The following is a 116,390-nucleotide window of genomic DNA, read 5'->3' as shown; positions in this document are numbered from 1 at the left end:
GCAAATGCCATGATTTTATTTATTCTCTTTCATTGCTGAGTAATGTTCCATTGTGTATATATGCCACATTTTTATTATCCTTTGTCGTTTTCTCATCTTTTTCCTTTTCCTTTCTTTCTTCTTCCCTCCCCTTTTATTTAAAAATCTTTTTAGTTGTAGATGGACACAATACCTTTATTATATTTATTTTTATGTGGTGCAGAGGATCAAACCCAGTGCTTCACATGTGCTCTACCACTGAGCCACAACCCCAGCCCCTTTACCTCCCTTTTTATGATGTAAGGGAGGAATATGAGTCTCTCTTTGTGTGAAAATCATTATATTTCTGCTTCAAAATTTCTTCTCTTAATTTTCACTATAGTAACAAGTCAAACAAATCACGATGTAAAATTCTAGTTCTTAAAAGTTTTTTTTTTAATCGTCTCAAAGGCCGAGCATTGCATTTGTAAACAGTTCAGTAAGTTACATGATGTTGCAATAAAAGTACTGTTAAGAAAAAATAAAAAAGAACATAGGAAATAAAATACGGTCAGTGTAATCAGCCTGTGCCGGCTGGGTCCCCAACAGGTTGTCCAGAACCTCACACATGGGCGTAGGAGGTGCCCGGTGGTGTCCCCGACCGTGAGGCTTCCTGGCAGGAACCTCCCCGGGCCATGTCGCGCTCCCGCCAGAGGCAAACAGAACCCGGCCGGGCCTGGGGCCCCACGTTGTCCTCCGCAGGCTTGCGGAGGTCAGAGTTCCCTCGCGCTGACCACTGGAGGGCCCACAGTGCTCGTGAGATGGCGCATCACCCGCGACGTCACAGGGAAGTGGCCCTGGCGTCCGCGGGTTTCTCTAACCCCTGCATCTGAGCTGCGCCCAGGCGCCTGGGGCCGACCGCGGCGCCCGCCCGCCGGTCGCGGCCTCGCCTCCCTCCGGAGGGAGAAGCCTGGCACGAGGGAGCCCACCCGCGAGCCCCCGCCGGCCCAGCGCGGGTCAGCGCCCTCGGTGACACCTGCCCTAGACGTCGCAGAGGCCGCTCAGGACGCGTAAGTGCGGCAAGCGGCGCGGGCGGGGCCTCATCCCCATTTTAAAGATGAGGAAACTGAGTATAAGATTGAATTAGCTTAACTAAGGTCACAAAGCTACCCAAGTGACAGAACTGGGATTGAAGCCCAGGCTGTCTGCTGACAAAGCTAAAGTTACTTATGCTATACTTAGTATGAATTCTTGTCCAAACTAATACACTTCTGAGTCAAGACAGCTCTAAAAATAACTGCATAACTTCTAAAATTTTTATTTTGGACTAAATATTGATTTCTTTATGTTGGTATGAAAAATCCACCATCAAAAATACAACCCTTTCTTTAAAAAAAATGAAAATAACATGTTTGTTTTATTAAAGCAAAATTATATTTATATTGATTATCTGAATATTTAAACATAGCAAAAGTAGTAGGGTGATTAGCCAGGTGTGGTGGTGCACACCTGTAATCCCAGCAGCTTGGGAGGCTGAGGCAGGAGGATTTAGAATTCAAAGCCATCCTCAGCAAAAGTAGTATGCTAAGCAACTCAGTGAGACCTTGTCTCTAAATAAAATACAAAATAGGGTTGGGAATGGGGCTCAGTGGTTGAGTGCTCCTGAGTTCAATCCCTGGTACCAAAGGGGAAAAAATCAGGTGGAATAGACATCTGCACTTTCCATGTTCATTATGTTCATTGTAGCACTCTTCATGTTCATTGTGGCCAAACAATGTGTACATCAGATAACTGTATGAATGTTTATGTTCTAAAATATCATTTCTTTATGGTGAAAACATTGAAACTCCTTTCTTCCAGCTTTTCGACATGTATAGCACATTATTGTTATCTATACTCACCCTACTGCGCAATACCATACCAGAATATCTTTTTAAAATCTTATTTTGAAACAGTGTCTCCCTAAATTGCACAAAATGGCCTTGAACTTCAACCCTCCTAAGTAGCTGGGATTACAGGTGTGTGCCACTGTGCTGGCCATCTTTTTATTGTAAGTGTATTATAGTTATACATAATGGCAGGGTTAATTTTGATATTACTATACATGCATGAAATATAATTTGGTTCCAATTTATTCTCCAATATTTCCCCTTTCCCTCTCTTCTTCCTTCCCTTCCCATCTCCCTTTCCCTGTTCCTTTTCCTCTACTTGCTTTGATTTGTATAGTGTTTTTTTTCTAAATTAAAACTTCTTGCTTCTAACTGTAATTTAGTACCTATTGATTAACCTTTTCCCATTCCTCCCTCCCTGCTACTGTCCCTAGATGCTGGTAACCACCATTCTACTCTTAACTTCTATGAGATCAACTATTTTAGGTTCCACATATGAGTGAGATTATGTGGTACTTGTCTTTCTGCCCCTGGCTTCTTTCTTTTTGTGGAGGTAGGGGGTAGGGGGTACTGGGGATTAAACTCAGGGGTACTTGACCACTGAGCCACATCTCCAGCTCTATTTATTATTTTATTTTATTTTATTTTACATTTTTGGTACCAGGGATTGAACCCAGGGGTGCTTAACCACTGGCCCCATCTCTAGCCTCTTTATTTTTTTTATTTTGAGACAGGGTCTTACTAAGTTGCTTAGGGCCTCACTAAATTGCTGAGGCGGCTTTGGACTTGCAATCCTCCTACCTTAGCCTCCTTAGCCACTGGATTTATAGGTGTGTGCCACCACTCCTGGCCTTGAGCATATTCTTAAAATATCCAGTGCCTTCTGATGTAAATCCTTATGCTTGTCCAACAGATTGTGTCTTTTGGTTTTTGTGTGGTCAATTATAGCACTATGGCCACCACAGGTAGTAAATATCAAACAACATTTGTATGAGTTACATGCACATCATGACATTTGATATCTACATTTCCAGCAAACAGGTACTTTCATTTATTTGTGTTCATTACTACTCATGCTACTGGGCGGCACCAATACCTGCCCAGATTGGAAGAGTCTAGGATACACCATGTTGCTCCAGAAATATCTGGAGTCAAATAAGTTAGAAAAATAGGCTTATTCAAAGCCAGCTTTGCAGAAAGAGAGAAAACACTATTGTTTCAAAATTTCCATATTCAAAATCTCTGAAGGTGAGCAAAGTTTTTAAAAGAGAAGAGGTGGCAAAAAGAAAAAGGCAGAAAATACACATATGCTGATTTCATTAGACTGTGCTAATAGGCCTGCAAAGGGAGCAATCTCCATTTTAAGCTTCCTTGATGCCTTTGAGGCCATGGTTAGGGCAGCCCTTCAGCTTCCATTCTAGGCAGGAGGAAGTTGCTCTCAATTTCAGAGGGAGGCCTCTAACTAAAATGGCTCATTGCAATTTTTTTAGAAAACATTAACAATAAAACAATGGGCCTGGGATGTGGCTCAGTGGTAGAGCGCTTGCCTAGCATGTGTGAGACACTGGGTTCGATTCTCAGCACCACATATAAATAAACAATAAAATAAAGGTATTGTGTGCATCTACAAATAAAAAACATAAATAAATAAAACAGTTTTGCATTTATGCCATGTATAAATTACACAACCACTGTTGCAAGAATGCTAAGACTGTTCTATCTACTCTGGCAAAGCTCCTCAGCCTGTTTCCCACACATATTTCATGTACACCTGACCTACTGACACTGCTAATTGCTGGCTTGATAGCTTCTGAAATTAATATATGGAATTCACAGGCCAGGGAAACACTGACTCATATATGTCAAGTAGCAGGCAGTTGGATGATGTCAAAAACTTCTCCCACCACTACCTAGGATTTGCCAGCTGTCCCTATGTGTATTGGGGCTCATTTCCTGTCATCAGGGAGCTCCTTGCCTGAATTTCTTGATGGAGAGGTTAATTATGTTCTATCCAGACAGGGTTAGAAAAAGGGATGGATAATCCACTGGTTGACTTTCAGATTTAATTATGTGAGAATTAAAGGAAGAACTCCAGAAATGGAATGTTCAAAGTGGCATTCTACCAAACCTAAACCAAATTATTTTAATGCAACTGTTTGTTTTTTGTTTTGTTTTCTTTTGTTTGTAGCACTGGGGAGGGAACCCAGAGCCTTGCATATGCTAGGCAAATGTAACTGAGTTATATCTCCCGCCCTAATGCAACTATTAATACTGATATTTAGTTCAAAAATGAAAAAAATGTGGGGCTGGGGTTGTGGCTCAGTGGTAGAGTGCTCATCTAGCATGTGCTAGGCCCTGGGTTCAATCCTCAGCATCACATAAAAATAAATAAAAATAAAGGTATTGTGTCCAACTACAACTAAAAAATAATTTTATTTTTTTAAATTTTTTTTAAAAATTTTAATATTTATTTTTTAGTTTTCAGCGGACACAACATCTTTGTTTGTATGTGGTGCTGAGGATCGAGGATCGAACCTGGGCCGCACGCATGCCAGGCAAGCGCGCTAGCGCTTGAGCCACATCCCCAGCCCCTAAAAAATAATTTTAAAAAATGAAAAAAAAAGTGAGACAAATGCTAAATTGGATGAGATGCAGGAGAATGGGTATAAACTGAGAGTGTCCAGGCAAAGTTGGTTTTACTACTTCTGACTGGATTATCATTTGTGATTTTGTGTTTGTTTGTTTTCCAGTACTGAGTATTGATCCTAGAGATGCTTTACTGCCAACTACATCCATAGTCCTTTTTTTAAATTTTGAGATAGGGTTTTGTAAGTTGCTGAGGCTGGCCTGGAAATTGATATCCTCCTGTCTCAGCCTCCTGAGTCACTGGGATTACAGGTGTGTTTCACTATGCCTGGCTAACATTTATTATTTAATCCCGGGAATGTGCTTTTTAAAAAAGTTTTACTACTTATTCAAAGGAGGATCTCAAGTTTAAGGCCAGCCTTATCAATGTAGCCAGGCCTTGTCTCAAATTTTTAAAAAAATAAAATTTAAAAGGGCTGGAGACTAGCTCAGTGGTATAACTCCTTGGCTTAAATCCCCAATATCACAAAAAAATTAAAAATTAAAATAAATGGGTCTGGGGCACGGCTCAGTGGCAGAAATCTTGCCTAACACATGAGAGACACTGGGTTCAACCCTTAGCAGAACATAACAAATAAAATAAAGACATTCTGTACATCTACAATTTTTTTTTAATTAAACAACTTTTTTTGAGGCATGCTTAACATAATAAACTACACATATTTCAAATATACAATCTGGTGAGTTTTGACATGCGTATATGTGGGAAATGAGTGTGCCTTGTGTTTACATTGAGCGATGGAAGTCATCTCTATCTACTTTAGCATTTGCAGCCCCCTGGTGTCATCCCTGGAAACGCACTAGGCTTTGGAGCAGGTTCCTGCTTGCATAAAGCACACCAGGTGAGTAGGCAGGCTGGAGAAAGACTTCAAAGCATCTCCCGCCAGTGGAGTCAGGGGCATCTGCCGCGTCCGGAAAATGGACCGAGTCGGCGGGAGACGTCAGGGTTAACAAATTCACAGGACACCAAGGTTCTTCATCCAGGGAGAGTCTCTCTCTTTATTATCTCAGCTCATACTTATATATTTCTTTCAGACAGAATGGAAAGTTACTGGTAGGCAGAAGCAAGGACGGAGGGGGGCAGGTGGTCCTTGTCGACTCATACTAAGCCTTCAACCAGGAACCTTATCAGACCCAAGCAGGTCAGGACGTTCCCACATGACTGTTATAGGCTGAATATGAAAACAGACACCACAAATCTTTCAAGGCCTTGGGAGCTGGCCTCTTTGGCGTGCACACAAGAAACCAGGGCCGGCACCAAGCCCCGGGGGCCAGGGGGAATCCGAGCCAGCAGTTCCCCCTCTTTTGTTTGTTGCACGCCAAAGGGAATCAAGTAGCCCCTGTCTTAGGTCGTTCACTATCCTTACACTGCTTACCCGTCTTTGGGGAGGCCCCATTCCCCTGTCTTAGGTTGCAGTGCAAGCGTGAAAGTTGCCCGTCTCTGGGTACTACAAGATCAGCTTGTTGTAGTCAAGGCGTTCAGTGGTATCTATTCAGCCAGTCATTATTGGGTTTTTAATTGGTTCTGGTTCGACAAGGCATAGAGTCAGAGGAGAGGAATAAAGAAGAAAAAGAAGGGGGCAAAAGGAGGAAGGCATGAAGCAGGGATCATTGTAGAAAAATCATCTTCGAATCGGTCGGAGACAAACTTCAGCAAAATCATCCTTGGTTTGTAGGTGTTGATAATGGACCTGTATTGGCTTAGAAGTCAGAATGTTAATTTGATCTTTAATAAATTGTGTCACTCTCTTAACTAGGCAGGGGCCTACAGCAACTATAAGAAGGAGACCGAAAAGCGGTCCCATTACAGTGGATATCAAAGGAGTTAGCCATGGGGTATTTTTAAACCATTGTTCAAACCATCCTTGTTGTGCTTCAAACTCCTTTTGTCTTTTAGCCAATCTTTCCGTGACCTTTTCCATAGTTTCACGGACTACCCCAGTATGATCTGCATAAAAGCAACACTGTTCCTTTAAAGCCACACATAACCCTCCTTCCCTTAGGAACAATAAATCTAATCCCCTCCTATTTTGTAACACAACTTCAGAGAGGGAGGTGAGGGACTTTTCCAAAGCGGTAATTGACTTGGCCATGGCTGTTAAATCCTCATTCATAGCCATTTGTAAATTTAGTAATTGACCTCCCTGGACATAGGCGGCTGTCCCGGTTCCTATTCCAGTTGCTATTCTGCCTATGCCCAATAGGAGGGCAATAGTCATAGTTATTGGTTCTCTGGGGAGCCGAGTATGTCCCTCAAGGTGTCCCAGGACATAGTCTGATCCATGATAAGATATCCTCGGCCATAATTGTATCAGCACACAGAAATCAGTAGTTGTATTTAGGACTGCCATGGAAACACAGGGAGTTAACCCAGTAATGTAAGCAAATTAGGACCCTTTGGGACCCCACATATAATCAGATTGGGATTGATTTATTAGTCGGGTGATGTTGCAGAGATGGCACCTTTCCCAAGCAAACCTCTTGTCCCATGACCTCCGTGATAGTTAACTTATAGCTGGGCAGAGAATAACATTTGGGATCTGCAGTGGTATTAGAGGATAATTTAGACAGTATTGCTACCCCTTCATAATAGGGCGGCCTGGAGGTCAAGCATAGCCAGCAATCTTGGGTCCTGTTAGGATTAGTGGCATTGAGAGCGAAAAAGGCTCCTCGGACCAAATTAAGAAGACGATCTCCAGTTCCAGGGTGTATGGGCTCAGGGGTATAATCAAAGGTTTGATAGCCCATAGTTATTGTTTGACCGCTGGGGGAAGGTTTTACTGTTGGGGCTGTGGGCTGCTTGGGTCCAGATGGGGCCTTTTGGTCTCCGAGCACCTGATTAGGTCCTATTAGACTTCCAGTAGGCTGTTCTATGGTCAATTTGAGCCAAAAAAGCAGGCCAGGATTGTACTGTCCGGGGGTGTAAATACGCAGCCCCCAGAGATATCCTTGAGTCCAATCTGGTTGTTGTTTTCCATTGGAAGTAAACTGAATAGTAATATTTGATTCTCCCTCTATTGTTTGCCAGAAGTGGGCATAGTCATTCCTGGGTGAATTCTTAAGACAATACCCATTACTAAAGGTTTCACATCCCCACGAGGCACAATAATAGGCCTTAGGTCCCTGGCAGCATCTATATATTTCCCCCTCCTTTATTTTTTGTAGATAAATTTTTAAATGTTGATGGGCTCGTTCCACAATTGTTTGTCCCTGGGGGTTATAAGGAATACCTGTTTTGTGTTCAATCTCCCATTGGGTGCAGAACCGTTGAACTGTTTGGCTTATATATGCGGGTCCATTGTCTGTTTTGAGACAACGTGGACTGCCCATGCAAGAGAAAGCTTTTAAGAGATGTCCAATAACATCTTTGGCCTTTTCCCCAGTGTGTAATGTAACAAAGATATAGCCAAAGTATGTATCAATAGAAACATGTACAAAAGACAGCTTACCAAAACTAGGGAAGTGGGTAGCATCAGTTTGCCAGATATCAGTGGGGTGTAAGCCTCTAGGGTTAACACCCAAATTGGGAAAATGAAGAAATGGAGCACATACTGGGCATAGGGAAACAATTTGTAAAGCTTGATCACGCGAGCATCCTGTGCGGAAGCGTAAAGATTGTGCATTTAGATGGAATTTAGCATGGAGTTGTGAGGCCTCATCATACTTGGTTATGGTGTATACTAGGCCCATATTATAAGTGGCGGCATCTGCTTTAGCATTACCCTCCGCCAGAGGCCCAGGGAGCTCTGAGTGTCCTCGGATATGTCCAATGAATAAAGGATCTCGTCTAGCCCAAACAAGAAGTTGAACTGTTTGTAATTGTTCCATGATAGTAGATTGCCTGCCAATATAAGGGGCTGTTTCAATAACTGAGGCTAAATTAGCAACATAGAGACTATCAGTATACACATTAAGTGGGATGGAATTGTATAGTTTAAGGGCCATAATTAGAGCCTCAACTTCTGATCTTTGGGCAGACAGTTTAGGAACAGGGTGTTGAATTACTTGAGATCCATCAAAAACAACAGCAAACCCCCCTTTTGCTCCGTCTGTATAAACAGTCTGAGCTCCCGGGATAAGTTCCCCTTTAATAATTTTAGGAAAAATAATAGGACATTTTTTAAGGTCTTCTAGAAGTTTATGTCGGGGAGAGTGATTATCAATTTGACCTTTGAAATTACAAAGGAAGAGACACCAAAGATCATGTTCTTGTTGTAATTTTAAAATCATATCCTGGGTATAAGGTTGAATGAGAATGTCAAAAGTTTTTTCAAACAGTGCATCACCCAAATATTTGGCTTTCCAGATCAGATTTATCACTAGTTCACAAAAGGGAGTTATCACCCAAGAGTTAGAAGTGGGTAAATGGACCCAATAGATGGGACCTGTTTGCCAAAAGACTCCAGTCGGGGTGAGTTTTGACGACAGAACAATGAATAACAAGGACTGGGAGTAGTCCACCTGCGTTACCTGTATCTCTTGTAAGGCTGTCTCTGTCAATCTAAGTGCCTTCAAGGCTTCTGGAGTAGGTTTTCGCAGGGAGGTGGGTGAGGGGCCTCCTCTCAAAAGGTCATACAGGGGTTTAAGTTAGTAGTTCAATATACTTAATGTTTAATCAACAATGTGAATTTATTTACCAAACTTAATCTTTATCTTAAACAGTAAGAATTATTAGGCAATAAGGATCTTTCTTTAAAGAAATAAACTTACATTTTAATAGGTGTTTATCATGTCAAAATATGGACAAAATTTTTGCTCACATTAGTATAGTTAAATTAGGAAAATAACCTGAAATACCCTTAAATTAATTATAGTCAGTTTAGTATGTATAAATCTCTTTTTTAATTGTTCTAACTTTTTACATCATCTGTTTAGATATCAATATAAAAATCTTTTTCTCCCTTTTTTTTTTTTTTTTTTTTTTTTTTTTGGAAAATGAATATAAAGACCTTGTTTTACCCAAAGATGATTTCTTTCTTCTTTTTAGGATCCATGTGTGCTTTTTCTTTGTTGAAGCACCTTTTTCTTAAAAAAAATATATACTTTGGAACAATTTCTGAAAACCTTAGAATCTATAAACAAATTATTATACTTTAATAAGAAATATCAATGAAAATATAGTTAAAACCCTTAGATATTTTGTAGAAATAATTATAATAATTTATCATCTTATAAGTTTAAACAGTAACCTTGAGAATTAGAAACTACTTGATTGTATTTTCACTTAAAAGTAAATTTATAGTAAACACACTTATCTCAAATATCTGTAACTGAAAAGGCAGAGTACCTTGATAAATGTAAATATAAAACATAAATTATGGGTTTCCTGTTGGAGGAAAACAATTAGGCAAATATATATTAACTAATCAATTAGGCATGTGCTAATTAATTTATGGATTAACAAATATAGGTTATTTAAATATCTAAAAAATATATATTTAAGAATAAGAACTTAACTTATAATTGTATTAACTTTATGTAACCACGTGGTCTTAAAATATTTGGATCCATTTTAATTTATTTTTAACTAGGAGTGCACTCTTCTATGTGACGTCACTTGATGTACTGAAATAAGATCCTTGAGTATACATTTTTATTTTTATAGTTAGCAATTAGAATAAGGATTTTTTGGTCATCACAGGAACTTTGCCGGCTTGTTCCTGTGGCAAGCAAATGCATCCTCATAACTTCCAAAATTAAAAGTAAAATATAAAGAAGCATATTTGATATCTCTCATCAATAGAACATTATTTAGTAACACAACTATAAAGAAAAAGTCAGGTTATTTAACTTAGAACTAGCTTAAATTTAGGACTGTAACATAGAAACTTGTAGAATTAAATTTTGTCTGAAAAAGATATCTTTCGTTAGCATTTACAGGTAGGCATCTTTTAAAAATACAGGCTCTGAGCAGCTCCGGTAGAAATCTGAAACACAGCAGTACAGGTTAGTGGCTGGAAGGCGGGACCAGAAGTCCTGTCTGAGTGACTGTGGAAGAACCAATCGGTAGCCCCCAAGAGTGTGGAAGGTGGGACCAGGAAGCCGCTCTTCGGGCCAGGCACCCCATGGTTACCATGGTGATGCAAACAACATGGAGTCCGCTGCTCATTTTGGAGGCAAAAGTTCCCCAAGTTTTCCTAGCCGATTACATTTTGTTTGATTTTGTCTGCATTTTTCCCCGCCTGGCTAAGATCTTACTGCGGTAGCAGCTTGTTCTGTCTCTGTACCGCCCCATACACTCTGGCTTCCAGGCCCGGGGCGGGCCCCTGTTCCCGTTTCCCGACGATATGGGGTTTCCATCAATGTCCCATCTGGACTGGCATTTACTACCCCAGTGTCTGCCTTTACGGCAGCGGGGACAAAGTCCAGGTTTATCTCCGCCAGGATTGTTATGAAATTCCGGGCAATCTCTTTGTAGGTGACCCCTTTTGCCACATTTAAAGCATTCCCTCAGGTTAACCCCTTGATTGTTAGATTTTTGAAAACCAGTCTTAAGGGCCGCGGCCAGAACTTGACCAGTGATATGGGGCCCATCTATATCCTTGCATGCTCTAATCATATCATCAACACTTTTGGCTCGTGAGGACTTTATGGCATTTTGGCAGTAGGTATTAGCATTTTCATAAGCCAATTGCTTAATCAAAGGCATGGCCTGTTCCAGGTTTGGGAATATTTTTCCCGCTGCCTGCATTAGGCGGGCTGTAAAGTCTGAATATGGCTCAGAAGGTCCTTGAGAGATTTTTGAAATTTTAGCCTCTGTTTTGGAGACGGGTAAGGCCTTCCAGGCATGCACAGCAGCTGCGGCAATCTGAGCGTAAACGCCTGGGTTAAAATTTATCTGTTGGTCAATGGTGGCATATTGCCCAGTCCCCGTCAACATTTCTGCATTCCTCTGTGGATGACCTGCATTCTGATTAATTTGGGCCAACTCACGGCATCTCTCATGATATTCACTTTTCCATAACAAAAAATCTCCTCCTGATAAGACAGCCCTACAGAGTTGTTGCCAATCATTAGGAGCCAACTGATTAGCTGAGAAAGACTCAAAGAGGGTTAATGTAAAGGGAGCATGAGGCCCATAATTTGTAATTGCCTCCTTAAGTTGTTTGATATCTTTAAAGGCTAAAGGAAATGCACTCTGGCTGGCTGTCCATCGGCATCCAGGTTTTCAATTACTGGAAAAGTTTGGGCCGTCTTAGGCTGCCACTGAACCTCTCCCCCCCCCCCACCTTCTGGGGTTGTCCTCGTCCCAATCAGGGTTATAAGGAGGGAGCACAACAGGGATCGGGGCCGTAGGTGCCTTAAATCTTGACTTCTTCATTTGACCCTCCAGTTCCTCTATCTCCCTTTCCAGTTCCTCCTCCTGCCAGCTGTTACCATGGAGCCCAGTTAGTAACTCCCTTATCTTAGAAATGTACTCAGCACTGTGAAGCCCAGCTCAAGGCTAGAGGCCTTGTTTACATATTTTTGTGAAAAACTAGTAAGGGAGTGTCTAACTCCTGCCTGGAGTGCTGATCTTTTCAGACAGTAGCCAAATAAAACAGGGCAATATGAAAATAGGAAATTTATCCACATTGAACTTTTTTGTAGAGATTCTTTTGTTGAAAATCCTAAAATAAGCCATGGTGAATATTTTGGAGAAGGTCAGTTAAGACTTTTCTGTGGGCCTATTAGGGAGGGGGAAGATGAGAAGGCAGGGTTGAGAGCAGCTAGGGTGGATCTAAGAATGAAGAAGGAGATGTGAAAGAATAATGGGAAAGGGGTAAGGACTCTGCCATTTGCTCTTCCTGGACCTGGTCAAGGACTTGTTCACATTCTGCAAGCTGTTCCTTAATCTTTATTTTATCTATTAACAAAGCATCTTTAACCAATCTCCATAAAGAGAAAGTGGCGATTGGGATACTTTCCGGACCTTGATCCCTCAACAATCTTTGTAAATCACATCTGACCTGATCCCAATCATTGTTATTAAGAAATCCCCCTGTCAGAAACCAAGGACATGCCTGGGCAATAACTTCAACGAATTCTGTTGCAGTTTTTGTTTTTATTCCTGTTCCTTGTGTGTTCAGCAGCTCTCTGAGTTCGTTGGCCAGACGAACTTTGGCTGCTGAGTTACCCATGGTAGCTACCTGTTCTTAGTTTAGATTTCAACTTTTCCCCTTCTCTTATGGAAGGCTTCTTTTTCCCCTTCTCTTTACGAAGGCTTCCCCTTCTCTTTACGAAGGCTTCCCCTTCTCTTTACGAAGGCTTTGGAAGGACCCCTTCAGGCTTCCAATCCTCCCTCTTCGTGGAGGGAGCCCTGTCCGCTTACCTCCGCTTTCCGATCTCGGTAGGAACCTCCAAATGCCGCGTCCGGAAAATGGACCGAGTCGGCGGGAGACGTCAGGGTTAACAAATTCACAGGACACCAAGGTTCTTCATCCAGGGAGAGTCTCTCTCTTTATTATCTCAGCTCATACTTATATATTTCTTTCAGACAGAATGGAAAGTTACTGGTAGGCAGAAGCAAGGACGGAGGGGGGCAGGTGGTCCTTGTCGACTCATACTAAGCCTTCAACCAGGAACCTTATCAGACCCAAGCAGGTCAGGACGTTCCCACATGACTGTTATAGGCTGAATATGAAAACAGACACCACAAATCTTTCAAGGCCTTGGGAGCTGGCCTCTTTGGCGTGCACACAAGAAACCAGGGCCGGCACCAAGCCCCGGGGGCCAGGGGGAATCCGAGCCAGCAGGCATCAACTTCACACATAAAGGACAGCACTTTATTGCTCTTTTCTGGAGAAGGCCATAATTAACCGGTAAGAACTGAATACTACTCTTGGCGCCAAAGCCAAGAATAAAGCAGCATCAACACTGTAAAAACAAGCTGCAGTTAAAGCCGAGACCTCCAGGGGGAGAAAGCGCCTGGAGGGATGCCTAGAAAGCTGCAAAGCCTTCGGAGTCACTAGCTCCAAGTACAATAGTCACTTCGCAGAGAAGGTCGCCTTGATCACTGGCAGCGACCTCGACCTCCCACAGCTTCAGCAGGCCCAGCAAAAGTACCAAGCGCAACAGACTCAAAGGCCTATGTTTCTCCCAGATCCACGAGTTCGTGTTCCCACAACCCTCACCCCAGTGCCGGAACAGGCGCCAGCCCCGCCCCATCCCCGTGTTCCGCCAACTCCCTTTCAGGGCTCCGCCCAGTGGAGAAACCATGGAGAGACTAAACCGACGCTCCCCAGCCCTTTAACAACAGCAGGAGGGGGCGGAGAGGGGAGGGGAGGCTAACCACGTCTGGTTAAGTTTCGTTTTTATTAAAGTATTCACGTGATTGCCCGACTCTTGACTCAGCGATTTTTCCAAACAACCTCCTTTAATTTATTGGTTTGTCATCACCGCCTTCACCTTTTTTTGTACTGTCCTATGTGCCACTATGAAGCATTTGAAACGAATCCCTTCATTCCACACAAAGAACGAAATTACTTTTAACTTTTAAAAACAAGAATCAAAACAATGGGGAGTAGAGGGAAGGGAGGGAGGATAGGAAAAGAAAAGACTGGAAAAAATCTGACATAATTTTCCAAGTACATATATGAAACAACAGTGAATCCCACCCCCATGTGCATACATAGGAATTGGTCTCTAACTTGAATAAGATATATTCCATGCTTTTATAATTATATTAAAATGGATTCTGCTATCGTGTATAACTAAAAATAATCACTCTCCCTGTTTCTTTTTCCTTTCCTTTGATGAATAAAACCATATATATTTATTGATATATGTTGATGCATAAAGTTTATACTTGTGATGTACATGATGTTTTGATATATGTATACATTATGGAATGGCCAATTCAAGCTAAACAACATAAACATTACCTCCCATACTCTTTGTGTGATAAGAACACAAAATCTGTTTTCTTAGCAATTTTCAAGTATGCAGTATGGTGTTATTAACTGTAGGTAGACACCACGGTGTATAATAAATCTTATATGCTCATTCATATGCAAATGAAAAATTAGATAAAGTCTTGATAAATAGTCCTGAAATTCTTTCTCCCTTCCCCACAGATACACCCAGTAGTGGCAATTTGGAAAAGTATTTTACAAATTAACTTTTTACAAATCAAATCTTGAATTTTGTTTTTATTTTTATTTTGAGAATTTTTAATATTTATTTTTTAGTTCTCCGCGGACACAACATCTTTGTTGGTATGTGGTGCTGAGGATGGAACCCGGGTCTCACGCATGCCAGGTGAGCGTGCCACCGCTTGAGCCACATCCCCAGCCCCTTGAATTTTGTTTTTAAAAGTTTATTTTAGGGCTGGGGATGTGGCTCAGTGACAGAGTGCTTGCCTGGAAAGCATGAGGCCCTGGGTTCAATCCCAGGCACCAAAAAAAAAAAAAAAAGTTTATTTTAACCTTTATAATAAAAACGAATAAACACACCCCTTGTAGAAAATATGTAAACTTGGTTCCTACATGGTGGCATGTGCCTGTAAGCACAGTGATTTGGAAGATCAGAACTTCCAGGTTAGCCTTACCAATTCAGCACGGCCCTGTCTCAAAACAAAGGGCTGGGGATGGGATGTGGCTGAGAGGTAAAGTGCCCCTGGGTTCAATCCCCAGTACAAAAGAGAGAGAGGGAGAGAGGATAAAAGAAAGTAAATATGTATACTCAGAAAATTCAAAAGACAGGAGATTATTTACTATATTTACACTCAGAATATTGTGGTAAGGAATGAGATGGACATCATTAACCTAAGTACATGTATGAAGACATGAATGGTGTGACTCTACTTTGTGTACAACCAGATATGAAAAATTGTGTTTTGTATGTGCACTGTGAATTGAAATGCATTCTGCTGTCATGTATAACAAATTAGAATAAATAAATACATTTTTAAGAACCTTTAAAAAAGAAATAATGCAGTAATAATTTGGTATCTTATAGTTCTTTTGTTTTGGATTTATAAAAACAATTGTAATTATGCAATTTCATTTCAAACTTTTTCCCTTATGCTTACATTTTCCAGTTTTATTAAGAACATACCTTTTTTTCCGCAGCGCTGGGGATCAAAACCAGGGCTTCATGAATGCTAGGTAACTACTCCACGGCTGAGACATCTTGAGCCCCAAGAAATATCATTTAATGAGTGTTTAATAGTCCATTGTCTGAATTGAACATGGATCAGTTAATCCCAATTCCTTCAATTTGGGACAATTGGGTTTATTATTTATTTTCAACTAAGTAAACTATTCAAAATAACCCTGTAGTAAATTCTCTGAAGTGAGGCATCCTTTGAAATGCAAATAGCCACTCCCAGACCAAAACTATTTTTATAAGTTTGAGTTCTCATTTATTGGAGTTGAAGTTTGCTTAAGGTAAAAACACCCCCAACCTTTTCTTTTGAAGATTCAAAATTGTTTGAAATTTTCAAACAAATATGGGGGGGGGGAGCAAAACAAAATTTTTGTTTTAAGCATTTTTTTCCCAAAGCATTTATTTCAATACCATATATATTCATAAGTACCTAGAATCAGTGAAAGGAGTGATTAAACTCTGTTTCCACTGAGTAGAGAAGAAAAATTTGAAAAGAATGGTTGTCCACTAGAATGACAACAGGGAGAGAAAGGGAGTGAGCATCAGACAAGTTGCAAAATAAAGTTCGTGTACTCGCTCCCAAGTGTTTATAGCCTAACTAGACAAAATGAAGTCAAATATGTACAGTATTTAGACAGGCAGATTTCTTTCTTTCTTTCTTTTTTGTTTTTGGTACCATGAACCAATAAAAATAATAATAATAAAAATATTATTTAAACCCATAAATTTCATTCCAACTACTTTTATTGTTGTTTGGTGGTTTTTGTTTGTTTGTTGTTTTGTTGGGGGGATACTGGATATTGAACCGGGGGGCACTGAGTTATTGAACACTGAGGTATCTCTCCAGCCCTCCCCCTTTTGGGAGGGCTGCTGGGGATTGAACTCAGGGGCACTCAACCACTGAGCCACATCCCTAGCCCTGTTTTGTATTTTATTTAGAGACAGGGTCTCACTCAGTTGCTTAGCACCTTGCTTTTACTGAGGCTGGCTTTGAACTCCCGATCCTCCTGCATCAGCCTCCAGAGCCACTGAGGTTACATAGTGCCCAGCTATCCCCAGCCCTTTTGTCTTTTGAGACAGGGTCTCACTAAGTTGTTTAGAGCCTTGCTAAATTGCTGAGACTGTCTCTGTACTTGTGATCCTCCTGCCTCAGGGGATTACAGGTGTGCACAACTATGGCCCTCCTGGACAGGCAGATTCTAAATCACACTTCGTCATATTCTTTTACAGTCCTACCCCAGAGTCTGGCCTAATAGAGTCACAGAGAAGATAAATTCATTCACTCAACATTTATTGAGTATCAGCCATGTGACAGGCAATGTTCTTGGTCTTTACCTTGGTCCTTGTTCTTTTATCAGTGAACATAAAAGATGGAAATCCCTACTTTGTGGCATTAACATTTTAATGAGGGAAAGTAGATACTAAACACAAAAACATAATAAGCAATATTTCATGTTAGAAAAAGATAAGTGCATGCTGGGGCTGTAGTTTAGAGGTAGAGCATTTGCCTAGCATATTCAATCCTCAGCACCACATAAAAAGAAATAAATAAAATAAAAGTATTGTGTCCATCTACAACTTTTAAAAATATTTTCAATTTTTTTAAAAGAGGGAAATAAATGCTATTTTAAAAATGAGCATGCTGGGTGGGGCTGGGGATGTGGCGCAGTCATAGAGCGCTTGTCTGGCATGTGTGAGGCACTGGGTTCGATCCTCAGCACCACATAAAAATAAAATAAAGATATTGTGTCCACCTATAACTAAAAAATTAAAAAAAAATTAAAAAGCATAGTAGGTACAGTAGTGCAGACTTGTCATCCCAGCAACATGTGAGACTAAGCAGAAGGTTTGTAAGTTTGAGGCCAGCCTCAGCAACTTAATGAGGTCCTGCCTTAAAATTTAAAAATCAAAAGTGTGAGGATGCAGTTAGTGGTAAAGAACCTTCAGAATGAGAGAGAGAGAGAGAGAGAGAGAGAGAGAGAGAGAGAGAGAGAGAGAGAGAGAAGGAAGGAAGGAAGGAAGGAAGGAAGGAAGGAAGGAAGGAAGGAAGGAAGGAAGGAAATGGGCAGCCAGGAAAAGAGCTTGAAAATGTGTGGTGGTGGTGGTGGTGGTGGTGGTGGTGGTGTGTGTGTGTGTGTATGTGTGTATGGCAGGGAGGGGTCAGTATTAAATAGGCTCTTCTTTAAGAAAGTGACAATTAAGCAAAAACTTGGAGGAAGTGAGTTAGCCATCTGGATATTCAAGGGAAGAATGTCCCAGGCAGACAAAACAGCCAGTGTCAAAGCCCTGAACTTGGGGGCGTACCTGAAGAATAACAGGAATGTTCATGAGAACAGAATCTAACCAAGCTGATTGCTTCAATGAATAAATGGCTAGATAGATGATTCGAAAGGAAGATGTTAGCAAGTATGAAAAAAGCTGCAAAAAAAAAAAAAAAATGAAGGCTGGAGTACTTGAGCAGCTGCTGAGTTGGAAAGAAGTTAACATTGGAAGATGGTTCTAGGCTGGCTTCTGGAAACTTGAGTTATGTAAGGGAGCGGAGGGGCAGAACAGCTATAAAATGGAGTCAGGGCCTCAAACTGCTGGGTGATCATGGCCCAGTTGTGCAAATATTTTTCTTTCTGTTATTTATTTATTTATTTAGTGTTGGAATTCTTTTTTTTTTTTTTTTTTTTTTTTTTTTGGTACTGGGGATTGAATTTAGGAGCACTCAACCACTGAGCCCTGTTTTGTATTTTATTTAGAGACAGGGTCTCACTGAGTTGCTTAGCACCTCACTTTTTGCTGAGGCTGGCTTTGAACTCCTGATCCACCTGCCTCAGTCTCCCAAGCCACTAGGATTACAGGTATGCACATCAGACCCAGCTTGAAATTCATTTTTTTTTAAAGAGAGAGTGAGAGAGGAGAGAGAGAGAGAGAGAGAATTTTTAATATTTATTTTTTTAGTTCTCGGCGGACACAACATCTTTGTTGGTATGTGGTGCTGAGGATCGAACCTGGGCCGCACGCATGCCAGGCGAGCGCGCTACCGCTTGAGCCACATCCCCAGCCCTTGAAATTAATTTTTAATGAGCCATACTTCTCTTGACAAGTTGTATTTACTCAGAAACAAAGAAACAATTTTGGTCCTGGAGAGTAGGAACTCTGGTATATGATACTGTATCTACTATGTAATTTATGTTTCCCACTGGCATTCCTAAGTAAAATGCCAACAATACAAAATTCACATGAAGTAACACATACAGGAAAATATTTAAGTCATTCTATAGGTCTTAAAATATATTTCTTATTGAAACCATGTTATATTTATTTACACACTAAAAAAAAAAAACCTTTGTATTCTGTTACCATTTAAAGTTGAGTATTTTCCCCAATCTTTTCATAAAACTTGGGAAATCTAAAAAATGATTTTCTTTAAAGTTATTTCTACAGGAAACTATTTTTTCCAGATTAAATGAAATAATAGACATTTTAGAATAAACCCTCCAACACTTGATGAGTTGACCCTTCCTTTTTTTTTTGTACTGGGGTGTTTAACCACTGAACCACATCCCCAGCCCTTTTTAAATTTTGTTTTACTATTTATTTTTTAGTTTTCGGTGGACACAACATCTCTGTTTGTATGTGGTGCTGAGGATTGAACCCGGGCCGCACGCATGCCAGGCGAGCGCGCTACCGCTTGAGCCACATCCCCAGCCCTCCCCAGCCCTTTTTTATATTTTTATTTAGAGACAGGGTCTCATTGAGTTGCTTAGAGCCTCTATAGTTGCTGAGGCTGGCTTTCAATTTAAGATCCTTCTGTTTTGGCCTCCCTAGCTGCTAGGATTACAGGTATGTGCCACTAAGCCCAGGTGAGTTGACCCTTCCTGATGAGGCTTCCTGTCATGTGGTGCATTCACAGATCTTCATTCCTATATTACTATCATTATTATTTTAAGCTGGCCATTTCAAGATGAGGAAACTGCAATGGTCCTCCTGATACCTAATGTGTTTGCCATTTTGATAGTTCTGTCATTCATTGGTTCTATTATTTTCCTCATTAAAATCCTAATAATAAACAATGAATGTCAGTGGAGTCCATTGAACACCAGATGTGCAAATTTCTGAAGGATGAAAAACCAAAGTGTTGAAGACTGTTGAAAACTGTTATGTACTCTTATCCTGATAACCAAAAATAAAAATACCCCCCCCCCCCCGCATTTCCTATTGACATCTTCTAAATGCTAATTTCAGGAAGGGAAATGACCAAAGGCCCACATCTTTTTTCCTTAAAGCCTGCTTCTTTTACATACAGCACTTGTATATATTTTTTGTTGCTGCTTTATTTTTTTATTCTTCATTTTTTTTGTTCTAATCAGTTATACATGACAGTAGAATGCATTTTGACATAACAAACATAGATAGAGTATAACTTCTCATATGTATCACTTTTAGCCTCTCTGCCTCTTCTTTTTTCAATTTGTTCTACATCATACATGCATGGAGTATAACTTGTCATTGGTCTGATTGTACATGATGTATAATTCCACAGGTCCTATAATCCTATATGCCCATAGGGTAATAATGTCTGATTCATTCTAACTATCCTTCCTACTGTTGCTGCTTATCAAAGCATTACAAACTTGGTGGCTTAAAACAACACAAATTTATCATCTTACATTTTGGAGGCCCCAAATCCTAAAATCAAAGGGTCCCCGGGGCTGTTTTCCTTCTGGAGGTTCTAGGGGAGAGTCATTTCCTGGCCTTTTGTAGTTAGTTTCATCTCCAGGCTTCTGGCTCCTTCCTCCATTTTCAAAGGGAGCAATGACTGCTGGAGTCTTTCTCATGTTGAATTATGCTGATCTCTCCTTCCATTGACACTATCTTCAACTGACTGTCACCTCCTTCTTTCACTAGCACCTTTGTGAATACCTGAGAAAGAATGCTCATTTCCATCTAAGATCTTCATCCTCCCTTTTTCCTGGGGAAATGGGCACATTTGATGGGAGCATTGTTCTGCCTACCAAAGCAGGAAACTCTTGAATAGAGGTAGAGAATGTGTTTCCACTCTTTATTTGGTTTGGTTTTGTTTTTGCAGTGCTGGGGATGGAACACAGGGCCCCACACATGCTAGGCAAGCCTCTACCACACCCCCAGTCTCTCTCTTGTGGTTTTCTAATTAACAAAAGGTCGAGCCTTTCTAAAATAGTTGCCAAATATTTTCTTTTCTTTTTTGTGTTATTAGGGACTGAACCCAGGGTCTCCTGCATGCTAGTCAAGTGCTCTACCTCTGAGCTATACCCCCAGCCAGTGTCAAAAGAAATTTGATGGCAGCTTTTAATATCAATGTTGAATGTTTTTTGTGTTTTCTTCCTTTTTTTTTTTTTTTTTTTGTACATGGGGAATTAACCCAGTGGCATGTAACCACTAAGCCATATCCCCAGTCCTTTTCATTTATTATTTAGAGACAGGGAGAGACAGGGTCTCACTAAATTACCTAGGGCCTTGCTAAATTGCTGAGGTTGGCTTTGAACTTGTGATCCTCCTTCTTCTCCCAGATCACAGGCCTGTGCCAGCATGTCCAGACCCTTTTGGATTCATCCACTATAAACTTCCTCCTCTAACAAATACTGAGGCACAAGAAATTTCAAAAAGCTGTAGGATCACAGTTGATAGAGCACTTATCTAGCTTCTCTTCTGATGCTGAAACTCATGTTTTCTGGATAAATGCATGTTTGGCTTCCCTTCAAACATTTTCAGAGATTCTGGTCAAGTCATTAGGAGTATTTTTTAAGGTGTCTTTAAAAATCCTCCCTTCCTACTGACTGAACTCAGTCCTTTTAATTTCAAACTATTCTTCCTACTTTTCTCTCTGGAGCTTTCTAAAACACCTTCCCTTTTCCCTGTGTTTGCCCAGTAGGTATTTGAAGATGGCTCCCCTACTAAGACTTATGTTGGCAAGCCTGGTCATGGGCCCACAGGAAGATTGTCCACAGTTCCCCCATTCTGACCTCTTTTCTAAAGGTTCTCTATTTGTTAATGTTCCTCTGTAACTGTGGAACCTAGAATAAGAATATATAATTCTATGGTAGATATCATTTCACTGGGATATCATTTCACCTCCCTTGACTAGAACTTTCCACCTAAGTGGCCCCAGCTTGCACTTTGTACCCCATTTTTTTAAAGAGTCACACTGTTGACTCACATTGAGTTTGTCAGTAATAAAATCCTGAAGATCTTTTTCACATGAATGTTTGCCAAGTGTACTCTCTTCCATCTTGTCAGATAAGATTTGAAGAAATCTAAAGTCAAACTTTATGTTTATATCTGTTCAGTTTGATCTCACTGAGTTTAACCCACTATTTAATTTTGTTTCAGATAATTACAAATCTCGATTCATTTCAATCTGAATCATCAGACTAGCTTGCCCTGCTAAATTTGGATTATTTGCAAAGTTTTTGCTCACTTAATTTTCAGGAAAATGTTCCTCTCATTTAAAATGTAATTTCCTCCCCCCCCCCATAACTATTCTGACATTTAGAATACTGGAAATCAACATTATCCTTCAGTTTGAACCTCAGTTTAACCTAAAAAAAATCTTGCTGTTTTCCTTTCTTTAGAGCAGAGAGCTATAATTATTTTTCCCATGTCTTACAACAACAGCTACAGATTAATTTTCTGTCAAGTGTACTTTTAAGCAAGTAAAAACATAGACCACATAATTTTCTAGATATAAGTTCTTGTAGAACAATTTCTCAAAGTGTCACCCACAGACCACATGTATCTTTCTCACTTAAGTGTTCTTAAAATGAAGACTCCTGTGCCCCACACAGACTTTTAGATTTTCTGGTAGTACAGCTCAGAAACCATTTTAAATAAACCACATGTGGTTCTTATGTACACAGGAGTTTAAGGACTCTGCCTTAGCACAGGAGTAGGAACCTGACATCGGTATGTTTGTGTGTGTGTGTGTGTGTGTGTGTGTGTGTGTGTGTGTTGCTGGGGATTGAACTCAGGGCCTTGTTCATGTGAGGCAAGCACTCTGCCAACTGAGCTATATCCCCAGCCCCATGTTTATTTATTTTTATGACAGGGTCTTGCTAAGTTGCCATGGTTGGCCTTGAACTTGTAATGCTCCTGCCTCAGCCTCCTGAATCAAAGGGATTATAGGCCTGTGCCACCATGTCTGGATCATGTTTAAAATTAATTTCCCAGATGATTGTAATGTGCAGCCATTCTTTCTTTCTTTTTTTAATTTTCTAATTTTTTGTAGTTGTAGATGGACACAATACTTTCTTTTTATTTATTTATTTTTATGTGGTACTGAGGATCGAACCTACTGCCTTACACGTGCTAGGCAAGCACTCTGCCACTGAGCTACAGCCCTAGCCGCAATGTGCAGCCATTATTGACAAACACTGATTTATATGCTCTACAATATAGATTTGAGCATTAAATAATATTTAACAACTTAAATTTCATAAAACCCCTTCAGCTCATAAAATGTCACCTGTTTACTTTGGGCTGGAATTACTTGTCCTAGAGTAAAAAGTGCCATTATGAGGGGAGACTTGAGGTGTCTAGTCCTAAATATTCCCATAGCAACTGTCATGTTATTCTTCAGATAGGAAAGGTTGAGAAACTACTGTGTGCTCACTACAGAGTGAAAAGTTATACAAAAGCATTTTGTAATGAAGTACAAAACTGAGGAACACATGTTAAATGCTACTTCAGAAGTTCAGCTGATAAGGAGGTTGGTGAGTTCTGCCTTGGGCAGGGAAAGATTTTCCAGCAACTAGGTTTTGAGCTGCATCTTGGAAACTGAAGGATTTGAACTGATATTGCAAACAAACAGGAAGCTTCCTGGGTGAAGTGCATTCATATTTTCAAATGCAAATAACAGAATTCCCTAGGTAGTAGGGGGTTAAGCTTAACAGATGTTTGATATCCCACTTGTTTTGATTTGCTAAGACTGCTATAAGAAAAGGCCATAGTTTAAACAACAAACATATATTTCTCATTGTTCTGGAGACTGGAATGGAAGTCCAAATCAAGATGCAGACACATCTGGTGAGGGTTTTCTTCCTTGTTTACAGGCAGCTAGCTTTTAATTTTTTTTCTTTTTCTTGTACGGTGGACTGAACCCAGGGGTGTTTAACCACGGAGCCACATCCTCAGCCTTTATTTTTATTTTTTTTGTAGTGCTGAAGATTGAATCTGGGGCTTTGTGCATGCGAGCAAGCTCTATCAACTGAGCTATATCCCCAGACCCCAGCCCTTTTTATTTTATATTTAGAGACAGAGTCTTGCAGAGTTGCTTAGGGCCTCAATAAATTGCTGAGGCTGGCTTTGAACTCGTGATCCTTCTACTTCAGCTTCCCCAGCCACTGGAATCTTAGGAGTGTGCCACACTGCACCTGGATCCTGGCGCTTTTTATTTTGTATTTTGAGACAGGGTCTTGCTAAGTTGCTTAGGGCTTTGCTGAGCTTCTGAATCTGGTCTTGAACTTGCAATCCTCCTGCCTGCCTCAGCCTCCCCAGTTATTGAGATTATAAGTGTGGGCCACTGTGCCTGGCCGGGTGACTAACTCCTTGCTGTATTCTCACATCATGGAGAGAAAGAGGGCTATGACCTCTTCCTCATCTTAGAAGTACAGTAATCCTATCACAGGGGCTTTCCTCTCAGGACCTTATCTACACTGAATTACCTTCCAAAGGACTCCCCTCCAAATATCATCATAGTGGGAATGAGGGCTTCAACATATGAATTTTGGGAGGACATATTTCGTCCACAGCACCACTTAACAAGAAATTGAGAGGTAGATGTCCTAGGTTTGTGTAGCAACTTAAAAAAACCTCATCAGTGTTTTTATCTTTGTGCTCTGATATTCTCAGTACAATAGCTGTCTTCCCTCATGATTCTGAGATGGCTGCTATGACACCAAGCATCACATCCTAACTCTATTATTTCAAGTAAGAGATTGATGGAGGCCTTTACACAACACTTCCTTAGAGTCCTTGTGTCCCATTAGCTAGAAGTAAGTCACCTGGTCATCCTAACATCCATCACTAACAAAGTGAGTGTGACTGGCTCAAAACAATTGTGATTAATTTCTCTCAGCTGAACACACTGTCATCTGTGACATAATGTTCTGTTACTAAGCTGTGTCTGTGACAGATGTAATGTGAATTAATACTTATGTAGCAGTAAGGAGACCAGCCAGGTTAGAGCAGTGACTATGTAATGTGAAAATAAAATTAGCTTGGAAGAGAGGAACCAAATTGGGAAACCCTTAAAACCCAATCAGAAGAATCTTATATACAGTAGGAAAGAGGGAGCTATTGAAGGGTTTTGATCAGGAGGCAGATATGGTAAGAGCAATATCTGAAGAAGATCAATGTGACAGTGGTATGTAGGATGGATTGGAATCAAGGAGACTAGATAGATGGTCTCAGACAAGAGTAAGTGTTGATTTTTCTTTTATTCTCATGAGTGGCTAGTTTGGGGTATGAAGGAGATGGATTAAAGATAATCTAAGACTTCTAGTCTGTTTGATTGGGAGAATGATGGGTACAAAGAAAATTAGGAGGGACCTTTGGGTTGCAGGAAAAGAGAAATAATGAATTTGGCTTAAGACATATTCAATTTGATGCTGACACAGTGGTTCGCACTTGCAATCCCACTGATTTGGGGAGCTGAGGCAGGAGGATTTTAATTTTGAAGCCAGCCTCAGCAACTTAGTGAGACCCTGTCTCAAAATAAAAATTAAAGGGCTGGGAATATAGCTCAGTTGGTAGAGTTGCTCAGCACCTTGCTGTTGCTGAGGCTGGCTTTGAACTCTTAATCCTTCCGTCTCAGCCTCCTGAGCTGCAGGGATTACAGGTGTCTGCCACTGTGCCCAGCTTAAATTTTGATAATGATAAAATTTTAGAAAGTGGAAGGAGATGAAAATGCTAATTACCCTGATTTGATGAGTACATTGTATATATGTATCAAATTATCACATTGTACCCCATAAATATGTGCAATTATGTGTCAATTAAGAAGACAAAAATTAATAAGAAAGCAGCTCTTCTGACTTTTTGTTGAGACAAGTGAGTGAAAATTGACTAGATTATGTTATGTTCATATATTAATGTGTCACATGAATCTCACTATTATGTGTAATTATAATGTATCAATAAAAATATTAAATAAAAAAGTGAGTGAGTCTTAGGTACAAGCACTGTGCTGGATGTGACAGTATGTTGAAGGTTGAAGTATCAGCAGGGCCTGCAAGATTTAGCTCTTTGGTTTTATTGTCTGTTCCTGTAGTCGAATCTTCATCTCAGAAACCATGGTATCTGGCAAGAAAAGACTGGAAAATATGGTATGGTAAGGGATAGAATCAACTGAGCTATATTTATTTTTCTTTTGTCTCTGTGTGCAATGTGTTCTTTATTAATACATTAAATAACCATATTCAGTAGCATGTCTAATAATTCAAAACTCCATCATAGCAATGAATGTGAATAATATTTCAAGATATAAATATATATGGCTGGGTGCAGTGGCACATGCCTATAATCCCAGCAACTGGGGAAGCTAAGGCAGGAGGATTGCAAGTTCAAGACCCAACCTCAGCAACTTATTGATGTCCTAAGCAATTTAGCAAGACCCTGTCTCAAAAAAAAAAAATAAATAAAAATAAAAAGGACTGGGGATGTAGCTCAGTGGCAAAGCAAAGCATCCCAGGGTTCAATCCCCAGTACCATAAATTAATAATAAATAAATAAAATAAAAATTTTAAAATCTGCAATTTCTGTTGCTAGCAAATCACACATACTGAAAATTTCATTTTGGTTCATCGTCCACTGTAATAGTTGAAGGAAGTGCTAAATTTCAGTTAGAGATTGTGGACATGAAAATGTTCATAGAACCCTAAATTTTATCTCTGGACCCCAGATTAAGAAACACTTAATTAGAGGGTAAAATAAATCCCTGAGCAATATTTAAAATCAACCAACTGAGTTGTATTTATTTATTTTTGTTTGTGTGTGCAATATGATTCTTTATTTGTTATAGGAAAATTAATTGATGGCATGTAATTTATAACACAATGTATCAAAATATATTAGTATATTTTGAGTTCAATCCCTGATACCAAAAAAAAAAAAAAAATCTGCAACAAGTGGCTGCCATCTTATACCAAAGGGCTGCCTGCAACCTTTTCAGTCACACTTGCAGAGAAAGGTTATTGTCATTATTAACAGTATCATTAAGGGGCTGGGGTTGTAGCTTAGAGCACTTATCTATCACATGTGAGGCACTGGGTTCAATCCTCAGCACCACATCAAAATAAATAAATGAAATAAAGTTATTATGTCCGTCTACAAGTAAAAATATTTTAAAAAATAGTGTCATTAAGGGTGAGGTAAGAAATTCTGAATCTGACATCTCTCCTCCAAACCCCTACTGCAAAGGAAGAGAAGAATATGATATTATTTCTTAAGCAATGCATCATTTTGGAGTTTGACAGCTCATAATGTCTTGGGATTATTCTTTTTTATAATCTATTGAGCGGAAAGAGCATATGGAAATCACAGTGGAGAGCTGAGTAGGGGTGGTGTGTGGTGTGTGTGTGTGTGTGTGTGTGTGTGTGTGTGTGTTTGAAAGAAAGAGAAATAGCATGAATGACATAGAGAAAGAAATAGCCAGAATGCAATGCCAATCAAAATCCCAATGGCATTTCTTGTAGAAATAGATAAAGCAATCATGAAATTCATATGGAAAAATAAAAGACCCAGAATAGCAAAAGCAATTCTAAGCAGGAAGTGTGAATCAGGCGGTATAGCGATACCAGATTTCAAACTATATTACAGAGCAATAGTAACAAAAACAGCATGGTACTGGTACCAAAACAGGCGGGTGGACCAATGGTACAGAATAGAGGACACAGTAACCAATCCACAAAGTTACAACTATCTTATATTTGATAAAGGGGCTAAAAACATGCAATGGAGGAAGGATAGCATCTTCAACAAATGGAGCTGGGAAAACTGGAAATCCATATGCAACAAAATGAAACTGAATCCCCTATTCTCGCCATGCACAAAAGTTAACTCAAAGTGGATCAAGGAGCTAGATATCAAATCAGAGACTGCGTCTGATAGAAGAAAAAGTTGGCTCCAATCTACATATTGTGGGGTCGGGCTCCAAATTCCTTAATAGGACACCCATAGCACAAGAGTTAATAACAAGAATCAACAAATGGGACTTACTTAAACTAAAAAGTTTTTTCTCAGCAAGAGAAACAATCAGAGAGGTAAATAGGGAGCCTACATCATGGGAACAAATTTTTACTCCTCACACTTCAGATAGAGCCCTAATATCCAGAGTATACAAAGAACTCAAAAAATTAAACAATAAGATAACAAATAACCCAATCAACAAATGGGCCAAGGACCTGAACAGACACTTCTCAGAGGAGGATATACAATCAATCAACAAGTACATGAAAAAATGCTCACCATCTCTAGCAGTCAGAGAAATGCAAATCAAAACCACCCTAAGATACCATCTCACTCCAGTAAGATTGGCAGCCATTATGAAGTCAAACAACAACAAGTGCTGGCGAGGATGTGGGGAAAAGGGTACTCTTGTACATTGCTGGTAGGACTGCAAATTGGTGCGGCCAATTTGGAAAGCAGTATGGAGATTCCTGGGAAAGCTGGGAATGGAACCACCATTTGACCCTGTTATTGCCCTTCTAGGACTATTCCCTGAAGACCTTAAAAGAGTGTACTACAGGGATACTGCCACATCGATGTTCATAGCAGCACAATTCACAATAGCTAGACTGTGGAGCCAACCCAGATGCCCTTCAATAGATGAATGGATAAAAAAATGTGGCATTTACACACAATGGAGTATTACTCTGCACTAAAAAATGACAAAATCATGGAATTTGCAGGAAAATGGATGGCATTAGAGCAGATTATGCTAAGTGAAGCTAGCCAATCCCTAAAAAACAAATGCTAAATGTCTTCTTTGATATAATGAGAGCAACTAAGAACAGAGCAGGGAGGAAGAGCAGGAAGAAAAGATTAACATTAAACAGAGACATGAGGTGGGAGGGAAAGGGAGAGAAAAGGGAAATTGCATGGAAATGGAAGGAGACTCTCATTGTTATACAAAATTACATATAAGAGGTTGTGAGGGGAATGGGAAAAAAACAAGGAGAGAAATGAATTACAGTAGATGGGGTAGAGAGAGAAGATGGGAGGGGAGGGGAGGGGGATAGTAGAGGATAGGAAAGGCAGCAGAATACAACAATTACTAATATGGCATTATGTAAAAATGTGGATGTGTAACTGATGTGATTCTGCAATCTGTATTTGGGGTAAAAATGGGAGTTCATAACCCACTTGAATCTAAAGTATGAAATATGATATGTCAAGAGCTTTGTAATGTTTTGAACAACCAATAAAAAAAATTAAAAAATAAAAAAGAAATAGCCGGGCACAGGGACGCACACATGTAATCCCAGTGGTCTGGGCGGCTGAGGCAGGAGGATCTGAAATTCAAAGCCAGCCTCAGCAATTTAGTGAGGCCCTAAGCAACATAGTGAGACCCTGTCTCTAAATAAAGTATAAAAAGGGGATGGGATGTGGCTCAGTGGTTAAGCACCCCTGGGTTCAATCCCTGGAGAGAGAGAGAGAGAGAGAGAGAGAGAGAGAGAGAGAGAGAGAGAGAGAGAGAGAGAGGGAGGGAGGGAGGGAGGGAGGGAGGGAAAGAAAGAAAGGAAGAGAAAAAAAGAAAGAAAAGCTCAGAAAGAGACAAACACATAGCTAAGGAGAAAGTGGAAGTGGTCAAAGTGGAAGTCAGAACTTCGCCAACAGGAGCTGACTAGGATAGTGGAAAAAAAAACCACATATCCTGCCACTTTCCCTAATGTGACACAAATGGAAAAAAAAAAGCCTGGGAAATAAGCTGGGAAGATCCTTTCACCTGCTCAGCACTGAGATCATATGGTCTCTAAAAGCCAGAACCTATTCTCATGTTTTCTATGTATTCATTAATTCAAAAAACATTTAGTGATCACTTACTATGAGAATAGATTAGTGAAAAAAAATGACAACACTCTCTTTCCTACAGAAGATCACAATTGGGCTGAGGTTGTGGCTCAGTGGTAGAACACTTGCCTAGCACATGTGAGGCACTGGGTTCAATCCTCAGCACCACATTAAAAAAGTAAACTAATAAAATAAAGTTTAAGAAAGTAAAAAAAAAAAAAAAAAGAAGCTCACAACTGCTACAGGGTCTGCACCAGTGAAGGAAAATTACCTGAGCAACATCCAACACATTGGGGAACACAGTCTAAATCTCTGGACTTGATCTTGGCTGGTTAACGAGGCTTCCTCTGCCAAAAGTCATGTTGCCTGAAGGAGGAACAGGATTCAGCTTGGTGGGGAGAAGGTGGGAGGAGAAGGAATGTGCTCAGCAGAAGTAGGACCTACAGGTTGTTTTAATTTTATTTTTATTTTTTATATCTAACAGTGTTTTTAAAATGTTCTTCATCCAACATGAATTACATTTATATAAAAAGAATTATAAAATATGAAGGGTAAGAATGACTTTCAGGTCAACATGGGTGTCTTAATTTGTGTGTGGAAGGTCCATCAGATGCACAAAAGACGTGAAATGGTTTTCCTAAGGTTGCATGATAATTGGATGGCTGAATGGGTTCCAGAAATCTAGTTCAGCATCAGAACTGCTATATCCTGCTTTGCTCTGCTGATACCAACAATGTTTATCTTGTGGTACATCTCCAATTTCTAAAACTCTGACATAAATCTCAATGGTTACTTAAAATTCCCTATAAAATAGCTGGGCACAGTGGCCCACACCTATAATTCCAGAGACTTTATACACTTTAACTTCTGTTGCCCCCCCCCCCCACACACACACACCTGGGAAGTTGCTAAAAAAGCAGATTCTAATGCACTCCTCTCCTGCTCAAATTCCGCAGTGGGGCCCTTCAGGTGACTGTAATGCAGGCTCAAAGGTGAGAAACATGTCATTCTAGCAGATTAGCTCAGATGTTTACCGGGGGAGGTTAAAGAAAATCCTTCTGGGGAAAACAAATGAAAAATGGCATACCTCCATTTACTCAGAGAGCATTTTTAGTTGTAGATGGACATGATACCTTTATTTTGTTTATATAGCTTTATTTTTTTAATGTGGTACAGGGGAATCGAACCCAGTGCCTGACTTGTGCTAGGCAAGCATTTTACCACTGAGCCACAACCCCAGCCCTCTGTTTTCTGCCAGGCATGGTGGCACTTGCCTATAATCCCAGCTGCTGGGCAGGCTGAGGCAGGAGGATCAAGAACTAAAAGCCAGCCTCAGCAACAGCAAGGCACTAACCAACTCAGTGAGACCCTGTCTCTAAATAAAATACAAAAAAAAAAAAAAAAAAAAAAGGTCTGGGAATGAGGCTCAGTGGCTAAGCACCTCTGGGTTCAATTTCTGGTACAAAAAAAATCCTATAAAATAAAATGGTGGTGAGTTAGGTACTCAGAGGGCTGAGGCAGGAGAATCACTTGAGTCTAGGAGTTCAAGGCCAGCCTGGGCAACATGACAAGATTCTATCTCAAATAAACAAAACCAAAAATAAACCAAAAAAAATTAATAAAATGGTGCAGTTCTGTGATACAATTTTTATACTAACCACATGGTGATGCTGCAGATAGGCCTAGATGTAGGGATTTGTTGGGGGGGGGTAGAATATTTTTAAAACAAATTATAGTAGAGCTATACAAATAAAGATTATGCAGCAATTTAAAAGAATGAGGTAGAAGGGGCTGGGGATGTGGCTCAGTGGTAGAGCTCTTTCTAGTAAGTGCTAAGGCCCATGGATTCAATCACCAGCACTGTGACTGAAAAAAAAATGAGGTAAAGCTATATGACTTATAAAAAACATCTTAAAGATAGGCCACTAAGTGAGAAAAGCAAATAACTAAGCAATATTTTTTTTTAAGAGAGAGTGAGGGGAGAGAGAGAATTTTTAATATTTATTTTTTAGTTCTCGGTGGACACAACATCTTTGTTGGTATGTGGTGCTGAGGATCGAACCCGGGCCGCACGCATGCCAGGCGAGCGTGCTACCGCTTGAGCCACATCCCCAGCCCATAACTAAGCAATATTAACATGCTCGTATTTGTCTAATTTTAAAAAGGATAAAATGCTGGTGTGTGCATACGTTTTTTCCAAAGAGTACATAAAGAGAAGCTGTTAACAGTTGTTGCTTTGGGGAGAGGGAATGGGATGCAAGGAATGGGAAATGGTGTTTTCTTTTGATTTTATACTTATTTCTTTTTAAAATTTATTTAATTTTATTTTTTACATAAATGGAGCATAGCTTTTCATTCCTCTGGTTATACATGAATTTTATACTTGTTTCTATATATTTATTTTTGGTGCTGAGGATTGAGCCCAGAGCCTCATACATGATAAACAAATGATCAACCACTGAACTACGTTTCCAGCACACATACTTTCCAAAATTATTTGATTTTTAAAATGATTTGCCTTAACTAATTTAAAAATCATTATTATAAAAACAATCCATTTATTATACAAATATAAATACTGCAGAAATTAATATAAGTCCCCCACTTTTTTATTAGAGCTTTATGGTTATACATAGTTTTGGGTTTTTATGACAAATTTATATGTGCATGGAATTCAATTTCAGTTCATGATCCCCCCTATTCCCTATCTCCTTTTCCTTCCTTCTTCCCCCAATCCCCTTTTCCTTCCCTTCCCCACTTCTTAATCACATCCGCCAAGGACAGGGAATCCCTGATGAGTTCAGGATCCCAGGGTTCAGAGTGTGGTCACCAGTCCAGCAGTGTCCCGGTCACCTGGGAAGTTGCAAAAAAAGCAGATTCTAATGCTCTCCTCTCCTGCTCAGATTTGCAGTGGGGTCCTTCAGGTGATTGTAATGCAGGCTCAAAGGTGAGAAACATGTCATTTTAGCTGATTAGCTCGGATGTTTTCCCAGGGGAGGTTAAAGAGAATCCTTCTGGGGAAAACAAATGCAAAAGCAAAATGGCATACCTCCATTTTTCCCAGAGAGCTCCAGCTCAAGGGTTGGCAACCCCTCCACCCCATCTCTCTGTAGGATTTGAGTGGTCACCACACTGTCACAGCCTGAAGGCATTATCCAGAAAAGGAGAAAATGCTAGAAAAGAAAGGGAAGAGAGAATGTAAGATAAATTAAAAGGAGGATGAGAACATAAAAAAAGAGAGAATGAAAATTAAAAAAATAAAGATCACATGGTAGCAAGTAGATGACACTATTCTCTCACAGCCACTTGTTTATTTAATGTGTTCATCATTTTTCCAGTTTTAATCTCTGCACCTTTAAGTTCATTTCTTTTTCCCATCCCTACATTTTATTGTCTATCATTTCCAAAATCCAATAGGCTCAACATTTCTTACACTATTCAGTGCCTTGATTTAAGGAAGAGTTTGTCAGTGATCCCCTACTCTTTGGTCCAAAATTCTTTGGTCATGAACGCTCAAAGTTACTTAAAAGAGTCATATAGTGGTTGAGGCAGGCCTGCTGAGGAGTTTTGTGCACTGAAAAGGCATGAGGTATGGCCAAGAAGCACATGGAAGTGCTTTGGATACAGCAGTATCAGCAAGCGAGTGAACAGATGTGAAGCTTGCATAAGAGAGAATCTATCCAAATTACTCAAACATGGACCTTGGTCCCATGTGTAGATCTTCCTCTACCACAGAAAGTCCAGGAAAAATTCCTTCAACCTGGGGCAGGGTAATGACATGCAGAAAGTGAAAGATCTGAGTGTTTCAAGGGTAAAGCATTAAACAATTGTGAATATGAAACTCGGACCCAACAAAGATTTGAGAATTTTTAGCCTATTTATTCTGACAAAATGTCTACCATGTCCAAAAACATCAGTCTATCTCATGAGGGCACATATCCCAGTCAATTTTTTTTTCTGGGGGGGTGGGGGGTGGGGTGGCATAGAGACTGAACCCAGGGGTACTTAACCACTAGCTACAACCCCAGGCCTTTTTATTTTTTATTTAGAGACAGGGTCTTGCTAAGTTGCTTAGGGCCTTGTTGAGTTTGCTGAGGCTGGCTTTGAACTTGTGATCTTCAGTCTCAACCTCCCAATTTACTGGGATTACAGCCATGTGCCACTGTGCCCAGCCTTATTGCAGAGAAACAGAATTTTGTTTTTGTTTGAGTTGAATGCTTACCTAATGAGACTGCTTATATTTTACTGAGTTCCTTTTCAAAAATTGTGCTAGTCAAGTACTCTACCACTAAGCTGCATCCCGAGCCCCCTCTTTTGTAAATTTGATGACATTTGCAAGAGATAAAGGGCAGCAATATATTAAACCAGGTATCTGACTGCTTGAGACACCTAGTTCCTTATATTTTAAATAAATAAATGAGTGTTTACTTATATAGAACCCTGGAATGGTAAAGCTTTACTATTGAACTACATGCCATTTTGAGACAGGGTCTAAGTGGCTGAGCCGGGCCTCACTGGTGATCCTCCTGTGTCAGTCTCTTGAGTCACTGGGATTACAGGGATGCACCACTGTTCCTAGCTGCCTTTGAGGGTTTTGAGATTACCATGGCGTGTTCTGACTCCAGAGCAATCAAATCAGGATCTCAAAGGATGGGACCAAGAGGCATCTCTATTTTAAAGCTCCACAAGTGATTCCAATGTGTAGCCAGGATCGAGAACCACAGTTCTAGTCTTACTATTTCATTTTATAGATAAGGATACAGAAGCTTAAAGAGATGGAGCAATTTTCCTAAGGTTACGCTTCTAGTAAGTGGTGTCTCATACCCAGCTCTCAGCGAATCTAATACTCTTTCCACTAGGCTCTTTTGTCTTTTCCTCTAGAACATAGAGTTTTGCTGAATATTAAAGTTATGCAACTTGCTTTGAGAGAGAAGGGCCAGAGTCCATCAGTAAGGATTGGTGGGGCAACTTCTGAGGGCTCACCTCAGTCATGTGTTCTTTGATTCAGCACAGCTCTAGCTGAATCTTATTGATGGCAAGGCAGTCAAATGACATCTTGCTTAAAGCAATGACTAATACTGAGTGTATATTAGCCTGTTTTGGGCAAGTCACTTGCTCATGAGTTAGTTTCCCCATCACAGTAGTCTCACTTTCAGGAGTTAACCAAGTTAAAGTAAATGATAGTATAGGCAGATCAGTGGTATTTTTTTTTTTTTTTTTTTGGTGCTGGGGATTGAACCCAGAGCCTTACGCTTGCCAGACAAGCACTCTACCAACTGAACTATACCCCCAGCCCCCATCAGTGGTTCTTAACATTTGGGTTAGAGTGAGGACTAGGGTGGGGAGTCACAGGTTCCATTAGTTAAAGCTATAAAGTTCCCCAGAAAAATACACACACATAAATGTCACATGTAAGTTCTAGGAATTCACTGAATTCACTGAAGAGCCTTCCCACATTCCAAATCTATGACCAAGCACATTTACAGACCCCAGGTGAAGATCTCCTGAACTAGAGGATTTTGAAGTTGTATTTTAGTGTTTTGCAAAGTGTGGCCCAAGGACAACAACATGAAGACAGTGTTTGTTTAAAGATAATATCAGATTTTTCCTTGTGTGGTGAAGGATGCCTTCCCAGCTAGTCTGGAGGCTGAGACAAGGGGATTGCAAGTTAGAGGCCAGCCTCAGCAATTTAGCAAGTTATTCTATAATTTAGCAACTTAGACCTTGTCTCAAAATGAAAAGCAAAAAGGACTGGAGGGGTTGGAGTTGTGGCTCAGTGGTAGAGTCCTTGCCTAGCACATGTGAGGCACTGAGTTAGATCCTCATCACCACATAAAAATAAATAAATAAAATGAAGATATAAAAAAATTTGGTATTGAGTTTTAATAAAAAAGGACTGGAGATATAGGTCAGTGGAAAAGTGCTACTGGGTTCAATTCCCAGTACCAAAAAAAAAAGGGGGGGGGCAGAAAAAAGTAAATAACAGATATGTAGGCCTACCATAGATTTTCTATTTCAGAATCCCTGGGAAATGAGGTACTGGTATCAGTTGTTTTTAAAAACACTGAGATGATTCTTTTGAAGACTAACATTTGAGAATCAGCATTTTATTCCAACTTGAGATTTTTAGGGTGTTCGAATGCTTTGATCTGTTGCCTTAGGTTTTGTCTTTTCACTTGGCAAATATACCATTACAGAATACATGTATAGAATGTTAACAGGTTTATCTAGGTAATAATATGAATGATCTTTTTAAAATTTTTTAGCTGTAGTTGGACACAGTATCTTTATTTATTTTTATGTGGTGCTAAGGATTGAACCCAGGGCCTAGCACGTGCTTAGGTGAACACTCTACCGCTAAGCTACAACCCCAACCCTATGTGAGTGATCTTTAATTAACCCTAACCCTTAATCCTTCTATGTCTCTCTCTCTTTTTTCTTCCTGTATTTAAAAAAAGGCAGTTCCCAAGCTGGGTGTGGTGGTGCTTGCCTGCAATCCTAGAAGCTCTGGAGGCTGAGGCAGGAGAATCGCAACTTCAAAGCCAGTCTTAGCAGAAGCAAGATGCTAAGTAACTCAGTGAAGACCCTGTCTCTAAATAAAATACAAAATAGGGCTGAGGATGTGGCTCAGTGATTGAGTGTCCCTGGGTTCAATTCCCGGTACAAAAAAAGAAGAAAGAAAGAAAGAAAAAAAAAAAAAAGACAGTTCCTCTTTCTGAGTTCAATTTCCCCATCCGAAAAACAGGGTGTTGTAACTTGGTGAACTTTAAGACCACGTCCTCCTCTGGTGGTCTGTGACTCCATACTACCCCCTAGCTTCCTGGCCCATCTACTAGTATAAACTACATAGTTAAAAACAGCGTTTAAAGAATAATCATATATTATTTTGTATGCCTAACACTGCTTTTTGTAAGCAAATCTCTTTTTCTTCCTTAAAGAGCCAGAACAGAAATAATCTCTTATCTACAGTCCTCAAAAGTTCATCCTCTCGCCTTAGTTTTGGAAAATACCGTCCGCGCAAATCTCCTAGGAACTCAAGAACGGTTGTGAACCAAAAAGCCAGGGCGTGGTCGCCCCGCCCACCAGCCCCTACATCACCACCCCTCTCGCCGCTTTGAAGCGTGGGGATTGGCTGAACGCAAGAAAGAGTCCCGCCCCTGGTCTTATGACTCGGGCTGAAGCGGCGATTCTTGGCTCTCACAGCGCTGTGGTCGGTGGTCACCCGTGCGCTGTCCCCAGGTCCAGTGAGCCATTTAGCTGGTGTTGCTGCCCTTGTTGTCACCGCCGCCTCCAGCCCTGTAGGATCATGGTGTACTTCCGTCCCTCCTGGCTTTCAGGCTCCGGGCTCCTGCTGCTCTGTCTCGTCCTGGGTGAGTTGTCCGGGCCCTTGAGATTAGTTTCTCAGCTTGGGCCCGGGGCGCAGGTTCAAAGGCCACAACCTGAAAGAGGGGGAGGGAGCTGAGAAGCTCAGCAGCTGACACTGGGCGGCGGCAGTTGCCCCTGGGAGAGGAGCAGTGACCTAGAGAAGGCCTGACCGAGAATGGCGGGGAAATAAGGGCCCATGAGGGTAACAAGGGGCAAGTAGGGGTGGGGGGTGGACGTCAAGGGAGCAGGCAGGAAAGAGTGAAGAGTGGAGAAGGTCGGGGTAGAAAGTGTAACTTAGGGAAGACACTGAGGAGTGAGCGCTGGAGGGCGGTACATGCAAATTCTGGAGCGGCAAAGAAAATTAGGGGATTCTTGGTTTCCAAGGATCAGGGAAGTCTTTTGAAGATGGTGGAAAAACTATGGTGAGAAAGGAGATTGGGAGGGAAGACACTGTACCTGCGTGAAATAGCTGGCAGCCAGGCTGTGGGGCAGCGGGGAAGTTTGGGTGGGGAGAAGAGAGGAAAGTAGAGCTGGAGGGCAGGGAGCTAGGGGTTTTGCAGGTAGGAATTTGAGGTTGTGGAGTAAAGGGTGAGTGAAGACATGAGGAATGATACTGGATTTGGCGTTTGCTTCTCAGAGTTTTAAGGGTAAAGGGACGTAGGTTGGTTGGGGGCAATTTTCAGGAGAGAAAACTTGGACCAAGACTCAAAGGATGGGTGAGGACTTTGGTGGGGAATGAATATCCGACTTGGAGGTGTTGCGAATGTCGATTTTCTATCAGTTTTGCTACTTCCTCCCAACCAGACCCTGATCAAAATATCCCCAGATGCTTCAGTTGGGAAAGCTTCCCAGATGAGAGGTTTTGGTGGTTGTGTATCTAAGTTTTGTATACTACCTTTTTGCTCTCAGAATCTCTTGTTTTCTTCCTCCCCATCAATTATTCTGCTACCTCTTTTTTGGAGGAAAGGGTAGGTAATTTGGGTTGTTATCAGGTCCTAAGAATGTCTGGGTGAATGAATGTTAGCTGATAGTGCTGTGCCCCAATAGACCTTGGGCCCTTAACAGCTTTAATGCCTAAACGTGCACTTTGACCAGAATGGCTCTTCCTGACCTGATTTGTACGGAGCTTGTTACCCACTGACTCTTTCTGTTTGTGACTTGAAAGAAAAGAAGGAACAGACCCAGATGGGAGTGGGAAAGAAATAGACCTATTTGGAGGTCTGAGAAGGCAATGAGAGGTAAACATTTTGTAATTCAAATTTTAGTAGAATAAAATCAACACCCTGAAAGAGTGGGTTCTCCACCAGGGGATATTTGGCAATATCTGGAGATATTTTTGGTTGTCACAACTGGGGGATTGCTTTTGGCATCTGGTGGATAGAGGCCAAATATGCTGCTAAATTTCCTATAGGCACGGGCAGCCCTTCTCAACAAAGAATTGTCTGCTTCAAAGTGTTAATAGTGTCCAGGTTGAGAAACCCTGCTTCAGAATCATAGCATCAGAAGGAATCTTGCTTATCTAATCCAGTCATTCTCAAGGACCTTTCCTGGGGGGTCTCTGAAATCAAAACTTTTCAGAATAATACTAAGAAGGTGTTTGTCCTTTTCACTCTTGCCTTTTCACCAGGGTACAGTGGAGTTTTCCAGAGGCTACCAAAATGTGTGATATCACCATCCTGATGGCTCTAATGTTCTTGTGTATTATTTATTTCTCAATTTTAATTTCTTTTTTTTTTAAAGAGAGAGTGAGAGAGGAGGGAGGGAGGGAGGGAGAGAGAGAGAGAATTTTTAATATTTATTTTTTAGTTCTCGGCGGACACAACATCTTTGTTGGTATGTGGTGCTGAGGATCGAACCTGGGCCGCACGCAGGCCAGGCGAGTGCGCCACCACTTGAGCCACATCCCCAGCCCTCAATTTTAATTTCTATTACAGTGAATACCGATAGTTATAATCCACATAATCCAAATCTTTGTGAGGTCCTCCATGGATAGGAAAGTAAAATGTTCCCGAAACCAGAATATTTGCAAATCCTTGATCTAGTCCAGCTGGTCATAGGGTGCAGGAGACTCCTAGCACTTTTGAAATGGGACCATGACACTTTGCTTGAACACTTTAATTTGAAGCCTTAGCTGTACTGCAAAGCCCTTACTGAGGGCTAACTGACCTTAAGAGTTCCTTGTTTACAATAGAAAGCACCTTATCAGTGACTAGAACACATCTGACCATGACATCTGGTAATCAGAGGTTCCCTGCCAGTTGAATCTGTGCACAAAAACAACATGGTTATTGTTTAGAGAAAGAGAGAAAAAAAGTAATAGTTGTCCTACTTGTTGGCTTTCAAGTCATTAAATATTTTTTTTTAATGAAAGCTTTTTTTGTTTTGTTTTTACGAAAGCGGTGCTGCTCACTGCAGAAAATAAACAGGCAAAAAGAAGCACATAAAAGAACCCATCAGCTCATCTGCTAGTTTGCCATTTATTGATTAGGACTAACTGGATTCATCCTCTTGGAACATTTCCAAGATTGATTCCCTCCACCTCCCAAGTTTAGAACACTATTTGGAGCAGTAAAAGTTATAATGTAGCTAAATCCCATTTTTAAGGGTTCCAGGATGCAATGGTAAATATCTTTCTGTACAGCTGCTTTTTTTCTTACAGCTTTTGGTTCAGTGTGGAGCTCAAAGCCCTTCCATGTACCTTTTTCTGTTAAGAATTTGGCAAGTCTTTACTTATTTGATGGGTTTTGTACATTATTTTTCTATACCAAAATGGATACCAAGAATAAGTTCTTGATAACTCAATAAATAAATATTAGTAAAGTACTTACTATGTATCTAGTGTTATACCAGGGTACTATAGAGGGTACCATTGTAGGAGAGTCTGTCCTGAATTTATAGTCTCATTAGCATTGGTGTACTAGTTGCCAATTTTACTTTGTAACTTTATAACTATCCCAGCTCTATCAGAAGCCTTTTAAAAATAGCTACTTTAGGACTTGAAAATGTATCTCAGTGGTAGAGCACTTGCTTGATATGCATGAGGCCTTGGGTTCCATCCCTAGCACTGTGGGAAAAAAGCAAAAAAAAAAAGTTGTTTTACAATAAGACTGAAAAATAATTCTTAGTCTATGTATTGATCTTTTTCATAGAAATTCAGTTATGTTGATATTTATTCGAATGAATGATAACTGATCAGAGAACATTCTGGAAACAAACTATGTAACTTAGAGTCATTATAAAAAGGGCAGTGCATGAAAATACTTTCCTAGCACCATTGCTTAATTGTTTCCTTTGTTTCCAAATCAGAGATTTCAGAATTTTTCACTGGTTATTGATTTTCATAACTAGCTTGACTTCTGTTTTTCTCAGGGTTGAGTGAGGCTTTCTTTGAGAATTGATGCTCTTCTGGGTGAGAAAAATCTATAAATATCCTTAGTGTGTACTTCACTGGTGGGAGCACCTCCATTCTACAAATTTTTTTTTAATATTTTTTATTAGTTGTTGATGAAATTTTTATTTTATTTATTTGTATGTGGTGCTGAGAATCAAACCCAGTGCCTCACACATGCTAGGCAAGCGCTCTACCTCTAAGTCACAATCCCAGCCCTCCACAAATGTTTTTTGAATGCCTGTTGTGCACCAGCCACTATACTAGGTGAAAGGGAGGGAGCAGTAGACAAGACACATGAGGTCCTGCTCTTGTGGGACTTATATTTTAGTAGAGGAACAGAGTCCAATGTGTAAATAATATGATTCCAGATAGTGATCAACACTGTGAAGAAAATAAAGCAGATAATGAGGAAGGAGAATGAACAGATGAGAGGGGTGGGTGATGGGAAATGATTTGTATTAATATTGTGTTGTCAGAGGGCCATCTGTTGTTGAGTCACATTTGGGCAGAGGCCTAGGTGTTAGAAGGAGGCCAGACAGGTAACCATTTGGGGGAAAAATAATAAATCTTGTCTTTCTAAAACTCTTAGGTTATTAACACTGGCCTATTTTCTGTTCCTTTTCTCCTCCTAGTTCTAGTCAATCTCTTTTATGGGTATTAGTTTTGGAGAGCAGAGACTGTATTACGTATGGCTATTTCCCAAGGCCTAGCTAGCACCAGGTCTGGTACATGGTTAACCCTCAGTAAATTCTTGTTGAGGGTATTCATTGGTGGGCACTGGTAAATATGATGGTGAACTAGACCAACTTTGATCTTCTTTCTTTCTGTGAACTTTAGATGATCTTTGCAATAAGTTCTTTTGAGTCTTTGGATTGAGAACTTCAAAATAAATTTTTAAGCATACAAGTAATTATAGACTAAGTTACTAAAGTATAATCCTATCTAACAATGCTAGTCTCTTTCTTGTGCTCCTTTAGATCTACCTGCATAGTCATGAAGGTTGATATGGAGAACTAGAAAGTTCTTGGTGATTTTTTTTTTTTCAGGGAGAGGGGTACAAGGGCACTCAACCACTGAGGCACATCCCCAGCCCTATTTTTGTACTTTATTTAGAGACAGGGTCTCACTGAGTTGCTTTTTGCCTTGCTTTTGCTGAGGCTGGCTTTGAACTTGCATTTCTCCTGCCTCAGCCTCCTGAGCCACTGGGATTATAGGCATGCTCTACTGTGTACCAGCTGAAAGGTATTTTTTTTTTTTGTTTTGGTTTGTTTTTTGGGGGTATTGAACCCAGGGGCACTTAACCACTGAGCCACATCCCCAGCCCTTTTTTATATTTTATTTTGAGACAGGGTCTTGCTAAGTTGCTAAGGCTGGCTTTGAACTTGTGATTCTCCTCCCTCAGCCTCCTGAGCTGCTGTGATTACAGGCATGCACCACTGTGCCCGGTGAGAGTTAGGTTTTCACAAGGAGCTAATATTTCCCCTTTGGGAAGCATCTATAAAAGAGAATGCAAGTGCTGAAATTTTTCTGCAGCCTTACCACATTTTGTTGAACTTATAACTTTGACTTCAAGGTTTTGTCAAAATTATTCTAGCTGTAATAGAGATAATTGAAAGGACATACTTGTCATTAGTTCATTAGTTAGTGATTACCACATTTACTAGGATTAGAAATAGTTAGCTATTCCCAAGTGTATGGCTTTCTTCCCCTATATCCTTGGTGGACTTTGTCTATAACTAAGGATTATCTTTCACAGTACTGGAGCTAACTTAAGTGTCCCTTGGTGGTGTGGGAAGGCTGCTCTTCCTTGTATAGTGACAAAAGTTCTCTGATCATAATTTCATATTGAAGTGATCAGAGATCCCCTCAGATCAGAGATCCCCTCAGATCCCAAAATTATTTTATAAGTACTTGTTGGTGTCCTGGTGTGCATTGCAAAACAATGCTGGAGGTCTGCCAAACACTGCTCAGCAATAAGCAGTTTCCATTAGTTGAATAGAGTTGAATTTCGTTTCCTTACCCACTGTCTGACCTTAAAAAATTAAGTCATTTTGTAGGTTAAAACCATATTTTTATTAATTTTTAATGTTCCTTTTCATATGTCCAACATTTGTAGCTTAAAAGCATATTATTACTTTTCCATTTTAAGAGACTTTCCAGAAAGCAAGACTATAAGCAGCTGAATATAGCAAGTAAACCTATATTAGAAATTGTAAATGAGGAACAATTAATCGACTTAAACCTATGGGGAAACCAAAAGAAAGAGTCAGTAGGTTTGGTATGCCTCTAAGTCCTTTTTTTTTAAAGACCTTTTTGCTAATATTCATTCTGAACGGATAAAGTTGAGTATAAGAGTCTGTAACTTAAAATGATGAAAATAAACACAAGCCTAAAAACTGGGAAGGGTCCCTTTAGGTATTGTTTACTAGAAGTGAGACTTGTAACCTGGAATGTCTAACTTCTTGTTTGGCAAAGTTCTCTTAGCTCTGAAACGATAACCTGCTAGAGAAATATGAACTACTATTCTCACAGCTAGTAAGTTGGATCACCAGAGGTACTTAATCCAGAGGTGCTTGACCACTAAGCCACATCCTCAGCCCTATTTTGTATTTTATTTAGAGGCAGGGTCTCACTGAGTTGCTTAGCACCTCGCTTTTGCTGAGGGTGGCTTTGAACTCCCAATCCTCATCCTTCTGTCTCAGTTTCCCCAGTCACACTGGAATTATAGGCATGCACCACTATGCCCAGTCTCAGCTGTGGCTTTTTAATGTCATAAAGCCTTTTAAGCAAAAATGATTTGGCTATTCCTATATCAAGCATAGCAATAAGGATAGAAATGGCAGTGTGGGGACTTTTTGCCAAAGTGTTTCACCCATAAACTTACCTTGTGTGAAAAGCATTTTTCCTATCTTGAAATCCATGTCAGAATTTATTGAGGAGAAAACTGACATGAGGTTTGAGGGAGTTTCCAGAAGACTAATAGGTTCATAATTTGGAAGTGCTAAAGGACTAGCTTTCCTATAATCAGATTAAGTTGTATTTCAGGTCTTTATTGCTGGGTATTTTCACCTTGATGTAATAAATCAGTATTTATTGAAAATCTAATATGTATTCAGCACTAGTAGGAATGGTAGGAGATAGAAGAAAAGTAATACACCTCATCTCTTCCCTCATGACACGCATGATAGATGACATTCATTTAAAAGGCACACTCCTGGGGCAGTGGCATAGATAAGATTATCTGATTAAGGGAGCATATTATAATTCAAATGAGCAAGAGAAACACTATCAAAAGGGAGTCTTGAATCTACCAATATATATCATTCATAAACTTTGGTACTTTTTATTAGTTATGAAATATTTGCTATATAGTATAATTTTCCATGGCACACTAGCTTGCTGTAAAATAACAGTTGAAAACTGCTCTTTTGGAGCTTTTGACAGTAAGAAAGTCAGGATTAACCAGCGTAAAATAACTTTGAGTAATTTAGGATAGTGTAAAATATACTGAAAAGTGGGGATAAGCATTATGACTGTTCCTCTAGGGCTTTTATAGTCAAGAAAGCTTTGTGGAAACAGTGGCTGCTGAAATAATGGATGGCATATCAGTCTAGGTTCTTGATTTCAAGCAAGAGAAATAAAATCTGATTGATTCTAGGCAGAAAGGAAATTAATTTATTACAAAGATACTGGGACATTGCATGCTCTTTGACTCTATAGTTTTATTCATAGATATATACCCAACATGTACACACAAACACACACACACACACACACACACACACACACACATGCACGTGTTTACTGGTACATTCAAGAATGTTTACAGCAGCATTTGTAATAGAACTAAACTGGAAGCTATCCAAATGTCCATCAGCAACGCTGATGAGTAGCACATCAAAAGCTGTGTAGAGCAGGGTGTGGTAGCACATATCTGTAATCCCTGAGGCAGGAGGTCTGCCTCAGCAGTTTAGCAAGGTCCTAAGCCATTTAGTGAGACCCTATCTCAAAATAAAAATTTAAAAAAGGTATAGGGATGTGGCTAGTGGTTAAGCACCCCTGTATTTAATTCCTGGTACTGAAAGGAAGGAAGGAAGGAAGGAAGGAAGGAAGGAAGGAAAGAAGGGAGGGAGGGAGGGAAAGAGGGAGGGAGGGAAGGAAAAGCTATGCAGCAGTAACATTGAATAAACTACAATTATGTACAACATGGGTGAATCTCACAAAACATAATATTGAGTAAAAGAAGCCAGACACAGAAGAGAGCATAGTGATTGATTCCATTTATATCAAGTTGAAAAGCAAGTCTTTACTGTTAGAAGTCAGTGTGGTAGTTATTCTCAGGAGGGGAATAATAACTTTGAGAGTACAGTTGGCCCTCCTTATGTGTGGGATCCATATCTAGAGATTCAACCAACTGTAGATCTGAAATATTAGGGGAAAATTGTATCCATAGTGAATAGACTTTTGTTCTTGTTTTCTAAACAATACAGTATAACAGCCATTTATATAATATTTCCATGTTGTTAGATATTATAAGTAATCTAGGGATGATTTAGAGGATATGGAGGATGTCTAGGTTATATGCAAATTATACACTATTTTATTTGAGCCTTGAGCATCCAAGGATTTTGGTATCCTTAGAGTCCTGGAACCAGTCAGTTCCCTCAGATACTGAGGGATGACTGTATTTGTAATATTCTATTCCTTGACACCTGAGGGTTCAATTTGTGAAAATTCTTTGAGCTATATGCTTTTTCCTTACATATGTTATGTTGTATACTTTTCTGTATATATGTTACATATCAGTAAGATGTTATGTAACTCAGAATACTGGAGTTCCTGGCTATACATCCCAAAGCCTGATGGATGACCTTAAGTCATACCACTGAATTGCACTACCACCACCACCAAGCTGAAACTTCACATTGCACCACTGGCCACTGCTACCTTGTTGTTGCTGGGGCACTTGATCCAGCTGCATCTACTCCCTGGCCCCCGGGGTACTTCTTCCATTCCTGGCTCCATTCTTAGGCTTCTTTGTGTGTGTATATACCTTTGGTTAGATAGAGCCTAACATAAGTTCTTCTTGCTGTAAGGGAAGCTGGGAAAGCAAGTATCCAGTGTTTTCAGATTCTATAGTTGGCAGTGATATTGATCAAAAATTATAACCAGGTTGTGGGGGAAGAAGCTGTTTCAGATTTTGGGCAGCCAAAAAGAGGACCATCTTTGAGGTGAACATTTAAGTCAGCAGAATAAAGTAGATTTCAAGTGTTAGAAACAATAGAAGCCTAGGGGTAGAAGTTGAATGGAGTTAGGTATTTGGGTCCAGGGGAAACAGGTTTAACTGGATTAAAGGGTGTGTTCTGGGAAAGTGGTGTGAGAGACCTTGAAGAAATAGGGTGTGACAGGATTAAGGATTGCTTTGAAAGTCAGGCAGAGGAATTTAAATTTAATATGGGAATTTTGGAAGCAGTAAAAAGTTTTGAACCAGAGAATGTTCTGAGAGGAAATTGTATTTAAGGACTAAATTGTATTTAAGGACTAACCTCAACCTGTGTCTTCTGCTTCAGAAAGCTTCAATTTTCCCACCTCAGGAAATCTGGCAGCATTTTCAGGGGCAGCTAGGAGGCATCTATAGTAATTTAGGAGTGGAGTGGTAGATTGGGAGTAGAAATAAAAGGCAAATATTGGATTTAAGAGAGAATTTGAAGCTAGAAGCTGTTTCCTTAAATGCCTGAGTCCTGAGCCCAAGTGCCTGGCCCTGCCTTTCACTTAGAGGAAGCCTGTTTGGAGGAAAAAGTAAGAAGAATGCGTTTTAGTTTTGGAATTGTTGAGTTTGAGATGATGGATATTTGTGCAAAAAAATGATTCCTGTGCAGTTGGAGATGGAGAACAAGAGTGAAAAAAAATCATTCTTTCAGAGAAAGGTGTGAAAGGATTGAAACTGTGTTGGGTCTCTTGGGCACATTTCTCTTTTCTTTGTCATGGGCCACCAGGTTACATAGACTAACTTGAATTTTATTTCAGGTGATAAATGTGAACCTCAACCTGTGTCTTCTGCTTAAGAAAGCTTTAATTTTCCCACCTCAGGATAGCTTGATCCTATTACTATTTTACATAATTTTCTGTTACTCTAATATCTTTTTACAGAAGATGATTAATACACGAGATGTTTTTCTTGCTTGTTTTTTTAAAATATTTATTTAGTTGTAGATGAACACACAGTATTTTTATTTGTTTTTTATGCAGTGCTGAGTATTGAACCCAGTGCCTCACACATGCAAGGCAAGCACTTTACCCCTGAGCTACAGCCCCAGCCATTCTTGGTTATTTTTTTTTTTTTTTTGGTGGACACGATGTCTTTATTTTATATTTATGTGGTGCTGAGGATCGAACCCAGTGCTTCACATATGCTAGGCGAGCGCACTACCTCTGAGCCACAATCCCAGCCCATTGGTTATTTTTAACAGCTTTGAATGCTGTGAATATGAGAAGAATGTGCTAAATTATTTATTTTTTATTTTATTTAGCAAACATAAAACATAATGGACTACCATGTGATGTTTTGATACATGTATAGATTGTATAATGTTTAAATCAGGTTAAACTTTTTTTTTTTTTTTTTTTTTTTTGGTACTAGGGATTGGACCCAAGTGCACTTAACCACTAAGCCACATCCCCATCCCTTTTTTGTATTTTATTTAGTTGCTTAGGTCCTTACTAACTTGTTGAGGCTGGCTTTGATCCTCCTGCCTCCTCTAGCATGCACCACCATGCCCAGCCTCAGGTTAAACATATCTATCTCCTTAAACACTTATTGTTTCTTTATGATGAAAGCTCAAAATAATTTCTTCTAGCTTCTTTTAACATGCAGTATGTTATTGTTGTCTATAGTTCCCCTACTATGCAGCAGCAGACCAGAGCTTCTTACTTCTATCTAACTGTAACTTAGTACCCATTGTTTAACACACCAGAGGCTGTTTAACACAGCCTCTGGTAACCACCATTCTACTCCTAGAACACAACAAAAAAGGAAACCAATATTGCTAATGAGCATAGATGCAGAAATTTTCAATAAAATACCTGCAAAGCAAATCCAACAACATATCAAAAAGGTCATTCATCATGCTCAAGTGGGATTTATCCTAGGGATGCAGGATGGCTGAAAGGTGAGGGACTTCAATGCAGACAGAGAGAGAGAACATATGAAAAACAAACCTACAGATGATTAGAAAAGATTGTAATTACCAGCACTTTGGGCTGCAGGGTATGCCTAAGGTGTGTATGCCAGCTCCATTTCCATATTGCACTTAGAAAAGAATGAAGGGTAAACAAAAACAAACAAACAAACAAACAAAACAAAGGGATAACATAAAAAAAGAGAGTGGATAGAAAACCTATTTGGGTCTCAAGTTTTTTTGAGCCTAAGCCAATACGTTTAGTCACAGTCAGTAACCACAAGCTTTGGCATACTATTTGGGCTTGCTAAGGCAGCCAGGTTTCCTGAGCATGACGGTAGGCTTTTGTGTACAGCTTGAAAGCTATTGCTGAGGCATGCCTTCTTGGTATCCCTCTGAGGATTTTATTCTCTCTGGTCTAGAACATGTCCCTACCTGTAGATGACACTGGATTGCTCAGCTGTCACTAAAGGGTGTGTAGCCATTTTAATAAGAAATAGGTTACCCCTTGGGTAATGTGTGAGACAGTGAAGAAAAAAATCTTCAAATGGTTGCCCACTATTTACGCTACAGGTGTGTTTGCCTGGAATATTTCCCCTTTCTGCATTAGTAATTTGAGGCCTTGGGTTCTTCAGTTTAGCAGGGAATGTTTCTATGAAGATTAGAGAAAGCTGTTGGCTGAAAATTCCCAAACCCTTTCTTTATCAATGGCTCTGTAAGTTTTTTTCTGCCTAAAGAAGATGCATATGGTGGGGGTGCAGTTCAGTGGTAGAGCACTTGCCTGTCATGCGTGAGGCCCTGGGTCCCATCCCCAGCACTGCAGAAAAAGGAAAAAAAAAAAGTAGCAAATAGCAGGTTGAGAATTTAGGAAGTAATTTTGAGTACATGTCAAAAGATTTATCAGACCTTTCCATTTTAAAGTGAAAGTGATGAACTCCACATTTATAAAGATTAACCTTTTTTTTTAAAGAGAGAGTGTGAGAGAGAGAGAGAGAGAGAGAGAGAGAGAGAGAGAATTTTTTTAATATTTATTTTTTAGTTTTCGGCGGACACAACATCTTTGTTTGTATGTGGTGCTGAGGATCGAACCCGGGCCGCAGGCATGCCAGGCGAGCGCGCTACCTCTTGAGCCACATCCCCAGCCCCTAAAGATTAACCTTTTTATGAATCTAACAGGCCTTTGCATTACTCCTTCTTTTGGTCATACAATAGCTTAGAAGAGCTATCCCATATCTAAATCACATCAGAATCAAATCATTTGGGAAGAGATCTGTGTGCCCTAGGGCATGTAGCTTGCAACAGACTATGGAGCATGGAGTCTATCATTATTGCAGAGAAAATTTCACCAGCTGATTTGAGAGAAGCAGGAATTCAACATCCCCTTCAGAGGCTTCCCCTTACTTCATTTACTTCAAAATCCCCCAAAAGGCAAACTGTAATTGCCTAAGACAGAACTAGCAAGGTGCACAGATGAATATGGAAAGGATTATTAGGAGGCAGAAGGTGAATATCACCAGTCTGTACTCAAGCATCCCAAGTTTAGCAACCATTCTCTGGGAAGGGAAATGCTACTTTTTTGTGTGTGTGTTTGTGGTATTGGGGATTGAATCCAGGGCTTTGTGCATGTGAGGCAAGCACTCTACCAACAGAGCTATATCCCCAGCCTGGAAATGCTACTTCTATTAAAAATTTATAAAGCAAAGCAATCACCAGGATACTATATATATTTAAAAATACTTTGTTTCATTTTAGAGCTGGTTGAACTTAAGTAGTACCTAGAACTTGTTTTATTTTATATATATATATATATATATATATATATATATATATGTGTGTGTGTGTGTGTGTGTATACATATATCTATATGTATATATAGTAGTATAATTAATTTTTTTTCAATAAATACAGGAGCTGACCAGTCTCATGCCTTGGAATGTAATTTGACAGATTCATCAAATGCTACTTGCCTTTATGCGAAGTGGCAGATGAATTTCACAGTAACGTATGAAACTACAAACAAAACTTATGTAAGTAAATATTTTAGTTTTATAGAAGAAATTTAATTCTGAATCCTTTTTTATTCCTTAAGTACATTTATACAAATAAGGTTTCATGTTAACTGACCTAACACTTAAACTCTCTGGAGTATTTTTTAACATTATACTCTTGTAGACTCTTGTAGGTATTCTGTTTAGTGTTGAAATTCATATTTCTTCTAATCAATTAGTTCTTTTTTTTTGGTACCAGGGATTGAACTCAGGGGCACTCAACCACTGAGCCACATCTGCAGCCCTTTTTGTATTTTATTTAGAGACAGGGTCTCACTGAGTTGCTTAGCACCTCACTGTTGCTGAGGCTGGCTTTGAACCTGGGATCCTCTTGTCTCAGCCTCCTGAGCGTCTGGGATTACAGGCGTGCACCACTGTGCTCAGTTTAATCAATTAGTTCTTTAGAGAGTTTTTCTTAGAGATGGTTAAGTGCAAATGATCTGAAGCTACATGATATTCAGGTCTAATTACCTCTGTAATATATTTAAAATATGCTAGAATTAAAGCTTGCCCTTTTTAAAATCTTTTTTTTAAATATCTTTATTTATTTTTATTTGGTGTGGAGGATCAAACCCATGCCTCACGCATGCTTTACCACTGAGTTATAGCCCCAGCCCCTAAAGCTTGCCCTTTTAAAAAAATAGCTTGCTATTAAAATCTTCCTTTTGGGGAATTTATTCTTAACCCTTTTGTCTTATTTTCTTTTGTTAAGGTTCTACCTACTTTAAAGCCTAATTGAAAAAAATCAGCTGAGGAGCTGCAGGTAAAGCTCAGTGGTGAACTGCCGCAGTTTTGGCTGGGCACAGAATCACGAGCCACTCAAGCAGGAACAAAACTTTATTTTGAAAAAGCCGCCGATACTCTCTAGGCGCCGGCAAGCCAAACCCGGTCCTCCCACGCGGGCATCTACCGGAACCGCGTGCCTCCCAGAACCGGGGTCCCCCCCCCACCTCCCCCGGAATTCCCTCCTACTATCCTTCCCCAACCAATGGGAACTCTCCATGAGTCCCGTAACATGAGTCCCGTAGCAGGCCAAGGTGAACAGGTAGCAGGCCAAGGTGAACAGCGGGAGTCCAATTTCCATATGAATGTAAATCTTAACATAATCATATCTCAGTGGCTAGCTGGCGTCACTTTACAACCAAAGGTGCCATACATCGTATATTTGCTTGTGGCTCCTAGCAGTGAACATGTGTGTGGCTGAGGGTTCCATCCCCAGCACTGCCAAACAAACAAACAAAATCAGCTAGAGAACAATAGATCAGGACAGTTTTCCTTTTCTCTTTAGACATACAGGGGACTGAAGTGTAGCTGAAAATCTGAGACTAATTTATGGGGAACACCAGGCAAAGGGCAACCTGGCCATGAAGAATGTGTGACATAGACTGAAGTGGCACACCCAGCTAGTCTCCCCATGTTTGGTGTTCACTGTAACCTGTTCCTCACCCCTAAATTTCTCTTTCTACTAGAAAACGGTAAACATTTCAGACCTAAGCAATGTGACATATGAGGGAAGCACTTGTGGAGATGACCAGAATGGTCCCAGAATAGCAGTGCAATTTGGATCTGGTTTTTCCTGGATTGTAAACTTCACCAAACATGCTCCTGGTTATTTGATCGATACCATCTCGTTTTCCTACAATATTCATAATCACACAACATTTCCTGATGCTGAACATAAAGGTAACTTTAAGAATTGGATTTGTGTTATGTTGTCTTGCTTTTAATTAATAATGTAAGCAACTTAAAAACCATCATTATGCATGTCTTTCTTCCTAACTAGAATGGAAACGTCATGTTCTTTATCTCCTCCTGTAAGCTCATGCATAGCACAATGTTAGACATAGTAATGATGTTGACTGCATGGCTTGAGAGCTTTACTCTGTACAGTTTATTACCCTGTATTACTTGTGACTTCTCACTTAATCCTTAACAAGAACCTTGGGAAGTTGATATGATCAAAGTTTTACAGGTAAAGGGATCAAGGTTTGATGACATTGACTTTCCCAAAGGTTATAAATCTAGTAGGTGGGCCAGCAGCTGGTGTTCAAACCAAAGTCTGTTCAGCTGCAGAATTTGTACACTTATTATTTATTTTATTAAGTAGTAGGCCCTGAACAAATGTTGAATAAATGTTGAATATTTGCTGCCATTTTGAGACAATTTCAGGTCAAAATGAACTTGGGAAAGTATTGGAAATTAGGTTTATTCTTGTAATTCCCATAACTTAAATGCATATTAAAACATTTTGAAGACATGTATAGTGGAGATTTTAATTTTATTGGGAATATAATTCTCTCCTTTCTTCCCCTCTATTGAGGTTATCATGGTGTTTGTAGTGGCATAGCTCTTCCCACAGATAGTGTTTCATTCTGACTTCACAAACAGAGGCAGATAGGCATTAGTCGCTCAGACATGTGATTTTTTTAATCTTTACTTTTATTTATTAATGTGGTGCTGAGGATCGAACCCAGGGCCTCACGCATGCTAGGCAAGCACTTTACCACTGAGCTACAACCCCAGCCCAATCTGGGGATTAATAACTCATATGGACTTACAAATCTCAAAAAACTATATTTTAAAGATCTAGAAGTGTGTGAGTTCACAGAAAACGTGGGAGATAGCACAGACTAAGACTTAAAAAAATTAAATCCTGGTTTTCTTTTTACTGATATCTTAGTTTGAGAGAATAACTAAGGCAGATTATTGGCTATGTTATTTATTTATCTTAGTGTTCTGCATTGTTTTTGAGAAGTCAGATAAAATTTGTCCCTCATTTCAAGGAACTTAGAAACCAGTGGAGCTGAATTGTGTTCCCAGGTTATATGAATTTGGAAAGCATTGAGCTCAGTCTGATTTTTTTTAATCTGTTCATGTTTTTGTTTGAGGGGAGAGAGTGTTCATCAATCTTTTCTGACAATGTGAGGCAAGCTTTAGATACTCTCTCAGAAAAGAAAAAGTGCACAGTAAATTCTGCATATGGCATATAGTCCCTGAACCCATCCATGTGGCCAAGAGTGCCAGCTTCAAAAATGTTCTTATGAGTGGTCCTGATTAGGAGCAGAGAGAAAGAAGAGGTCATTAAGCAATAGAGGAGTGAGAAGGCTGGGTGGCCAAGTAGGACCTGAGCTGAAACTGGGCTAACAGTCAAATTTGAGTAAGCAGAGGATTTTGAGCAGGATGTTTCCAGCAGGGGGAAGCATAGTATGTGCAACAGTAATTGGAGAGCTGCCTGATTAAAATAGAGGCTGTGTGTGTAGCAGAAGGAAAACAAAGTTGGCCAGTGCAGTGGGTCTAAATTACAGGGGGCTGTGGAAGCCAGGGAAAGACATTTAGCTTGATGGGCTAGGCACTGGGGAACCATTGTAGGTTTTTAAAGCCAGAGAAAGATATAACAAAAGCAGAGAGAGTAGTTTATAAAGAATATTCTACAGGATTAATTCAGAAATAAGGAGACTGCAGGCAGCGGTGCCAGCTTCAGAGGCTGTTACAGTTATCAAGGGATGATGTAATAAATGCCTGTGCCACGTAGGCAGTGGTTAAAGGAGAGATTTAGTCTGATATATTTGGACAGAAAAATTGACATGCTAATATCTATCTCCCCCTTTCATTTTAAAGAAGGGAGGGATTTTTAATTATGATATCTGAAACTTGTTGGAATTTTAAATGGCTTCCTTAAATGCACTGTTAGTAATTGTTTTTAAAATAATTGAGCGTTTTGAAGTTCTAACTTATTTTTAGGCATCTGATAATTGAAGTGACTTTGAAGCTGTTATTTTCTTTTTAAAAACATTTCTTCATGATTAAAATTTTAAAAATACAGAGAATAATTTAACAGACCCACAGGTACTCATTACCCATAATTAATAAATGCTGTGTTTCAGTGTTTGCTTCATTTTATTTATTTAAAGAGATAAAATTTTACAGATACATTTGAGGTTTCCTTTGTCCTCACTCCCCAACTCCATTTTTCTCCTTGCCAGTTAGGAGGCAGCACTCTCACAACTTTGAGATGTAAACTTCTTGTCTTTGTGCTTATATTTTACTGCATCTGTACCTATTCATAAATAATACATAGTTTTAAAAACTTATAGTTTCATAGTGTAACCCCAATATATCTACAACTTTTTTTTTTACTCATTTGTTTTTGAGGTCTGTTTTATATGCAGCCAGTTCACATATCTATTCATTTTTGTATAGATAACAGTGAGAAACAGTTTTGGGAAAAATCTTCTAGTTCATTGGTTTAACAATTACTTTGACTATTAGCTAGTGCCAAGGCAGCTACATGATGGAGAGGTACAGAAGGCAGCCTATATTAAGGGCCTTGAATGGAAATATCTTCCTTTCTTGCTGCTTCTCCAAAAGAAATGAAGCCATATAGATTTATATGATTGTAGTTTTTTTTTTTTTTTTTTTTTGGATGGGGGGACTGAGATTGAACTCAGGGGTGAACTCAGGGGTGCTTTACCACTGAGTTACATCCCCATTCCTTTTTTTTTTGTTTTATTTTGAGACAGGTTCTCACTAAGTTTCTCAGGGCCTTGCTAAGTTGCTGAGACTACCCTTGAACGTGCGATCCTCTTGCTTCCTGAGTCATTGGGAATACAGGCGGGCCCCACTGTGCCTGATTGTTGTCTTTTGAAATTCTACTCTAGCTATTCTAATAAAACCTGAATAGAATGGTTGCAATGTCACTTTCACCTTCTGAAGATTTCCTGAAATGGAACAGTCTTTAGATTCCATCTAGAAAGAAGCTCTGTAAGCCCATTAAAGTTGATATTACTTTGGGATAGTAGCACAAAAGTAAGGATTTTACTATAAAATCTGTATTAATTCATCTCTCTTTCTTCTATATCGTCAATAAGTCCTTTTAATTCTACCTTAGATAGGTATTTTCAATTAGATCCCCTTGTTTTCTTCCTACTCCCCACCTTACTTTTCACCTCCCATACCATTGGCCTTCTAACTGGTTTCCCTCTTAGGTGGCTTCCCTTAAAAGTTTTCTGCTCAGCCTGTCCCCTACAAATTTGCTCTCTCCCTTAAAATAAATTATATGTGTCCTAGTTACCGCTGAAATTAGCCCTTCATTGCCAATAGAGAAAGTCTGTACTGTCCTTAGTTGGTAGAAGATTCCTCAAAATGAGACCACATGCAACTTGTCTTTTCTTCTTAGCCCCCATTACTTCTTCCTTATTCCCTATGTTTCAGCTACAGTGAACTTGTCATTGCCTTCAACATATTGTTATTCCCCCTTCAACATCCCTTTGTTTACTTCATGCATGAAGTGAGAAGAAAGTTATTACAAATATATTTATATTATCACTCTTTTCTTGCCTTCTTGGAAACAGTCATTGTTAATCTTGTTTTGTAGGAATTATTACCATTGACAATGGTGTGGCATTAAATGTTCCATTGAATGACATCTTTAGATGCAATAGTTTGTTAACTATAAAAAAGAATAATGTCACTCAGCACATTTGGAATGTTCTTGTACAAGCTTTTGTCCAAAATGGCACAGTGAGCACAAAAGGTGAGTACTTAAAGTATGTTTTTCTATACTAGGATCCTAATTTAAGAGTGGTATTAAATATATTCCATGCTTCTATAATTACATCAAAATGAATTCTACTGTCATGTATAACTAAGAAGAATCAATAAAATAAAAAAGTAGTATATCGGGTGGTATTCATTAAGGTCATTATCTCAAAGCATTTATATTTTAAGACTTGTGGCTTACACAAGACCATAAATTTTTTTTTGTAAATAATAACAGTTTTTGTGGAATTTTTTAAAACTTTTTTTAAATTTTTTTATTGATTATTTAAAGCATTACATAGCTCATGATATATCATCTTTCATACATTTGACTCAAATTGTGTTTTGAACTCCCATTTTCACCCCAAATACAGATTGCAGAATCACATCTGTTACATATTCACATTTTTACATAATGCCATATTAGTGACTGTTGTATTCTGCTACCTTTCCTATCCCCTACTATCCCCCCTCCCCTCCCCTCCCCTCCCATCTTCCCTCTCTACCTCCCCTGCTGTTGTTCAATTCTCTCCTTTTTTTCCCTCCCCTTGCCCCTCATAACCTCTTATAATTTTATGTATTATTGAAGGTCTCCTGCCATTTCCATATGCTTTCCCTTCTCTCTCCGTTTCTCTCCCCCCATTCGTCTTTGTTTACTGTAGTCTTTTCCTCATGCTCTTCCTTCCTGTTCTGTTCTTAGTTGTTCTCTTTATATCAAAGCAGACATTTGGCATTTGTTTTTTAGGGCTTGGCTAGCTTCGCTTAGCATAATCTGCTCTAATGCCATCCATTTCCCTGCAAATTCTATGATTTTGTCATTTCTTAGTGCTGCATAATACTCCATTGTGTATAGATGCCGCATTTTTTTTATCCATTCATCTATTGAGGGGCATCTAGATTGGTTCCACAGTCTAGCTATTGTGAATTGTGCGGCTATAATCATTGATGCAGCCATATCCCTATAGAGCGCTTTTTTAAGGTCCTCAGGGAATAGTCCGAGACGTGCGATAGCTGGGTCAAATGGTGGATCCATTCCCAGCTTTCCCAGGAATCTTCATACTGCTTTAAAAAAAATTTTTTTTAGTCATAGGTGGACACAATACCTTTATTTATTTATTTTTATGTGGTGCTGAGGATTGAACCCAGGGCCTTGCATGTGCTAGGCGAGTGCTCTACTGCTGAGCTACAACCTGAGCCCCTCTTGTGGAATTTAAAATGTAAAGTTTATGATATACACGTGGAATGATCTTTCAGCAAGTCTTTTTTTTTTTTTTTTAATGTGGTGTTGTGGGTCAAAACCAGAATCTCTTGCTAGGCATGTGCTCTACCATTGAGCTATATACATCACCAGCTCTGGAATGGTCTTTCAAAAGGCTCTACCTATAATGTTTTCAGCTGATAAAACCTGATTTTTGTTTGATCATATCCTCGAATAGCTTAATCATCCACTCTTTAGCACGTTCCAAGACAAAAGCTTGAAAATTAGATTTTTATTTTCTAACCTTGACTAAAAACACTTTTGTTTATTGTCTTTTGTTTGTTGATTGGTTTTAGAATATCTGTGTGATGAAGACAAACATTCCACAGTGGCACCCATCATTCACACCACTGTGCCATCTCCTACTCCAACACCCACTCCAAAGGAAAATCCCTATGTGGGAAACTATTCGGTTCGTGATGGTAATAGCACTTGTCTACTGGCTACCATGGGGCTGCAGCTGAACATCACTCAAGATAAGGTATGACTGTCTATTTTTATCATTACAGCCTTTTTGTGTTTCCTTCCAAATACTGTGTATCCTACTGTCAGCCCAAGAGTAGTGTTACTAGAATAATTCAGTTTTAAATAGAGATTCAATGTTGACTTTGAGTTTTGATTGGTTACTGTGAGCATGAAGAGTTAATATTTCTTGTAAGGCATTGACTTGGTCAGCAGAAAAACCTATCAGTTTATAGGATTCTTTGGAGTTTAGATTCTGTTTTCCCTTAGTAGGTCAAAGTACACATAGCTGAGTTGTATTTCAGTAGCTTTAAAATAGCTCAGTGGTAGAACATTTGCCTAGAATGCTTGAGGCCCTGGGTTCCATCCCCAGCACCACCAAAAAATAAACTATAACTCCTTCATACTTTTATCTGAAATGTACAGAAGCTTGTTGTTCAGGAGTAGTGCAGCTTTCTGTTTTTTCCAGCTATTTGATGACTCAGATCGTAAAGACACTTTCAAGTACATGATAGCTTTTCTAGTTGCAGTGTTCCACTTGGGCTCCAGAGGGAGTGCCAGTGAACAAATCTTGTTTCCAGGATCCCGTGATTGAAAGAAACTAGACAGATGGCTCTTGTGCTCCGTAAAAATGTGTGTTTTCATTTGGCTCATTACTGAGGAAGCTTCCCTCTGTTGTTGTTGTTGTTGTTTTTTAAGTCATCTGAGTCATAGCTTGAGGGTTTGTGCCAAGTTTGTTTGAAAGTAAGACACCATGAATTTAAGTATCCAAACAAAGGAGGTTTTGTTCTGCATTGAAGTTGGTCTTATTAGAGTGTAAGGCTTTGCTGTCAGATTTTATAGTTAATCAGTACCTCCCCTTTCTTCTTTCCCTGAAGGTTTCTTCAGTCATTAACATTAACCCCAATTCAACTGGTGTCACTGGCAGCTGCCATCCTCAGACTGCTCAGCTTAGGCTAAACAGCAGCAACATTAAGTATCTTGACTTCGTCTTTGCTGTTGTAAGTAACCGATTTTTTCTAAAGTTGGGTTCATTCTCTGAGAAACACATCTGAAAGTTTAAACATTTGTGTATGGGGGTGTTCATGTCTTGTTTTATTTTCCATTTCAACACTATTAATTATACAGTGTAGTCCATTGATCCCTCTTCATTCCTCAAAGTCTGCTTGGTGTTCTGTGGCTGGACTCTTTTATTAATCTTCACCAAGAATGGCCTTTCTATTGTATAGTCTCTAGGGTAGGAGCAAGAATTAACTCACATTAAAAGAAAACTCTCTAATCTCTCCACATATAAATAATTTTCAGGATAATATTTTTTTCTCTTTTTGGTTAGACAACCCTCATGTTTGTGTATTATAATATTTTCAGCCTTTTGGAAGTAATGCCATTTGTAATAGTGTCAATAATAATAATAATAATAATAATAATACATTTGTTGAATATGATAAGGCCTCTGTATCTGTGGGTACAGCTTTCATGGATTCACCAACCTTGGGTCACCAATATTAAGAAAGAAGGGCTGGGGTATAGCTCAGTGGTAGAGTGCTTGCCTAGCATGTGTGAGGCCCTGGATTTCACCCAGTACTACCAAAAATAGAAAAAAAGAGTTATATCTGTACTGAACATGTACAGACTTATGTTCTTGTCACTAATCCCTAAGCAAGATAGTGTAACAATTATTTACATAGCATTTACATTACATTAGGTATTATTAGTAATTTAGAAGTGATTTAAAGTATGTAGGAGGATGTGTGTAGGTTATATGCAAATACTACACCATTTTATAAAAAGGACTTAAACAAACTCAAATTTTGGTATCTGTTGCTGGTCCTGGAACCAATCCTATGAGAATATCAATACTAAGGGATGACTGTACTTTCTATATATAAGAATTGTGTAAGGGCACATATTAACTCATTAAATCAGGATAGCTTAAAATGCCAGCAAAGTTTGTGTTGTTGTTCACATTTGTATGAAAAGCTGAACCCTGAACAGAAGGTTTCAGGTTACGTATATCTGTCCTACTTCTTGCTAGAATTAATTAGTCATTGGGGACCTTTATTTCTACCTTCTCAGTAGCAATTGTTATCCTCATAATATTTCTGTGAGGGGATATATCTGTATACATTTTGTAGCAAAAGGAAATGAGCAATAGGGGATAGCTACAGATAAGGGAAAATGAACCACCAATAGTTCTCAAAATAAGAGCTATTATATAATTGGATAAAAACAAGTTCTGCTTTGTAATCAGATTACTGATATATAACATCTGATATGTAGATGAGAGGTATGTTGTAATTTCATATCTGAACTTGGTATCTTGAGTCTAAAGTATTTTTCTCTATAGAATATGTGCTGAGTAATTGAAGATTATATTAGACAATTATATTTTAGAAAGGATTACAAAATTTTTCTTTTTCTTACATTCTAATAATTCCTCTATGACTAGTGAGTCACTGTTAAAAATGTCAGGTAGGCTAGGGTGTTGCTCAGTGGTAGAGCATTGCCTAGCATACATGAGGCCCTGGGTTCCATTTCCAGCACTGTAAAATTAAAAAGAAGAAAGTGTACAAATGTCTAAAACTTGTTTTTTTCAGGCTGGGGGTATAGCTCAGTGGTAGAGTACTTGCCTAATGTGCGAGGCCCTGGGTTCCATCCTTAGCAACATACATACATATACACACACATACACACACACCAAAAAAAAAAAAAACAACTTATCCTCTTCAGTATGGTAAGAACAGACCTCCCTAGATATATTCTGTTATCTCATAGAAGTTATGGTTAATAAAAATGAGGAAAGTAGTATTTGGGGTCATTCCCTTTTGAGTGATACATCTGACCACTGTGGTAGGCTCTTTAACGGAAAATGGCTTCTTCTGATCTTACATGGAAATGTTTAATATTAATAATTATAATATTTGTTTTGCCCTGTAGGCTATTTTAAAATAGAATCCAGCCAGGCAAGGGAGTGAATACCTATAATCCCAGCTATCCTAGAGGCTGAAGCAGGAGGATCACAAAAGTTTGAGGCCAGCCTGTACAATTCAGCAAGACCCTTTCTCCAAATGAAAAAAATAAAAATGGCTAGGAATGTAGCACAGTGGTAGAGCATTCTGTGTTCAATCTCTAATTTCACACATACACACAGGGATAATTAGAACAAATAAAACAAAAACAGGGCTGGGGACATAGCTCAGTTGGTAGAGTGCTTGCCTCGCATGCACAAGGCCCTGGGTTCAATCCCCAATACCACACACACACACACACACACACACACACACACACACACACACAGAGTCTAGGAGTATAATTTAGTGGTAGAGCATATGCCTAGTATGCACAAGGTCTTGGTTCCATTTCTAGTACTGCAAAAAAAAAAAAAAAACGAATAAAATTAAATTAAAATCTTAAAATGTAGTAACAATTCCAGCTATCTGGGTAACTGAGGTAAGAGATCACAAGTTCAAGGCCCACCTGGGCAGCTTAGCAAGACCCTACCTGAAAATAAAATTTTTAAAAAGGTCTGAGGATATAGCTCACTGATAGAGCTTGCCTAGCATGCATGGGCCATGAGTTCGATTCCTAGCACCAACACCAAAAGAAAAAAAAATGTAATAGCAAGATATCAAACAAACAAAAGAGAATAGCAGGCCTGGGGATATAGCTCAGTTGGTAGAGTGCGTGCTTTACATGTATCAAGGCCAAGGGTTCAATCCCCAGCACGAGAGAGAGAGAGAGAGAGAGAGAGAGAGAGAGAGAGAGAGAGAGAGAGAGAGAGAAAGAGAAAAGCAGTAGAAAGGAAAGAATAGAGCTGGAGTGATTGAAAGGCAGAGAGTCCAGTAAGAGACTGTCATGATCTGGGATAGAAGTGGTGTGGACTCTGAAATGAAGATGAATCACATTGTGTATCCAAGAATCACATGACTACTCTGGTAGTCCACAAGTTGGAAATTAAATGAAGAGAAAAAGAGTTTTGCCACTTTGAGTTCTCTTTGCTTAGTTGCAGTTTATTATACTAGCCCAGGTCTAAACCATGGTATCCTCTTCTCTGTATTACTCCTAGATCACTTTTCTTCTGTAGATATTAACTTTACCTGTAGACAGTTGTGATATGTTGATTAATTGGATGTTCTCTTTCAAACAGAAAAATGAAAACCGATTCTATCTGAAGGAAGTGAATGTCAGCTTGAATTTGGCTAATGGCTCTGGTAAGCAAAGCATTGGTCTAAGGGAGAAGAGTGTCAGTTATACTGAAGGACTAGAAACTATACACGTCTTATTATCAAAGAGTGCCTTATTCAGTGGAACCTTGTAAAAAGTATACCTTGACCACCACTTAAAATATGTAACTTTGAATATTTGAGTTGTGATATTCTATATGTTGCTATATCTCATCTTTTCAAACATGGTAGTTAATAGTTAGGATGCAAATGATTTTTAAGCTGTAGAAACATCTATAGAAAGATGAGGGAGGTAGTTTATGACTGTAATCCCAGCTATTCATGTGGCTGAGTCAGTAATATTGCAAGTTTAAGGCCAACTTGGGCAACTTAATAAGACCTCTGTCAAAATTAAAGAGAAAGGGCTAAGGGTTGGGGAGGTAGCTCAGTGGTAGAGCACTTGCCTGGCATATCTGAGGCCCTAGGTTAAAATCTCAGTACTGCCAAAAGAAAAAAAAAGTAGTGGTGGTAAGACTTGCTTTTCGTTGGTAGACCATGTTTCCTAAGCTCCCATACTTTACTAAAAAACACTGAGAACTGTCCATTTTTGATGTTGATAGGATAAGAAGTTACTAACCTGTATTTTTTTTCCTGGAAAGTTTTCAGCATTGCAAATAACAACCTTAGCTACTGGGATGCTCCTCTGGGAAGTTCTTATATGTGCCACAAAGAGCAGACTGTTTCAGTATCTAGAACATTTCAGATAAATACCTTTGAATTAAGAGTTCAGCCTTTCAATGTGATGGAAGGAAAGTATTCTACAGGTAAGAATCAAGCAAGTTTTATTAATAATTATGTTCTTACATTGACTGATAGGTGGCTTTTTCTTTGAGTCATGGAAATTTATATATTTAAATAGAGAAATACAAACTCTCCTCTTCTTGACTCTACGATGTAGAGTTCTTATGGCAATGGATGAGTTGTATAACTATATTTGGCCCATCATTTTGCTCAAGCCAAATGTTTTTTATGATCTGAAAACTATTTGGAGCTTTAAGTGAGCTTACTTAAAATATAGTTGTGTCTTGGTTTCAGTTTGGAAGGGATGGTACCTTGGAGCAGCAGCTTTGAGTATCTTATCTGACTTCTTGGGGCCATCTTCTCATTGGAAACATTTTCCTACCTGAATGAAAGCAGTTTGGTCTGATCTCAAGAAACAAAAATAAAGAGGGATAGCAAAGTCTCAAATATTGCGAACTATGTTATTAGCAGCCAGAATTATCTGACGAGTCCTCAAAGCATGTACCAGTGGAAATGAGGCTTTTTGAAAATCAACTCAGGGCTAATGATGGCATTTATAAGATTTTTGATGAAAGTTCTTTGAAGGACTTTCATTATAACATGTTCATGTAAATGTGAAAGATGTATTTGGCATTCACAAGATGAAAATTTGCATAAAGAAAACAAAGTACACAAAATTCCTTAAGTAACTTGTCCTTTTAAACCAATTACTTAAAATTGGAGGTTTGTGCATCACAGATTTGCTGAGCAGAGCTATTCCAGTCATCAATATCCTTTTAAACAATTAATTCTATGGTTTAGAAGGAAATGTAGAAGCAGTGCTTAAAAGTGAATATGCTGGATAGGGATGTGGTTCAGTGGTTAAGCACCCCTGGGTTCAATCCCTGAAACAAACAAACAAACAAAAAAGTGAATATGCTGTGAGCCATTCAACTACTTCTTCAAAGGTGATGAATACCTCGTCAATAAATGGGCTCTTCACCCTACCATTCTGAGTAGGGGTGTTAATCACAACTTTAAGAGTTATTTTTAAGAATTCATTTTTTTTTCTTTTGTTGGTTTTACTTATGTACTTCAGTTTTTTGATCCTTTAGTAGCTTTATTTTTGGAGTCTTAATTTAGCTCCCCTATATCTTCACTATAATTTTAGATCCAGATTTGTGTTTAGAATTTAAAATCTTTTTCAGTGTTATTATCAGTTAAGGTCTATTTATCTAGTCAGTTATAATATAGATGAGCTGTTCTTTTTCTTTAAATTTCTGTTTTTTATGTGCATAGAATTTAAAATGTCACCCAAAGAGGTATATAGCATTTAATACTATTAAATACATAATTTATTTGTGGAACTAGGTTCTTGGCTGTGGGTACCTATAAATACAGCACATAGGTAATACTTGAGTGTATATGGGGAGGAAATAGAATTGCAATAAGGTAGAAGAGTGTTGATTGGATTTTATTGGATCAGACTATTCTCCAGAAATAGAAAAATAGTCCCTGTAGGCTGCTAGCCTGGACCAAATTGATAAGAAAGGTAGTAACCACACTCAGGTTAGTAAGAGGTCCCAGTTTCTTGACTCATGTAGCCACTAAATCATATATTCTCAATCAGAGATCTGAAAACTTTTTCTTAAAAGATCCAGACAGTATTTTTTAGGCTTTGGGGTCACATTGTCTTTGTCTCAACTATTCAATCTGTCATTATAACATGAAAACAGCCATAGGTAATACATAAACAGCTGAGTGTGACTGTGCTCCAATAATGCTTTTTTTAATGGACACTAAAATTTGAATTTCATGCAACTTTCATGTGTCACAGAATATATGTCTCTCCCACAGCCATTTAGAATTATAAATATGATTTTTAGCTCTTGGGCCAGATTTGGTCATGAACTGTAGTTGACTGACCCAAGTATAGAGGAACTCTAAAGCCAGCCTGGTTCTTTTAATCTTGTAATACCCTGCTATCCTGTTTCCCCCAGAGACAATCACAGTACCACTGGGAGTCTAATCTGGCTATGTAGAAATAGGCTAAATTAGCTCTCTTAATTTCTGATAAAGTGATACTCCTGTATGGAAAGAACTTGGAATGTAAGCAAATACACAACCATACACACACGTATGTATACCGTGTAATCCAGTGTGTGTTTATAGACATAAATGAATTTATACATATTCATGTGTATGAATTAATATACACACATAAGCATAAATATAAAAAGACAAGTTTTAGGATTTTAGTTTTAGAATAGCCCATAATTTTCTGTAGCTTTATCATAAAAATATACCTGTCATAATTAAAATTGATTTTGTAAGCATTTCTGACTTTTGAATCAACATCTTTTACTTTTGAACATTCTTTTTTTGATTATACTCATTATTTGTTACACACTTTTTCTCACCTACAGCCCAGGAATGTTCGCTGGATGATGACACCATTCTAATACCAATTATAGTTGGTGCTGGTCTTTCAGGCTTGATTATCGTTATAGTGATTGCTTACCTAATTGGCAGAAGAAAAAGTTATGCTGGATATCAGACTCTGTAACACTAATCCACATGTGATCTCTGTTATCAAACAATAAAGCAAGTACAAGTTCCAACCTGCAATACTGTTCAATTTAAGGTATATTCAGTTGTAGTCCTGCTCTTAGAATGGGTGGTATGAGAGATTTTTGAACTTAAACAAAAAAATTCTATAAACTATGAATTAGCCATGTGATATTGGTTTCCCAACCAAGGAATAGTTATTTCTATAGTAAAAGACACATGCGAAATCACCTGTATTATAGGTTCTATTTTACTGTCTTGAATTAGTATTTCAGTGTTTTCACTTATGTGTATCTGACTAGAAATATACAGCTTAGGAAAAACAATTTTTGAAAAGATAGCTTTTCCTTGCATGAGGTTGAGTTGGGACAACATATTCTACAGTGGATTTGTACTTGCTCCTTTTGCTTTTTTTGTGTGATTTTGTTTGCAGGTTAACTTAGCTACTTTGGCATTGCTGCATATTTGATCCATGAAAGAGATGCTAGTAGATTTGAACAGGGCCTAGTATATTATGTTCTTACAAATGAATGCTTTTCTCATGCTTTTTGAATACATTTGTACTTAATGTGGCTGTAATGACAAAAGACACAAAAGCTTTTTCAATTTTAGAATAGGTGTTAATCTTATTGTTTAATGCTTTTTTTCCCAAAAAAACTGGACGTTTCAATCTTTTAAATTGCAAGATGCAAGACTATTCCAACTGGGCATTTCAATCTATTTTTTAGGTGCTTTAAAGATAATTGCTAGGCAGTGCCAATTGAGGGCATTAGTCTTTTGTACCCGCAAATTGGCCTCTACATGTAGTACTAAAATTAATGTAGATTTCTCTTTAACCTTCCAGTCTTCCTTGTTGGTGGTAATGTATTTTATTCTTTTCTTTTTCTCAAAGAAGAAATGCCAGTATGTCCTAGAACCTAGATCAAGTGCACTTACACTTAGAAAATAACTTGTACTCAACCCAAAAGTCTTGGTCTTCCTTCAGTCTATTAAAATGTTATTCATTTCCAGTTTGCATTGATTGCTACAACATTTAGTAATTTGGCTTTTACATTTAAATGGTTCTGTGCTAATCAAAACTTACATTGTTATTGTTCATTATGGTAGAATCATTATTAATTCATATACTTTGTATTCAGTTTTGTGATGGGAGAGATGTACCAATTTACTGTGCACCACCTAATGCTTATGTAAGAAAGCAAACTTTTTCAGCATATATAGTTAACGCATCAAGTATTCCTTGCAGATTCTGAACGCACATGCGTGAGCATGCTCACACACACAACACACACACACACACACACACACACACATTGGTATGGCTGAGCAAATTATTTTTTAAAATATCAACGTGCAGCCATATGTGCAAGGTTCCTGTGGTTATTTGGGGAGGGCAGATTATATGCCTCCCCATCAGTAGGAAATGAAAAACTAGTACTGGGATTGCTATTCAATGTTGGAGTGCCTGCCTGCATGCACAGGGCCCTGGGTTCTACACACAGTACTGCAAAGACAAAAACAAATAAAAAAATGAGGAACTATCTGGGTTCCAAAATTTTGATGTTGAATACATCAGTACATACATGCACGCATATATAGATAATTGCATGTTAGCATGTTTATGTCTGTAACTGTCATTAGAATGATAAATAATTTCTCTCACTTAAATTTGCTGTCTGTTTATCCTGAAAATCTTACTGGCTCAGAATCAGATTCCTGATTGACTTAACCCCTCTCCTAGAGCTACTTTGAGCTGAATTGCCAGCTTAAATTGCTTCCTAAAGACTAAATCTGATTTTTAAAAATTATTTTTTTTATTTGAAATATGTTTTAGTATAAAATTGTTAATCTTATAAGAGTGGATAATACTTTTAAGAATGTGGGCCTTAGAGATTTTTCATGAGTCAAAACAGCAGTTTTAAAAACAAAAGCAAAAACAAAAACTTAGAAGCACAAGTGGGTGGCATTGGCTTAATGCTGTTAATGTTTCTAAAAGTTTCTACCTTTAGATTATATATCTGATTCATATTAAAATACCTCTAATAAGCACTGTTTTATAGAAAATCTGACTTAAGTGAATATTTTTGTATTCTACATGGGCCAGTTTATATTCTGCTATTTACACTATGATTTCCTATAGCCACACATTCTCTGTATTTTTTGTAGTGTTGTTGTTTTGTTTTACTGGGTTTGCACCTTGATGCTAAAATTCTATTTGGTTTGGGGTGTTTTTCATGTTAAAGCATTTGTATAAAGAAACTGGTCCATGTAAATACTTTCCATGTTTTTTTCTCAATGTTTAAACCACTAGTTATTGTATGGTATCTCTCTTTAGATATTTGCCTGTTTGCTCAACATTGCTTCTAAAACAATAAAGATTCTTTTATTTCTTAAGGAAATTTGCTCACATTTTTTCCCGTTGGTTAAAGTCAAGATTTTATATACTACATAATCGCAATTTCTTTCAAAAGAAAAATCTTTGTAAATGCTTAGAAGTAGAAATATTCTGTGTAGTATTCTCTGGAAGAAGGGGCATACACAGGCCTTGACAGATGCTAAACTGGCTACAGAATAAGAATTACCTTGGAATTGTGTTTTTAGTAAAAACACATACTTTATTACAAATACACTTCCCAGGTTTTCCCAGGCTCCAACCGTAGAGTATGTCACTTAGCAGATCTGGGATGAGGGGTGTGTGTGTGTGTGTGTGTGCGCGCGTGCGTGCATGTGCACATTTCCCTGCTGAATCTGATGCATAGTCAGAGAGGGACCCAGAAATCTAGAATATTTATTTCATAGTAAAAGCTTCAGAGTATCTCTTCCTACACTTCTCAATTCCTAAAGTGAGACCAATATTTCATATCTGTACATAGCAGCTTTTCATAGCAGCTATCCAAAGTGAGCTATTGATCTGAACCAAAGTAGGATTGTGTGCAATCCATCTCTTAACTCATCTTAAAATACTTCAATCTTCCAATTTCCAGATAGTTTCCTGGTCACTGTAGTAATCACACAAGAAAACTAAGCTGGTAATTTTTCTCTGGGTTACCCAGTTAAGCCATATGAATGCTGTTAGTCATGGCTCCCAATACTGCTCTTAGCTACCATGTGATTTTGGCCAGGTTGCTTCACTCCTGGGATCTCAATTTTCTTCATTTAGGGATTGGGGCTTTAAAATCCTGCTACTCTTATTTCTTTGAGTGATAATTTCCATTTCAAAGAAGATAAATATACATTTGAGTATTTTTAGAAGGAATCTGATAAGAAGTGACTTGTTATGTATCAAGATCATACTCTACATTCAATAAAGTATTTTTTTTTAGAAACTATTCTTTTTTTAATATTTATTTTTAGTTCTCGGTGGACACAACATCTTTGTTGGTATGTGGTGCTGAGGATCGAACCCGGGCCGCACGCATGCCAGGCGAGCGCGCTGCCGCTTGAGCCACATCCCCAGCCCTCAATAAAGTATTAACCCCTCAGTGTACAGTGCACCTATCTTATTTCCTGCATTTTTTTTTCCCAGGAGGAATTCTTATAAGATTCAGATTTGTTTTTCTTTCTTTTGGTACTGGGAATTGAACTCAGGGGCACTTTACCACTGATATACATCCCCCAGCCCTTTTTATTTTTTGAGACAACGTCTAAGATGCTTAGAGACTCACCAAGTTACTAAGACTGGCCTCAAACTTGTGATCATTTTAACTTAGCCACCCAAGAGTTAGATTTTTAAGATTAATATTTCATCTGATTTTTAAGGTTAGATAATGTCAAATTTTCTTGCATTCGTCTGTCTCACTCATCTCCTTTTAGCTACCATGTCTTACCTTGGTAGCTAATTTTCTGCATCAATAACTGTTATATGTTGTCTTTGAAAAGTATAGACATGCATAAGTGGTAGAAGCTTTAAGTATCCTTTCAGCTTTATGTGATTTACTTTGGTTTCAGTATTGATCTAAAAGGTATATAACAAATATATGTCGCATAAGAATGTGAGTCTTAGATTCTTAGTGTGTGGTGCTGGGGATTGAATCCTTGGCCTTGGTGCATGCAAAGCAAACACTCTACCAACTGAGCTATATCTCCAGCCCCTCAACTGCTTTTTAAGGGAGTTTTACATTTTGTCATAAATGTATATCTCAGCTTTCCAATTCTTATGCTGAAAATTTTATTTGAAAAATTTCTGAACAGAACATTGAAGATTAACTGTTTATAATCTACTGTTTCAATGAAAGTTTTCATTGAAATTTCATTGGTCATGAAACTTTTTTAGTCTTAAAAAAATATTCATTGCTTCTGGCTATTAAACTCCTCCATAGATGTACTTTTCCTTTCCCCAGAAATATTTTCAATATGGTATTAAGTGTACATTAGGCAAATAGGTCAGGTCAAAATGACTTTTGGAATGAGAGTTTTCTTTTTTCAGGATACAATCCTATTAAATTACTGTTTTCCCAAAATTTCTTTCCATTACCTAAAGAATTTTTAAAGATTGAATTCATAAAATCAATAGTTATTATAAATTAATATTTCACACACTAATTGAGAGCATTTTAAGTAAGTGACAGCATCTGGAAAGATCTTTGTATTAGCGGAATTGCCTTTTTTATCTACTCTGGGAATATTTGTCTTACATGAAAGCCTTATTGGCAGTATTTATGAAAGTCGTTTCAGTACTAGGTCAAATACCCAATTTGGGAAAGAGAGGACTGTGAGTCTGTTGCCAGAATAAGAAATTAATCTACTAATGAATTTTTTAAAATCCAAGAGATATTAAATTCAAAGCATAATACTTTATGATATGTGTCACCTAATAGTTTATAGGCTGAATGGTAATTTGGGAAATTGAAGGGGTGGCACTCACTGCGGACTCTTAACATCATCTATTCACAGCTCACATCTGGCAACCTCAGCTATCTGTATTCTTAACAGAACCAAGTTAAAAAACATCATTGAGCTGGCAGCCAAAGTCAATGTCAAAAAGTCCATAAACTCCGAGGTTGCATCTTGTTCCCAGTTACTGTCCCAGAGGGTTACAGGAAAAGAAAAAGAAAAAAAAAAAGCCTGGCACATTTCTTGAATTCAGGCAAACTCAGAATTGCCTTCAGCCTATTCATTCTTATTTTTGACCCAATTCAAATAAACTTAATTGCCTGATTTATCAATCCCTGGTAGATTGCAAGGTAGGAAGAGAACTAGGGCAGTAAGAGGCAAGGAAATGGGAAATAGAAGTGGCAGTTTACCATGTGAGCTCTCTTCTTCCCTTTCCAAGTGTGTGTCCATTTGTATTATTCCTTCCTCTCTAGTGTCACTGTAGGTTTTCTTGATTAGTACTTCTGAAATACCATTCCTCCTGCCTCCTAGGAGACCTTATACCAGTCAGCATCTTCAACCTATCATTTGCTAATAGCTCTTTAAACATTTGTCTCATCCTAGAAACATGTAAGTCTCTTCCACTCACCTGCCATCTTTTCTTGTCTTTGTGTCCCCCTTCTAACTACCTCTATATTGCTTCTCTTTTCTTGAATCATTTTAAACTCCTTGAAATGAGCATATGTTCCTTATCCCATGTTCTCGATTTCCTAACCAATCACTTCCCGTTTACTTGTAAATCTTTCGCAATTTGACTCATACCCTTCGACTGTCTATATTCCTAGATTCAATGGACATTTTTCAGACTTCTCTTAAGACTTTGCTATTCTCCTATGCTAATTGAAACTCTCCCTTTCCTTCACTTCAGTGGCACTATTTTCTACCTGTCTTTTCTACTTTTTCCTACTCTGGTCTATCTCTCAAATATGAGTGTTCCCAAGGGTTTTGTCTCTGGACCTCTTTATTTGACATGCTCTCACTGAGAAATTTTGTTGTACATGGTTTTAACTACCACTTGTCATATAACCACTTGGTTTGAACACAGGCATAAATCCAAAATGGAGCGACTCTAGCTTATCCTCTCCCAACCCTCCCCCATCAAATAACTACAAATATAACAATACTGAAAGGCATATGTTCTTGAATTATTACCATGATGAATGGCACCAGCATGAACATAATCACTTAAGTGTGGAATTGGAAACTATCCTATTAGTACCTCCTCCTACACCTTCTACATCCATTTGGTCAATTCTGCCTTCTAATTGAATCTCCAGTCTGTCCTTTCTGCATCTTCACTTCATTAATCTAGTTCAGGGACATAATATTGGTCACTTAGACTCTAGTAATAGAGGTGCCGCCTAACTTAACTACCTCTAGGCTTCCTTCTGCCATACCTTCTGAAACAAAAATATCCTGCTTAAAATCTTGATGCTGATATTTTTTTTTCTATGAGGATAAGGCCAAACTATCTAGGAGTATACAGTGATCTTATAAGTTGGTTCTGATACATTTTTCTGCCGCTTGTCCAGTTGATCCATTGTTCTAGCTATGTCAGCTTGCTTGTTGCACCTGAAGTGCCAAGTGTTCTTGTCCTCCATATTGTTGTCTGTGCTGATTCTTATGCCTGGAATATCTTTATATCTTTATCTCATTACCTGTATGGGTAATTCATTTTCATCCTTAAAAACTCAGCTCAATTGTCACCTTTTAAAAAGTGTGTCTTGTGTAACAAGGCTGAATTGAGTGTGCCTCTGAAACACTTCCATTGAAACTTTGTGTATTTCTTGCCTCAACCACAGCATATTTTGAAATTATAACCACTTACTTCCTTGTCTGAGAAAAATGTGATCATTTTGTATACATTTCACCCAAAATGACTACATTTTTTTGTTATGTAAAAGTGTATGGTTTGGTTATTTGGGAAGTCACTTCTCTGGAACATCTCATTTGCTAATAATATAATGCCAGTGACTTGTTATCTTAATGTGAAAAACAAAATGTGTTTGCTGGGAAGTACTGTCATTTTAACTTAAAATGGACAGATTTGAAATTTTGTCATTGTTTCTGTTCTCAATTGTCCTTTCTCCACATCTAGCTCAAGACTGCAGTGCAGATGACGACAACTTCCTTGTGCCCATAGCGGTGGGAGCAGCCTTGGCAGGAGTACTTATTCTAGTGTTGCTGGCTTATTTTATTGGTCTCAAGCGTCATCATGCTGGATATGAGCAATTTTAGAACCTGTAATCTGATTGATTATATAAAAATACATGCAAATAATAAGGATTTGTTGCCTCTTGGTATATGAAACAATTTTCTTCTTAAAAATGATATATTGAAACCTTAATTCCTAAATCATTCCCAGTATTTTAAGATCAGTCTTTATTAATAAAACTGCTCTCTCTCTCTGATTAGCTTAAAATTAAAAAAAAATGTTTTATTTACTGGTTCTGAGGACAAATTTTGATCCTAACCTAAGATGCCTGAAACTTATTAACATGGCCATTATAAAAACAAAATATGTAGTGTGTTTTAGTGGAATTAATAAACATTGTTTCACTACTGGTGTTCTGTTTCAATATATAAGAACTATCCTGATTTAAACTCATCACTGTGCCTTTGCATATAGTTCATTAAGTAAATGTTGATGTGGCATAAATGACTATCACGTATGCTTGAACTCGATTTTCAGTGGAATGAAGCAAACACTGTCCTTAGGGCCATCCACATTTTTAAGGTTATGCGACTTTTACTGATTTTTTTTTTTTTGAGTTCCAGTAAAGAATTAAATCAGTGCTGGGTGGTAGTGTACACCTGTAATTCCAGCAGCTTGGGAGACTGAGGCAAGGGGATTGCAAGGTCAGCCTCAGCAAATTAGAGAGACCCTGTCTCAAAATTTAAAAAAAATGAAATCAGTATCTCAGGTTTGTGATTTTTCCCCCTAGGTAAAAAACAGACCCAAGAGGCTACCACAGAACTTAACCTGGCTCCAGAATTAGAGTTTTTTTTTAATACTTATTTTTCAGCAATATAGACTGAAAACATTCAAGTATATTTAACTACTTGCCTTTTATTCCTTGTATTTTGCTCCTCTTTGGATGCCTGATTAGCATTGAAAGATAGAAATATTCTATGAACTAATTAGGACAGATTGTGTTGTGTTTTTCTACCTCATCTTGTTGATCTCTAGAGCATTAAAATCTATTTAGTGTTGTCATCAGACTGGTACTTATGAAATGTAAGCTAACAGCAATCTCAGAAGGGAGGCAGTGAAGCATAGCAACTAGGCTCTTGCTTCTTCAAGACAGCCCCCATGGGGCAGAACATAGATGAGGGTATAGAGAGGCTGTTGGCATTAAAATGAGCTAAATAATCAGCCCTTATTGAAACATTTTATGGTATAAGTGGGGCACAGATATTGAATGTATAGATAACTAAGAAGGAAGCTTAATAGGTGAGAAGTTTTCATATTGAAGTGAAAGTTTGAATATATATATCAGCTTATTCAGAGTTTCTATAACTTACTGATTAACAATACAGTGTATCTTGGTACCCAGCTTTCAATCCCCAACTGAGGGCTTGCAGTAAAATTCAGTAAATCTTTTCAACAAAGGCTAATGTGATTACTGAAATTCACCTTATGTTTTCCAAACCTTTCCAAACTTTTTTTTATGAATGGCAAAACTGTAAGAGGAGGTAAAGTTAAAATTAGAGGAAAAATGCAAGTTATTGCACAATAATAAATCACACCAAATATCACATTTTGTTAATTGCCTTAGAATTATGCTGGAAAGTATCTTAAAGATTATTTACTCTAACAACATAATTTTCTGAAAGGGGAGTGATTTCACTGAGGTTACATATCTAGCAGGCAACAAAACCATTGCATTTTGATAAAAACTGCCCCAATGAAATCTAATTATTCAATAGCGTAACAACTGCTGGTTTAAACTTGAAATAATGAGATCACAGTTGGGCACTTTGAGCTGCTGCTGTATCATTTTGCTTAAGTATTTTTAAAGCATTGAATATTGGCCTTTTCAATAGTACTGTACTGAGACACTCCTATTATGATCTCTGCTTGTTATTACTTCAAACCCTAAACATCTTTGGATGGGATCACAAACATGAGAAGAAAAGAGAAAGGAATGAACACTTGTTGACTGCATGAAGTATATCAGATAATACAATTAGAATGAATCCTTAAATATCTTATAATACCACAATTACTATTTTCCTTTTATAGGTGAGGAAAGTGAGGCCTAGTTTAAATAACTTGGCAAAGTCCTTCAGCTGGTACTTGAAGGAGTCAGGATTCAAATTCAGTTCTGCCTAAATTCAGAGCTTGAAATTCAAATTTCACCCACTGCCTTCCTGGTGGTCTCTTTTTTTAAGTGTAGATGATTACTCTTTCCCCTAGTGCCATTAGACAATTAAACCTAAAATCTTCTGTAATAATTCTGTATTTTGGACCTTTTCCCATTTTTCCTTTAACTTCTGCTTTTTTGTATTGAAGAATTTGGTGTGATTTTAGATGATTATAATAAGAGATATAGGGTGATCAGTTGCTATGAAATATTTGGATTGATTTTAAGAAATAAGGATAATGCTATAAAAGACTAACCTATTTCAGAATGCTTATTTCTTGTTTGCTTGCTTTGCTTAATTACATTCTTTACTAATTTCCTCTCCTTGCTGTCTGTTCTTTTCTAACAGCTGAAGAATGTTCTGCTGACTCTGACCTCAACTTTCTTATTCCTGTTGCAGTGGGTGTGGCCCTTGGCTTCCTTATAATTGTTGTATTTATCTCTTATATGATTGGAAGAAGGAAAAATCGCACTGGTTATCAGTCTGTATAGTCACTGAGATCTCATGCTTTTTTTTTCTTTTTGCAATCAAAAGTTATGTTTCCATTGGCTAAAAGCCAGGAAATGCTTTATAGTAGATTGATTAAGATCTATCCCAGACTAACCTCAGTGAGTTGCCAGCTAATTTGGGCATGAGTAGCACTTATTTAAGAAAAAAATGTATTAGGACCATTGTTTCTATTTTTCTTTCCTCCTCTTTTGTTAAAATGTAACTGAAAGAAAAATTATGGCTCAGAATATGTCTTTTTAAAGTAAATAATTATTTTAAGCCTCTGGATCCAATTATGAAAGCATTTCTACTGAAGTATAATTTTATATGTTGCAGTTACTTGTATTTTGCTACTTTGATGTTATTTGCAAAATCAAAGCTGTAAGAGAATTTAATGTGCTTCCGGAAATAAATTCAAGAACATAATGAATTCATTTTCACTGGTGACAAACATAAAATTTGGTTCACAATAAGACTTCCTTTCCCAATTTTCTAATGAGGATTATTAAAATCTGTGTTTTTCTTTTAGTTTTAAAAGAAGGCTGGTAGTGTAGCTCAGAGGTAGAATACTTGCCTAGCATGAATGAGACCATGGGTTTAATCCCCAGTACTGCAATAATGTATTTAATAGCAAAAATCTGGTGGTTTTCTCTATTACCATTAGTGGCTACTATATTTTAACAAGAATGTCTTTTTTTCCTTCCCTTCTGGAGTTTGAAATATATTGATGATTTCAGATTTGACATTTATGCTGAAGGATGAAGTAAGAATTTCAGCTTTTGTAAGGTGTTAATTTAGAACAGACTATTTTTTTAAGGTTATGATTTAGAATTTTTTCCCCTCAGAGCCTTAACTTGTTCAGAAAGTTAATTCATCCTGCACTTAAAAAAAAAAAGCCGCCTGTATGCTTTTATCATGTGCCTCCTGTACTTTTCTATTCCCTGTATGAATAAGTTCAAATTGATATTTTTAACACATTGATTTCTTTTTTTCTCACAGCAGCAAGTGCTAATTCTAGAGGCTAGTGGGCCCTGACATATAATCAGTCAATTGGCCGCCTAGCCAAAGCTGGACTGGGATTTGTTCTGTAAATTTGTTGATCCTGATAAAGACTTATATCCCTGTAGGGAACTCTAATGGCTCTGGCATCTGGAGTAAAATACTAGAGACCACTCATCCCTGTGTCTGTTTGATTGGTTCAGCTGCTGAGTTGCCCTTTTATTCGGAAGCACAGTGCTGTGGTTGTGCAGGACCCAAATGGCAGCTTTACACACCTGTCCTCAGCATAAGGCAGATGTTTATTTTACCAACCTATTTTATCTCTACAGTGAACTAAAAGCAAAAATTCTTCAAGATCTGCCTTCACTTCAGAAATTTTCAAAATTAAGGTTAAGCCTAAACAAATTGAGTTTAAACCTTAAAGCTAGTTTGTTATTAAATCCAAGGATTAAGTTCCAGTCTACCTCTCAGCACAATGTAGATGCTCACCACTGTATTGCTGTCGATGTCAAAACTCTGCCAATAACTGGAATTACACATTTTTCTTACAAAGAAAAAGTTAATCAACATCCTTCCTTATGGTCTTATCTATTCACACATTTACTCCAGACTGGAGTAGAAAGTCAGATTGCTCAATTACAACTCCTTTCAAATTCTGTAGCTCTGCCTTGCAGATGCAAGTTCTCTGTTTGCTATGGCATATAAGAATGCTTTCTTTTAAAAATGTTCTCCTTTGAAAACATCTGCTTATTGATTATTTGTTATTTGGTAAAAGGCATTTGGTTAATATGGTACCATAAAGAACAGTGGCTTCATTTCAGTAGATATTTTTGAGATGATTTTCTAAAAGCCATATTCATTGCCCTTGCTAATTCTTTGAATGGTATATTCAGATATGTTCAAATTATGAATTCATTTCAAAGTTTTCTATCTTTTAGGTAGGAGACTAGTATCACTGATTCTTCATTAGGTATCATGGCTTTTTCTGAGATAATTAGCAAACATGTTTAATTCCTTGATAATTAAAATACAGAATATTGGGGCTGGGGATATAGCTCAGTTGGTAGAGTGCTTGCCTCATATGCACAAGGCCCTGAATTCAATCAATTCCCAGCACCACACACACACACACACACACACAAAAAAAAAAAAAAACCTAAAATATTTACCAAGGGTTCATTGCTTCAACTCCAATAAAATATAGGAGTCTCAAAATATATGAACTGAGCACTCAATTAGCTTTTCTCACTGAGTTCATTTTTTTGTTAGTACAACAGTGGATCAAACAGCAGGGCTTTAAACTCATGGATAGAATGAATTGTTTTTCACCTAAGCTTCTTTGGGAGAACTGATGTTTGCTGCTACTTAAAGTTTTGTACATAGAAATTTAGAGAACTCATTAATACCTGAAAAATAAAGCATATTGTGGTACTCCTGTTTGATCTGATAGTGTGATTTTAGATTGATGTATTAAATAATAAAGATCATGCATTCCGTGTTATTATGGCTAACTCCATTTTAATTCCATATGCTCAGGTTTAAGAGCATAAATTGATTTGTATAATCTAAGTTCCTTAAAAATCTATTCTCTTGAATTGTCAGTCGGAATCATGATCTCATAGGTCTGCAGCTTACTAAGTCCCATCATTAGGAAGGCAGTAGAACCTCTTATACAGACATTTCAAATATGGGGGCCTACATGGTCATGAAATTTCCAAGAAAACGTTAAAAACAAAATGTGGAAGTCTAATGATTATATGAGTTTCATGATAAATATACTTTTAGCAATTGTCTATCTGCATTGATGACCTGTATTCTTGCATTTGTGGGACTAGTGACAGGGGTCTCAATAGAAACTGTTTTTCTTGTCATAGCTCCTTCATTGAATAAGTTCACAGCTCTGTGCCTCCCTTTAAGATTACTGCTTGCAAGAAGAGTGGTTCTGTGTATGTTTCTTGTGAGAGTTACCATGTATCTTAAAAAGTCAATTTGAAGGTTCATCTTTAAGTTAAATATGTCTACTTTCTGAATGCAAGTATTGCCTTTAGAACTCCGAGGAAATGTTTTTCTTTCCCTTTGCTTTTATTGTCTGTATTTTGATGGCACTATGAATTTGGGTTGCTTTCTTTCAAGATGTATGTACAATGAATAACAAATTTTAATATACAATGTATTTTTAGGAGAAAGCAGCTATAGTTTTATTGAGTGGTCCCAGTGCTATGTACTTCACACACATTATTTAATAATCACAGCAACTCTCTGAGGTCAAGTGGTATTCCCAATTTACAGATGAGATAACTGAGGCTTGAGTTGGTTACTTAACTAAAGTGACAGAAGTAGCAAAAGTGACATTTGAACCAGCTTGGTCTGCCTCCAAAGACCATGCTCTTAACCACTATACATCTTGCCTTTCTAGGAAACAGATTTATAAAAGCATATGCCTTACATTAAAACAGTTATAGAAATCTAGCTTCTGTACTTATATGTAGTCACTTTATAAATGTTTTCAATATTCTTAAAATAATTTGAATTTTGTCCAACCCACTTGAAGGACAGGTGGATGTTGTGGCAGCATGACTTGAAAAATTGAAACCAAGGCCAGTTTGAACTGTACCTCATCAATAGTGTTGAACCCTGAGTGTCACTTTTTTCAGAGTAGCCTCAGCTTGTTATTCTGATCACGTATCATTATCATTCTGCCCTCAAACTCTTCTGCACCATGAATCATTCTGACTGTGCATTAGTGTGTTTAAGAGACTAAATGGAACTGTCTCTCCTCACATTCCTTAAATTAATGCCATCTCTACCCTTGCTCCCAGTCATCCCTTGGCTTCAAGTGCAGTGTAGACATGACACACAGCAGCCCCTACTAGTTAGTTATGAACCCCAATACACAGTTTCTACTCAAATCTAGAGCCTTTTTGAAAGGGTTTCAAAAATTTTTTTACCTGGGCTAGGGTTGTGGTTCAGTGGTAGAGCACTTGCTTAGCATGAGGGAGGCACTGGGTTCAATCCTTAGCACCACATTAAAAAAGAGATAAAAAAAGACCTGCCAGGCATGGTGGCACACACCTGTAATCCCAGCAACTTTGGAGACTGAGACAAGAGGATTATGAGTTCAAAGTCAGCCTCAGCAAAAGTGAGGTGCTAAGCAACTCAGTGAGACCCTGTCTCTAAATAAAATACAAAATAGGGCTGAGGATGTGGCTCAGTGGTCAAGTGCCCCTGAGTTCAATCCTCAATAGCGCCCCCCCGCGCCCCAAAAGTTCTTACCTGCATATTTCAAATTCTCTCTTCATAGTCTTTACCCCCACCTTACTTTGCCTACTACTTTCTTGTACTCTGCACTTCAGTCATACTAGCCCCCTTGCCACTCTTGAAAGACTCTAAGGGTGCTCTCATGTCAAGGCCCTTATACTTGCTGTGCCTTGCACCTGGAAAGGTCTTCCTCCAGCTCTCTTCATGGCTCTCCCTTTCACTCCTTTCACCCCAGCCAAGTTTCTTGTCGAATGAATATTCCATGACCACCCTGTTTAGGATAGCACTCCCAGCCACTTTCCATTCACCTTATCCCTTTTCATTTATCACTATCTGACATTGTTAATCTATGTTTTTCACGTTTCCCACTAAAAGGTAAACTTCATGAGTAGGAGTTGTTTCTTTACTTATTACTCTGTCCCAGTTCCTAGAACAGTGCTTGGCACATAGTTCATAGGACAAATATTTTCTGAATGAATAACTCATCATCTCATTTAAAAACTAGACATTTATTAAGCACTTAATGCCTTATTTCATCAAATCTAAAATTCCATCAATTGTAAGATTAATACTGCCAATTAAACTGTAGTCATGGAAGGCCTACTGATTTCAAAGATGTTAAAAATGTGAAAAAATGTGCATTTTGGAATTGCTATGTACCAGGAACTGTGGAGAGTGTTGTACATGGATATAATCTACTATCAATAATTAATTACTGATCAATTAACTAATAACTGATCATATATCATCCAAGCAGTCCAGCCAATGCCTTTAAGCCTTCTTTTAGTATAACTGATTCTTGTGTCATTTTCAATTCCAAAAATAAGCCAAGTGCTATATAGTATAGCATGATGGGTATGTCAAAACAGAATTTGAATCTTGGCTCTCTCAAATATTGCAGTGTTGGGGCTGGGGATGTGGCTCAAGCGGTAGCGCGTTCGCCTGGCATGCGTGCGGCCCGGGTTCGATCCTCAGCACCACATACCAACAAAGATGTTGTGTCCGCCGAGAACTAAAAAATAAATATTAAAAATTTTCTCTCTCTCTCTCTCCTCTCTCACTCTCTTTAAAAAAAATTGCAGTGTTTTGTGACATTAGACAAGTTATTTAACCTATCTAAGCCTAGGTTTCCCCATCTCTAAATGAGAACACTATTTTCTATATTGTAGGATTTTAAAGAGAATTAAAAATTTTCAAAAAAAATAAAGAGAATTAAGATACTGCTACCAAGTACACAGTAAGCAATAAATGTTAGCTTTTAAATATCAATCTGAATCTTATTCCTAAAGTTGATAAATATCAGATGGTTAGATAATATCATAGAAGAACGAAGTGGAGAGAGAGTGTAGGGCTCAGATAAAACCTTAAGGAACAGAAGCTACTCAAACTAGGTTAAAAGAATAAACTGTTAAGTTACAGGGTAGTCTCACAGAATCTAGTTGAAGGAAGCACATCTGGGACTCAAAGGAATAGAGAATTAAATTTTGAGAGAGAGTATACAGGTGATGACTACCAAAAAAGTTCAGAAAAATATGAATAATGATGAAACCACAGCTAGAATGGCTGTATAAAAAGACAATAACAAATTCTGGCAAAGGATGTAAAGAAAGGGGAATTCTCATATACTATTGATGGGAATATAAATTAGTACAGCCATTATGGAAAGCAGTATGGAGGTTGCTTGAACAACTATCAATAGATCAACTAGATGATCCAGCAAATCCACTATGGGATATATATTCAAAGGGAATGAAATCAGTATATCAAGGAGACATATGACCTCCAATGTTCATTACAACACTATTCATGATAGCCAAGAAATGTTCATCAGCTGATGAATGGATAAAGAAAATATGGTCCATGTACACAATAGAATATTATCCAACTGATTTTTAAAAATATGAAATTCTGTCATTTGCAGCAATATGGATGGAACTAAAAGACATTGTATTAAGTAAAATAAAATAGACACAGAGAGACAAGTACCATGTCTTCTCACCAGCATGTGAAAGCTAAAAAGTTGATCTAATAGAAGTAGGAAATAGAATAGTGGCTACCAGAGCCTGGGAAGGATGTGGGGAATGGGAAGATAGAGAATGGTTAACGGGTACAGGGGTGCAGTTGCATAGGAGGAATAACCTCTAATGTTCTATAGCATAGTAGATTAGCTATAATTGACAACAATTAATTGAATATTTCAAGATAGCTAATAGGATTTTGGATGTTCTTAACACAAAAATGATACATGAGGTGATTGGTATGCCAATTACCCTGATTTGATCACTACATACTATATAGTAAAATGTATTAAAATGTAATGCTGTATCCTATAAATATTTACAATTGTATGTCAATTAAACAATTTTAAATAAAATGTGTTCTTAAGATTAATAAAAAGATGAATAGTGAGTACTAACTTGCACTGCATTTACTCAAAAAGCTGGAAACAGCCGGGTGCAGTGGCACACACCCACACATCCCAGCAGCTCGGGAGGCTGAGACAGGAGGATCTCAAGTTCAAAGCCAGCCTCAGCAACAGCAAGGTGCTAAGCAACTCAATGAGACCCTATCTCTAAATAAAATACAAAATCTGGCTGGGGATGTGGCTCAGTGGTTGGGTGCCCCTGAGTTCAATCCCCAGTAACCGCCCCCCCCCGAAAAGGTGGAAACAAATATTAGGTGGGTATAAGAATACCAACAGCTCACAGGGTAAAACAGTATATACACATATATACTCTGTGTGTGTGTGTGTGTGTGTGTGTGTGTGTGTTTGTCTGTCTAGTATTTGTTAAAGATGTTTTTTCAGATCAGTGGAGAAAGAATGGAATATTGAAAAATGATGCTGAGATACTAAGATACTAGATTAATTATTTAGTGAAAAAATACATTTAGACACCTACCTCTCAGCACCAAAAAAAGTTCAAGTATGATTAAAGAATTAAATTTTTAAGGTATAAATATAATAGACTCAAATATAGATGGCTGTATATATTATTTCCAGGAAGACCTATGGATAAAAGGAAAAGAAATAACAGTTGAAAAGATTTTAATATGTAAAAATTAATATTTCTAGCCATTATAATGCCATCAGACACAAATTTAAAAACAAATGTAAAAACAAGAAAAAAATACTTGTATCTTAAGTATGACAAAGGGTTCGGATAATACCCTATCAAATACTGACAAAACAAGATAAGATGAATATTCCATGAATGACCTAGAATAGAGGTTTTAATAGATAAACTATTACAGAAGAAATACAGATGGATAAGCAATGTGAAAAATGTTTTGTCTTCCTAATAAACAAAAGCAAATTAAAATAAGATACCTTTCAAACCAGCTAACATATTTTTAATGATATAATATTCACTCTTGGCCATGGTACAGAAAACTGTGTGTTAATATAATTTTGAGAGTGAAAATGAAAATTTGGATACAGTTAAAATGCCCAATTAGATAGAACTAGTTAACTATATTATAAAACATTGACATGACAGAATGTTACACAGTCACTTAAAATCACATTCTCAAGAATATGAGAACACTGTCATGTCTTACTGTTAAGACATGGTTTTGGTAAGTAAAACTCTGTCTCTACCCCTGTCCTCCTCCTGTATTATAGTTTGGATATGAGTTGTTCCACAAAAGCTCCTCCTAATGCTGGATTATTCAGAGGTGAAATCATTGGACTGTGAGGTGAAATGATCCTAGTTTGAAAGGATGACTGGGTGGTAACTGTTGGTAAGTGGAGCATGACAAGAGGAGGTGTCACTGGGGTCATGCCCTGGAAGGGTGCATCTTCCCTGTGCCTCCTTATCCCCACTCTTCTCTCTCTGCTTCATGGCTGCCTTGAGGTGAACTGTTTTCCTCCAATGCATCCTTCAGCCATGATGCTCTACCTCATCCTGGGCCCGAGAGCAATGGAGTCAGCCATCTATGGACTGAGAACTATTAAACTGTGAGCCCCAAATAAACTTTTCCTCCTCTAAGTTGTTTTTGTCGAATATTTGTGTCACAGTGATGAAAAAGTTAACACCCTGCCTCTCTATATAACTGCTCTACCACCAGAAAAGTGTTTCTCCCTATGCCTATACTTTCCTACATGCTGGATAGAGTTCACTACTGGAGGTTCCAGATTGGAGCCAGTACATTTGAGGCATCTATAAAAGAATTTATTCTTTTTAAAAAAAAATTATTTGGGGCTAGGGATGTGGCTCAAGTGGTAGTGTGCTTGCCTGGCATGTGTGCGGCCTGGGTTTGATCCTCAGCACCACATACAACCAAAGATGTTGTGCCCGCCGAAAACTAAAAAATAAATATTAAAAAATTCTCTCTCTCAAAAAAAAATTATTTGTATACATATTTTTAGTTGATGGACCCTATTTTATTCATTTATTTATATGTGGTGCTGAGGATCAAACCCAGTGCCTCATACATGCTGGGCAAGCACTCTACCATGTATCCACAACCCCAGCCCAAGAATTTATTCTTTATTCTGTCTTTTGTGTATATATATATAAAGAGGTAGATTTTATGTGTAAAAAGTAAATACATCAAAGTACAAACAGCAGTCACATCCAGGTTTTCAATTTATGGGTGGTTTTAACTGCTTTTCATAGTTCTATTTTACTGAATCCAGTTTGCTTTGATAATCAGAAAGTTCTTAGGACAATGATTTCTTTAGAGTTGGTTTTGAATCTCCTTGGTTCATTCTTGCATTCTTCACATGAGTAAGAGTTGCCTCAGGAAAGAACAGAGTCTTCACTTCTACCTGATATCAAGACAGTCTTCATTTGAAACATGTTTTTATCAAGAAAAAAATTCTGGGGCTGAGGCTGTAGTCAGTGGTAGAGCACTTGCCTAGCATGTGTGAGGCACTGGGTTCAATTTTCAGCACCACATATAAATGAATAAAATAAAAATAAAGCTCCATCAACATCTAAAAAAAATTTTTAAAAAAGTAAAAAAGTCCTTTGTTTTACATGGATTATTAGTACAGTCACCTGGTCCTAATCCTGTATAGTCCTCACCCTGAAGAGATGCAGAAGCACACATTTTTGGTCTATTGTTGTGTTCTATGACAGGTAAGAGGTGCTTCTCATCCTTACACCTTTCCATATGTTGTCTGTGGATGCCTTTACAAGAAGGGTCTAGGTTGGAGCCAGTACTTGAAGTTGAGAGAGACAAACAGGAGTGGAATTGTTGATGGCAAGGGCCTCCATGGGGGTGTGGGTAGGGAACATGCCAACCGCCACATGTTTCTCTGCCTCTTAATTTCTGTATCTGAAGGTTTTGCAAGGCCAACACCCCTAGTAGTCATGTGTGCAATTCTCCTTGCACCACTTATGTCCTTTTCTGGTACCAACTCTAGCAACGAAGCTTGATGCTTTCACCACCTCCACTCACTTCCCTTTTCACCAGAAGATTCTCTGCAACTCAAAGTCCTTCCACTATTTTCACAACTGTGGGTCAAGGTATTTATTGGCAGACACTGTTAACTGTTATTAATTATTAAGGGTAAAAAGTTAAGGCATTGTGCTATAGTAGAAAGAGCATGGAGTTCAATACTAGGCAAGTTGGGATTGGAATCCAGGCTTCACTAACTCTCAACTTTGGATAAGTGTTTTGAGTTGCATATCTGTAAAATGGAGTCAAATATCTTTCCTGAAGAACTTTGTGGGGGTATCTATTATACTTATAACTTATGTAGCTGTGGAGATCACTGTATGACTTCATTTTTTGCAGTGTTACAATGATATGCTTGAGGCAAGCAAACTTTATAAAGAAAATAAGTTTATTTAGCTCTCAGTTTTGGAGTTTCAAGGGCATGGCACTGACATCTGTTCAGCTCTGGTTAGGGCCCTGTTGGCTGCATTACTTGGCTGGAGCACTTGTGTGAGGAAGAAATCTCATCTTGAAACAGGAAGCTAGAGAGTGACTTGGGCTCAGGCTCAGGCTTCTATAACAAATTGCTCTGGCAAGAACTCCAGGAAACCAGTACCCCCTTCTGAGGGTGATTCCCCCAGTGGTCAAAGGACCTCCCACTAGGCCACCTCTTAAAGGTTCCACCACCTCTCAATATTGCAACCCTGGGTACCAAGCTTTTAACACATTAACCTTTGTGGGGACAAACAACACCCAAGCCTTAGCAGTCACCAAAAGGATAACAGCCATAAAGTCTCACATAGTAGGCACTCAATGATATGAGTAGGCCCTCAGTGAATATCCATTATATCCATTACCTCATCATTACAGAACAGAACCCAGAGGGCAGGGAAAGGAGCCAACACTTGTGGGGGCTTGGAAAAATTCAGTAACTTGTTTGAGGTCACACAGCTAGTGAATAGCAGAGCAGGTGTCTGAACCAAGTTCTCTGGATTCAAAACCCAGGCTCTTCCAACAGACATCTCACTGCCCTTACCTTCTTGTGCTCAACCCAGAATTATGGGAGAATCAGGCAGTTTACCATGAAAAATGTCTTCATACAAAATTGGGTAATCTCATCAAACTATATAAAAGTTAACACACAGAACTATAGACATTCTAGTGGACATCAGAGTGTATCGTGAAACCCTAAATAAGCCAACCAGAATGAGATCTAGGGTGATTTGTTCACATTACACTAGGGATTAAAGCAAAGGTCCTGGTGGGGAGGCTGGGTTGTGGCTCAGCAGTAGAATGCTTGCCTAGCACGTGCAAGGTGCTGGGTTCGATCCTCAGCACCACTTTTAAAAAAAAATAAACAAATAAAATAAAGGTATTGTGCCCAACTATAACTAAAAATAAAAAAATATTTTTTTAAAAAAGGTCCTCAAATTTCAGCTAAGCCCAATTTCCAGCACTGCTAGAGACAGAAGAGGAGAAGCCTGAGAATTTGCATTCATAACAAGTTCCCAAGTGATCCCGATGCTGCTGGGCCATTAAAAACCACATTAAAATGTACCATAATACTCTCAAATATCATCTGTGTCTCACCTTCCTCAAATTCCAATGAACTATCAGTACATACAAGAATATCACAAGGGCTGGGGCTGTAGCTCAGTGGTAGAGCGCCCGCCTCTTCATGTGTGAAGCTTTGGGTTCAATCCTCAGCATCACATAAAAATAAATAAAAATATTGTGTTCAACTACAACTAAAAAAATTTTTAAAAAGGATATCACAAAAACATACCCTAATTCAGAAAATCTAGCTTTAAGATCTGATGTTCCTGATGGACCCTTTTGTCTATAACACTCCCCTCCCAAGTAACCAAGGCCCTTTCAATATCACAACTCTGAGGAAAGTGAGAATGTTGTTGAGGTAGGATCACTTTTTATTCTCTTCCCCCATTCCTGTCCCTATTCCAAGTAGGTAGCCAGCATCTAACCCTTTTTGCCTCATGAAATTTTTATCTTGTGACTAGACAGTCTAGAATTAAGAGCACTTTGATAGGATTATACATAGGATGGAGGGGATGGTCATGCCTTGGAGGGCAGAAAGACAGGAAGGAAATTTCTGTGCATGAGATATCAAGGGACATTGGGGAAACAAGACTTCAGGAAAATGACTTCTGCATACAGAGGGAAGCTGTAGGCTTTAGTGATCAAGTTACACACAGAACTACAGACAGGTAAGACAGACAGTAACTCCCTAGGCTTTAGGGATCAAGCTTAAGCAGAAGCAGCACCCTCCCACCTAAGTCCCCTTTCCTCCCACATGCCCCACCAGTCCTGCAGCAGCAGACATGCCCACCTGAAGGGACCATGTGGACTTGGATAGTGAAGGCCTCAAAGAGGTGCCTCCAATTCTTGGGTGACTGGCAAGAAGGGGCCCTCTAATAGGAAATGAGATTGAAATTCCCTTCACCTCACTCAGATGGAAGGAAGGATTTAATCTGCCACCTCCCACAAGCCTTCTATACACACTACACAGAAGACATGAGACAAATATAAACTCTTTATTACTAGTTAGGATCAGAAAACCCCCAACAATGGTTGATCTTGGCGAGCTGTGCTGGATCTCCAGGGGACCTCTGGGAAACCTGTTCAGAATGGCACCTCCCACTCCCTGGGCTCTACCCTGGCTCCTCCTTGCTTTGCAGCTGTCTTGGTGAAGCAAAGAATCTGCAGATAACAGTGGCAGGCAAGAGGCCAGGGGCATTCTGGAGATTGCTGGCCTCCTCCAGTTCTATTTATAGTCCAATTAGTCCTTCCAAGAGAAGCACCATACACACATAGTACAGCAGCCCTGAAGTCTGTCTTTGGAATGCATTTTGTTCTTCATCCACTGTTCATTGGAAAGGAACCTGGGATGGGGATAGTCGGGGGCTGAGGACTAGAGTATGTAGCAAATACTTCCCCCAGTACTGTCTTTTTACAACACAGCCCAGTGATCTTTCAGGCAGGCTGCAGTGCAGCCAGGAAAAATAGATGAGCCTCAAGAAAGGAAATCAGCAGAGAATCAGAAAAGCCCTGCCTGTCTTTTTGCCAGGATACTTTCCTGATTTTTTGCCACTGCTCATTCATCTTCTTTGGGATTAATGTGATAAACAATTGGTCACTCAAGCCCTTTCATGAAAGTGTCTTTGACATGCCCCCAGAACCACAAAAGTGAAACCTTTTTTTTTTTATCCAAAATTGGATCTTGATGTTATTTCAATTGGGTTTATCCAAAGGTCACATTTCATGCAAGACAAAGGGGACAACCTGATCCACATATCTCAAATTAGGCTCGCTTTTGTCATCTAACCAATCTCACCCAACGGATTATAATGTGTACACTAGATATTAACATAGTTATAGTTTCTAACACATACTAGGCCATCGGTAACTTTTTGTTCAATAAACTAATGGACTCTGCAATGTCAATCCCTTTTCTCCAACAGAAGGATTGAGTTCTAACAAAATTGGTCTGCTCTGTCTTGTTCCAAAATGTGTGCCAGAATGTGTCCTTCTCCATGATGCCTTCGTTCTCTTTTTAGCTCCAGCCAGTTGAGGTCATAGGTGAAGGCTGCTGAGAGCCAGAAGTGTATATCATGAGGAGTCACACACTGGGAGCCAGAGCTTCTTCAGCTTCACCCAAAGTTCCTGGAGCTTAGAGACACAAAGAACAGACACTATGAATGTTATAAAAACAAACTGAGAAAAAAAATGTGAACACTGCTCCAATCTACAGTACAACAATAACATTGTCAGGAAAAAAAAAAAAACACCAGTGTTCCTAGAACATAATGTATCTTATGTTCTGAAAACATTGTTATTCCCAGCAGAAGACCTGGTGTTATGGAAGAAGGAGGTTAAGGAGAGTACAGAAAGGAGAAAAAGAGAGTGTTCTACAATATTAGCTTCTTCAGAATGTTAACCAACAGCAGCCATCCAGAGTCCACCTGTGAACTTAAATGCAATTGGAGAAATTTTCCTTTCAAAGATTAATTAACATATTCAGCAGAATCTCATATTTTTCAAAAATAATACAAATTATATACACACATGTATGATATTAAACTCTCTCCAGTTTGTATTAATGTGTTAAAAATGGTTATTGCAGGTTGGTGATGTAGGCCAGTGGTAGAGTGCTTGCCTAGCATTTGGGATGCCCTGGGTTCGATTTCCAGCACTGAAATAAATACTAGTACTGCTTGATGGTGGGATAATGGAATTTTTGTTTGGGTTTTAACCTTTTTTATGATGTAAATAAAGGAGATCTTTTTATTTGAAAGGAGCCTCCAAAAATTGATTTATCTTTGGAATATATCTCCATACTTTTTCTACCTCCTTGAATTCAGTAGGGAACTTGTTTTGGTGAAGGCTTCCCACCTCACTGGTTATCTAGATTTTTTTCTTACATTTATAGCAGGCCAAATATCAGGAAAAATGAATCATACTTTACATCTCAGGCAGTCCCAAACCCTCCTTCTGATGTCTGAACAAGTTTCTCCTCTTGCTGGGATTCAAAGGCTTTCTTATCTTTTGGCATTCTGGCCATCTGTCCCTAAGGCTGTTGTTTCCTTGGCTTCAGTTAAGCTCAGAGAAGTCTACAGAAGTGAGGCCTCACAGGACTTTCCTCCTGGGTTTAGTACCTTAGGCTTCACAGGACTACTCCCTGACCTTGGCTCCTCTGATCCCACCACTAAACTTAAGTCCTGAATGAGCCGACTGTAGGCCAGGTGAATAGATGAACCCAATGGGCATCTGGACTGCAGCTCCAGCCACTTCTATTGAGATTACTCTGGGTGGGGAGGTGTTGGTCCTGGGAATGCCGATGGGAATGGTGTGAAGAATGGCACTGGGACTGGGTACGGTGGTGTACACCTGTGATCCCAGCGGCTTGGGAGGTGGAGGCAGGAGTTCAAAGCTAGCCTCCGCAATTTAGAAGGGACTAATCAACTCAGTGAGACCCTATCTCTAAATAAAATACAAAACAGGGCTGGGGATATGGCTCAGTGGTTGAGTGCCCCTGAATTCAATCCCCAGTACCAAAAATAAATAAATAAATAAACAAACAAACAAACAAAAAACAAAGAATGCATTGACAGAGGGGGGTTGAGCAACCTGGGCCCAAGTACAATGGGGTGCCATACCTGTTGGGGATGCCATCTGGGCCTCAGACTCCACATCCTGCGTACCCTGCGACCCTGTGGCAAGCGCCTCTCTCCGTCCCCCTGCATCCACAGGCCATGCCCCAATCCTGTGCTGCTCATCTGGCGACTCAGGAGCGACTTCCTGGGACAGCTCCAACTGGATCAGCCTCTCACGCAGGGCGTCGCGCTCTCCCAGCGCTTGCTTCAGGTCATCTCTGGCGCTATGCAACTGAGAAACCACGTCGTCCCTCTCCTCACGCAGCCGCTGCAGTTCCAAGGCCAGAGCCCAGGCGGCTCCTTCGCACTCCTCCACCTGCCCCCTCAGCCGCCTGACCCGTCGCGCCTGCTGCTCCTTCTGCCTCGCGGCCACTCGCACCCCAAGGGCCAGGGCACTCCAGGCGCACGCCCTCTTAATGGCGCGCGGCACCTGAGGGTCGGCCACGACGGACTGCAGGTTGTCTTCCACCTCGTTCCAGGGCCGTGAACGGAAGGTCAGGTAGAAGTCTGGGCTACCACCATTACTGAGCACCTCTTCATTGATAAACACCACCACCTCGCTGTGGCGGAAACCGCTCCTGGGGTCTCCGAAGTCGACGGCCATGGCCTCTGCGGCCTAGTCAGCAGAGCTGCGTCCTCTACTGTAGTAAGCCTTGGGCTACCAACTGGCCCGCCTCTCAATTCCTCTCTCTGTGGTGTTTCAGTCCCTGCCCAATCCTATAGCCTCTTCCTTAACCTCCTACCCCCTGCTTTCTCTACACAAAGCCCCAAGCCTTAAAACCAGTTCTCTCTCACATCAACCCCTTAGGCGGCTAAAGCGTCAATGACTTAGCACGTCACAGATAATGGATACTGAGGCTGGCCGCAAGGCCTGCTGGGACCAACATTCCTTGGCAGAGCTCTTCCTGTCAGTCTGGTAGTTGGGCTGCTGCTCTACGGGGCAAGCTAGATGGGGCACTGCGGAGAGTGCAGAGAGGACCCCTGTTTCCAAGAGTTTCTGAAGGACAACACGCAGCTACATAGTATGGATTTCTAACCTGGTGAGGTAGGAGAGTGCACGGGTGCACTCTTTGGCTCAACTCCCTCTCCCATTACTCTCAGTTGCTCTATCAAACCTTCTATACAGTCTCGAGCTGTGTGCACTGTTCCCTTCTCATCGTAAGCAAATGACCTTGGAGTCTTGCTTGTCAAGAAAATCAAGGGAGGGCTGGGGATGTGGCTCAAGTGGTAGCGCGCTCGCCTGGCATGCGTGCGGCCCGGGTTCGATCCTCAGCACCACATACAAACAAAGATGTTGTGCCCGCCGAGAACTAAAAAATAAATATTAAAAATTCTCTCTCTCTCTCTCTCTCTCTCTCTCTCTCTCTCTCTCTCTCTCTCTCTCTCCTCTCTCACTCTCTCTTAAAAAAAAAATCAAGGGAATGAGCTATGAAGGCCTCCAGCTTTCCTTGCTAAGCCCTATCTCCAATGCTCCAGATGTCAGTACTTCCTGTTCTATTTTCTCAGGGGTTTTAATGCATCTATTTCCCTCTTGACTTTCCTGCATTTCCCTCATGTCCTGTGTTACTAGATATGCTATACAGTAAATCTGTTATAGTTCCTTCCATTCTTAAAATAATTTCCTCCCTCTAGCCCATGTCTTGCTTTTCTCATCACCACCTTTTTATTTTCATTAGGAGAATTGTCTGTGCTATGTCCACTTCACTATGTTCCCTCCACCATTCAACCTACTGCACTTTAGTTTTCACCCCCAATGCTCTAGTGAAAATTCTAAAGGTCTTCAGCAGTTCCAACTTTAGTAGAAACACTAGTGGATACTTTGAAAGTTAGTTCTCATATCATCTTTTAGCAGAGTGCAGTGGTGTTGAACATTCCCTCCATTACACTCTATCCTGTCTTAGTTTCTGCAACATCAAATTCTACTGATGTTCTTCCTTTGCCTCTGGCTTATCTTTCTCAGTTTCTTTGAATTCCTTGTTCTTCTACCCAAGGCTCCAATTTTGGTTTTCTCCAGTATCATCTTCAGATCCCTCTTCTTTTCATTCTCTGTGTTGTTCTTAGATGTGCTTATTCACTCCTGTAATTTAAAATGCTACCTCTATCACAACTCTGTATTTCCAATTTAGACTACTTTCTTGGTTATCAGATCCATAATCTTTTGTTCCTTTGGCAGACAGTTATTGAACACATAATAATTTTGCTTGAAAAAAGTGGTGAAAAATATTGAAAAATCCCTAACCCTCATGCTATTATATCCTATTGGTGAAATAATAAATGAAAAAAGCCAAACAAGTAAGCAAGATATTTATAAATTGTTATGAGTGCTGAGAAGTTAATATACAAGGTGATGTGAAAGATTAGGACTCCACAGGGGTTTGAGATTGTTGTGTGTACATAAGAAGTTCAGAGGAGCTGCAGTTGTAGCTCAGTGGTAGAGCACTTGCCTAGCTTGTGTGAGGCACTGGGTTTGATCCTCAGCACCACATAAAAATAAATAAATAGGTCTGGGGATATAGATCAGTTGGTAGAATCCTTGCCTCACATGCAAAAGGCCCTGGGTTCAATTACCAGGACCACAAAATTAATTAATTAATTAATTAATTAATTAATTAATTGTATCATGTCCATCCACAATTTAAAATTTTTTTAAAAAAAGGTTAGAGAAGGTCTCTGAGAAGATGACATATTATATGAGATCTAGAATTCCAGTGTCAAAAGTCTTGGTGCAGAAAAAGCTTCACACATGCCAGTGAGACCAAAGCATAATAAGTTAGGGAGAAAGCCAGGCATGATGGTATACACTCTGTAATCCCAGCATCTTGGGAGGCTGAGGCAGAAGGATCACAAGTTCGAAGGTAGTTTCAGCAATTTAGGGAAACCCTGTCTCAAAAAATAAAAAACGTGCTGTGGATATAGCTCAGTGGGAGAACACTTTTGGGTTCAAACCCCTGTAACAAGCAAATACACACACACACACACACACACACACACACACGGAGAGAATGGGATGAGATGCTATTGGAAACAAAGGTGTCATCTCACATGGCCTCAAAAGCAATATTAAGGTGATTTAATTTTATTCTAAGTGTGATAAGCTGAAACTATAGTGTTTCTATTGGTAGTATCATTAGATCTGAAAAATTTTACTCTGGATTTTGCATGAAAAAGAGATTATATGGTGTCCAGAGCTACAACCTGTAGTAGCTGTTTCAGAGACATGGTCTGTGATGTCTCATAACAACCAGGATGGTGATATCAAGTAGAACTTCTGGGACATATAGTTCTGGAGCACAGAAGAGAAATTGGGTTGGAAATATAAATTCTGGAGTCAGTAATGAATTAGTGGTGTTTACCAGTCATAAACCTAAATGAGAACCACTAGGGAGAAGAAAGTCATATAGAGGGGCTGGGGATGTGGCTCAAGCGGTAGCGTGCTCACCTGGCATGCGTGCGGCCCGGGTTCGATCCTCAGCACCACATACCAACAAAGATGTTGTGTCCGCCGAGAACTAAAAAATAAATATTAAAAAAAATTCTCTCTCTCTCTCTCTCTCTCTCTCTCTCTCTCTCTCTCTCTCTCCCCCCCCCCACTCTCTCTCTTTAAAAAAAAAAGAAAAGAAAGTCATATAGAGATAAGTAGAAAACAATGGACTCAGTCCTGGAGCATTGCAAATTTTAGAAACACAGAGTACAGAAGCACAAAAATGAGTCTGTGTTAATTCCTATGTAACTGTGTGTGTGTGTATGTGGGTGTATTACCTTTATTTTATTTCTTTTTTTATATGATGCTAAGGATCAAACCCAGCGCTAGGCAATTGCTCGACCATTGAGCTACAACCCCAGCCCCACTATTTAACCTTTAAAATCAGATAATTATGGTGATATATGCTATTTCAACCACAGAACAATATGAAAAGCTCTGCAGATTATTTTGTGTAGCCATCTTAATAATCAATGACAAAAATATATTCTCCTAAAGAATGCTATTGACCCATTTCATTTATAAATATTGCTGCAAAGAGGTTACACTGGCGTTTCTGTGTCACTTTTGGTTAATGTAAGAGTAATTCCTTGTTGTGATTTATTTTTTAAATTTTCTTGCAGTGCTAGAGATTGAACCCAGGGTCTTGTACCTGCTAGGCAGACAAGCACTCTACCACTGAGCTATACCCCAGCTCTTGTGGTGTGATTCTTGCATTATACATGAAGTAGAATAAGATTTGAAGATGTATTATGATAAGTTAAAAATGCATATGATAAGTTGAAGATGTTTATTTCATGCCATAGAAAAAGATGGACAGTTCCCCAGTTCATTTTTGTGAAGTCAACAAAATTTTGATAGCCAATAAGAAAAATAGTGTATACAATAATATAGTTTACAAATACTGACAAATATAGTTTACAAATATCTGCAAAAATTTTACATAAAATATCCAAAAAGGTACTGTACCAATGTTCCTATGGCAGATATTCTTTGTTAAATCAATAGAAAAGTTTTCACTTTTTTGCTAACATAACCACTACATTGCCCAGACAGTGATATGGCAAGTCCTGCATAGTGTCTCATGGCAAATTTTAGCCAATCTTGTTCCCATTTTGTCAGTGATGGGCTTAGAGTTGGGCATGTAACCCTGTGATGGTCAATGAAGTCTATCAGGAAACTTTCTAGGGGTTTAAGAAAAATATTTTCCTTTGTGATTAGGTAGAGGACCAATAGAGTGAAATCCTTTTACCACGAGCTGCCATGTTTTTTTTTTTGTTTAGGATGCTGGTATGAAGATGTGTTGTTTGTAGCTTCAGTAATTACCTTGAAGCCATGAGAAGAGATGTGGAAGATATATTTTGACCATCATGCAGAAACAGGGTGAATCCCCCACCCAATTTTTTTTTGGAGGTCAAGATTGATGATAGCATATGCACACTGATTATGAAAATGTTTCTTTTCTTTTCCACTAGTAGGGTTTGAACAGAAGGTAACTCTGCCACTGAGCTACATCTCCTGCTCCCCTCCTTTTGGTACTGGGCATTGAACCCAGAGATGTTTAACCGCTGAGCCACATCCAAAGCCCCCCCCCTTTTTTTTTTTTTTTTGAGACATGGTCATGCTAAGTTGTCCAGGCTGGCCTCAAACTTGTGATCCTCCTGCCTCAGTCTCCTGACTAGTTGGGATTACAGGCATGCAACACTTCATGAGGCCAAAAATGTTTATTACTTACATAATGAAGATTCTGAAGAGAGCAGCTAGGCCTCACAAGTTAGTCCAAAAATGGCTTAAGAAATTAAGGAGAGGAGATTTGCTTGGAATTTTAATTGTGGTTAGGGGTGGGATTGGGATGAGGGTTTCTATGTGTGGATAGGGGCTGGTATAGTTTGAAACTGCTGCTGACACCAAAGGAGGAAACATTAAGGTTTTCTTATCAGCTTGCCCAGATATGGTACTCAAGGGGAGAGTGAAGGGTAAAGCTTAAAAGCTGTTAGTAGTCAAAAATAAAAAAATGGAATCATGGGGCTAGGGGTGTAGTTTAGTGGTTGAGCATGTACTTGGCATGTGCAAAGCCCTGGGTTCAGTCCCCAGCACACACCCTCCCCCAGTGGAGTCAGATTTTTTCATTATAATTTATCTCTGATGTCTAAATGATGACAAAAATGTACCATGCTTCATTTAATTGAATTTAAACTTATTTAAATAAACCATTTTGGCACTCTATGAGGCCTGCAGCCTGCAGCCTATAAGAAAGGTAAAGGTTCCATTGAATTCTTTCTTCAAGAACCCAGTATTACACATTCTGAGAAATGAAATTAAGTACCTTGGTTACTATCAGTAGTGTCTGGAATTCCAAAGGGGATAAGGAATATCTGGGTGACCTTGATTTGTATTTTACCCAAAATATAAGTCTATGAAGCAGTAGATTTTAGAGTTCTTAACTCAGAGGGAAATCTTGGAGTAGAAATTATTATTGTTGCTATCATCTAGATCAAAGAGCTAGATCATTGACAATGGCCCAAATAGTCTATAAAATGGTGCAGATGGAACTAATATTCAGTTAGGAAAAACAGTGTTAAGAGACCTGCATGAAGTTTGGCTGATTATGTTGACCCTTGGGTCCTATTCTTTATCTGGGATGTCCTTTTAAAGGAATGAAAAGTTACTCTCAAGTGAGCTCCATATGGTGAACAGCTGTAAAGTATACATACATATTGTTCACTCATTTTAGTTCAGAGAGCTCCTCAGGTATCAGGGGACCTTTTGGAGGGGTGTCTTAGTTCATTTTGTGTTGCTATAACAAAATTCCCAAGACCAGATACTTTAGAAGGAAAGAGGTTTATTTTGCCTTATGATTTTAGAAGCTGAAAAGTCCAAATTTGGATGGCCACATCTGATGAGGGCCTCAGGCTGTGTCATAGCATGGTAGGTACTATCACATGGTGGAAGCACCTGTGAAAGCAGTGAGCAGACAAATGCAGAAGTGGTCAAACATGAGGTATCCTTGTTTATAACAGCCTACTCTTGTGATAACTAATCTACTCCTATGAGACCTAATCCAATCCCATGAGTTAGACATTAATTCCTTCTGAGGATGCTGCCACCATGACCTAGTTGTCTCCCTGTGGACTCCACCACCTCTTAATACCATTACACTGGTTGGAGACTAAGCATCCAGCACATGAAACTTTGGGGGAATAATCCGTATCCAAACCATAGCAAAGGATGACCTCCTCCAGCACCATGACATCTGGCAAGGAACTGAGGACAAGGGAGACCACACCTCCTACAGGTAGGATATGCCAGAGGCCCTAGGTTTGATTTCATCCTGTAGTAAGGAGATATGGTGACCATGGCATGTTTGTGGGGTACTGTTTATTTATTTTTTAGTTGTGAATGGACACAGTACCTTTATTTTATTTATTTATTTTTATGTGGTGCTAAGGATTGAACCCAGGGCCTCCCATGTGCTAGGTGAGTGCTCTACAGCTGAGCCACAACCTCAGCCCTGTGGAGTACTGTTTCTGTGACCAATGCACAGTGAGCATCTGGCTATTTTAAGGGCAATGGGCTCAAGGGCATAATAAACCTGTATTTATAGAAAATTTCAGTATGCAGCCAACAGTTGCTGCTCTAAAGACATACAGTATATAAGATCACATGATGATCAGAAAGCAGAGAGAGTGAATCCACTTGCTAGGTACAAAATATAAATTTGCTTATGAGTTACTGAGTTGCTGAGTCTGGTTTCAAACTTGCAATCCTACTGCCTCAGCCTCCCAAGCAGTAGGGATTACAGACATGAGCCACTGTGCTCAGCTGCTTGTTCTATTGTTTTTTAATTTTTTAAAAAAATTTTTCTTTTGTAGTTGTAGATGGATAGATGCCTTTATTTTGTTTTATTATTTTTTTATGTGGTGCTGAGGTTTGAACCCAGTGCCTCACACATGCTAAGCAAGTGCTCTGCCATTGAGCTACAGCCCCAGCCCTGCTTGTTCTATTTTATGTTAAATAACTGCACAAGATTTTAGGGGTTGTGTTGTTCAGATTTAGAAGGATTCCTGAAGTATTATTGTAATTTGAACCCAAGTATTGGTTAAAGTTGTGAAGGTTTGTCAATTGCTGCATTTCAGCAGTATTAATGTTAATTCAGAAGTTATGTTTTAGAGATGCAAAAGCAATTCAGCACATTTATCTTTCTATTTTAAAATTCTTATGTGTTTCCAGTTAAATCAAATTGTAGGTCTCTGTTTCAGTATTTTTTTCCTCCTCTGTATCCAGATTTCTCCCTCTCTCCTTCCTTGCCTTCCTGCCTTCTTTTCTGCCTGCCTTTCTGTCATTCTGTCTTTTCTTTCCTTTTTGTGATTACTGAATATATTCTAGGAAGGTTCTTTTTTAAAATATTTTTTTTTTAGTTTTAGATGGACACAATACCTTTATTTTATTTATTTATGTGGTGCTGATGATGGAACCCTGTGCCTCAGACATGCGAGGCAAGCACTCTATCACTGACCTAGAGCCCCCAGCCCTGTTCTTTTTCTTTTGAGTCAGGGTCTCACAAAGTTGCCCAGGCTTGCACCAAACTTGTGATCCTCCTGACTCAACCTCCCAAGTAGCTGGGATTACAGACCTGTGCCACCACACATGACTTCCATAGAGAGAGAAAGGAGGGAAGAGATAGGGAAAGAAATATTGAATGAATCTAACAAAACCATGCTATACACATATGTAAAAGTACCAAAGGGAATATCTCCTTTATATGTAGAAGGTATGTATCAAAAATAAATGAATAGGGCTGGAGATATATTTCAGTTGGCAGAGTGCTTACCTTGTATGTACAGGGCCCTGGGTTCAATCCCCAGCACCACAAAAAAATGAATAAGGGGGTGGAAAGAAGATCAGTACAGTAGAGGAGAGAGAGAAAAGGGAGGAGGGGAGCAGGGAAGGAAGAGGAAGAGGAAATGGTGATGTAAATAAAATTTCTTGTATGTATAATTATGTCAAAACGAATCCAGATACTATATATAAATATAATACTCTAATAAAATTTTTAAGAGATTATGAAAGTTTTATTTCTTATATAACGAGGCTTCCTGGAGCAACTAGTGAAAGCATCCCAAGATGATGTGAAAATAGCTTGAAAGAGTGAGGAAGGGGAACTTTGCAAGGATTGGGATTTTTATGGTGATTAACGGGTGAGCTGAGGTTAGGGGTTTTGTGTTTGTGATGGCACCTGCATGGATTGAACCCATTGTCAGTACAAAAGGAAGGAGAAACAAGGCTTTCTGATCAGCTTGCCAAGATGTGAGGCACAAGGGGAAGAGGGAGCAGTGCTCATATCAGAAGTCACACTGAAAAATATAACCAGATTCTCCGTCACATTGCAATAAAAATATCAGAAAGTAAGAGCATGTGGGGCCTTCTTGATGTTATTCAACCTCTAAAAATGACCTTGGAACCACCTGCTTCAGAGTTCTTGTCGTGCTAAATAACTCAATGTCTTTATGGTTGAAGATATTTTTATCTGGGCTCTCTGTTACTTGCAGCCAAAAGAATTCTAAATTGATCATTGTCAAAGATATAACCAATTATTACCATGTTGGATATATTCAGGTAATACAAAAGTGGGTCAATAGAAAGAAATCTATTAATGTAATTCATAACAAAAAATGAGTTAGAGGAGAATATCATAGGGTCATATTAATAACATATATAATAGCTTTCATAAATTTTAACACATACTCCATTATGGTTTGGATATGAGTGTCCCCCCAAAAGCTCATGTATGAGACAATATAGGAATGTTCAGAGGTGAAGTGATTAGATTAATGAGCATTGTAACCTAAACAGTGGATTGATGTATTTGATGGATTAATAATTTGAATGAACTACTATACTGTGTGGTAACTGTAGGCAGGTAGGGTGTGGCTGGAGGAAGTAGGTTACTGGGGACATGCCTTTGGGGTTTATATTTTGTCCCTGGTGCCTTGCTGTCTCTCTGCTTTCTGGCTTCCATGAGCTGACAGCTTTCCTTTGCCACACCCTTGCTGTGATGTTTTGCCTCGCCTCAGGCCCAAGGCCATAGCACTGGGACCATGGACTGAGACCTCTGAAATCATAAGCCGAAATAAACTCTTCCTACTCTAAGTTGTTCTTGTGAGGTATTTTGGTCACAGTGATGAAAAGTTGACTAACACATGCTCCTAATAGAAACACAAGGTAAAAGAGGAGTAGAAAGTATGCAGGATGCATTCTGCTGACATATATAAATGAAAAAATTAATAAAAAATATATTTATTGATCACTTACAATGCATCCTGTATGGTATTCAGGTCAATAAAGTTATGTCATTAAAAATCTCTTATTCAAAATTTAAAAAAAAGAAAAAATATAAAGTACCCACCTAAGGTGATGGATATACATGAATCAAAACATCACATTGAGACTGAGGCTGTGGCTCAGTGATAGCGTGCTTGCCTAGCATGTGTGAGGCACTGGGTTCGATTCTCAGCACCACATATAAGAAAATGAATAAAATAAAGGTCTATACATCTAAAAAAATTTTTAAAAACATCACATTGTAACTCTTATATATGTACAAATTTTATATGTCAATCAAAAAAGTAAATTTAATTTTTTAAAAGTCAAACAAAAAGCAAATATTTTGAAGAGTAAAACACTAAAAAATGTTTTCAAGATAATCAGGAATGACATTATATTCTTTGAAATTCCAATAAGTACAATATAAAAGAAAATGGTATAGCATAATAAATACTCAAAAAATAGTTATTATTTTTTCTCGTGAAAATGCAAGTGACAGTAATAAATATTTATATAATTAATAGAATTGTCAAGATCGCAGGCTATAAGATTAAACAAAATAAATTTCCTCTAGGGCTGGGGATGTGGCTCAAGTGGTAGCACGGTTGCCTGGCATGTGTGCAGCCCGGGTTTGATCCTCAGTACCACATACAAACAAAGATGTTGTGTCCGCCAAAAAACTAAAAAATAAATATTAAAACTTCTCTCTCTCTCTAAAAAAAAGAAATTTCCTCTATTACTAGCTGAGGAGAAATAGATATGGGGAAAATATTTCATTCACCATGATGATTAAATTATAAAATACTTCATGTGGTAGGTTTGTAATGGGTAAAGTTCTTTAGGTTCAGCTACATTCCCATTTCCTTTATGTTTCCAATTAGGGTGAGAGATTTTTGTGGGAGAATTGGAGGACAGAAGGAAAGCAGTGGCCATTTTCAAGAACATGACAAGAAAGTAGTCTTGGATGGAGCTCTCTTTGTTGTAGAAGGATGACAGAATGAGGCTCTCATCTACCTCCCTTGCTTCTGTGAGGCATTGAACTATCCATCTTGGCTTTTTTAGTTTATAGCTACAGGCTATCACACCACTCAGTTGCAGTGTAGAATTGGCTCTCAGAAACAGAGTGACCTACCAGTCATGTCATCTGTCATCTGACTCCAATGGTTCAAGGTCCTCCTGGGAAATAAAGATGTGGGGAGCTAACACTATGCTTATATTACTTATGCTGTCTATGTAAGTAATAAACTTACTTGGGCATGTTGTCGCCTTACTGGCCAAATCTCTGACAGAGTAGCCAGCCAACCTAGCAGCTGCTTCTGCTAGAGACTGACCCCCGGAGAATTCCTCCCATGTTTCCCTTGTATAACTGCAACTCCACCTCCTTCTGACAGTGAGATCAAGTGACCAAGTTAAGATGGTGACTTTTCTTGCCTCCTGGTCCTTGGACACAAAGAGATCAAAAGGTCCAGGTGGCAGCCACAGATTATAGTTCATATGAATCTTGCTCCATTGGTTAGAGCAATGGTTCTCAACATGGGACAGTTTAGTCCCATAAGAAACATTTGGTAATATCTGGTTCAGTAGATGGTTCTAGCATGGTACCAGGCTGCCATGAGTCTGCTCACAGAGCCTCCACTTGATGACTGTAATAGTTATCTCCAATTTAACTCTCCAGACACCCTCTACCCTTTTCCATCCTGCTTTCTTATTTAGGAGGCTGACCTATATGAACCACATCAATAGGCTTCTTTGCCTTCTGGGTTTTGGCTAGATTTGGCCAAGGAAATTACCAGCAGGAGAGCAGAAGGAAAGAGGAAAATTAAGTTGCAGTATTTATTCTTCTGTTTTTTTTCTGTATTTATTCCTTTCCTACAAGATCACTTTGGGTTATCTTAGCATTTCAATAAGGTCACCACTCTTCCCAAGGCAGCCACCTGTACATGAATCACTCCTTCTAGGTTCTGGTAACTATTTCTAGTTTCTGTAACTTAGGGTCAGGGATGGTAAGAGCTCCTACTGCCCTGCATTTCTGTACTACTTGTGGTTCCCTACATCTATGCTTTTATAGATAATCCCTTGTAAATGAACCCTCTTCCATTTATGGTCAAGTGTGCTGTTTCTTGTTGGGACCCTGACTGATGTTATGACCACCAAAAAGCCTGCAAGGAAGAACATTCTGGAGAGTAACCTGCCAGATTGAGAGCCCATTATATATCCTTCTTTTTAAAAAATATTTATTTTTTAGTTGTAGTTGGCCACAATATCTTTATTTATTTTTTTGTGGTATTGGAGATTGAACCCAGTGCCTCACACATGCTAGGCGAGTGCTCTACCACCGAGCCACAACCCCAGCCCCTATATATCTTTCTTAAACATTTTGAATTTCCCTATCAACCTTCTAGCCTGCAACTAAAAGAACTTTGTGAGAAGTAGTTTTTCAACTCCTTTTTTCTTCCTTTTTGCTTCCATCCATCCTATCTATTCTCACCCCCCCACACACAAGAACCCAAGTCTCTATCTTCTACTTGAATAAAGCATAGTATGAATCACACTTTTGTATGATTTGGTTAATTTTTTTTATTATGTATGAATATTTTAAGGGGAAGTTAGTAAAGAAAATGACTCTAATGAATAACCTATATGGGAGAAATATATTGGGATCACTGGAACCTCCCAAATCAAACCATAACATCCTAGTAGATCTTAGGCCAGGGTAGCTTCCAAGGAAAGAAGGGATTCTTGCTGCAGCTTTGGAGTTGAATAAGGGAAATATTTGTTTTATTATTATTATTTGGTACTATGGATTGAACCAGAGGTGCTTAGGCACTGAGCTATATCCCCAGTCCTTTTTATTTTTTATTATTTTTTTAAATTTTGAGGCAGGGTCTCACTAAGTTAAATTGCCAAGGCTGGCCTTGAATTTGCAATCTTTCTGCTTCAGGATCTTGAGTTCTGAGATTTCAGGCAGGTGCCACAACACCTCGACTAGAAATATTTGTTTTTAATTGCAGTTGCCACTAGAGATTGGCTCTGGGAGACAGTTTGTGGCTGGATTTGCCCTGAAGTCTCTTAGCCAGGCTTTAATGAAACACTTGCAGTTTCACTTTGGTTCCATTCCTCCACCTCACAGTTCTTCTTAGTGTTCATCTACTACACAAACAAACAGAACAATTGGTGTCTGGACTCAACCTTGATGAGGAAAGGAAGCCTGCTCTGATGAAGCAATCTTCCGAGAAACTGTAGCACAGAGACCGCAAAAGGAAAAATGCCCAGAAATGAAACAACTTTCAGTTTTACCCTTCTGTGGGTGGGAAGTTGGGATGAGGGAACCAAACAGTCTTCAACTAATAGGTTGTCAATTGTCAAGTTTTCCATCCACACAACTGCCCAATATTCCTGTGGGAAAATCAGTGATCCAGTGTAGAAAGAGGAAATCATACATTTTTTTAAGTCAATTTATTGTTGTCAACAATTCCCCAAGACAATATAAATGTTTTCTACATGAAGATCCCAGCAAATAGATGCCTAAGAAAGATTACTTTAGGATAATGATTTCTGAGGGGTGGAGAGTGAAAAATCATAACCAAAGTTCAGCATGGACAAAAACATGAAGGCATTTGAAAATAGTATTTCTCATTGACGATCAAGTAAAACCAAGTACCTTGCAAGAGATGGTATACAAATCAAATTCTGATACAGTGCAATATGGGAGTCTATTTAAATTAATTAACTAGAAGTTTATTGAACAGTTAGAATCTAACATTAATGAATATATTCATTAATCCAGTTCTGTATAAAAAAGCAATTTTTCATGTCCTAGCTGACAAACTATCTTAGTACTCAATTACTTTTAAATTGTGGACATGATTGAATTCATTGAATGAGAAATACTATATGACAAAAGATTCATAATTCCTTGTCTAATAGTCAACATATTTAACAGGATAATGTATTATGTATAAATATAGCACCAGAAGTTGAATTCCCATGAAATGTCAACTATTTTAACTCAAATTTGACATATGTTTCAAAATGCTTAGGATATCATTCATTGATTTTTAAAAAGATGGTACTTCCTGGTAAGCAGCAGCTCAGAGTAGAAAGAGCACTGGACCTGGAGTCAGATGCAATGCAAGTTGTTTACTCTAAATGCTCTCTAATATTCTTTCCAGATTTAATGTTCTATTTTCTTTTATTACTGAATCTTGAGTTCCATTGAGATACTTTTTAAATGGTGTTAAGTTGTTGTGTTTTACCTTTTATTCTTATTTTTAAAGGTAAACTTTGAACATTGAATTTGTTATAGAAATGGGTTGAGAGGAGATAGTTTCCTGGTTTTGGGTTTTTTTTTTTTCCTCTATATATCTGTTGTTGTGTATGTCTTCTATCACTTGTTAATAGCGGTCAGTCCTCCTCTACTCTGTTAATAAAACTTGGAAAGTGTCTGGGAAGGAGATTCTGAAGAGCAATAGCAGTCCTTTCTGCCGCAAAGCCAAGAGAAATCACTATGTTAGGGATGAAATTGGTGTAGTGTGTTTACATAACTGGCTCAAATTCCTAAGATTAAATAGCTTAGGATTTCTTAAGTGAGTTCACTTAACCAAATGTTGTTTTTGTTCTCAGCTTTCCTTCTCTCCAACTTTACATGTGTTTGTATCTCCACATCAATGTCTGACCAAGAGAAACCACAAACCTAAAATGTCCAAAACTGATCTCAACAACTTCCTCTCTAAACCTGCTTCTCTCTTATACCCAGTCTTGATCAACAACATCACCATCTCACTGGTTTTAGCCAAGCTCAGAAACTTGGGGTCATTTTTTGTTCCTTCTCCCCATTTCCTGAATGGGTCCTGCTCCAATCTACTCTTTATGTTGTGATTACCCAAGTGCTCTTCCTAAATTGCAAATGTGATCATGGAGCTTTCCTGATAAAAATGCTTTAAAGACTATTTTACACCTACTGAATAATATTCAAAGTCTCTGAACACCTCTCTAGCTCAATCTCCTGCCACTCCCTGCCATTTCCTTCTGATCTCTTTATAGTCCAATTTACAGTGACCAAAACATGAGATGGTCTTTTGATGATTGTGGCTTTGCATGTGAAACTTCCTTCTACTTCTCACCTGGAGATAGTTCTTTTTCCTCATGTTCCCCATAACATTTCCACATACTCATTTTATAACTCTTGTTACACTGTCTCATAATTCATTTTCTACTTGCTTGTCTTCACTACCAGACTGCCAGTTCCCTGTTTTGGGAGAAAGTAAACATTGTAGAGGAGATTCACATGCTGGATGCTTCTAAGTGGCATTTAAGCTTGCTTTGGACCCTGAGACACTAATGATATTTTTCCCCTGCCTTCTCTCTTTGTCCCAGCTCTCCCCCTGGTGGAGGTGTTAAGCAGCAATGGAATGGTCACATGGCCAAAGATAAGACAAGGGAATTGGCTCATCCACAACATGGATGAACATCTGCCTCATGTCATTTTAAAAGTAAACCTAAAACTGGCTAATGAGCCTTGGCTTCAGGGTGGCCTGACAGGATCTTTCTGTCTTGCCATGTATGTCAATTCCCAGAGCTGATTTCAATTCCCAGGGCTGTAGTTGGGAATCAACAAACCCATCCTTGATGGTCTCAAAGAATATCTTACTACTGTCAAGCAAATAGCCCAAGAAGAATTAGTTGATGGAGATATTCCATGTTTTATCCTCTGCCTGGAGCTCAGCCAAACATATTTTCAGGAATGTATGCCTTTGGACAATTATACCATAGAGCATGGAATCAACCACCAATTGCATCCATATGTTAAGTGTTCTCCCCAATTGCAGTGGGTCCCACCTCCCAAAAAAAGTCCCACAAAAGGTCTTCTCCATCCCAGAACAATATCCAGTTATTACTGCTTTCTATCCCAGTTGAAGATAACCTAGTTTTGAATCAGTATTTAGTTGCCTGCGAGAGTCAGTTTCTCAAGCACCCCTGGATACGGAGTTCTATAGATATAGTGGCCCTAGGTGTAATTTGGGTTGGTCTAAGTGGTGATTCCCAAGGTAAAACTTTGCCAGGCATATAAAAAAGAGAGCAAATTAGATTATCAGCCTGGTGGGGGGGATCTCACCTTTAAAACCAACTGAATTTTGGGAAACATGATGAATTTATAAGCATTGTAGACATTCTCCTGAACATGGCTACTAGGAATTTATCAGATACTATGTTTACACTACAGTGAGGTTTCTAACAGCAAGAATGAGTTTTGTATTAGATGGAGGGAAAGCAAATTAATATGCTCTATTTGTCATCAGGAGAGACTACCTTTAAAAAATCAAACAGCTCCCACAATATCACTTCATACATATATCAAAGGCAAGGAAAGATGACCTGATATCTTAGGCATCCATCTGGCTGTGTCCTAACTGAAGAATAAGAATTCAGGTGCTACCAGGAATAACATGAAATAAAACAGGAATAGAACTGGTGGGAGTGGCCCCCTGGAGTTCTTAGGTTTCTATGTTCAGGGTAAAGATTACCCTACCCACAAAACGATCATTAATGACATCATTTATGATGCCTTTGCCCTTCAGTTGGCACTGCACAGGCACCTCTTGGTTCTTCACCACGTCTGTAAAGTGCATTGCTACCAGTGGGGAGGTGTAGTTAACCTGTAAGGGAAAGAACAATTAATTTTAAGTGGGGGGAGTTAGTAGAAAGGGAATGATCAGATATTTAGTACAGGATGGGTACTGAGTAAATCTCATGATGCCAAGTCACAAATGGCTACAACTGACATGCTTTCCCTGCCTTAGGAAAGTGTGGGGAAATTACACATTTCTCTCATAAGTCACTGTCAGGTGTCTGATTGTCCTCTGGGGAAAACCAATTCTTGACTCGAAAGATTTGATTTTCTGGGTATCAGACCATGAATCAGACCATAACTAATATCCATCAAGTCCCTGTGCTGGAGATGAAGCCATCTCTGCCCCAAGGCTTCAAATGGGAGAAACAAAGAAGTGTGGTTATTTGGGCATGATTAAGCACAATGGTGTCTTAATTTATCTGCTCCTGGCTCTGTCACTAATTAGCTGTGGAACCTTAGGCAAGTCACTTCCTCTCTCTGAACCCCAATTTTCCCATCTGAAATCTGAAGTGGTTACACTACACAATATATGAGTTTTTTTTCAGATATGGAATGTCGTATATTTGTGATATGAACTTGTAGAGGGAGCTCCTGGTTATGGACCTCAGCTATTCACCAGTCTGTTACTACCTGTTGCTCCCTAATTCTAATAAATCCCAGACAGCTCTTCCTTTGTATCTGAGCCCTTTTTGACCGCAAAGAAGGAAAGGGATACAGCTTACTTACGTGAGTCAGTTTGCCGTAGTAAGGGTAGTAGCGAAGGTCAAAAGAAGCCGACTCTGGGTAGTAATTGATGGATCTGATGTCATTTTCATCACCTCTCTGTAAGCAAAAGCAGGTATACATGGGATGCTAGATTATAAAGTGGATTGGAGTCTGGGCTAAAGGGATTTATGTCCCAAGTGAAATTACTGTGTGACCCATAATCAAGTGTCCCAGAAAGATTGCAAAAGAATGGGGCAGAGGTCTCTCCTGACCTATCCACAGAGGACCATTTCCAGAGAATGGCTTCCCTTGGCTTTTCAAGTTCAAAGAATATTGAACAGAAGGCCTGGGATGAGGAGGCTGAAGGCACTCCATGTGGCTCTGTTCTGGCTTTTAGAGGACTCAAACAAAAAGGTTTCAAAGGCTCTTAGTACCTGATGCTGCTCTGGAAAGAAAGTCTACCACTCTATCCCTTCTCTAAAGAGTCACACTGGGCTTGGCAACCAGTCTTGACTTTGGAGCTGAGGAAGTTATAAATTGGAGCACATTTATTAAATCTTACTCCACAACTTGTACATTGCAAGTTTGGTTCTATGATTCTTGGTTCTTGGAGTCAGATCAGAGAACACAGAAACCCAATGCATAGGCACACAGCCTTCATTTGGCTTATCTAACCTTATGTTTCTGATCACATTCTCTGTAGTGCTTAATTATAGGAGGTAGAGTCAGGAGGATGGAAGTGAGAGAGAAGTAGGTAATGGAAATAATTAAACAGGGCTACTCTTATCATAACATGTCAGGTAGGGGGCTGCCCATCTGCCTATACATTAGGCTTACCCTAAATAGCAGAGGTCTGGGGGATAATATGAACAAATAGCGCATCACTACTAGTGAATTACTCACTAGGGTCAAATGATTACTTCTTCCAGCATACTATAATTATCCTTGGTATAAACTGAGGTCTTCATAATTTATTCTAGTCATTACTTCATCCTGCTTGATTTCCACAAGTGGATGTGGATTTGACCAGTATTGATTGTTATAGAATGTATAGAGACTCTTTTTTTTTGAATTTTTAATATTTATTTTTTAGTTCTCGGCGGACACAACATCTTTGTTGGTATGTGGTGCTGGGGATTGAACCCGGGCCGCACGCATGCCAGGCGGGCGCGCTACCACTTGAGCCACATCCCCAGCCCTGTATAGAGACTCTTAATATTTCTTTTTTTAGAAATATAGTTCTTAGCAAGGTTTGATGTAAGCTAAAAACAAATGAACAACTTCCATTTAGGAACTTGGTTCAATTAATAAGCTGGTTTAAGGGCTGGAGTTTATCTCAGTGGAAAGCACTTGCCTAGTGTGCTCAAGGCCCTGGGCTCCATCTTCAGCACAGAAAAAAATAATGCTAATTTAAGTCTGCATTGGTCTTTATGATTTACTTATATATTCTTCTAAAAGCAGTAAAATTTATTTTTCATGAATCGCCTGTGGAATCAATTCCACTAGTTGGTAGTAACACCTCACATGTGTAACTATTTACACACACGTGCATACATTTGAACGGAATGAATGTCCTTCCTACTTTGTTCACCAGGCAAATACTGCCTGACCTTTTGAAGCTCATCTTCAGCAATACCACCTCCCACCTGGAACTGACCTTCCTCTCTTAAATGTCCCCACTGTACTTTTCATTGTACCTGTGATACTTCATTGTCTGGATTTCAGTACCCAACACCTAGTGAAATACTGCATTTGGCAATCAATACATGCTTGCCAAATGTGGGATACTGGCTGGATAAATATTGTCTTTTGCTGTTTTCTCACCTGCCACCATGAAGAGTGGAGTTTTGAGTTTTACTTCTAGTACTGAGAATGGGATTACCTGGCCACTCACATTTGCCAGACAACTGTCCAAGGCTGGGAGAGCAGTTGATGTCACTTTACAGGAGGGAGCTACTACCAGTTTAAGAAGCAAATCCAAGATCTAGGGCTTTTTCTTACAAAGGAGCTAATTGGTGCAGATGAGATAGGAGTTAATGGTCCAGTTAATTAGCATATTAATGAAGTTCTGTTTATACTTCCCTTGTAGTCATTTGTTATTGCAACACCCAGTGCCACTGGTCATTGCTGCAAAATGTGAAATTCAGTTTTAAAATCAGGGACTAATGACTCTAATGAAAGCTGTTTAGTTCAAAGAAACAAGTAATTAGAGCTAAAAGCAAAAGTGTAAACAGAATTCCAATTAATGACTTGGCACATTATTGTTCCTTGCTGTGGCTCCTAGCTGAGGTTCGGTCTTTGGCTTTCACAGGTATAAATCATGACACACCGACTCTCTCTTACAGACACATATGCACTGCACACACATGCTTTGAATGCTTTCCAGAAAAAGGAAGACCTGAAGGCACTAATAGAGGTATAGTTATGAAAAATATGAACACTTTCCCTAACATGCATTATCCCTGTGTAAGTGTATGGAAGGGCTCAACTACTTTTTTGGATGAAATAGATGTGCTAACAATGCTTACTCAAAAGGACACTTTACCTGAACCTTGCAGGAAACTTTCACGGGATCTCCAAGCTCAGGACGAAAGCCTACAATCTAGCAAAACCAGATAAACAAAAACAAACAACAACAGAAAATAGTAGTTTTTAAAAAACAGATTTAACAGTAAAAAAATGAGGCTTTTCTAAACCCCCATTGAGTCATCTTTCCTCTGGCATAAACTACATCTACTTTGCCCCGTCAGATATGTCATGAATAGTGGAAAAGGCTAAACATCTTCAGAGTGGATCAGCCCAGCTGACTCCATGTCGTATTTGTGCCTGAGGGAAAATTGCAGATAACCATAAAGATGTAAAGAACTTTCTGGTTCCAAAAGGAGTGTGCTGGGTAAGGTTCTGCCACATCTAGGGTATGACAAGAGAACGGGAAAATGCATTTTTTTTCAATGATACAAGAACCATCCCTACCACACCCCCATTTCAATCCTCTGTTCCAAACATCTCAGGAATCTATTCTTGACAGATGCCATCAATGGGGAAGGTTTAAGAGTGGGTTTGAGATGTGGCAATAGGAACTGTTCAGGGAGAGAAAGGAACTAATAGCTTCGACTGTTTGGTTGCATTTCTGATGCTGTTGATAAGAATGGCCAGACTTGCAGTGCTTAAGTAAAGACTAGAGCCCAAAACAAATAGTGTTCAGAGCCCTTCTACACAGCTCATTCACTTATCAACAACAGATATCAGGGGTTAATATACCCGGTTCATCTTTAGGAGGATGCAAGGCTGTCCAGTAGAATATCCAAAAGTAGGGTCCTCCAGACCAGAGCAGTTCTTTAGGAAGGAGCGCTTAAATTGGCAGGCCTTCTTGTCCTCATCCTCATCGCCATCTTGAATGAAGTACTGCCCTGGAGGACAATCTACATTCATTTCCTCTTGAAGACTGTCATTATAACCTAAAGCACATGTGGGTGGCAAAGGGTGGTGTTAGACAAGTGCTACAAGGAAAGGCCATGCTTTTAGTCCTCTCTCCCTAATTTCTTTTCTCTACCTTGCTTATCCCCCTCTGAAAACCCAAGTCTACTGTAATTCTTCTGACCTGCCATGAGCTGCCCAAAGGCCTTCATCAGCAATATCCCTGGGCAGGTGGGATGTGTGGCTTCCTGGCTAGCCACCTCAGCCCACTTGATTGCCTGCTCCCTTTGTTTCTCATTTGCTTGGAATTTCTGGATATCTATCTCAGGGTCACATGTTGGCCACATGATAACTTTTCTCTATTTCTTTCCATACATTGTAAACTTGAAGGGCTAGCTTCTCTACTTCTGGGAGAAGAATGGGTATATAGTTGGTAGATTTTGGAAGACGGACTGAGTTGTGAAAAGGCATGGCACATACAAGGAGGCTAAGTTCCTAGGTTAAATTTCCTTAAGTTCAGCTTAGGAAATGTCTCCTTTCGAGGTCAATGAGAGGTACCTGATATAAGAGAGTGAGAATTATGTGTTGTGGAACAGAAGGAACATGAAAGAAGAGGAAGAGAAGGAGGAGGAGAAGGAGGAGGAGAAAATAAATCAGCTTCTCTTTTTTAACAGTGGGAAGGTAGCACTGCAAAATAAGAGCTTAGGTTGAAGATAGAAACCAGTGACAACCATAGGGTCTCCACTGAGAAGGTGAAGGAGTGAGATCTTGTCTCCTGAGACCCGAGACACCTAGGTTAGTGTCCCTTTGCATTGGATGGAAGGTAATAGGTGTCCAAGAAATACACATAAGGGAAGAGAGCTATGTGTTCACTCTTTCAACTACCAGATACTAGGAAAATAGGCTTTGCAAATCACTGCATTATTTCCAATTTGGTTCTAACTGATGGAACCCAGTTAATCCTGTTAGACGAAGCCCCCATGTATTCATGTTCAAAGTAGCACAGTTTTTCAAAGGAGATTGTGCAGTTATGAGCCACCAGAGGCAAAACTCAAAATGAAATGCTGGATCCATATCTAGACAGGTTGTGACTTGGGTTTGATATTACTAAGAGACAACTGGGAATTTTAAATCTATTCCAATTATGGCTATGCCTTTATTTTTCTCTGACAATGCTACATTAAATTCAAGTCTTTGTTTTGCTCTTTTTTTTTTTTTTTAGGAACAGGAGCTATGCTCAAATAATAACTTTCTAAATAGAAACTGCAATCATGTGCTCATTGTTTCTCTTGAGGTAGTTCCATTAAAAATAATGTGACATGGGCATGACCCTTATTGCAAAATCTCAGTCCTCATGAGAATGAAACTGATACTCTGGGATGTCTATTTCAGAGATGTGTTCCTTTTTAGCAGGACATATTATCTACTCTTAGGAACAAAACCCCCAATACTTATCCTAACATTCCCTGCCTCCATCATCAGGTCACAATTGGTATTTTTCCATTTACTAGCTTCTTGTCAGCTAGTAAATGGGTTTCCTCAGCAGAGATTCTGGCGATATACATATTTGCAATACATATACATATTTGCAATCACAAGCATTTTGAAAGAAAAGAAGATATTGTGCTAGCTATGATGCCCAAAACATTTTTGTGGCTAAGAATGGAACTATATAGACTCAGAAAGAACCCAGCCCCCTTCATTCTATAGGTAAAGAACCTGAAGCTCAGTTTTACCCAAAATAACACCTGAGCATTATTGCTACAAAGCTAAGTTTTCAACTCCTGGTCAGATGGTAACAGCGTAGAGTTGTGAAAAACATATAGATCACCTGCAGATTCTGTTAAAATGCAGATTCTGATTCAGTAACTCTGTGGTGGGACCAGGCCTTTTCTAAGAGTCCCAAGCAATGCCCATGCTTCAGATCCCTGGAAAAACCTTTTGAGTTTCAAGGGCATCAAAACATGTTGGTTCAATCACTGGCTCTACTTCTAGGAGATTTTGATCGAGTTACTTCCCCTTTCTGAGTCTCAATGCACTCATTTGTAAAACAAGGACAGTGGACTCTATTATGCGGGTTAAAGTTGAATGACAAAATTCATTTATTTCAAATAATACTTCATGGTACATAAAATTGTTATCCTCCTAATTCAGTGTACATTCTTCTAGTCACCCTCATCCCCCACTTTAGCCAGACCAGATCAACCAAACCAGTTTGACGCACTTTTTTTCTATGAAGATTGGGAGCAGCAACACAAACTCCACTGGGCTCCTCGGACAGTTGGGTAAATACAGAACCTGGGTTCTCTGGATTTAACTTTAACCAAGCTGCTACAACCTCAACTTTTACCATGTGTTGGAACTCCCACAAAGCCATTATTTTGTCCCTGAAATTGTGTCTGATAACATAGAAATAGGCATCTTCAAATATTTGAGATCAAAATACTGGAGTGATGCCACCCAGAGATTATTCCTCTGACTCCTTTTTGGAATGCTGCTAAAGACACTTGTTTTCTCCCTTCTAGACAGCCCATCTCCAATAAACAAATTCTCTTACCATGAGAAAGCATAGGAGGCAGGAATTCTCCAGCTCTAAAGAACATTTTCCTTTACTCCTCACTATCTCCCTCCCGATTTTTTTTTTCAGTGCTTGGGACGAAACCCAGGGCTCAGTGGTACATGCTAGGCAAGCACTGTACCACTGAGCTACACCCCAGTCATTTTAACATTTTTTAAAATTTTGAGACAGGGTCTCACTAAATTGCTGAGGCTGACCTCAAACTTGTGGTCATCCCGCCTCAGCCTCATGAGTTGCTGAGATTACAGGCATGTGCCACCATGCCCAACTCTGAGTCACCTTTTATAAGTAATCACTACTAACCACCTGGATATGCTTAGGACTTAACTAGGTTCTGTTTAGTGTTCATGAACATAAAGCATATTTTCTACCTCAAAGAGCTTATTGTCTAGCTGCGGAATTGACCTGTGTGCTCTCAAAGCAACATATATCATACACTAGAGCAGTTTCAATAGTATGAAGGGTGCTGAGGGGGAATGTAAAGTAAGGAAAGACCATGATAGACTGGGGTTGGTTAGTAAGCCTGGAATTTCTGGGTTAGGTGAATTTCGAATTATGAATTCCCACTCATCATCTTTCAAGAGAGTTTTCTGTTATTCAGAGGAGTTTACTTACCCTGAAGAAAGCCATTTAAGCTAATCACATAATGCTGCCAAGTGTCAGGTTCAGAAACGTTGAAGTTGAAGTTAAGGCTATGGGCGAAGGGTCTGATCATAACTCCTGGCAATGAAAACAGGTCTTGGATATATTAACCCATTCTTGGATAATTTTTTTGTATTGATTCCCATGAAACCATTTCCCCCCAGGCAATCAAAATGAAAAGGACCATAATTTGCCAAGTACCATTTTACTTTTACTCTTAATAATTGAATCTCTAAGTCATTACCGGGAAGAACCAAAGTTAATTGAGGCTGAACATGCTGTGCAAGCGGATTTCTGTCCAGCGAGTCCTGACAACATAGGGCATTTGGGCACACTCACCAGGAGGCTTCATCCGCTCAGTGAAGGTTGGCATGTAAGGAGTGATGGTCAAAAATAGTGTATACATGCAGAGGGTGATCACAGCAGCCAGGGAGGCATAGAAGAAGAAGTAAATGACTAAACCCAGGCCTGCAGAGCAATTAAAAATGACAGTGGTCAGTGCTCACCAACAAGCCTTGCCTCCCCACTTTGAACTCATGATCCAGAACCAACCCAAACATGAGATGGCTTTTTTTTTTAATTCCCCAGATTCTGTATGTCCTTGCTTATTCAGATTTTTTTTCTTTTTTTTATTGGTTGTTCACAACATTACAAAGCTCTTGACATATCATATTTCATACATTAGATTGAAGTGGGTTATGAACTCCCAATTTTACCCCAAATGCAGATTGCAGAATCACGTCGGTTGCTTATTCAGATTTTACCAATCTGGAACTGGTGAGGATTTTGCCAGGAGTCCGACTGCAGTTTACCTTCATAGTGTCTCCAGATGGAAGGGCTTGCTGGGCACATGATGACCATAAACAAGATTACAGGGAGTGGAGTTTAAAGAACTGCAGAGGGCAAATTGCTTGAGAGTCCTCTGGGCAACAGCTGATGTCCTAAGTACAAATCATTCTTCACTATTCATTAAAGCAGATGCCCTGAAGTGTCCTAGCAGCTTGGTTCCAGTGATTATATGTATTTGCAAGTGATGAAAACTGCATTTCCTTTCACAGCATTTCAAACTTTTGATTAATTTCCATTGGACTTGCCTCTAATCAGGGCAAAGTGAGGTTTTATACTAATTATTTCAAATCTTATTCATCTTTAGCAAAGTTTAAGTGGCTTTGCTTTTCAAAATTAAAAAAAACTAACATAGGGTGGGGAAGGGAGGAGAAGGAAACAGTATTTAATCACTGACACTTGCTGTCTGTGAGCTTGGGCAAATTATAGAACCTCTCTGTACCCATTTTCTCCACAGGTAAAATGAGGATAAGATTAGCACCTACTTTATCTCCTTATCTATATCCCTAACAATATCTGAAATTCAGCCTTTCTTACATCGTAACCTGACTATATCACTTTCCAGCTCTGTACTCTTGGATGTGCTGTTCTCACTTCTCTGGGCCTCAATTTCCTTATCTGCAAAATAAGGATAATAATAGCACTTAGTTCTTAGCATTAAATAATGCATACAAACAGTATAGTACAGAGCCTGACAGATACTAAGTGTTCTATAAATGACAGTTATCATTATGATAGGCCCAACTGATCATGAACCAGAAACTAGAACAAACCACATAACTTTGCTATACTCCAAACTGAATTCAAATGTTTAATTTTTAAATGGAACCCTAAGCTAAATAAAATTAACTGCGAGAGAAAGAAAGAGGGGTGGGGTGGGGAGAAGAACCCTTAGTAATCAAACTAGAAATGGAAATTACCCTTTATGTTTTATAAAATGAACTAAAGCAGAACTGGAACATGAGCACATTGATTCAGTTGGAGTCCCTGGAGAAGAAACAACAGTGCCAGTGTGCCTGTGATGCTTGGCTGTTGCCCACAGGCTACCCTAATGGGATATACCCTGTGCTTCCTCCTCCATTCCTCCACCCCCATCCCCATTTTGGGAATGAATCAACAGCAGGAGCCATCTCAGAAGAGCCCATCTGGTCCTGAGTCCCCTTCAGGGACTTGTTCATTGTTGCAATTCATGAAAATAGTATGATATTCTGGCAAGAGAATGAACTCTGGTGTTTGAATCCCAGCACTGCCACTTGGTTACTATATGACTTTAGATACGTTACTTACCCTCTCTAAGCCTCAGTTTCTGCATCTGTAAAATGGGGATAATAATATTACTACCTCATATGATTCTTGTCAGTATCCAATAAATAACATATAGGTCTTAAGAATACAGGTTGCCCAGCTACCAAAGGAAAAACCCAGAGTATATTAATAGGCTGGGTGAATATGTTGAACATGCTGATGTCCAGGCTGGAACAGGGTTAGTAAATGCTCAAGTGGACATCCGGCTCTCAGGAAAGAGGGCAGCAAGGCATGTGCTTTATAGTCTAAGCATTAATATTGCCGTTTGCCTTTGCCTACGAGTAGCTTAACAGAAGAAGCTGGATTTGCTGGGCTCCCCTTAGACCTGCTACCCCGGCGTCTGGCTAGGGCCTACTGTGCAGTGTCTCTACTGCCATATCTTCTCCAGGTACTCGAAACTTCTTCCCTCATCCCCACTTATTGGTCTTGGGTTATCTTCCACAGGGACAATTGATCAACTCATCTAGTGAAGTTCCAGCAGCTGGCTGTTTAGGGGTTAAAGCATGGTTCCTCCTCCCAGAATCACACTTGCATTTCACATGGCCTGTTTTCCAGTCATCTTTAGGCATGAGAGAAACAGCTGTGCCCCTTTGCAGCCCCCAGTGAGTGTCCAGCATTTGTCTGCAGGTTCCAGAATGTTGGAATGTCTGTATAATGGTACATTTGTTCCAGTTGAGAGTTCGAGGGATGGGTAGGGGTGGAGCTGGGAACTGAGGAGGGGTGACTGGGAGCTGGGTGTTGTTCAGAGCCCCACACCTGCTATTCCTAATTCCAGGAAGCAGGGCTGGCTGTTTTACCCTCACTATGCTGAATTAGCCACATTAAATACAAAAGAGAGAATTCTCAGTCACAGGAGCCTTTGGAAGGCATGGCCACCAACCTCAGCAAGCTAGACCCTTGGCATAATAAGAGGACTCTTATTTCATTCATGGCGTCCTCTATTTTTTTTTCTCTTGTGGATTAACTGAGTTCCAAACCAGCAACTTCTCTGCTTCTGGGTTGTGTAGAGTGTAGCAAGTGTGAATTTTACTACAGGCAAAAATCTCCTGAGGAGAAGGTCCAGCAATAATAGTTTAAGTGAGTAGGACCCCAGGAAGCAGTGCTGGGGAGGTTGTGAAGTAAAAATAGTGGGATCATGTGACAAAAAAGAAAAGCTAAGGAACAAAATTCTGCTGTTGAGCAAACAGCATGGAAGCTCAGCCCTAATCTTTGGTAATGATTCTGTTCAATCTAATTCCCCTGTGTCTACCATGGGAGAATAAAGCACTCCCAAGCTGAGGCCAGGGACAGGCATCTTAGTTCTTCTTCTCTGACATTACGAGGTGAAGTGATAAGGCTTTATAAACCTTTGATCAGGCTGGGCATAGTGGCACATGCCTGTAATCCCAGCGGCTCTGGAGGCTGAGGCAGGAGGATCGAAAGTTCAAAGCCAGCTTCAGCAACTTAGCGAGGTGCTAAGCCACTCAGCAAGACTCTGTCTCAAAATAAAATATAAAAAAGGGCTGGGGATGTGGCTCAGTGGTTAAGTGCCCCTGAGTTCAATCCCCAGTACC

General features: G+C 39.0%; 3 protein-coding genes across 6 annotated transcripts; 1 reads left to right on the top strand and 2 right to left on the bottom strand.

Annotated features, from left to right (window-relative positions):
* The first annotated feature begins 738 nt into the window (after positions 1–738).
* On the top strand, positions 739–71,800 carry LAMP2 (lysosomal associated membrane protein 2). 3 transcript variants are annotated; one of them, XM_081277577.1, is made up of 10 exons: positions 739–1,028; positions 36,613–36,985; positions 49,458–49,576; positions 51,067–51,280; positions 54,972–55,130; positions 56,690–56,874; positions 57,734–57,856; positions 61,003–61,066; positions 61,678–61,842; positions 71,337–71,800. In XM_081277577.1, exons 2-10 carry the CDS (start codon positions 36,781–36,783, stop codon positions 71,474–71,476), a joined length of 1,374 nt encoding a protein of 457 aa, XP_081133703.1. In that variant the 5' UTR covers positions 739–1,028; positions 36,613–36,780; the 3' UTR covers positions 71,477–71,800. The 3 variants fall into 3 exon arrangements, with proteins under 3 accessions (XP_081133703.1, XP_081133702.1, XP_081133704.1); XM_081277576.1 differs by lacking the exon at positions 71,337–71,800 and adding an exon at positions 64,225–66,765 and having other exon boundaries at positions 742–1,028; XM_081277578.1 differs by lacking the exons at positions 739–1,028; positions 71,337–71,800 and adding an exon at positions 64,225–66,765 and having other exon boundaries at positions 36,601–36,985.
* Positions 71,801–87,374: 15,574 nt separating this feature from the next.
* Positions 87,375–89,512, bottom strand: LOC308639531 (testis-expressed protein 13C-1-like; the record flags this gene model as incomplete). The annotated part of the gene is made up of 2 exons (XM_081277745.1): positions 87,375–87,424; positions 88,912–89,512. 2 exons carry the CDS (start codon positions 89,510–89,512, stop codon positions 87,375–87,377), a joined length of 651 nt encoding a protein of 216 aa, XP_081133871.1.
* A 12,651-nt stretch (positions 89,513–102,163) lies between these two features.
* On the bottom strand, positions 102,164–116,384 carry ATP1B4 (ATPase Na+/K+ transporting family member beta 4). 2 transcript variants are annotated; one of them, XM_081276611.1, is made up of 7 exons: positions 113,499–116,384; positions 113,026–113,154; positions 112,660–112,764; positions 109,311–109,507; positions 108,595–108,651; positions 106,071–106,166; positions 102,164–105,369 (listed from the first exon to the last, which is right to left on the bottom strand). In XM_081276611.1, exons 1-7 carry the CDS (start codon positions 113,545–113,547, stop codon positions 105,208–105,210), a joined length of 795 nt encoding a protein of 264 aa, XP_081132737.1. In that variant the 5' UTR covers positions 113,548–116,384; the 3' UTR covers positions 102,164–105,207. The 2 variants fall into 2 exon arrangements, with proteins under 2 accessions (XP_081132737.1, XP_081132738.1); XM_081276612.1 differs by having other exon boundaries at positions 114,820–116,384.
* Between the last annotated feature and the right edge of the window lie 6 nt (positions 116,385–116,390).

Source organism: Spermophilus citellus (genome assembly GCF_964194105.1).
Source record: "Spermophilus citellus genome assembly, chromosome: X".
NCBI lineage: Eukaryota > Metazoa > Chordata > Mammalia > Rodentia > Sciuridae > Spermophilus > Spermophilus citellus.
Note: the sequence above shows the minus strand (reverse complement) of the source record. Positions and strands in the feature narration are given on the sequence as shown.

Coding starts and splice junctions, on each gene's coding strand:
- LAMP2 (XM_081277577.1), top strand. CDS start 36,781: ATGACTCGGGCTGAAGCGGCGATTCTTGGCTCTCACAGCGCTGTGGTC. Junction 49,577..51,066: donor AAACTACAAACAAAACTTAT/GTAAGTAAATAT, acceptor TCTTTCTACTAG/AAAACGGTAAACATTTCAGA. Junction 61,067..61,677: donor GAATTTGGCTAATGGCTCTG/GTAAGCAAAGCA, acceptor TTTCCTGGAAAG/TTTTCAGCATTGCAAATAAC.
- ATP1B4 (XM_081276611.1), bottom strand. CDS start 113,547: ATGGTCATCATGTGCCCAGCAAGCCCTTCCATCTGGAGACACTATGAA. Junction 113,155..113,498: donor CATCTGGAGACACTATGAAG/GTAAACTGCAGT, acceptor ATTGCTCTGCAG/GCCTGGGTTTAGTCATTTAC. Junction 112,765..113,025: donor TGAGCGGATGAAGCCTCCTG/GTGAGTGTGCCC, acceptor TTTCATTGCCAG/GAGTTATGATCAGACCCTTC.